This window comes from Nannobrachium achirus (assembly GCF_963921795.1).
Source record: "Nannobrachium achirus genome assembly, chromosome: 1".
In the NCBI taxonomy this organism is placed as follows: Eukaryota; Metazoa; Chordata; class Actinopteri; order Myctophiformes; family Myctophidae; genus Nannobrachium; species Nannobrachium achirus.
In genome coordinates this window covers 52562125-52685638 of record NC_137810.1, presented here as the reverse complement: position 1 = coordinate 52685638, position 123514 = coordinate 52562125, and the positions used below count along the sequence as shown (strand labels likewise).

General features: G+C 42.7%; 4 protein-coding genes across 13 annotated transcripts; all 4 read right to left on the bottom strand.

The window, feature by feature from the left end:
* Positions 1–5628: 5628 nt before the first annotated feature.
* tcf3b (transcription factor 3b) lies at positions 5629–34509 on the bottom strand. Of its 8 annotated transcripts, none has more exons than XM_080734394.1 (21): positions 33911–34470; positions 30858–30966; positions 28057–28129; positions 22487–22560; positions 21249–21321; positions 20359–20399; positions 19409–19541; positions 18938–18984; positions 15268–15367; positions 15033–15133; positions 14552–14672; positions 14228–14283; positions 14004–14079; positions 13528–13589; positions 12765–12968; positions 12528–12639; positions 11656–11803; positions 11287–11343; positions 10043–10287; positions 9594–9743; positions 5629–7773 (listed from the first exon to the last, which is right to left on the bottom strand). In XM_080734394.1, exons 2-20 carry the CDS (start codon positions 30942–30944, stop codon positions 9601–9603), a joined length of 1953 nt encoding a protein of 650 aa, XP_080590520.1. In that variant the 5' UTR covers positions 30945–30966; positions 33911–34470; the 3' UTR covers positions 5629–7773; positions 9594–9600. The 8 variants fall into 8 exon arrangements, with proteins under 8 accessions (XP_080590520.1, XP_080590523.1, XP_080590521.1 ...); XM_080734397.1 differs by having other exon boundaries at positions 10043–10278; XM_080734395.1 differs by having other exon boundaries at positions 12765–12965.
* A 15506-nt stretch (positions 34510–50015) lies between these two features.
* On the bottom strand, positions 50016–80577 carry zbtb7a (zinc finger and BTB domain containing 7a). Of its 3 annotated transcripts, none has more exons than XM_080736654.1 (4): positions 80479–80577; positions 61975–62541; positions 57440–58395; positions 50016–54673 (listed from the first exon to the last, which is right to left on the bottom strand). In XM_080736654.1, the coding sequence occupies exons 2-4, from the start codon at positions 62461–62463 to the stop codon at positions 54235–54237; spliced, it is 1884 nt and encodes a 627-aa protein (XP_080592780.1). In that variant the 5' UTR covers positions 62464–62541; positions 80479–80577; the 3' UTR covers positions 50016–54234. The 3 variants fall into 3 exon arrangements, with proteins under 3 accessions (XP_080592780.1, XP_080592782.1, XP_080592781.1); XM_080736656.1 differs by lacking the exon at positions 80479–80577 and adding an exon at positions 79978–80052 and having other exon boundaries at positions 61975–62537; XM_080736655.1 differs by lacking the exon at positions 80479–80577 and adding an exon at positions 79236–79317.
* Positions 80578–84115: 3538 nt separating this feature from the next.
* On the bottom strand, positions 84116–101716 carry map2k2a (mitogen-activated protein kinase kinase 2a). The gene is made up of 11 exons (XM_080725174.1): positions 101031–101716; positions 99883–100093; positions 97318–97464; positions 97040–97117; positions 94555–94606; positions 89331–89455; positions 88457–88670; positions 87486–87550; positions 87149–87210; positions 86346–86391; positions 84116–86202 (listed from the first exon to the last, which is right to left on the bottom strand). Exons 1-11 carry the CDS (start codon positions 101117–101119, stop codon positions 86092–86094), a joined length of 1200 nt encoding a protein of 399 aa, XP_080581300.1. The 5' UTR covers positions 101120–101716; the 3' UTR covers positions 84116–86091.
* A 9728-nt stretch (positions 101717–111444) lies between these two features.
* On the bottom strand, positions 111445–122763 carry pias4a (protein inhibitor of activated STAT, 4a; the record flags this gene model as incomplete). The annotated part of the gene is made up of 11 exons (XM_080730222.1): positions 111445–111813; positions 112798–112955; positions 113631–113791; positions 113903–113976; positions 115834–115939; positions 116779–116907; positions 117155–117245; positions 118232–118273; positions 120269–120353; positions 120668–121049; positions 122737–122763. 11 exons carry the CDS (start codon positions 122761–122763, stop codon positions 111539–111541), a joined length of 1530 nt encoding a protein of 509 aa, XP_080586348.1. The 3' UTR covers positions 111445–111538.
* Positions 122764–123514: the final 751 nt, after the last annotated feature.

Genomic DNA, 123514 nt, shown 5'->3' with positions numbered 1-123514 from the left:
CATAGGTTAAGGATGTTGAAGGAAAAACAATAAAAGCACTGTTTGTTTCTTCCAGTGTTTTCAATGGATGGGTCCCCGGTTAGCTACACAGGCAGGTCTATAACAAGTGCACAATACAGAGCACAGAAGGATGCTGTGGAACTGTGGATACTAGTCACTGTCCTTCCGAACAGAAAAAAATAATAACATAACAGAATATACAGTTTGACACCGTTTCTTCCCGATATGACAATCCAAGGTTTCTTGCACACCTGGATATCATCCTTCCGACAGGTGCGTTGGTGGATTTTACACATACAGGTAAATTAACCAAACACACTCCTACACTGTTGTCATTTGCTCTCAATAAAGAAAAGGTTTAATAGCGCCCAATCTGGCTAACCATCGTCAAATAAAAGGGAACACCCTCTCTGTTTTGTTCCTTTTTATTTGACTTGCGTAGCATCAGAGTCTGTTCTTGAGAGATTAAATAGCGCCAGGTTTCAGTCAAGGACCATCTTCAGATGCCTGAAGAAGGCCCATGACCGAAATGGTACGCTGTTAAACTTTGCAATTAATGACAATCTGGAGGTGTTTCTGATTCTTATTTCTTACATGCCCCAATATATTTAGGCCATATGATAAAATTAGCAGTTGGGTGATGATGCATTTACAAATTAAAATTCCACGCATAAAGTTGAGAAACAAAAAAACAAAAAAGGGTAAGTGATATTTTTGATTAAAACAAAAAGGTTTTGTTAAAAAGGTTAACTCACACTATTCTGACAGTAATCATTGCTATAGTGTTCGTTCAATAACGGGAGTCTCCCGTCTCTCCAGCTCTTTTATAAACTGAAAATACTTCAGGTAGGTGACACATTTTCAGCCAATCAGGAGAGAGTACCCATTTATCAGCTTCGTTTTTAATAGTGTTCCGGTTCTTATGATGTCTGCTCATTTCTTTGTGTCATCAGTTCCAATTTTTTCTTGTTTAATCTGTATCCTGTCTGAGTCCTCTATCCTGATTGGTTAAAATTGTTATCCCGACCTGAAAATGCATTTTCTGTTTAATACTCACTTTATAGCAAGCTAACAACATCCAAATATAGAGCCATTTAACACTTATTTTAACCAAAACAAATCACTTACCCTACCTTGGATATTTATGTATTTGCTCTATTAAACAATTCACTCACTTCATCCTCTTGTGAGACTTTACTCATCATCATCATCCTTGAACTTCCCTTTAATGTAGGGCACAAAGTCCAGGAAGAGCCTCCAGTCTGTAAAATGAACCAGTGCCACTCCTCCGACGCAGCCCCAACCAACCAGGTTTGGTATCCTGAACGGAACATGAAAGAGAACAATGGCATTCAGAAATGGGTCAGGTCAAAACTCAAAAGTCCCTGAATTAGATCTACCAAACCTTTAGCTGGAGACCCAAAAGAAAATGTTGTTGATGTTTCTCCAGGACCAAAACCGATCTACAAGCTCAGACAAGCTCTACAGATCTGATATTTTCACTGCTTCTTAAAAGTATTCCCCCCCCCCCCCCCTCTAATTAATTGATTATTTTTTATGGAATTATTTTAAAGGAGAGTTTTAATTTGTTTTTAACTCGTGAACATTTTTTATCGTTTAAAATAATACTTAAAAACAGAATGTAGAAAACAAAAAATAAATTGGTATTTACTCGCATTTAGCCACATATGGCCCCCAACCCACTGCTTGGGAAACAGTGCATTAGACCACACAGTCACTCTACACAGGACCAAAAAAGGTGATCTCACATGGCATGACATTCAATCAAGACAAGAGATATTACACATGACTTGACCTAATCACAATTATTACATAATAATCACCTAGTCGCAATTAATCTTGCATAATCGTAAATCATTTCCATGTTGAAAAATGATCAAACATTTTCCAAAAATTGCAGAAATAGCAGCTTTGTGACGTGTTGTAAACATGTAGTTCAACTATTTAGTGGGTTGTGGTTAGTATAAAATTATGACTTGTGTAAGTTGTGTCAGTCATTTCTTTGTATATTTAAGTTATTTGTAATATCTGTCCAGTGCAATTTGTGATTACGAAGCCTAAAAGGCAAACAGAAACTTCAATTGTATTCATGTTCCAATGTTCAATGCCAAAAAACACAATTAAAAATGTAATCACAATTATTTGTGTGACAATGAATCATCAACTTATTTGTAATCATGACAGCCCCTAGGCAGGACATTCAATCAAGATATCACACTTGACCTCCATAATGCATAAGATACTTCCCCCTAATCCCTGACCTCATCACCATTGCTTCCCATTTGGAATACAGTATATAGAACTTTAGTTGGAGACATGCTAAACTTAATTACATGTCAAAACACAAAATGAGGCTTCTTGTGTCAGTGTTTGCCATTAAGAATATGTTGTGCCTTCTGATAGGCTAACTAAGTACATGGGCCGTGGGACTAATTGCTTTATCCCCGATTGACCTGTACTAGTAGGTGATAAAGGTAGGTCTGTTGGGCCCATAGACTGTATGGTTGGGCCTTGTTGACCAAATGGTTTATTGACATTGACAAGAGTATTAGACAAAACCAAACAGTGTGCAGGTCGAGTTCTCTCTTCTGCAGCCCTGAAAACATGACCGTCATGTTGTTAACCATGATCATCTCTAACGTAGATATAGAGTTGTAGGTTTAAATGCTTATCAACTTATCACTACTGTGTGAACTTGCCATTTGTCTGGAAGGTGAACTCAACACGGCTGATAGTCTGAGCCGAATATTTTTAGAAAAAGGGCCAGTCAGTCTAACACTAAGCAATCCCAAGCATTTGCAAACAGCCAACCAGTAGCAGTAAGTTGGTATTATTATTATTACATATTATTTAGATTGCAACGTTGGTGCACACCTTTGTAAATTGCGAGTCCTGAACCATTTCAATACATAAAATAGCTTCAATACCATACATCAAACTGTGCCTCTTTCTGAAAACATGAACTTGGTATTAATCAATGACATTTTACTCGTTTAGTTTCTATGCTGTTGCCAACTTGCCAGGAAAGCTAACATTAGCTAAAGCCTGAACTTGGGTCATATGGAAGGGCGTTAGAACGTGTTGACAACATCTTTTGGACTAAATGATCAAAATCAGGTTCCAGCATGAAATCGTCCAACTTGCAACCCGTTCAAACTCACCACGTCCTCACGATGGAGACATACTTCGCACCGACTATCTTGTTTATTATTTTCAGTACCATTCTGACCTTCGCTCGTCGTTACTCCATGCAAACTGCTCAGATGGCTGTTCACTGTTCAGGACCCCAGGACTGCCTCTCCTTATGCCTGATGAAAAACAGTGACGTGGTGGCGCAAGCATAGCAAGCAGCAGCAGGGTCATCTCAGGCCAAGGTTTCAGAGACATTTCATAATTTATTATCTCTATGGCAGTGGTTCAGCTTCTCAAACCTTTTCATTTCAAGGACCCCCAAATTGACACTTTACTTATACGCCAGCCAGGCCGGGATCCCATAAATAAGAGATGTTTTAGAGCTCAAGCAGTGATTCTCAAACAAATATTTTAATTTCACCCCCAGTTTGACATGCATTAGGCTACAGATCCCAATTCAATGGCATTTATATCTCTGAGCTAAATTGTAAAATCAATGTTAATTTACCTAAGAGAGTGTACAAAAACTACACTCTCAGAGTGTCCATTTGGTTCCTGACTATCATTTAGGTGCATGAAACCCCCTGGAACTCCCTCAAGGACCATTGGTGGTCCCTGGACCACTTGTTGAGAATCACTGCTCCATCTTGAATGTTCGTGAGAAATAACAGCCATGTAGGAGAGCACTGTGCTCGTCTTGTCTCAGTAATTCTTAGTAGCCTTTATCAACTAGTTTGGAATAAACATATTGGATAATTTCATAAATAGTGCAATGATAGTGCACCGATTAGTGTTTGATCATTTATCATCATGGGGAAAATATGGACAAATTCACTTTCCAAACTATAATAAACCCTTTATTACAATGTTTTCCTTTATTTTCATTTTTATGTATACAAGATTCAAAAGCCAGACATTGAAAAATGTATAATTCTGTTATTAAAAATGGCACATTTATTGCTACATTACTGTTATATACAGGACAGTTCTCAACTACTTTATATATATATTTATATATAAAAACAAAGTAACAAAGGATACTGGGATTGGAGGCACTCTGAGGACACTACAGTAGTCATGATCATGTCCTCACCCCAAGTGTAAAGATGTCAGGGTCTGTAGCTGTGAATGTACTTGTTTCAACACTCAAATATTAATCTCCCCCTATTTTCTAGCTCAAACAAAATTGTGATGGGTGAAATGCTTTATTTCTTTTTTGTCGTTTTATTACTTTTTCCAAAACAAAAAGCTGAATCCCATAAACTGAACACTTTCCGTCATATTAATATTAGTCTTTTGTTACTAAAGTATCCTCTCGGTCATTAAATAAGAGGACAATTATTTTCTTCAGGTTTCAAAAAGAATGTATATGCCAAAAGTCAGGTCAAGAAACAACGCAGACTCAGAAAGATTTCCCCCATCACATAACTCATAATACAGGTTGTAGGCTACAGGTTGTTGCCATGGTGGGTTGTTTTACAGAATACTCAATGTTCATTCTTCCCCCAAACAAATCTGCAGTTATTTAGTACACATATTCATCTCGTAATAGAAAAAAAACAACAACTTCAAAACAACTCTTTGAAAGAAGTGTTCAAAACCTCTCACAAAAAGTCACTGTCAAAGCCAGAGCTGGCATTCAGAAAAGTGAAATGCAGAGATCTCAAAAGTCTAAAAGGAAATTGTCATTGAAGTCGTAATGTGCTGAAATTCATCGCAGCAAAGGACTCTCACTCTGGTACACGGGAACTGAAAATGCTGCTAGTAATGACAAGAAGCTCCAGTTACTACAGCTCAAAAATAAAAACAGCTTCCTACTTCAAAGCCGAAGCGATACATACACATACACGTCAATGTGCATCAAAAAGCAGACAGAGGGCCAAAATCAGCATCTCTTTTGAACCCAGTAGTGTAGAGTGGTTTAGCAATAAGGGGCATAGAAAAGAAATGCATGACCTGAACCCACGACCCTAAATAAAAACAGTAGTTTGGACAATATGGTCATAATCCAGTTGAATAATTAGAAGAAAGGAATAAAAACTAAACAAGATCTACATATCATTTATTTATTTTACTAGATACATTGGGGGAGGGAAAATCTCTTTATACCACTTTAAACTTCTTCCTGAAAATTGAAAAAAGCATAGGAGAGGGGTAGGGTGAAAGGAAATGAACAGGTACCTCTCCAATCTGTGATAAATGAAATGATATGGTTTACAAAATAAAACTGTCTTATAATGAAAATACAAGTTCAGGCACTGATAAGGTATCACTCTCCCACCATGACATCTTCAGTCTTGAGAATGAAAAGGCCACACTATTGATTTTAAGTTTTTTTCTTTTCCCCCCATCTTTTTCTACAAATTAAAGTTAGATCTTTCAACAATACTATGATCACAGGACACACAAAAGGCTCTTCGACCCCCACCCCCAACCCGCCCGCCCGCCCGCCCGCCCAGAATCTGTGATTACAAGTTGATAAAGATCCTTCACCACGGGAGACAACATGGGAACAATATCACAATCAATAACACTGTTTTGATCTCCATATTCTCTTGTATCTTACACTCAAATACCAATGTCTGCCTCCAAAACAAATGTGCAGTATACTGTAGTTATATCTGCACACCCAAAGAATGCAGACGGTAAAAAAAAAAAAAAAAAAAAAACTGAAATGAAAATGACAATGATACTGTACTGACAAAAACCCAGGAATATGAAATCAGAAAATGAAGGCGATACACATTTGAATGGTAGCTACATTCAAAAAACCAGTTGCATAATTACTGTTAGAAGAGATTTTAAAAAAATCCCTTCCTACAATTTGCCTTATGGTGCCTTACCACTGGAGTAAGAGCACATCAAAAGGACGGTGACACACACTCCATCCACATGTCCCCATATGGAAATAAAGAACTTCCTCTGGTTAAGGGACAATACACTTCCATTCCAATTCCACAAACTAAAACTGTATTCAGGCCATCATATCACCTTTTATGGTGACTTTAACTTATTGGGGGTGGAAGGATAACCACATTTTGTACAATTATCTTAAGTTGATCCTTTTCATTCGCCATCCTGCCTGAGCAAAGCACAGTTGAATGTTGAGCTCATTTTTGAACAAATTCCGTTTTAAGTGTCAAATATCCCTCATTCAGATAATCTACAATACACTCTAAACTTCAAACTAATATTGCCTTTGTTATTTAGAAATCTACAATGTATAGACTAACAAAAAATATATATTCTTATATATATATATTTCATTTTGCTCAACATGAAACATATCAGAGTAATGTATGGATGAAGTGAATTTACATATCAGACTTGTCTCAGTAAGAAGATACAAGGAACACTTACTCAGGTGGAAGTTGAGTAGCTGAGTAACTTAATGGGAATGATCTTTTTAAGAATACAAAGCCTCTACTTGGCAAAGGCTTGTCTGTTTCTACAACAGTGGGCCGATATGATTCCTTATATCAATGGAGTCAAGATCGTTTTAAGTTTATAATATCGATTAAGGGGCAAAAACATGGGATTCAAGTCCGTTGTCACTTGTCACTGTAGACACTTTCTAAGTCAAAGTAACAACAGTACTGCTGATCAGTATTTCTCAAATTGTTTATAAGTTGGCCTTGTAGAAACTGAAATGCACTGACGGTTGACACCCATATTTTTTCAGTTTATTATTTACAACTGTGCTTTGTCTGGTCTACCTACACTTTAGTAAATAAAGCATTTATCACTAACTGAAGCCAGGACAAGGGAGAATTGGAGTAACACTAGAGTGTGTGGTCAATAAACAGGAAGAACAGTTTGAAGTTGACTGATTCTACCACTGGATCAACTCTAATTTACAAAGATAATCCTCCCCTTCTAACCCTCCAGATGCCCTGTAGGATGAAACAGAGACTCTGTCAGACCCTATCTGGATGTCAGAGGTCCTGTCATTCATGTAGCCTGTGCTCGAATTATATTACCTTTTCCTGGAGGGAAAAGAGGGCTAGAGAGACAATTCGAACCTCACAGCCAGGAGCTTGGTTACATAACATATGTAAGACTGTACCATCACGCTGGGAATGACATACTACATTAAAAAATAATTGCTCATACACATAAGCAATCCCTTACAATAAATGTTCCTCACTTGTAAAGCAATTCGCTTAAATGTCTCATAGAAAACATGTAACAATTAGGCACAAATCCTTGATTAAATTTGTTTGTTTTTTGTCATATTCTTGTCTTGTCACCAGAGCATTTCGCGGCAGTGTGTGTAGTCCCAAATTTGTGGCAGGACAAAACGTACTCTGGTGTGCCATCATGGTATGGAAGCCAAAAACAAATTCTTACATGTATATAAAAAAAAAAAAAGACAACTAAAAGTTCTTCACATTTGAGCTGGTAGTCATGGTCAGGAGTGCGGCAAATAGGCTGTGTCAGTTTTGGCAGTATGCATGTGTGTACAAGGGTGTGTGAATGTGCATCTCAAAACTGAAAGGGATAATACACAGACACGTCCATATCTATACACACACACACACACACACACACACACTGAGAATAATGGGTGGAAGAATCTGTTAAGGCCACATCCTCAGAGCCAAGGAAATCCCACCAGATCTGTAAAAAAAAAAGAAATAGAATACATATCACACAATATCCATTAAAAATAGAAATCTGTGATGCCAACAGCCTTATATGACCATACCGGCATCAATAAATCTAATTGTGTATTCACAGATTCAACCATATATCGTAACATCTTCCTGAAGACTTTATATTTGTTTACACTTTCTAGTCATTATAACATTACTGAACTTAAGCCCTTTGCACACAGGACAGTTGCGTTTTTTTTTAATCGCATTGGATTTGGTGTGCAATGCTGTGTGGAATCGGCGCTGCGGATCCCAAAAGGAGTCATAAAAGGAGTGATGAGTTTTTTACCGCATGCGACAAGACGCACACATCGAACTGGGTTCGATTGAGAAAAAAACGCACGACCGCAGCCACTTGTCGCACGGCTAATTCGGATCCGGTGTGCATGAGGTCATAGAGAATCATTGTTTTCTTTAAAAAAAATGAAATTGTCCGTTTTATCCGTGCGGATAAACGCGCCTGTGTGCAAAGGGCTTTACTTGAATAAACTGTTAGTTAAACCTGAAGCTATCTTTTCTACAGATTCTATTTTCAGCTTGACTTTTCAATTCAGTCTGCATAATGTAACCAAAAAATGTGCAATGATACTTAGTGTGCTGTATAAAGCAAGCTTCAAGTCTCTGCAGGTTTACCACGGTTTGTTCGATGCCATTAAATGGATTCCATTTATTTCAAAATTGTAGACCTGCTTCAAGCTTACTTAATTTAAAATGTCAAATGTCATTGCATTGTTATTGTTGCATTATTTATTAAAATATATATACATTTGAAAGCATGGATTGAGTTAACAAATCTCAGATGGAGAAGCAGAGAACTTTGAGTAGTCAAAGCTAAGGCCACCAAACCAGTAAGGCAAGGCAATTTTATTTGTATAGCACATTAAATTCAATGAGTGCTTTACACAAAACATCAAGAAAAGGAAACACATAAAATTACATTAGACTACAATAAAACATAGGTATGGTCCTTTAATGCCTCAAAATCTTATCCGAGTTAAAGGGTAGTTCACTGAAGAAATTACTCTATTTCTATTGTTTGTTTATTTCTACTTACCCGGTGTCTTTCCATCAGATATTTTTCGTTTGTAAAATAACCCTCAAGGGAAACACACACCGGACGTAGGAGAGGCGCGGACGCGGTGCGTCAAAACATACGGCCTCATTATTTTCAATGAACTAACCCACACCGGTGGCTTCAGAGGTGCGAGTCTGCCGCCTCGCCGATACACAGCTGTTCTATTTCTAGGCGCTGCCGTGCGGTGAAAATGTTTTTCCCAACCAGGAGAAATGGATGCGCTGCGCGGCAGCGCGCCACATCCAGTTGGTGTTACCACGCGGAACTTCACATGTCGGGTGTGTGTTCCCCATTAGCAGTAAATCCCGAATCCAAAAATGAAGGGGAAAAAAAAACCTCCAAAACATCGCTCATATTATTCTGTTCAACTCAAGTCCAATGTGAAACCTTTCTGAAATATCACCAAAGAAGAAAATAAACTTCACCCAGAAGCTAAACCGGCTCATGCATGCCTGTGGGGATCAACCAGAGATTATATTCACATACATGAGAGCGCCAGGGCACGTGTGTCTTTCGTGCATGAGGCGGTTTAGCCCGGAATGTTTTCATCAAGAAGAACACCTTTTTTGAATTTGTGATTTTCCGTTAAGAGACATAAAATAATTTCTTGGGTGAACTACCCATTTAAAACAACACATGTTCCAAGTCGTTTTCTCAAAACTGAATATTCAATTTGTATCTCCTTGTATCTCCAAAACCGCTATCCCTACCTTGGTGTTACATGTGGCTGACTGGATTGTGGCCATCTCCACCCAGACTAGGATGACCTCCTGAGAGCATTGGTGCGTCTCCCACCACTCCGGACACCTTCTCTTCCTCGCGACGCTTCAGACACGCTGCCTTGGGGTTCAGGTTACGTTCTTGAAAATAGAAGAGAGATTATCGCCTGTGGTTAAAATTTGAAATTTACCTTGTTTGAGAAGAAGAGGTAGAGTAGAAAGAAGCAGGAACCGTTCCTAAGTGCTATTCTATCCGGCTTGTGCTGCACGGAGCCATCAACGTCATCCTCAACTTGGAACAACAACTGAGGGGTCAGTCACCAGAGCAGCCATTTGCTACAATTGTAAAACTCTCCGCGTGAGGTTATCACTCAGGGTTTTTACAGTGCACTAAGAAGAACACATAATAGCATATGTCTTCAGGCTTGGTGGTGACTGACCTCTCACTTGTTGTTCCAAGTTCAGAATAACGTTGACGGCTTGATGCAGGATAAGCAGCTTGGTCTGGGGTTTGTCGTTGCTCAGGTGCAGCTGGCACATCCTTCCCAGCTCCTTGAACGCCTCGTTGATGTCCCGCACTCGCAGGCGCTCGCGGGCGTTGTTGGCCACGCGGCGCTCTTTCTCGCGCTCCAACTTCAACTCGGGAGGAAGATCCTCGTCGTCTTCATTGTCCTCACTGTTATAACAGAAAACGGCAAAAAAAGGATAAAGCCAACAGCACAAATGGACTTGGGAGAGGCTAGCTGCATAGTTGGACACTGGATACAGTTGCACTAGCACACTGGAGTAGAGTGCACATACAATACAGAATCAATTTAAAAGCACTGTTTATTGTTTACAGGACTATGACCGGCTATGAACTCGCATAGCCAGGTGATCCGAGATCTCAGTCTACTGATACAATCTACAGTAGAGGGACCATTGCATCCTGCATGGTTGCTTTAGTGTAGCTTGAAGTCCAAACGTGTACATTGTCCTTTAAATGTGAGAGCAATGTGCGATATAAAACAATTGTACTTGTATTGTACTTGTATGATGAAGTGAATGGAGGACAATAAGACATTAAGTAAGGAGCTACACTCGAGATGTTTTAGAGAAGGGCAGCAGCATCCTGCCCTCAAGTTATTTTTTTCCTGATAATGTCAAGACCTGTATCCCACATAAGCTGGAAATGTTAACATACGTTTGTATCTCAACAATGTGCTTGTAATGCTCAATGCGACCATAAGTTGTATATAAAATAAAATAAAAAGTAGCGCAGACAAGGTTGAAAATGTATTATTCTAGTTCAAAATGCCATGTTGTACAAAAGTGTACAAAATGCAGCTCAGGTAACAGCTACACCCAAAATAATGCACATCGTCGCTAGCGAGTGGAAACCTCTTATGCCCAAAACATTCAGGAAATGGAACCTGTGTTCCAATGGATCCAATGTAGTTATTATTTAGTCACAAGCTATTGTTAATCATTTTTACGGGTTAAATATTTATAAATACCACAGATGCACTTAACCACTTGACACATTTAAAAAAAAAAATATATATAGCAAATCTACAAGCTCACAACCTGTTGTGAGCTTGTGTACAAGCTATTTTGCAAAATAAAGCATAAAAAGCATTGAAATGTGGAGATACGAGGTTTCAGCCCGTCAGCTACAACATGAAACCCTATTGGAGAGACTTACTCATCATCTTTCTGGTCTGAAAGGCTAGAGAGGATCTGGAGGGCCAACGCCTCCTTTCTGTAAACAACGTGGAATAAGGGGAGAGGGTATGTCAACAACAGTTAAACACCAAGCCTAACCTAGGCCAGCAAGGCCTGGGAAAACAGTTACATCCATTAAGCAGCACATGTTATACAAATTTCATGAAACCAAGCAGGTTCTATGATGTTTTTTTCTTTTTCACCTCGCAACGTAAGGGTAGCAACATTTCCACCTATGTGGGATAAAACTGCTAACTATTAACTGCAAGTTTGAAAAACATATTGAACAAAATGTAAAAATGGCACACAAGCTTAAAAGGAAAGCGGTGATCGGAGCGAGGAGCCATACCTTGCTCGTGTGCGCGCCAGCTTGACCTCCTTCTTTTCCTCCTCGGACTTGTCTCCAACGGACGAGTTTTCGTCGTCCTCCTTGTCCTCTCTCTTGATGTCTGAAGCGCTGGAGGAGTGTGTGGAACGGGCGACGCCACCGGGGAGACCTAGCAACAAAAACACACAGACGGTCATCAGGGGTTCATGTTCCCAAGACGCTGCAAACCTGATTTCAGCCAACAAGTGGGTCTTCCCCTGTACTTATCAGCGAGGGTGTGACATACACATACATACTATACATACAAGTCATCAGGAGCAGGGTATACATTTTTTGAAAAATGTATACTAATATTTTGTAAACGTATTTTCTTCAGTGATATGCACAAATTGTGCAACACAATGTCTCAATTCAAACCATTTTTGCTTAAGTGAGCAGAGCGAAAAACCACTGCAGGACCAATTGTTTAAGTAGTTTGTTGTTGCTGCGTGTGGATTTCCTGAGTTATGCGATATGACACTTGTGAATGAACAACTGAGAGAGGATTATCTTTCTCCATTAAGCACACAAAGTGCTCGCTTGTTTTAATCATGCTTATCAAAAACATTGGTGACCAACATCTCCCAATGCTGCCGCAGCAAAAAAACTGAAATTGTCAGTGGAGGACTCCTGCGGCTCCTGTGATTCAAGCGACGCGATAATTTGGCGTGCAATGCACCTTTAGGGGTTGCAACTTAATCACACATAATCAGGAAACGTCAAATAAAAATTGTTTCTCCCTCCAAGGGCTGAGATAAAGAGTCAGATGACAACGTCTCATTATTAGAGGAAATGGAAGAGCTAGCAAATTCTAAGGCTACTAGTGGGGAATAAGACTGTGTGCTATGACTCACTGGTGAATCCCTCAGGTTGACCGGCGGTCTGTGGTGGTCCGGAGGCGTGGTGACCGTGCAGCAGTGTGCTGCTAGGCGGAAGGCCTGTGGGCTCCTCGTGATGGCTCCCTCCCTGCAGAGGAGGGCAGACAAGAGAAAATTAACACGGTCTCCTAAATATTAACGTGACATCAGTATCACACAAGACTGCAGTATTATGACAGAGAACCATAACTGTAAAAGAGCGTGCACACATACCATGGCCGGGTGTCTGTTGCTGAGGGCCAGTCCAGCGTTGGAGAAGGCAGGAGACAGGCCTCCGAGGCCGTTATGTACCGAGGACACAGCACTTAGCAGGCTGTGCATGTCAGAGTGAGGGCCCCCCAGGCCTGGGCCCTGGGGCAAGGCATGGCTACGCAATACATGGATGGCCTCCTCCAAGCGATCCTCCATTTTATTCTGCTAGATTGGCACAAAATATACGAAAGGTTATGAATATTTGGTTTCTGGCTCGATACATTTATAGGCATGCACTTTAGTTGCTAGTTATAGTTCCCTAAATAAGGTTGAACGATGTGGCAAATATATTATACAGCCGAATGTATACTTAGTCGTACGAAGGGGTTGTGCATCAAAAATGGCAGATCTACAAGCACACAACACGTCAGAGTATGCATTGTGAGCTTGCAGATCTGCAATTTTTTGAGAATTTTTGAGTATTCAAGCTTTAAGGACTGGGAAGCATTTCTCCCATTCATTCATTTTCTTGCAGAAATATATCGCCAATTGCCCATTATGACGGTAGCAGATATATTTTGGCATATCGCCCAACCTTACAACAGACTAGATAATAATTATACATGGGCAGTTTAGGGAAAGGATTAAATATATTTTTTATACACTACACAACATAGAGTAACATAGTTACTGATCAAATATAGACGGATGCATATTTCAAAGAGCATTCTCCTCATTAGTGACAAAAACAGTAATTTATTTTGAGACAGATGTCTGACTGTACCAGTGCATGAGTTTGCCCTTCGTAGTTGGGTGTGGGTGGTCTTTGCCACTGAGACTGAGCCCCTGCAGAGATAATGGATGAAGAGCAGCCAGTTAATGATAGTTCAGATAGTGTTCACTTGTGACAATTCTAAACTCTAACAGCAGGTGGAGCTATAGATCCATTTGTCAAGTGTGTGCTGTGCATCTTTTCACAGGTCACTCCTTACAAAACAAGTATAAACCACACAAGGATCAACAAAGACAAATCTTAAAATGGATTTACAACAGACATACTTTATATTCCATCTATATTATGTATATAAATATACAATGCAAGGGTTTTTGCCCCGACTACACAATTGAAAACAATGAAATCCCAGATCTTCTCGATGGAAGCCTATGTTTTCTGATGTTAGACATAATTTAAAGATGCCTACATTACACAATTTAAAGAAGTCTACAAGTGTAAAAGCATTCTGGACGGTCTTATTGTACCTGTAATTCCCTGAGGAGAGCCAGGGGTGGAAGGAGCCGAAGAAAAGTTGTTACTGTTGTGGTCCGAGGGGTAGATCTGTAAAAATAAAAATACATGAAATGAGCACTAAGCCTCTACATACAGTAATGAACAACAACATACACTGGGGAAGTAAAACTATGAATTTCAATGAAATACCATGAAGCTGTTTGGGATTCGATCTGGAAAAAGGGAACAAACTCACCGAGGCCAGAGCCTTCCCAATCTCATCTCCTGAACTGCCAGTGGTACCTCGGGGCGCTGTACGAAGACACGGAAAATAATGTTGGTTGGACAACTCATTCATTTGTTTCTCATGTACAAAAAGATCCATGGCATGACCTCAAGTTACAGAGATACAATCTCGTAGCGTGATAAACAGAATTAACCACTAAAGCCCAAATGACAGATCTAATCTCAATTGAGCTTGAAGATCTGCTATTTTCCTAGATAATTTTGCCTATAATAGCATGGCCAAAAGCGTGACACCAGGATTAAAGTGGTTAAAGGCCATTAAAAAAATCCTTACCCATAATGCCATCTCCGTTGAGGGTGGATGTGTGGTTGTAGGACGGAGCCGAGTGGAAGCCGTTGACCTCACTGCCATGTAAAGGATAGTTCTGTGGGGACAGAGGCAGGGGTTGACGCTTCTAGAAAGAGAACACAGGTTAGATCTAGATTAGAAACCGCACAGAACCTTTATAGAAAAGATATACAGCGACAAAACAAGTGCCTTTATCTATTCACCAACACAACCATTGGTATGATGATCTATGAGGATTTTATTGAATAAAACTCAAAGGCAGATGCAACTACATATTGTGGCAGCTAACTGGACCATGGTTAACTTACTAGGTCAACCATAACCGTGGCTAAATACCATCATTAAATAACTAGTACTAGTGTTTGGAAAACAAACAAGCGCACAAGCTCAGAAATGGGTAAAATCAATGTCAGAGATTGTGAGTGAAATAAACAAAAGACCAGACGGTAATATAAGAAAGGCTCACCATCCTGTCTTGTGGGTTGATCGCAGAGAAGGAGCCTGGCTGTCCAATGTGAGGGGAGTTACCCAGCATGGCAGAGTAGCCGGACGAAGACCATGGGTCCTCTGGAGGTGGACGAATATTATTTAAGTACATATTTAAAGAAGTGTGTACGCAATACGCATAAACAACGCATGGTCAAACTCTGCAAAAATGGTACTATAAAAAGGACAGTGTAACATAATCACTGCGAGGTTACCTTGCATGTAGAAGGAGCCAGGGTAAACAGCTCCAGGCTTGGCACCAGGATATCCTCCATTCTCCCTAGCATATTCATCACCAGATGTGGAAGCGTACACCTAAACAACAGACAGGAAAAGAATGCGCAAGAGTTGGCCCACAATTTCAACAATCTCCATACACACACAAGACCGGGATATTTTATTCTTCTGAATGAATTACGGCGCTAATATTTTCCCTTCACGCATAGCTCTGAACAACAACCCGAGGGAAACGGGTCCGAAATGCCATATTGGCCCACCCTATCCTTGTCAAATGCTGTTTAATTACGATACTCTGACAGGCCACAAGATGGCGCAAGGGAGTCTGCCAGGCCACCAGGCAGGCAGGCCATCCGTTGCCTATGGAGGACAGCACAGCGGCCATGGCACGCTGGGCATAGGCAACGGCTCGAATCCCAGTGCACAGCGAGTGCTTCCTCTCGTTCCCAGGGGTCCAGTGACATCGCACTGTCACTGCCTGGCCTACAGCCCCTCCCTATGGAGACACCGTTTCAGCTCAAACACACACACACACACACACACACACACGCACACATTCTGCAAGAGCCAACACACGCTCACAACATCCACAACAACACGTCTCTGCGGATATCATCAAAACCAAACCCAACGATATTTAATCCACTTTCGATGGCATCGATTTGGAGGTTCATTTTTACCCACGCACACATACACAAGACAAAGCTTCTAAAGACTCCTATAATGACATTGGACATTTTATATTAGTCCCTCAAGGTGTTCAATAATCCTCTCTACTTAGTGCTAACAAAAATGGATGCTGTGCCTGTGGTGACATTCCTCTCCCATGTGTTCCACAGCCATAGAATGAAGACAGACATGAGGAGGAGCCCTCCACTTCCTGACACCATCAACCATCATTTAGTCTTCCTCACGTGTACTGGCGGGGTGGAGAGACGGAGAAACGGGAGAAAGGAAGAAGACCGAGAGAGAGAGAGGAAGAGACTGGAGAATGGAGGCTATGCTGCGAAGAATGCTAATCCAGAAAAGGGACTTTTTTTTTTCTCTGTAATTTGATTTAACAGGGAGAAGTGGAAAGGGAACGGAGAGATGCACTTCTAATTACAGAGCCATCTGCCTGTTCCTGGACCCCGTCCAACTCCACAGGCAGCTGGGCTGAGGAGAGGGAGAGGAGGGAGAGACAGAGCGAGAGTGAGAGCGAGAGCGAGAGAGAGAGAGAAGGGGGCTGGGATTCAGTCAGCAAGAGAGAGGGAGGGAGGGAGGGAGTGAGGGAGTGAGAGAGGGGAGGGGGGCCAGAGAGAAGAGAGTGAGAGCAAGCAAGAGAGAAAGAGAGATTGCAGCGAGTAGGGGGTGGTGGTGGTGGTGGTGGGGGGGGGTGGAGTGAAAAAAAATGAAGGCCCTGATGATTTATGAAATGCTTAGTGAGATAAGGGGTGGGGGGGGAGACAGAAGAAGGTAATCTAAATGACTTAAACAAAGCTTGATATGGCCAGGGGAGTGTGAAGGGAACAGGGGATTTAAAAATGATCACGGCTAATTCAGGGGAAAACATGACGGAGATGGCTTCATTTAACAATGGGCTTTAGGTTGCTCTTTCACGGGGGAACAATGTCGCACGATTCCTGCTGCTCTGGATGGGAGCGCACAACCACACAAAGACTGGCACTGCTGGATAATTGTATTCACAGGAAGAAAGGGGATTTCTAGGGTAAAATCCGCCGCTAATAGGGGTTTAATGTAATTCAGGTTGTGACCGTGTAAAGGTCCCCGCACTGGCAAAACTGGGGTTGTGACATGTTGCCGGGGGGAGGAGTAAGGGACCGGTGAGGGTGGTTAATATCAAAACTATATTCGGAAATGATAATTGCACGAACAGGGTGGACAACCTGTGGGCTAGAGAGCAGCTCCTGTGTGCTGTCTGATGGTTTGTCAGTACAGTGATCAGGGATCAGGATCTGGTGTACAGGTATTAGTGGATTACAGAGGTTGGGCAGTTTGAAGAAGAGAGGAAGGAGGGGGAAGGAGCTTCACCATTAAGACTAGTGTGGATTTACCAACCGTAATGACAACAGCATGTATGTATGTATGTATGTGTGTGTATGCTTGTATAATATTCACTTAGAAGTAGAAACTAGTAAAACAGTGATGCCATCACCTCAGTTCTTATAGATGCTGGCTAGGACTGGATTAATTAAACACTAGATGTAAGGGAGCGAGACAGAAAAGAGTGAGAGAGCGAGAGAGAGAGAGAGAGAGAGAGAGAGAGAGAGAGAGAGAGACAGAGAGAGAGACCAAGAGATGAGATGGGAGGAGTGTTGAAGGGAGGGAGGGACCACAGGATCATCATCATCAGTCATTAATCTGGGCTCAGACACGGGGCTAAGAGGCCTCGCAATGCGCCGCGCCTCACAACTGGGTCACTCACAGGGGGAGGCCCACCCAGACCATCATGTGGCGAGGCGTAGGCGGGCGGAGGGCCGGGGGAGGAGGGAGGGGGTGAGCAATTCACACACACACACACACACACACACACACGCACAAAATGATTTGGGCTGAAAACCACATGGCCATCGTTCACACTGCGGGGAATGATTGCGGGTCACACCGAGAAAAAGACTACGGGACCTCCATCAGACCACACAGTAAAATGTTGTGTTCGTTGAACTCAGGGAGTGTACAAATGTAACCAAAAGGGTCCCTTTGATTACATTTACTACACACAAACTGAACTTTCACAACACGACACACGCCAATAGAAGTCAGGAACAATCCTGTCTAAAGTAAACCCAACTCTATGTACTACTGCCTCTACTGCTGTACCACAGCTTACACTACATCTTTCCATTTTCTAGATAAAAATAAAAAGATTCCATAACACATAATTCACACTGTGCTGTTCACACAATTGGGCACCGGCACCCGCTGACCCCCATTATTCTCGTCATTTGACCACGACTGTGACAAGATTTGTGTAACAGCAGTTATTCTTTTTTATTGATGACCAGACAGCAGCTCTGACAGGAGGGGCTTCCACAATACACAAATAAGGCAGAAAACATTTGCACAAACGGGTCTTTAAAACTTGAAATATCACATTGGCCGTATCACTTCCCATTTCATGTTTCATTAGGCCCCCAATAGTCGATTAAGAAAATAAGAACAAAGTGAAACTTTTGTGGTTTGGTTTTCCAGTAAATTTAGCTACAGAGAGTAAGCGGAGAAACTGAAACTGGCTTGATTACCACTGGTCACATCAGCATAAAACTGCAACTGTAGAGCAATCCAAAGCAAAGTGGGGCGCGATTGAAAGCCACCCCAGAGCACAGCACAGCACAGCACCCAGGTATTTTCTCTCCTTTGTACACATGAGAAGCAGACCCTGAGGACTACAACGATGCAAGCGCGGACACTGCAGTGACAAGCAAAAGGATGTTTATCGGAGGCATTCGGAGTCACCTAGCTGTCAACTCGCGGGGAGAGAGGGACTGAGCAGAGGACCTTAACCTATGTCTGTCACAGGACTGCTCAAGCAAAGTAGTGAGAAGAGAGAGAGAGAGAGAGAGAGAGAGAGAGAGAGAGAGAGAGAGAGAGAGAGAAGTAGAGCAGTCTAGCTGTGGGCTGTGAAGGGGAGCAGAAATGAGCTCTTACCGAGGATGGCAGGCCATGGGGTTTCCGGATTTTCTTGGGCTGGGTATCTACAGAGAGAGAGACAGACAGAAAGAGACATAGGGGGGGTTGAGGAACACAAATGAGGATGTAGTAATGATTGACTGTTTGTGTCAGTGCAGGTGCAGTGTGGGCTTCTGGTCCAAACCACTACGTATCTAATAATATGAAAATGTGGAAGAAAGAAACGTGGCATACATCTGTGCGTGTTTGTGTGTCTGAGTGTAACTGAATTTGTTGTTTTAACCGCTTGGATGAGCATTAAAGTATGCTATGGCCTTATACTTGCATAGATCAAAGACAAAAGTGTTAGAAGGAGATCACCTAAACAGCGTGAGATCATCAACACAATAAAAAAGAAACCATTGCACATAAAATGGGAACTGTATGTCCTGGATTCGTAGGCTGACCTAATAAAGCCATCTATGAAAAGCGTCTACTCCATTGTCCTACCTATGCTTCCATCAGGAGGTCTCCTCCTGGGGTTGTTGGGGTATGACGGGTAGTACTGGGAGGCAGACTTCAGGCCAGAGGGAGACATGGCATCAGGACTGGGCAATGATATGTCACTGGGTAGGAAGCCAGGCTAGAAGGACAGAAGGAGACATGGGCTTAAACAATGCTTTCAAGGTTTGCATCAATGCATCAACCTCTTCTAGGAGGCCGCACATTCAAAGTGTTTCAAAGGAAAATTGAAGTAAGACAAGGGGGCAGCCTTTATATTAGTCCCTTAACCCATTTAGGCCAAGAATTATTGAATGCTTTAACCAGTGAAAAATAGCAGATATACAAGCTCACAGCGCGGCACCGAGAGCCGCGCTGCGAGCTTGTAGATCTGCTATTTTTGAAAAAGTCGTGAAAATGTGTGCAAATCTTTGAATATATGTATTTTCAAAGCAAACGTTTGTAACTAAAATTTTGCTTCTGGGTGGTCCCTGGAACTAGATATTTTGAAATGGGGGTCCGTGGCCAAATACATATCATTTTGGGGGTCCTTCACATGAAAAGGTTTGAGCACCACTGACATAGTAGTCTCTCAAGAACAGACTAACTGAGCTCCAGTTAAGTGAAAAGGACCTTTTCTTTGACGATGGCTGGCCAGATTGCTGACATAGAAACATAGGTTTTTTCCAAAAACCTTAGAAGGATTCAAAAGACACTTATAGAATCGGGTCAAAATTCTAATTTTCACTGTTTTTCAAAAATAGCAGATCTACAAGCTCGCAGCGCGGCACTCGGTGCCGCGCTGTGAGCTTGTATATCTGCTATTTTTTTTATATTTAAAGCATAAAATATTGTGTCATATTGCGTTCAGGCCTAAATGGGTTAAAATGAGTTTACCCCCCAAACACAAATTAGAGCCCCATATGGACATGTGAGGATTAGGCTTAATGGTTGCTTACCTGGCCTCCAAAGGAAGAATACGATGGCCTCTCATTTTTACCTGTAGGATGAGAATGGTCATTGAGGGATTATGAAAATTAAACTTTGCGCGTGCGCACGTCTGTGTGCGCGCACGTGTGTAATACAAATGAAAAGTAGGTTTGTGAAAGTACAAAAAGTCCAGAGATGCCCTCGCTTTTTTTTTCTTCTCAGTACGCTCAGCTGCATAAAGCTGCCTGCCAGATAAAACCCTAGGGAGGGTTTCTGCTCTGCTGCCCTAACATCCAACACTCAACCAATGAACAAACGCACACACATGCATGCACACATAACATTCACATGCATACACACACGCATCCGCGCACACATTTTGCCACCCAGATAACGATGCTTTGCGCTCAAAACTAAATATGCGAAAACATCAGCCACTGAATAAATAAATTAAAAAACACATTGCCATTTACAATTTTAGCACCGAACAACAGGGCTGATTTATAATCATTCACGTTTAAAATGTACCATATCATCGATGTCGGGCAGAAACCTTGTGTCTCCATGTTTCAATGTTGTATTTATAAAACAATGTCCTACTTTATCATAAAAGTGTCGCACGAAAGTAGTGAAAACAGCAGATCTGCAGTACAAGCTCACAACGTTGTGAGCTTATAGCTAAGCTATTTTAATCTTTTTTTTTTAATCATAATAAAAAAAGTGAGGTTTCCACCTGGCGGTGAAAATATGATGCAACATTAAAAAAAAGAGCAACAACATTTCACACAGCTGTGACATTCCCCGGTTTATTGTCGAACTGACCACGTCAGAGCGGCAGCCATGCTAGCTAGGTCTTACATCACACACACGGGGTCGGGGAGGGTCGGGGTGATGTGAGACGCCATAAGATATATCATACCTGCAATCCCTGAGTTGAGGAATGGGGAGGACAGGCCTTCATGCTCGCTGTAATGAGATCCCTCTCCATAACCCTGGAAGAATATTGGCACAAACATACACTGTAATGAGACTTAACCCATTTAACTATTACGAAATAATGCCAGGTCTAAAGTGGGTTTAAGGACCATACCACTGCAAACCCATGCCATTATCACGCTTCAGTTACACGTTGTACACAAAAAATGACCGGCGTGAATGTGTCAACTTTCTTCATCCATAGCCATCAATAGGATTGACTAGTCAATGTTGGCTAAACATCACTGAGAGTTCTTTAGAATTTACCAAACACAATGACAATATAACTTTGACAGAAATAACCACACAATAATATTTGGTGTGGATTATCTAACTCAAATGAGTTTCAAGTCTCTGCATGTTGGTTTTCATATTGTGCTGAAAACAATGAAATTCAATATCCTCCTCGACAATAAAAAACAAACTACGGTAAGCTTTGGAAAATGGCAATAATTCAAAATATAATGTGTCCTAGTCAATGGGCTAAACATGCAAGAACACTGGTGTGGTCCTTTAAAGTGGTATGTTTGTTTTTTTTGGCATACGGCAGACGCATGCTAAAACAACACATAAATGAAAAATAGCCAGTGATTCGAGGCCATCTCCCCCCTCCATGTGCAGCTTAGTGGTTACCCTCCCTTTTGCCTCATATCTCACCAAATGCATCCATGCCAAGGAGATCTGCATCGGCTCGGGGGATTCAAACACCGACTTTCTTAATTATCAACTTGTGGTAATCAAAGTCTGCTGCATTTATTTCACCCCCTGTTCCTTGTATTTACAAAGAGTTGTGCCAAGACAGTTACGGAGGATGTGAAGCCGCAATTACCGGTGGGCTTCCACAGAGGTTCAGGACTGGCAGAGAGCTTGCCAATGCATGATTCTGAGCCAAGGCTATTAGATAGAGAGGAAAACTACTGCTCCGAAAAAAAAGGGTGTTTGGGGGGGGTGGCACAGAGCATGCCAAAATACTAAGCTGATGTGGGGTTTGCAGGAGAGGGTGTTATTTTGCTGTGTACATGTATGGCTGGTTTATTGTGTGCAGAAATTCGTGTGCACGTGAGATAGAGACAAAGAGGGAGTTAGACCAAGACAGATATGTACAGAGACACAAAGAGTAAAATGCTCATATACAAAAATTAAAAATAAAGATTTGTAAACAAAATGTGTGTCCGTTCTTACCCGTCCCTGGTTAAAAGAGGGGCTGTTCTGTTCCGCTGAGCCCCAGGACCCAGAGCCACTGCGCTCATCTAGACCTGAAAAAGACGACATGTTACATTGATTAGCGAGAAGAAGACCAGTAACGTAGCATGAACATAAAGCAGAGCTTGAGAGACGCCACCAGGAACGTGACTTGGCTACTGCCATCAAAGGCTCATTAGCATTCCCTCAATGAGACTATAGCATTACTGCCCTACGTTTCACCACAGGTATGTAGCAATGTCCTTATCCTAAAGTCACATCAGCCGGTGGCACCTGTCGACAAGTCGTATACTTTAGTGTCCCGTTTTATTGACACATCCCAGAGGACCTGGACAAGCGAGGCAAAAATGACTTTCATTGTACATAACAGTTATATTATAAAAGGATTTGTAAATGAACTGAGACCCATTTAAAAATATATATATATATATATATATGTAAGAAGATGCTTCCCCTTTTCACACATGCTCTTCCTATGTATGGGAATTGATTGGGTGGGTAAGGCGGGAAGAAGGGGTGTTGAGAGGGTGCAAAGTGTTGGGTTGAGATGACTGAGTGTATGATTTGAATGTGTTGCACTGTATTTTCTACTGCATTTTGCACATCTTCACAGTTGAAAATCAATGAACATATTGTAAATTATATATATGCTGCTCAGTATACCCATTACCAATCTAATGAATAGGGGTTTGTTAACAGTGACTGAATATTGGAAACTGACTGCTTCATAATTTGTAACAAAATAAAATCCAACAGGATTAAATCACCTTGATTTATCTAGGTTGCAGCAACTCATGCAGATATTTACAGTGTATGTGTATATCTCTCTCACACACACACACACACACACACACACACACACACACACACACACACACACACACACACACACACACACACACACACACACACACACACACACACACACACACACACACACACACACACACACACACACACACACACACACACACACACACACACACACACACACACACGTGAGTTTTCAATATAAAAACACGGTTTAGTGCTTCTGTGAAACTCGCCACCACATGCATGTCAAAATACCAGATCTAAACAGTTGTTTTAAAGGGGAATATCCTGCTACCACAGGGTTGCTACATACATCTGTAGGACCAAGTGGATACCTTTACATTTGCGATACAACGTTGGATGGCAAACGCTATATGACCGAGTCCTGAGCTCCAGTGTGTGTGTGTGTGTGTGTGTGTGTGTGTGTGTGTGTGTGTCTCATTTGTGCATTTAAGCCATCGAGTGGATATGGGCTGTGTACATGAGCTTAACAGGAGATTGAGAGAGACAGAGAGAGAGAGAGAGAGGGAGGGAGAGAGAGAGGGAGAGAGGGAGAGAGGGAGAGAGGGAGAGAGGGAGAGAGGGAGGGGGGGGTAGAGGGTGTGTCTAGTATAAGAGAATGAAATACATATCTTTGGTTAAGTGTTATACCTATAAGTATGTGTAAAGTAAATCAATTATAGACATCACAACACAATACACTGCTTTTCAATTCATAATTGAAAATCGTCGCGATTAACTAAACTATGTGCTTGTGATTTACAATTGTAATCATTAGACAGCACACGATGCAGTATACCCATGTAAGAGTGCGTGTGTATGTGTGTATATATACATATACATAAATATATAAACCATGAAACAAACGGGTTTAAAAACAGAAATGTGAATGTGATGTGAAATGTTTTAGGTACACAAAGGGCCAGTATAAGTGACAGAGGGGAAACGCGTCCAAAAGATCGCTGGAGCAGAAAACTCCAAAATACCCCCATCATCCCCTTCTCCCTGTCTTATGCGCTAATGCTATCCAGCCTCTCTGGAGACACAAGGCTTAATTGCATACTGATTTGCATAATTGTGCATATTAATGCGGTTTCCTTATGAATATTCATATTTCGCCTTTGATTTTTGCCTAATTAAAAAAATGTGTGTGAGAGAGCGAAAGAGAATGAACAAGCGAGTGGAGGGATGGAAGTAGAGAGAGCGAGGGAACGAGTGTGAGGGGAGGGGAGGGGGGGGGGAGAGAGAGGGAGAGATGGAAAAGAGGGAGGGAGAGGTAGAGAGAGGGGTCTGGGCGAGATCAGCAGCCTGGCTGACGAGTGAGAATGAGTGATGAGACTAACAGAGCGGAGCAAGCACCTACACACGCTGCGACAGCCGTGATCTATGGAGTTGATGCCAGTAGCATGGAGAATCAGGGGAGTGGGGAAGAGAGGGGACGTCAGGAGATCAGCCTCGCTTGCTCACTGTCAAGCCTGGCCCTGCTGAAAGGCCATAGGACTAATAAAAGCACCGTGTCGCTGGCAAAACAACGGGAGAGAGGCTGCTGACGGACAAACTGATAAATAAAGATGGCAGGGCAGACTTTTTAATCGAGACGCCCCGATTCTATAGCTTGTTGTTTTGTCCGGCAAGAGGTCTGACCTAATTTAGAAAGGTGACGTGTTGCTAAACCACCGTGAAACCATTAACAATCAGTTAGTAGAGGACTGCTAGCCTAGCGATGAATGAATAGATCTATAAAATAAAATAAATCAAGGAAACGCATTACTTTGACAGACAGGAAATGTTACTTTAAGCAAAATACTGCACATACTGCACGCACTTCCACACCTCCTCACCCTTCGGGAAACGCACAGATCGTGCATAATCACCACAAAGTAATTTGCTTTGAATAGGCCTAGAAGGCAATGGTTTTGAGTGTATTGAGAGACAAACTCAGAATCGTCCATACCTTTTTCTAGTACACTGCACACCCTCCTACAAAAGACTCCATTTGACCAACGGGGGAGCAGGGGGGATAGAGAGAGAGAGCATGGCCGTGCAGGAGAAGTCTGACAACATTGTTTCACACTTAGTGGAGTAATTAACTCGGAGGCAATTAAAACAAGGTGGAGAGCTGCTGAGGTGACACTGACACTCAGCCAGCCTATGAGAGCCAAACATTGTGCTATACCAGGGGAGGGGGCAGGCGAGAGGAGAGGAGAGGGGAGGGGAGGCGGCCTGTTGAGATGGTTGCCATGTTACCTCTCTTCCACTGATGCCACCGCAAAATATTAAGAACCAGTGACTTAAAGTTACAATAGTGGCCGCTGGGGGAAAATAAGTAACAAAGCTAACGAGCACTGGAATTACTATGCATTCCCACCAATACTTCAATAAGTACGTGGGCCATGTTCTACAAAAGTATTGTGGTAAAACAAAGTATTTTAACTACAACTACTAGTAAAGGAAGTAAAAGTTACTACACTCTAGCCGCAATACTGTATGTGTGTGTCTCCCTCTCTCAGCACGAGATATGTGCAACTTGCTGTGCCGTGTGTTGTGATAGGGAGAAGGGGGAACAGGCCTGTTGTATCCCTTGAAGTTTTGAGTGTGTGTGTGTGTGTGTGTGTGCGTGTGTGTGTTGGGGGGGGGGGGGGCGACGTTGCCAGCAGCTGCAGAGGTGACGGAGGGGACGCCTGCCTGAAGGCTCGTAGGCTTGGCCAGCTCCTCACACTCCACCTCCCCAACATCCCCTCCACTACACTCCAATCCTCTCCTACCCGACACACCCCTCTCCTCTCCACACACACGCTCTGACCACTGAGCAGGGGAGAGGGACGCCTAATGCAATTAGCACCCCTCTGAGCACTTTTGTGTTGATGAATAGAGGTGGTCTGGTGGGCCACCAGACCACTCTGCCGTTCCCGCGCTGCCTGGCTCCCTGACTACACAAGCCGCCCAACGGCTGACGTCACGGACGGACCTCGTTTCTTTTTTGATTTCAGTCGTGCATCATCTGCATCCACCAGCGCAGTTAACAGCAGTAATCACATCTAGACCCACCACTGCAGCATGATCGCAAGACCCTGTAATCTCAACTCACTACTATCGATGACAAGTCCAGGTGACACGGGGGAACAGCCATGGAGGTTTAAGGGCACCTGAAAAGCACACGTTCTCCATTTCACCTACACAAACGGTGTACTACTATTCTGTGTTCCATCCGTGTTATAAATGTGATACACATCTACATGAAACTCCTGGCACGGAATTTGCAGATGTTTGCACTTTGACTCTCGGTTGCCTTTTAGGACCTACCTGGAGCTTGCTGGAAGTTTAATGTGACAGCTATGAGTATCACATCCAAATGTGTCAATGACAAAAGGGGCACACTTTAGGACTTGGGGGTAGGGGGTGTTTTGGGGTGGTGGAGGTGGGGGGGGGGTAGGCAGGAATTAACTCCTCACTGCTAAGTAATTGCCTGCTCTAATAGAAACAAACAGATTCCTGCCTTCCACTGGCTGATCCCCTCTATTCAGTGAGCTCTCTCCCACTCCGGCCACTCAAGCTGCATGCTGGGCCAGTTTAAGAGGCTGCAAGCTGGGGGTGAGGGGCATTGTCTCAGGCTCAAGCCATTTCCTGCAGATCAGTGGGGGGAAGAGCCCTGTGCTGTGTTGGGGGAGGAGTGTTTTACACTTCAGGGTGGGGGAGTCGTTTCAAGTCCATAAGCCCCTTTTTTTGCCTTTGTTCCTCCGTGGCTGAGTTCTCACTCTGGGGAAGGCTGGGGAGTGTGACTCGATTTCACACGGCAGGTTGGCAGGGTGACAGAAAGAGTGGAGCAACATGACTTACTAATAACATTCAGGAAGAGAGCAAAAGCTCGCTCAAAAGCTTCAGGTGTTCTGGGGTGGGAAACCGACAGCCATTTTGGGCTTTGAAATGGCAAAAGGAGAGCAACAGAGGCCAAAACAACGAAAACACACTTAACATTTATACGAGTATGTTTATACCAAAATGATCCTGCTCGTTATCGATAATGTGAATATTAGGAGTATTGATTTCTAGTGTAGCAAATGCCATGTAAAGGTTTTGTTTTAAAATAAGCTATGCAAAAGAATTGACTTCCAGCTACACTGTGTTAAAAACACTTAAGATGGCCAAATCCCTGGGGCTATATGACTCACATTGGATAGATAAAGACAGGGGATTTAACAGGAGAGACCACCACACATACAGGCATGGAGCAAGCTGTTGCATGTCCCCCAACAAGAACTCCCATCAAAGTGAGGCTCTAGACAGCTTACTACCAGCAGTAAAATATACACATGCTTTCCTCATCCTGCCTAGGTTAAATACATGCATTGCATATTTCTTTTTCCGGATTCCGGCTGGGTTCAAAATGTGAAAGTGCTGAATGTAAGCAATTTCTTTCCATTTGATGTGTTAAATAAATAAGCACCGTTTTCATGGCACATACTGCAGTTAGCACTTTCGGCGAGCAAGCAAATGCAAATATATATTCCATGCAGGATACAGCCATGTCAATAAACATTAAGTACTACAAAGACAAGCAAGCAGCAAATGGTTGATTAACTGAAATATAAATAATATTTTGAAAAGGAGATGTTTAATGCATGCCTCTTTATGACTAATGACTAATTAGTTACGTTTGATGCCCAATAAAGAATGCAGAAAAATAATGTGGTCTCGGAGGATTCTATAGGTGTTATGCTCTGTGGAGGGAATCTTACCTGATCCACTGAACTGACTGCTAGCGAGTGTCGTCGGTCTTGGCTTTCCATTGGCCACAGGAGGTGCAAACATCTACAAGATAGGAGAGAGGAAATGCTAAGTATCAAAACACCAGTTGACGCACTTCACACATTCAAATTTCACCCAGCCAAATCAAATACTTTGTCACTTTATGTATGACTTCATTGTTCACCAAACCCCACCCCCCACCCTAAGAGCTTTACCATTTGAGAAACGCTACACTTCTTTCTCTAACAAAAATGACAGGTGTTAAGACTCTCTAAAAAACACTCTCAGAAATGTTAATTCTGTGGTCAAAATGTTTTGACTACTAGAAACATTAGTGAACAGATCATTTGACTCAAAAATGTTAGTTCACCAAAGTCTCTGGTAGCATCCAACACCTGAAACCACACTGTGGTAACGTTCTGATATCTAGGCCATTGCAATATGCCAACCCTTGAACATAAAATAAACCACTGTATCTGGTGACGAGTTTGCATTACCAGCTTTGTTGCCGAAGGTGTCAATTAAGGAAAACCTTCATTCATTTAAATAAATAATGCATTTGGTAAATGTGGCATGTATACACATACACACACACATATATATACATACACTAACACTATATATGCTGAGCATTTAGAACCAACAAGGAAGCCTCAAACATAACACTCAGCATAAAAGGGACTCTTCCCCCCATGACCACTCCTCTTGTTGATTTTGTTATAAAAGCAATGAAAACAACTACTTCTACGCCTAGCATGTCATGAGCACCATAAAAGTGCTGCAATACAACAGCCACATCCTCCTAACCATCCATTTTAATTGACTTTCCTAAATAAAAAGCTACAACTGGAGTTTCTCAATCCTACACATCACAGGGTTTTCAATGACCCCGTCGACACATTCAGTGCTTTTAACTGTAGCTAGTCAAAAGAAACCCCATGGGATATTAGGTCGGCTGACAAACATTTACTTCATTAAGATTCACGTATTAAAATAACCTTTGTCCCTCCATACATAATAATTATCTCTAACGCACAATTTAGTTTTGCCCAGTTATTCAACTTATTGAGACAGAGAGAGGGGGACAGGGAGGGAGAGAGAGAAGAGAGGGAGACAGAGAGAAGGGGAGAAGCCTGCCATTGCTGCTTCATTGGTCCTATGAGAACGGATGTCAACACACAGCTTAACAAAGGCATCAAAACAAACAAAAACACAGGTGAATAAAAAACAACTACCGTATAAATGCTGCAGAACGGATGTCTGGAGAATACTTCTAAAAGCATTGCCGTGATAATCATCAGCTATCAAATTGTGTTTGTTGTGTACCAAAAAGAAACAGGGAAGAAAATCCTCCTCAGTATGAAAACAACAACACTAAAAGAAATTCATCTCCCCAGAACGAATAACAAGCCATCGTCTCAGGTCCAGATCCTATATCGTAAATGTGTCTCTTGAATTGCTCATAGCATTCAGGAGTTGGTGTAAATGTTATCCTGGTGACTCGGGTTCTCACGGTCCTACACAATACATACACAGTAGTAAAATCAAATTATAGATTTTACTTTCAAGTATCGGTGTTGTTTTCTTTTTAACGAAATTATGTGTCATAATAACAAATTGCTCTTGCATTATCCGAATAGCAGGTGTGATTTCCCAGAGGCTCAGAGTTCCCATTACCCTACTGGTGAATGAGTGAAGTTCGTATACACAACTGAGCAACTTATCCTTAAATGCAGGAACCCTATATTCTAAAAAACAAACAAACAAACTACAATATAACTACAATTAGCTAAACATCCATCCATCTATTAAAAAGGACCATACCATTGGTATTGCATTTTAGTCCATTGACTATGACTCATGGTATGCTCTACTGCACTACTGCAGAGACCATTTTCCAAAGCATACAGTGTGTTTTCTTTTTTACATTCTCAAGGAATGCCATTGGTTTCCACTAATTTCAGTACAGCATTAAAATCAACACGCAGCAACCTGAAATTAGTTTGAGATAGGTAATCCAACACACTAAGTGAATATTATGTGGTTGTATTTGTCAATGTTTACGTTATCGTTTCATTTTAACACAGTTTTAAGTGTAGTTTGATTTGTAAGATCTAGCCGAAAAGACTGATTCACAGCTGAAACAGTTAACGGCAAAGAAATATCAGCCAGAGAAGCAGAACATTTTATGATAGATTTACCACTTAGACCTTTACAATGTTGCAAAATCTGATAACCTGGCAATAACCAAAAAAATAGCAAACTCTAATATGCAATGGAAAATGGTCAACAGTAAATAACACTATGAGTCGTAGTCAACCTGCTAAACATGCAATACGGCCTGTATGGCCTTTTAAATGGGATGGAAACAAAAGTGTGCCGCATCCTGCCATGCTAGATATGACAGATGTCAAAATCATTCAAAGCCAGTCATTCCTATTCATAAAATCTGAACTGACCAAACGCAGAAAAACATAGTCATGCAAACTCCCCCATGACCCCACCGCTACCCATACCACCCGACTGGCTCTCTCTGCCAGTCCAACTCCTACCCTACCATCCACTCATTCCTGTACCCACCCACCTCTCTGACTCTCCCTCCCGCTGACATCCAAACCCACGTCTCACGTCTATCCGCCTCCCCATCCCTGCCTCTCCCAACGAGACCCCCATACCGCCGCCATCCAGCGACAGACCCTTAACCCAATGCTACCCAGAGTCCCCTATCCCACTGCCACCCCGATCACCCATCCCACTGCCCGCCCCCAAGACCCCTATCCCACTGCCTTACCGCACTGAAATCCAAGAGGTCGTTGAGTTCCTTGTCTTGAGTTCCCACTGTTCCCGCAGCCATTCGTTGCTGCTGCTGCTCGTTCATGCCCTTCAGTCTCTAATAAACCCTACGAGAGAGATTTGCAGATACCAATGTTTAATGGCACCAGACCACAGTGAGTACACACATTAAATGTGGTTATAAAAAAAAGGGGGGGACAACAACAATCTGTCTGATTCAAACTACCACTGTCTGGTTAGATCACTTAAAAACCATAAACAGGGCAGCCATGTAGGCTGCTCCTTCATGTCCTGGAAATACTGGGAATATGTCAACACTATTCATAGGAGCAGGTGAATTTGATGAACTTTCCCCTAAAGCGACAACATCCATACCCACTCAGGTCCACCACAAATGTCTGTCTTTCAGAACTTAGCATGGCATTTATAAATTCGACATAAACACAGTGGCCAAATTATTGTCATTTTGATTCCCCCGAGTGAGGAAAATTTCCCTCAGATGCTGCCTTTCCATTCAGGCTGAGAAAAATACAATGACACGTAATGATGAATATGCTGCCTTAAGTCAAATAACTACCAAGTAATCACTTAAAATGTGTCTTTCTTCACGCAACCCTCGCAAATCATGCACGCATACGTCGATCACTCATTTGCTACATAAAAGATAAAGTAATGCATTTACAATTACAGACATAATTGGGACTATTGTTAGCCCAAGGAAATAGGGGTGAGAGAGGCAGAGTTAATGACTGTATGCAAGAACGTCATTACCAAATTACCATATGTCAACTCCGAAGGAACCTTGTCAAATGACACAGTTGAGCATGAATACTGGATTTACCCCGTTTTTGCATTCCAACGGAAGCCCGAGGGCTGAGGCAGCTCTCTGATGCTGAGCAGGGGCTCTGCATGCCTCACAGAGGAACTGGTGGAGAGGGAGTGGAGGAATAGAGGCACTGGGACACCAACAGGTGGTGTGCTTTTACAGCCTCCTTTGGTGATCCAGCACTAGCATAATTTGTTGTCGCAGTGGAAAAATAAAATAAAATCAAGGGCTTCAAGCTAATAGAATTAACAAAAAACGCGAACATGTATTTGATATGATCGGGGGTGTGGGGGGGTCTTCTCAAGTGAGAATCCCTTGTATACATAGACGACGAGACAAAAGTCTTGGGTCCAAGCGTAAAATCCCTTTTCCCAAATGCAGGAAAATTAACAAGCACTGCTTCCGCAGGGCCATACAGGACAGACTAGGTTTTGTGAATGCAGACTAGCTTAAGTAATCTAACCTTGAGACGGGGGAAGGAAGTGGGCAAACACAACACATATGTGTAAATATGATGATACGCATTAGTCTTTGATACCATTTTCTTAACTTTTGGATAAGGTGAGCAATAAAAGGGCAAATAAAATTTGGTCAAACGTGGCTTAAAAGACGTATTATTTCCAAATATTTGGAGACATCTGACAGTTATAAGGGGGCAGAGCAAATAGTGTGGCTTGTGTGGTGACAAAATGGCATCTTCTGCAACTGTTGGATCAATATTTGAAGGAGGAAAAAGATTAGGGGTCTTTGTCAACCCACACAAACCAGAGAGGGCTCTTTCACAAAGGAGGCTGTATCTCCTAGGGTGAAACAAACCACTGGTTCGCGTGTTGAAACGGATTCTTAATTTGGAACAAGAACTTAACTACATTTAACCACTGGCCATGAGAGCAAACACATCAGAATGATGTGTAGGCCCCTACGTAAGTGAGCGTTGAGTCGACGATGCTCTCCTATTCCTAATGTAGACTAAACAAGTCCCCCCTTCATATACCCTTAATCAACCTGAAATTGTTAGTGTAATAATGTGTTAACATTGAAATATTCTATAAACTGCACAGAAGGCACGTGTAGATTTTAGTTGTTAAAGAGAAACGGTAAACATAATAAATATGTGATTACCACATTGTTATCACCACATTAGCGACTAGGAGTATTCGTGCTCAATGGAAAGGACAGTCAACAGTTGCTTACAAATTAATACCACAAAAAGACACAAATGTAATGCATTTGCATCTTAAAATATAAGCAAACGGGCCCTCACTACTTCCCTTCGCGTGGAATTAAACAATGGACGTAAACGTAATGCTGATACACGGTGTAAACATGATGACTACATGATCCAACTCTTTGACTAGGCCAACATCCATGAGCTTAGCCTACTGACAACTAACCCAGGCACTATTGTGTTTTGAACTGGCCCAAAAATTGTCCTCGTGTTATCAAATAAAGAGGGACCGTCTATCTGCTAAATAACATGGACAAAAACAAAACGACCGAGCTTGTAAATACACGTGCTGGTCCCTGAGATCCATTATATAAAAAGGAACAATGTTTCCAACTTCAACAACCAACAAAATGATAGGATTTTTAGGGTTCAAGTTGTGCATTATGAGGGGAGTTCAGACGGTGGGGGTTGGGTTAAGGGGGGGAATAAGGAATTTCCTGCCAAATGTGCAATAAAAAAATAAAGTCTCGCCTTGTGTGAGCAGGCAGTCCCACAAAGGAATTCTTAAAAAGATAGCCAATGGTGTTTTTTTATGTAATTAAATGGAGAACGACGTTTGTTCGCGGTGTGGCGAAAATTAATGCACATCTGAAAGTTGAAAATGGTTCAACATTTAGTGCTACTAATGGTTCCATTATATTTCGACATGGTTGCTATTGTTCTGGTCGTGGGGCGAGTGGAAAGGGACACACAAAGAGGGGAAAAATCAAAGTGCGGCTTGTTGTAGAGAAGTAACGTTTAGCGTTATAGTGTTTTTTTTGTTAGAACAAAGGAGTAATTTCCTCTTGTTGGTGGTCGGTGCGGAGAGCAGAGACCATCATCACACACTTGGCTCAAAGGCCACCTCAAACCAGACAAAAAACTTGTGCATCCCCCCGCTTTAACCACACATTCCCAAAACTTTTCTAAAAATCGCAGGCAACCCTACGAAACATCATCATTTACTCGTGCAATGTACGGAAATACGTATTAACAAAGCGGAATGTGGAGTAATTACCTTTCCTCTTCAAACGTCTGGTATCCAACAGTAAAAAAAAGAAAGGCAGAGACTCGGCAAGGGAAAAAAACATAAAACTTCGGGAGAATTCAGAGCTCAGTGTATGAAACGCATTGGATCGCCGTTGGATGTCTTCCTTTTTTTGCGGCCACCAAAAAAAACACCGATTTTCGCACGGCGCCCACGTGTTTTAACACAACGTAACAAGTTGTACGGTGCAAACAATTCTATTATAGTAACTATAATCTGGCGTCTTTCCTTTTTGTTGTTACAATGTAGATGGTTTCATTCTTCTAGTAGACATCTTCTTAGACCACCTCCGTCCACATTGTCAGGACCTCAACAACCGTATCCCTCCGCCACTAAAAAAGTGAGGGCCTCAAAGCCAGGCAGCGGTGTCCGATTTCAAACGCCTTTGAGAGGAACGGGGAGGCTGTTTTCGCGAAAATAAAGGTAAAGAAAATGTACCTCGAATGATCGCCGAGGCCGAAAAATCCGCGCGACGTTCCGAAGTTATGGCTCTCTCGTCTTTCTCCCGCTCCGAACGCCTCGCTTCAGAAACACTAGGCTACTGGCCCGAGCGCTATGTTGTCCGGCGGATGGTTACCGTATAGAAAGTTAGCTGCGATTACACACAGCGGCTTGGGCTGAGATGGAGCGATAAATCCGACGGTGTCTGGCGAATGAGAGGGCAGATATAGTTGACTGGCAGACATGAGGGCCAATGGGCGTGGCGAAAACGGACCCGCCCTCTTCCTGACGCTCACTTTCCCTGTGCTGTGCTCTCTGCTCAGGGAGGCTGGCTGAGGGGGGCTGTGTATGCGCTGACATCATTTTATTGCTTTGGTTGCTGTGACCTCCTGCGCTGTTTATTATGAACGTGGCCCCAACACATACATAACACAACAACTCTACACTACACTGGATGGTTTTGTCATCATGTGCAACTACTAAATTAACAGTGGTGGGAAAAGGAATGAGCAAATGTTATCAATACCACAATATAAAAAATACCTGTATGAAAGGCCTGTGTTCAAAAATGTAGTCCTACTAAAGTAAAAAGTACACGAGTACCAAAAGTAAAAAGCTATTTTCAAATGGTCAAAGAAGAAGTGGGTAAACTATGTTTTGTAAATGATAATACAAATCTACAAAGTAACTACCAGCAACCAAAGTTTTCAAATAACTGTTGTGGAGTAAAAGTACAATATCTGCCTCTGAGATGTAGTGAAGTAGAAGTATAAAAGTATTGGAAATTGGAAATACTCCAGTAAAGTATAAGTACCTCAAAATTGTACTTATACAGTACTTGAGTAAATACACTTAGTTACTTTACACCACTACATGTGCAACTACTAAATAAAAAAAACTATTACAATGGCAAAATAGTGCTATTATATGTGTCCTTACATTGGGGTTTTGGATAGATCATAAAGAAGACATGAACTTGCTGCAAAAGGGCCCCTGTTACACTGGTTAACTAGTGGGATAGATTGACATGGAAAAGTCTCCATTCAAAGTCCAGTGTTATATTTGTATTATATAGCCTATAAGAAAATGAAATGGGGGGGAAACAGAACATGCCATTATAATTGACCAAATAAATGCCAACCCAGCCTAGAGTAAACACACGTTGCTTATGTCATACCCCCCTTTTTACAAGATACAAGTTTCAAGAACAAACATTTATAAAAGCAAAAGCTAACCTCCTGATGCTTAAAAAGGATGGACATTTGGTAAAGCCAACATTACCCTTTTGTCTTCTTTATTTTATTTTTTATCCCAGAAACATAAAACCAAGGTATCCCCAGTAACTGTTCGTGCTCCAGTGCAGAGTGGATAGGATAGGAGGGAATGGAAGGAGTATAGGATCACAGAGTAGGGGATCATAACAGAGCATGAATGTAGGGGGAGGGGAGAAGAGGAGGTGACACAGAGTGAAGAGAGAGAGAAATATAGTGAAAGAAAGAACAGTTAAAATTGCGGGGGAGGAGGGGGGAGGTCATAGTTGATGGTCATCAGGAACTTGCCAATAGTATTAGCATGAGCTTATACTGGGGGGAAAGAACATAGATAAACCTAGATGTGGAAAATGTAATTACTTTTAGGCTAAAATGATGACCATTATATGATCCACTCTGCAATAGTATACTTTTAGATCAGCAAGACATTTCCAGTGAAGAGTGTAATTTCAAGTGTTCTCTCATTCACCGTAAACATGTGAAATGGCTCACATAAAATGACACAACACCTGAAAATTGTATGTGGGTGTTAGACAGCTGCTGTTGTGAATCTGAGGGCAAACTTTAGTTGAATGAATTACCATCTTCTGTTTACAATATGATAAGAGCATCTAAAACACATTTTGTTTAGGAAAAACACAATTTTCTGGTATCTGTTGAACGTCATCTTAAACAGGCCTACATTGTAGCATCAACCGGTGGATAGCCTATCATCAGATCAGAATATACAACTGAGCCACTGAAAATGCAAATGTATGCTAACAGTATTGTAATTCCTAGTCTAATGCCTCAATCTGTCTGTTTGCAGAAGTTACTAGGGCTGTCAATAGGACATAATATAGGTAAATAATCCAATGAGTGTCCCCTGGGTGTGGAAAAAGCCTGAACACTGAAAATTAATTAGTCTCGTGGACCATCTTTGGAATGTAATGGGGTTACTGCTTGGAACAAGCGCATATGGACCATAAATACCTTTACAAACACACCACACAGTATATGCACGCACGCACGCACGCACACGCGCGCACACACACACACACACACACACACACACACACACACACACACACACACACACACACACACACACACACGCGCACACACACACACACACAGAGAGAGAGAGAAACATACATTTATGCATGCACACAAAACGCACAGGCCTACAATCTGTACTGAACCAAAAGAAAAGAAAAGAAAACGTTGTAGAATCACATAATAATGTGAGCTATGAGCGAAAGGGCATCTTGAGTTATTTCACTGATTTCGAATCCTTTCATTTGGGAAATGTATTAATCAAGAGATTATATTTGAACAGACGGAAACATCTGTTTGGGAAATGAATTTCTAGGAGAGAACAGAAAAATCGCTCCTATACTTTTTCCAGTAGACGTCGGCGGGGCCCTGAGTAAGAATACTGCTGTTGTCAGTATTAGCAATGAGGCTTGTAAGCCCTCCAAGTAGTTTGTAGTAACAGCTGGGTCTGACATGGAGAGCCATGTACAAGGGCAGCGAGGCTGAAGAGAGGGAGGGGGTAGCAGAAGAATGAGAAGAAAAAAGAAATAACAGAGAATCTCCAATTAAAGGAACACAGAATGCCCTGAATGAGGCGAGGTTAAATGGCAAGCGAGGTTGGCGTCAGAATGAATTTGCCAGTTGCAATCAATTGTCTCATGGACACATCTATGGCTCAATAGGCCCCCGTGCCCATAATATGGTGGATTTAAAATAATAGCTGGATATCGACAAGGCAAATAAGACATTTTGCTGTTTAAAAAATTGTGTTTTAAAAAATAAGACAGACAGGAGGGAGCATTTAGGGAAATCTAAAATTAATATGCGAAATGAATATGTCATATGCACTGGACGATGGATAAATTGTCATGTGTCTCCAAAATCATGATACATGATACATCATGAGGCCACTTCATGACCACAAAAAAAAACCTTAACCTTAAAGAATAAATTAGTCATTAATCTCAAAATTCATCCACAGTACAATGGACAGTATATGTGCAATGGGCTGGATTCTGCATATGCCCTCGTTACTTCCTTCAAGCCATTCCCGCTTCAAATCTGTAATTAACGACAGATGCACATGGAAAATTAGCATATGTTTGGCACATTGGTGCTAATCGGTCATATATTTGTGCATATTAATGAAATATTTATCGGTGGAGATCTTTAGAATCACATACATTCACATAGGCCTAATAACAGCATGTACTAATGTGTGCTAATTATTTAATCCAGCGTTAATCTTTTCCAATCAGCACTGGCCTAAATGAGAAGAAAGAAGAGGAATGCTTTGTTGTAGGTCGACAATGCTGATGTAAAACATATGTCATGTTTGTTTCCCTGAATCCTGTACCACTAACAATCATGTAAGTGTTAACATTGTAGATATTGAACTTACAGGCCTATCACTTAACAACGTGTGATAGGGAAGCTATCCTATCTGTCTACCTGACTCCTACCTAGCTCTTTGTACTAAATACTGAGCTGTCTATTCCATTTCCATCCTGCTCGGTGTATAGGAAGCCAGTCATGCAAGCCAAACCACATCACATCCCCAGGTTAAATCACGCGCACACACACACATACACATACACACACACACGCGCGCGCACATGCATGCACGCACACAGGCCTATATGTACCCCGACAACCACCTGCCTCATACACACACGCTTGCATGCACGCACGCACACGCACACGCACGCACACACACACACACACACACACACACACACACACACACACACACACACACACACACACACACACACATGCACACAGGCCTATATACCCACCCCCTACACAGCTCTGTGGCAAGGCAAGGTTCTCACCTCTTTCCATATTGAGCCCGCTCTCAGCCAATTGCCAGTACTCAGTACTGGTAAAAGCTTAGGTTTGGGTTGGGGTGGGGGAAGGGCAGAGGTACATAGGTTTCTGATCAGAGAAGAAAAACTAGGCCAAGACCGACAATCCCCCCCTCTCTCAAGTCAAACCCCCAGCCCCTCCCAAACACTGCAACTTGTTACTGGGTTATTATGACAGCCACTTGCAAGAATGTCATTAATGGAGAAACAACAAACCGACTTTCACTCACAATCGAAATATGTTACGTTAAAAGCGTAAAAGGCTTCACGTAGTTGTGGTATGATTCATTCCATGCCCCTTTGGAAGCCGAGAGTTAGAGGCTGGGGGTAGTGGCGGATAGATTGATAGTGTTGGCTGGGCGCCCATGCTCTGAGTCGCTCTGTGCTGAAGGGGAGGAGACAGGGGGGATCTATCTGTTGTGCTCTTCGTGCTCATGATAAACTGACTCCCGTCAAGCTTCTTCCCCCTATTACAGCGCGCCTGGCAGAAAACACCCAAACTCGGACTGTCTCCAACTTATTAGACAACAGCAAAATGTGGTGGAGAGAGCGGAGTGAGTGATCTAAACACGGCTGTGTAATCCACAAGGTTAGGCTAACCTATTGTAACAAAAACATGGGCTTTGGGAAAACATGCACCGCAGAGTGCAACTGTTATGGGATGGCTGAAAGACAACGTGCCTTCTTGAACTCACACATGTCTGGAAAACAGTTGATATCTACAGGGACACCGATATCCCAGCATTCACATGCGCACAAATGCAACATCTTCAGCAAAAAAATCTAAACAAAACAATAACCTTTTCTTTTTTTGCCCCTTATCCCAGAAGAAATAACGAGTTTGAGGGATTGACCGTGACCATTAATCCAACCAAAACATTTCAGGGACTGAACACAACACTGTATTATGCCACACACAAACACCACGATCACCAATCTATTTATGAAGGGGGGAAGAAAACTACATCAAGAATCCTTTAGCCCTCCCTGTGGACTCATTTCACACAGGTTTTCCTGGACACTGCCTGGCCCTGTTCTCTCTTGTGGTTTTATGGGGCCCCTCCCTGCCATCTTGGAATCCCATTATGGTTGCACTGCAGTTCCATGGGTTGCCCCTGTTCTGCCACCCATGCTTCAGGTACTGTGAACAGGACATCAGCTTCCTGTTTACAAAACCAGCCACCTCAGAACCGACCTCACCACCACCAGACCGCATGCCCGAGGAAGAAGAGAGCAAATACCGGGAAAAGAAGACAGGAGAAATTGGTCTAGGAAGGTAGCTGAAAAAGAAAAGGGAAAGGGGGTGGGGGGCGGGGGTATGGAAACATGACTTTGGAGACAGAATTTCTTGTTGAGAGATGAAGTAAAACAACAGAGGAAGCGGCTGGTGGAGAGGGAAAGGCTATTCCTGGCAAACGTCGAAAAATCTTTCCTATTTTAGATGTCTATCTCTTGACATTCAGTGTGAAAATAATACAGTTGTCTCATATCGAGTGGGAGGTGTGCAGAAAGTCATATGATAACAATCAGATCAGGAACTGAATTGACTCTAAATCAATTGAAGTAGGCATGTCAGGGCTGCCCAGGACAGGGGGGGGGGTGGGGGGGTTGGAGAGTGAAAGGAAAGGAAGATAGATGTGAGCGTGTGTGGGGGAGGGAGACAGAGATTGTTGGTGTCGTGGGAGCACTGGAACAACAATAACAGCAGTGTGTGTGTGTGTGTGTGTGTGTGTGTGTGTGTGTGTGTGTGTGTGTGTGTGTGTGTGTGTGTGTGTGTGTGCGTGTGTGTGATGTGTGTGAGAGAGAGAGAGTGAGTGAGAGCGAGAGAGACCGAGTGAATGAGTTGTGTTGTGTGAGTGGAAGTGGGGATGTGTTATTGCTAGCAGAAGTGATGAAATGACATCTCCTTTTACTCCACCGTACAGCTGCTACTGCAGCAAAGCACGTACTGTTATAATATCTGATGTTATATCTCCTTTTTTACTTTAGCAGGCACAGGTCAGAAAGAGTCTGTCATCTAATTAGCTGTGTGTGCAATTCACTGATTATAAAGTAATCTCTGCCAATTGATAAAACATTTTTTTTTAGATCTTGAGCCATTTCTTAACAAGCTTATAGTGAATGGAAAACAACAAAGCTATCCTCATTTTTTTGACATTGTGATTTTGAAGATTGCACACCGTTGTGTCACTGAGTATCGTTTTAAAAACGAGACGGCTTAGTAATCAACATCAAATCCACATCTCTGGCGCACAAACTTATGGCTATGACAAAAATTTAGGGTGAGGCTCTCTTTTTCCGTTGTTTTCCCCTTTTATTTCTTTCATCTCTTTTTCTCCTCCCCTCCCCCCTTTCTTTGCAGATTAGAATTCATTAGCAATCAAAGAGCCTCCAGAGAGCTCCAGCTCTTAATTACCTACTCATTTGCATTTTTGCATATTAATGACTGCAGGGTTTTGGTAGTGTTTTTGCCGCAGTGGTTTAAAGGTACCTCGGTCCTCCGTTCTCCAGGGAGGCTGAGGGATGGCCAGAGGCTAGGCTCCAAGCCTCTCCCGTCCCCTCACTCTGCTTCCTGGTGGGAGTTGGACAGGGGACAGGGGACAGGGAGAGGCAGGGTTGTGGAACATGCAGGGATGGATGGGAGTGGGGGGGTGGGGTGGGGCTGCAGGGGTGCATGGGTTAGAGGTCAATGTCCCCTATCACCATAAGAAAGAACACATGTCTCCAACACTGCTTAATTATTGTCATATTGAGTGGTTTTAGACACCTGATCAGAACTAAAATGCACCCCAAGAGAGAGCTGCTGGAAATGTATGCCGCAGAGAGTTGCTCACGTGTGTTTATTGAGGACGATAGCTAGTTTGGATGAAACTCATGTCTCGCAGCTTGTGGAGGCAGGGGCATTTTTATATCCCCAGAGAAAGGTGTGCGCCGGGGAAAATGAGGCTAGTGTGTATGTGTGCGTTTGTGTGTCTCCCCCCTTTTGCCTTACATTATAACCCATCTCCATGCGTTTCGTAGCTCGTTTAAAATGGCCCCTAACGACTATGATGTGCATTTACATACAATGTGAACCCCTGCTTTCACATATGAGCCGCGTAGCATTGTCAAACACAAGTAAACAGGTGCACGACCACAGACGCACATGCACGCACACGCACGCACGCACGCACACACACACACACACACACGCACGCACGCACGCACACACACACACACACACACACACACAGAGAGAGAGAGAGACACAGACTAAGGGAATAATGCCACCAGAGACATCAGACAACAGCTCCCAGGCATCTCCCAGCCCCTGAAGTGCCGCCGTTCCTCTTATCCAATATGTTTTGACTGCAACAATGGGGCATGTACATGGAAAATAACATCATATCCCACTGTGTTTTAGGTACCTTACAAACATAGGAATTAATGACTTGGAGCCTCAAGACATCTGGCCAACAGGTTCGACATGAATGGATTTGAATAAATACGCCATGCCCTATAATAATATACGCGGAGTGGCATTGTTTTAACTAAGGAGTTTTTCCAAGAATGGCAAAATGCTGATTCATTTCCCTACACAATCTATGGAAATGTCATATTGTACTAGAGGTACGTAGACGCTTGAAAGGGCATACAAACATTAAATGCCATGATAGTATAGTGAATATGCACACACAGCATGCGACACACACCCACGCATGCACTTATACCTCATCTTCTGGTGCATCTACAAAAACACACTGCTCATGCAATGAGATTAAGTTGACTGCTATTAGTGGAGCATTTTTTTTAGAAGCACGTGTGTGTGTGTGTGTGTGTGTGTGTGTGTGTGTGTGTGTGTGTGTGTGTGCAGGGGTGTCGCACCAAATTCTGGGCCCTGGGTACAAGGATTCACTGCAGGCCACCCATGAATGTTCTTCCTAGGGGGAGGGAGTTTAACACATTTAGACTGGGAACACATTACGGCGCATTATTTTGTGCTTTAACTATTGAAAAATAGCAGATAAACAAGCTCACAGCGCGGCAAGCTTGTAGATCTGCTATTTTTGAAAAATCTTGAACATTTGTACAAGTCCCCCATCTCAAAATCCCCCATCTAAAAATATTTTGTTCCAGGGACCCCCCAGAAGCAAAATTTGAGTTACAAATGTTCGCTTAAAAATACATTATATTCAAAGATTTGCACACATTTTCATGACTTTTAAAAAATTGCAGATCTACAAGCTCGCAGTGCGGCACTCGGGGCCGTGCTGTGAGCTTGTATATCTGCTAAATAGCTAAAGTATATAAAATAATTAAAGCCCCTCCCTCCACCTTGGGCCCTAGTAACTCAGTCCCACTTTTACTCCCCTTGTGACGCCCCTGTGTGTGTGTGTGTGTGTGTGTGTGTGTGTGTGTGTGTGTGTGTGTGTGTGTGTGTGTGTGTGTGTGTGTGTGTGTGCAGGCAGGGCCTGGGGACTGGAGCAATATGTGGGCTGTTGGGGTGAGGTTAATGAGGTGTTCCGTGACCTCTGTCACCCCGCAGGACGGCCTGAGGGAGACAGACTCTCTGAGAGACAAACAGGAAGAAGACAGGGTGACAACACAACAGGCCTGTGGTTGCAGTCAAGAATTCAGAAAGGAATCTGGGGAAAAGGAATCACGCCACACGTGGGTCTGACACCGAGCGACCGACGTTATTATATTTCCTATCAAGGGCATTAAAGCACAAAATATTAAAGATGACGCTCGATTTGTTAACGCTCTTTCACGTAAAAAAAAAAGAAAAAGAAAAAGAGCAAAATTATTGTCGGGGAGCACATGCAGTATAGCTACACAAGGCTACAGTCCTACCGAAGTGCTTCCAGCTCAAAGCACATTGTATTTGCGAACAAAATGTGCTGGATGTGACTACGGTTTATCTATGTGGGAGATATGAGTTGAATTTTAAGCATGACTGCATTTGTGTCCATTTTTATGTATCTGACAAGATGTAAAACAGCAAGTTAGTCTGTGCTGTGGTGCGTGTGTGAAAGAGAGAGGGAGGGAGCATGTGTGTGTAAGAGGGGGGGGAGGAGGAGAGAGAGAGAGACGAGAGAGAGAGAGAGAGAGAGAGAGAGAGAGAGAGAGAGAGAGAGAGAGAGAGAGAGAGAGCGAGCGAGCAGTGATGTGTAGCAGCACCACAGGGATTATTTCATGCTGGAATAGTTCAAAGCAGGGATAATACTGCCACCTTCTGGGAGATTTGAAGAACCCGTTTATAAATTCACAAAACCTTAACAAAGGAAAAACAGAGGTTAGAAGTGGATGGTTTAATGCAGTGGTTCTCAAAGTGTGGCCCAGGAACCCCAGGGGTCGAAGGGGGATTTCAGAGGGTCCCCAGCAAAATGATTTAAAGGATTAGTTCACCCCCAAATATACTTTTTTTTTCTCGATTGACTACTCACGTCACGCCATGGAGACTTGAGTTCAATAATATATAAGGCAAAAATGTGATTATAGTAAATGTACCCCCATTTATTCCGGATGGGGACCTACATTTGGGTCCCCATCCGGAATCAATGGGGGTAAAATCATTGTCATCACATTTTTGTTTTAGGAATGCGACAAAAAACTAAAAATATTATTGAACTCAAGTCTCCATGGTGTGAGTAATCAATAGAAAAAAGTCGTTTTGGGGGTGAACTACTCCTTTAATTTAGTTTAAACATCCCATTTAATACTTTGGCTATCTGGAAATTGAAGTTGGGCATGTTGTGAGCTATTGTAGATTGTCTATTTTACCAACTTGTACATTTTTGAATAATTTAAAATAATTTTATAGGGAAAACAAATGTTTTATTGGCACATTATCTTTTCAGATGAGAGTCCGCGTCCAAATACATAGCATATCATGAATTTGGGGATCCTTGACATGAACATGTTTGAGAAGCACTGGTTTTAAATGTGTCTGTAAACATGTGCCAAGTGTCACTGAGGAAGGAAAGAGGTGTGATTTAATTTAAATCTTATTGATCTTTGGACACGCTCAACACATTGTGTAATTACAATAGCCTACATTCTAAGTAGTGTGTGTGTGCGTGTGTAAAGTCACAGTGTCTAACTGTGACAACAAATGCTAAACTGAAAGTACCACTTAACAATTCAGAATAGTGACATTAAGGGCACGGTGCATACATGGAGGAATGAAACATTATCATACACACAAAACATTGAAACCATAGTTTTTCTTTTTAATAGAAAGATCTTGTATTCTTTAAACCAGACAACCAGATGCCAGACATTTTTTGGATATATTAAAAAAAAAGGAAAAAAACAAAACAAAAGAAAAACAAAATGGAATTATATGGTTTTTAGACTGTGTGTGGATTTAGTGGTCTCATATACAATACAATTTTTCTTATCGCCAAAAAGTGCAAATTCTCAGAAAATCACCTATATACCCCCTGCGGTTTCCAACACATACTGCTATGCAAGTGAAAACAACCTTTGTGAAGAGAAGGGGGTTAATTATAACATCCAGGCCTGAGTGACAGGGCATTTTCAGCTGTCCCCATAATCTACCCCAGGAACATTTCAATCTGCTGTAAAGGATTATCTCAATAATCACAGTAACAAATCAATCTATTATAAATAATAGCCTATCTCCTTCTGTCCCGAGTTTAAACCATTTACTGTACTATAGATTTACTGTAGGTATATTGTTTGATCAACACTTTATAAATTATCTCTGTTAATTCTACTGCAAATATCTTGATTTGACATTAGATGTCACGGCCCGGGACAAACTGTGCAGTTTCGCGAAACTGCACGATGGTCATTTGGTCATTACAGCTCTCTTTCAAATGTATTTCTGTACTGTGTGGATACCAGATCCAGTCATTTACTTTTACAATAGACAGGGTATTTTAGCAGACAACGACAGATCCTGCAGTGGATACAACACTGCAAGTTTAACATTCAGCACAGCTAGCCTTCTCTGAAAGCTTTGCAACTGTTACATAGGTTTCTGTACAAGAAAGAAATTCTCCCAAAAATTAGATCCAAAGACCTTTCTCCCAATGAGATCTGAGATTGTAAATGGAGAGAGGATAAGGCGAAGTCCCTGGTCCTATAAACTCCATAGTGTAAGTACGCAACCAGCTGGATATAAAGAAATAAGGTGGTGGTAAACTGTTTGTCTCATGTCCTGATGGCATTGACCAACTTCAATCCAAATGTCAAATATTCAAGTTTTTCCTTTTTTCCCATTTTCATTGTATTTTCTTTTCTTTTTTTTTGCATTTAAATAATCATCTGTAATGAAAAAGAGAAAAAAAATCCCAAAACATTGACAAGAACAACAAAATAACAATAGTGACAACCATTAACGACAGCACACACAAAATTTGGGATGGCCTTTTCGCAAAGTGCTTGGTTACAATCACAAAAGCTGAAAGGTGGAATGAATAGCCAAATGCTTACGGGGGGCTCTCTCCATTCCGACATGTCGCCACTCCGACAGTGACTTCTTATTGTCGGAATGGCAACACTTCCATAGAGGTTAAGGTTAGGGTAAGGGTAAGAGATAGAGTTAGTGTCTATCGGAAAGGAGACATGTCGGAATGGAGAGATGCACCCAATGCTTACACATAAAATCATCAGTGCTAATTTATCATTTATAACTCTATTGCAGTGGTTCTCAAAGTGGATTCCGTGGATTCCAGGGACTCTGTGGGTTCCTTTAGGGGGGTCTAAATTGACCCATGCAAGTCTGTAACTCTGACAGAGTACAAATGGAACCAAATGAACCGTAACAGGTTCATTTGGTTCCATTTGTACATTGTCAGAGTTAAGTGAAGACCTTGAATTTTGAAAGTTTGAGAAACACTGCTCTAGTGTACAAATGAAACCAAACAAACATTAAATGTTTGTTTGGTTTCATTTGTACACTATTTTTGTACACAAATGATCACTGATGATTGTACTGTGTGCTGTCTACATGTCTCTCTGTCTGTGTGTCCCTCTCACACACTGCAGGGGCATTCAGAAGATAGAAAGACTGAAATAAACCCAACTGCAAAACGGTGATTGTTCTCCTCCTGGCTTCTCCAAAACACCTTTGGAATCTGCCAAGTTTGCAAATTGGGAATCACTGTATGAACTTAGTTATGGAATGTATTCTCAATTGTTTTGGGGTGGCTGTGAAGAAGCAAAGAAAAAAAGAATCCCATACCCTCCTGCCCACAACCACCTACCCCCTCTGTTCTAAAAGAAATCCCCCTGCTGAGTGTATGATCTTTGATCAAAGGCCAGTCAGCAGCAGAGAGGGTAAGAATGAGGGAGGAAGTAGGAAAAGGCAACATAAACTTCCACCCCTCTCTGTGCGTTTCCATCCTGTCTACTTTTGGAAATGTTACAAATCTTGACTATTAGGACCAATTCCCCAGCGCTCCCTCAACTCCACCAAATGGTTCACTGGATCAATATTAGATGGAGCAATGGGCTGGTCACAGTCACTCTACAATGAGGGAATTGTTCCTTCTTTAACTTCGCAGGACCCTTGTGTTGAATATTGGTGTGAACCAGACAGGTAGAAAGGGAAGCAGGGAAACCTTCCTCCTGAAAAGTACTTGCGCATGTACAGCAGAAAACAGCTTAAAGGGGGATACCACTCATTTTCAACATTGAACTATGTCATTAATATACCTTAGGAGTTGTTGTGTGGAAATAAGAAAAAAGTCCCCGACCTTCTGTGTTGCCTAGAACTTGAGGATTGATTGTGGGGTCATGTGATCAGTGAATGTGTATTCTGCAAGCCAATAGCTGCGTCTCAAGTCTAGTCCCACCCATTGAGGAAATAGAGAAGTGGAGAGGTCCCATTTCTATGACAACATCACAGGTGATAGGCCAACTCCCTTGTAGGGGTGTTCTATTGTTAGTGGGCGGGACTAACATACAAGGAAATAGAAAAGAAGTGTAGGAAATGGGATCTAATTTAAGGACGCGAGACACGTGTATCAAAACACCATCCCACTTCCAGCAATGGAAGCTTGTGATTGGTTGAACCGGAGGTAGGGAGCGCTCCGTTGTGTTCGCCTGGACCGCGCGGAGGTGCCGAAAGTCAGGGGGACGAAGATTTACCATTCTGTCCATAACGGCACATAACTCGGTAACGGCGCTGAGTCGGCTCATGCGACCGTCGTAACGCTCGACACGACGACTCGCTCGCTACCGCTCGCTTGCCGGTGTCTCACGTGACTCACGGTCACCTGAGACGGCGCGCCTCCGTCGTCTCCACTGAAAACAAGCGCTCCGCCCTTGGTCCATTGTTGGAACGGGGATGGTGTTTTGATTCACGCACTTGAGACGCAGCTAAAGAGTACACCTTCATGATGTCACTGATCACATGATCCCACAATCAATCCTCCAGTTCTAGACAACACAGAAGGGGGGGACCTTTTTCCTATTTCCACACAACAACCCTAGGCTGTTTTAATAACATAGTTCAATGTTGAAAATGAGTGGTATTCACCTTTAACAACATAAACCCTTATTGCAATACCCCCATTGTGAGATCTGTGAGGAGCTCCATTGTATGTCAAGGTTTGTAATTTTCCCAAACAATCAGTCCTATGAAACCTGGCTCTCTCATGTCACCCATGAAAAGCTCTTCTTCGGTACCGTACAGTATGTCCAACCGAACCCTCCCACCCCGGCTCCTCCCCCCATCCTTGTGCAAACCATTATACCCCAAGAGACCGAGAAAGACTCCAAGTGCAAACTGTTCCCATTGGGCTGAGAGTGGCTAACAGACTGCAACCTGCCTTTGTGAAGGACCCAGGCCTGTCGAGTGCCAGAGCCATGCTGTGCATGGTGCCGTATCGCATATGCCACGCTCAGCCCGCTGTGCATCGAGCGCCTGATGGAAAATACAAAGATTTCAGGTGTGCATCACAATGCCAAGGCAAAGCAAACAAGTCTCTCCATTCTCTGCTGCTACCACCACCGCCATCAGCATCATCATAACAGCGTTACAAAGTCCTCATTCTGTTGATTATTCACAAAGTTATTGTTGTTGTTGGTCATCTTTGTTTTATGGCCTTCAAAGTTTCACTTCCAATTTCTTGATACAGATTAAGACATGGGACAATTTGGAAAAAACAAAATAAAAGACAAAAAGAAGCAGCCACATGGCTATAAGACCATCTCAGTGTAGCCTGTGTCAGAGTAACCTTGGTCTGGGGCTGAGGCTAAGGGAGATACCACTCGTGGAGCCACGTAGAGACACAGTTCTGAATCTGAACTGATAGAGATTGATGATCAATTTCAGGTGCATTTCAAAATTAGGACAACCGGACAGAGACACTGTCGGCTTTTAGAATATGACCTCAAATTATGGACATAGTGGTGCAATTTCAATGTTGTTCCATGCAGGAAAATACAGGAGACTGAGAGCGTTGTTCTCCTGTGTCCAATTAAGGCACATTGTGACCCTATTAGGCTAGTATCCACTCGGTGGGAATGAGAGCCCCAGCCCCAAACTGAAACTAACTGTCTGGACCCATACAAATAAACATAAAGCCTAATTTATAAGATGTATAATTTGTTTAATTTATACAAAGTATAAATATACAAAGTATAAATTAGGCTTAAGTCCTCAGACAAGGCCACAAAGTCCGAGAGAACATTCTTATTACTGTACAATGTCCACTTGGGTGAGGGTACATTTTGATTCAATTCAATCAATTTAGAAATTAAACTGAAACAATAAAAGCGTTAAACTAAACTACTTATTTTACAAAAGACAAAAACATGTTTAGCTTTCCCCCCCCAATTGTACAAAGTCTAATTAAACAATCCATTAAAGATCTCTATTCAATGGAGATGGAAAAAGAAAAAAAGAAAATCTAAATTGAAATAATTTAAATTGGAATTCATGCTTCATAGCCACCCTGAATACATTTGAGTCATCGGACCAGGACAAACATAATGTTCAGAATGTTTTTTTTTTTTTGGGAAGGCCTTACCTCCCAAAGGCATAATGTATTTCAACCATGGCCTAGACTTTTGGAACATTTCTTAATGGGAAGAGCAAATGTCAAACATACTGCTTCTACTAACCACAAAAACCTACAGTACATCCAAAAACCTCTTTCTAAGAGCCTTCAGATTTGAACATATATAAATTCCATTAATCCAACAAAAGACTGGTAGCTTAAAATGTGCAATGACTTTAATATAAGTCAAGCTTTTTTTTTCTCTCACTCTCTCCTTTGGTATCTGTGGTTGTTGGACGTTTTTGTATATTACTTAGACTAGATGATTATTTCTGTTGAGGGGTTGGATGGACTCTGTATGGGACCATTGAGTGTATTACGCACTGCTCTGTGCTCATGGAAACTCGCAGGCCTTTCTGAGGTCTCCTGCCCTTCTCCCACAAGCGGGACAAGGACATTTTAACTTTAGTGCAAACTCTTGCTGTCTCAGCTAAAGCACTCCTTCCAGTGCTATCAGGCTTTATATCCATAACCCCACCCAAAAAACACCCCTTACCCTACCTCTTAGTTACCCCACCCTCCTGGCACCACAACCCAAAACTATAACCCCTAACCTGCGCGCACACACAGACACACACACACACACACTCGCACACACACACGCTCGCAGCCATGTAAATTAGTTAGAAAAATTTAGCTGTAGCACGACACCTTTTAAAGAGGAAAAAAAAGAGAACAAAGATGGACATAAAGTATAAGCTATTACATCTATTAACCTCTGAATCTAAAGTCCATAAGGAAAAAAAACAAATAAACAGCAATAGAAAACGTGAACTCAAGTAAATGTCTGTATGATTCCACACACTTTTCTGCATAATGTTTTCAGGAGGACATTGGTGTGTGGCATGGTCAGAGTGTCCCAGCCATACCTTCAATATACTGCACGTCTACTCTACGGGACAATAAGATGCACGGCAATCCTTTAGAGGGCTTTTCCTCTATACTTAAACTTTGGAAGCTTTGGCTGGTAAACAAATAAGTGAGACAAAGACTTTGTAGAAATAACAGTAAGGTCCAGGAGGCTTAGCAGTTCTGGATGGCCTCTGGGTCTCAGTGTTGCCAGTTAAAAACCTGACCCATTAACACAAAATTCATTTCAGTAGTCAATACCATGTACCACTATGCATAATGATCACACTGCCAAAAGCTCCTCTCATTTTTAAGCATGATTTATGCTTTGTTAACGATTTGTTTCAGTCGAAATTGTTATTTATTATACTTTTTTGTTTTGCGCTACACATCGCAGGACATTTTGTTGCCCAAGCATAACATTTGGCTTTTGTGTTTGTCCATATACAGGACCAGGTATACCATCAGCTTACACAGCTTACTACTGTTAAAATAGTCAAACAGTACAAATCAAATCAAATCAGCTGTTTTGCATAATGGAGAACCCGAAATTAAGAATTAAAGTTCATGAGGTCTAACCAGAAACTGATAAAAGATGTAGTAAAAAGAGTTATCTCCAAAACCTTGATTTATCACACCACGGCTTGTAGAAAATAACTGATCGGCAATAACACTGTCATACTATATGGAGTATGAATTAGGCTGTCGCAACCGAAACCGACAATAGCCAAGTCTGTTGTTCTAAAATACAGTATATTTGTTGTCCTGTGTAAATATTGCCACTGAGGTCTGGAGCCTCAGAAAAAAATATGTGTAGTCATGAGAAGAGCTGGTGACCAGATGGGGGTACATACAAAGTTTGTTTATCCAGGCTTGTCCTGAGACCCTCCGGCCTGCCAGCCAGCAACACATGCATGCATGCATGCACTCAGACATGCATGCATCCACCCACCAATGTACAGGCACACAAGTGCCTTCTCTCCTTTAACCTTCCTCCATCGCCTTGCTCTGCATTAAGACATATAGAGAACTCTATATTTTTTGTTACCAACTAACTTCAAGTGCAATCAGTTACATGGGTTAATTTTTGTCTTTTTAAGCATTTTTTTAAGGTCAACAAAGCCCAACATGTTCGTTTCTGAACCCACCCGACTTCTCTTTTAGAGATCTGTATACTCTTTTTTTTCTCTTTTCTTTTTTTGGCAGCTTGTCATCAAAACCTGAACAAAACCAGTGAAGGTGATCAATGTCACCTCCTTGGGAAAGAGGAATAAGTTTAATGTCGTCCTCCACTGGTATTTTTCAAAGTACCCGTTTCGTTGACAAAAGTGCCCTTCTCAGTAACAAAGTGCATTCAGAACCTGCTTCTTTCCAAATTAAGGTGCAAAGGACTGATACTCAGAACTCGAGCACTGCAGCAGCGGTGGTGTGGGGGGGGCCCTCCATTTTTAGTTCTCTCCTTCACCTTCACAAGCTCAATTTTCTAGTTTGGAAAAACTGAGGATTTGGACCACAACAACACAGGAACTAGCAAATCCAGATGTATGGAGCCATTGACAATGTCCAGCGTCCACACATACTTGCTGGCTCTGGTGTTTTGTCTTTCTCGAGTGGATGCCTGGACCCTGTGTGTGTGTGTGTGTGTGTGTGTGTGTGTGTGTGTGTGTGTGTGTGTGTGTGTGTGTGTGTGTGTGTGTGTGTGTGTGTGTGTGGAGAAACAGCATTGGGCTGGCAGTTCAGGGTGCATGTTTGAACAGGCTGTGGCTGACTCACATCATGATGATGTGGCCAGAGGGACCCTGGCTGCCACGCACACATACTCCCCCATATGTGTGTGTGCGCGGGCACGTGCGTGCGACTGCGCGTGTATGCATGCGTGTGCACACAGACACATAACACAAAAAAACTGCCAGCACCGGGCATCCTCCCCACAAGCAACACCCAGTTCTAATACAATAATATCCCCTCCAGGCTGGTTTGGGGGCATTAGAGGACTACAGAGGGAGAGGGAGAGAGAAGGGAAACAAGGCCTGATTTGATCCCCTCCTGCCTGGAAACGTGGCTGTGCTGGGGGAGATTATTTTTTTGGAATGCAACAGACATTGTGAGATCCCCCTCCCCTTCCATGGATTCCCCTCCCCCACCGACCAGCTGCAGCTGTGCTCTTATTTGGCCTCCCAACTTGGACAGGTATTTATTGCTCTCTTCATCACAGGTTGCCTCATGGTTTTCATGGTCCCCAGGGCAAAAACGATTGGAATAAAGCGCAATACGTACATAAACCTTTGCGCATTCTCTCCCGCCGCCAGACAGACACCCTCCTTTAAATATACCCTCCTTCCACCTCACTCTGTTGGATTTCTTTAGTAAAGCTGTGCAAACATAGAAAAGGTGCTCATCTCTCCTTCCCCACCCTTATCATTCTCCCATCCAGGCTCCCTGCCATTCTTTTAACCTGTTGTTGGTTAAATGCTACCCGCGTCTTTGTCACACAAGGACAGATTCCGAAAAACTGCACGAAGTTAAGCACATTCATTCATCCAATATCCGCATCCTTTGGGCAGGAACTATTCATGTCAAGTGTTTTAAGTTTAGGACCATTTGGGTTTCTCAATTCAATATATATATATTTTTCTTATCTAACATTCATACAGTTCGTTTCGTTCACCCCAAAAGCTTCACTCTGTGAGAAATATGACATCAAGCCTAAGAGGAAAAACCCGATTGGTAAGTATACCTCAGCATTAAGAAGGGACTAATGTCATATCACCATTTGCTGTATATACAATGTATACAATTGTAAAGTGTCAAGTACCCGAAGCAGTCAACTCAAAATAAGGAACAAACGACATTAACAACAACAAAAATTAAGACAAATCAAAAAGGGAAATAGAAATGCTGAAATCGCAGGGTTGTGAGGGATAAGAGGCAACGTAGTCAAGCCTACAGATACATTGACGATGGTAGTGCTTTATAAACACAGACCCTCCTCTCCTCATCTTCCCTAGCCCTGCAACAGAAGAGCCCCCAGAAACATGGATACGGCTCGACACGAAACGTAATTTTCTCTTAAAAATTTTAACCATAAATTCTTAAAATAATTATTTTTTATAGAGTAAGTAACACTTCAATCAAACCCTTGTCAGATTCTTTCTGGAGCATTTAGAGAAAGACATGTTGCATCAAAATTGTGTGGTGGTGGAGTTAGACTTGCATATGCCATAGTGTGGCAATGTTGTTTCTATGGTAACTGTACATTTCAGAACCTGCAAAAGAATAGAAAAAGGGTTGTTTTCACTCAGCGGATTTGTCCTCGTTTCACCCGTACAGCAGCCAGAAGGCGCTTGACAGACACCTTGCTTAGAGCTTGAAGGCTGTGAGGACAAGACCAATATAAATCTAAATTAAACTGCATAGTTTCTCAGAGTTGCTCTGTATCTACTACTGTACACATTTTGCCCAAGCATATATGCCAATGTACAAAAACTCCCTAAGAGATTACAAAGGAAAGAAAATGACCCAGAAAGTGGACGTCATGGGCGTGTGATTTGAAGCGTTCTTTGCTCTTTTAAACAGACAAACCGACTTGAGTGTTTGTGTCTACTCTGTTTCCTAAAGCAAATGGAGAAAGAAACATAAAGATTAGATTTTTGTGACACCCTGATTTGGTTTATAGAGGAATAGTTAGTTGTGTTTTTTTCTTTTAAAGTTTGCCTTAGCGTGTCTTTGTTTTTTTTCTTCTTCTTCTTCTCCTCTCTGTTCTGTGGCCCATCTCACAGGTCGGTGCAGAGTGACTATGGCGTCCAGCAGTGTCCTCCTTACCCCTGGGAGTCTCAGGGCCCCGGCTCCCCTGCCCTCTCCTCCAGCTCAGGACTGTGTGCATGGGCCCCCGCGGCCCCCTCCTCCACCTCCGGAGCCGAGGTGGCCTCCGAGAGCCGCCGGCCCCTGGCGCCGCGGGGCCCCGGGACGGCGCCGGGGCCCAGCAGACCGAGGGGGACCTCCGGGAGGTGGTGGCCGGGCTCTCGCACCCGAGGCTTGCGGCCCCGGCGGGACGGGATGCCGTTGCATCCGTCCTTCTTGAGGTGGCGGTGCAGGTGATCCGAGCGGACGAAAGTCTTAAAGCAGCTGGAGCACTGGTAGGGGCGCAGGCCGGTGTGAACGCGCATGTGGTTCTTCAGGTCGTAGTTGTGGGCGAAGGCGGCCCCGCACTGCGTGCACAGGTAAGGCTTCTCTCCCGTATGCTTGCGCATGTGAACCTTGAGCTTGTCCTGCCTGGAGAGGGCACAAAGTAAACAAGATTACATTGAAAAGTATGTCGAGTGCACTTGCTCACGCCTCTCCAAACACATACTTTAAATTACTGCTCTGTCCTAGATATTACTCTGGGTTAGTCATGTACACATAGAGCCACTACATGTAGTAATACAAATCACACCCAATGTGAAGTGAGCGGTGGTCGTGCTTGCATAACGTCTTCAGACTAGGATATAGGTTTAGGATGTAATTGGTGATGTAATACAGGCTACACACAAGAAAAAGGAAAAAGGCTCCAGGAAAAAGGCTACAGACATCACTAGACAAACATGATGCTACGTACACACATTTTGCTATGGCAAAACTCTGAGGAAAAAGGCTACAGACACACGCACAGCCACTCTTAGGAGCGGTTTACCACCGCTCAATAATAATATAATAATAAATGATTCAATGCATATGGGTCAACGTACAATATAGGCTTTAGTTGTTTACATGTCCAATTATGCTCCCCCTGCCATCTTTTGGAGCCCTTCCAACAGACTAATTCCATCATGGTAGCAAGGTCAACTGAGGACAAGCCATAAACTTTACATTGTTATCTATGCAATTTCTCACTGCTGAAGACTGACAAGAAAGTACAATGTTCAATGTGTGGCCAGGAACGGTTGAATCAAAAAGTAAAGTGACAAATTGTCTGTCCAGTCAGATGACAAATATGACAGTTCTATTGAAAACCTTTGAGTACCGGTATTCTGAAATTCATGTTTATCTTTATCTCAAATATATGCCTTTTGTGAGGGGAAACAAACATCATTACTTGAAGATAAAAAGAAAGAAACAATAAATTGTTTTATAAAGTGATACATTTTTCTAATGTTTGACTAAAGCCTTCCATTTACACACATTATCATTGTTCTGCCATAACTGTTGGGCTCGGTCCAGAGTTACTATGCTCTAATGTGTGTACAAAGATCACAAATACCTCTTGATGACACAATCAATACATCTAGCTCTGGCTCATTGCGCACTGGTATTCTGCTTCTAAATGTTACACCCACCATTCTGCCCTAGTCTCTGTCTAATAGGACTTCCTCCTCTCCCCTAATCCTTCCTACCTCACTCTTCTAGCACTCAAGACTTCTAGCCCTTCACTGAGGACACTTAAACAGACTAGTATAGTTAAGGCAACCAAACAAACTTGCACAGCACCTCGCCTAACACATAATCATACAACACCCAACTAGGGCTGTCACAATTATTACACAATCGTCTAATCGTAATTATTTGACATAATTGCGATTATTTGACATAATTGCGATTATTTTTCATAATTGTCATAATTGTTTCCATGTTGAAAAAAAATTATATATATAAAAAAAAAGAGGCAAAAATTGTGGAAATAGCAGATCTACAAGCTCACAACGCGTCGCTTGTAGATCTGCTATTTCCACTATCAAGGTACTGTTTCAAGTATAAAGTTGTCAAATATGTAAGTAATTTCTTTGTATAGCCTATTTAGGTTATGAGTCATATCTGCAATGTGCAACTTCAAAGCCTAAAAGCCAAACAGGAATGTAATTGTCAACGACAGAACCACAATTAAATCGTTAATCGCAATTATTTGAGTGACAATTAATCGCCATGTAAAATGTCATAATCGTGACAGCCCTACATCCAACAACAGCCATGTACCGTAAATTTGCATAATCTGTGACAAAACTACTCAAATTAGACACTGAGACACATGCAGGTAAGTAGGTACACCCCTCCGCACACACACACACACACAGGCCAGGGCCTTGGAACAAAGTGGCACACTGACAGAGGTGAATTATTTAAAGGACAGGAGTGATTTATTACAGCGTGAGGCACACTCTTAACCCTGATCAAACAGGATTACGATTACAATACCCCTTCCCACTGCCGGACACATTTAGCTGGAGAGCAAGTCTAGATTGGATTCTCTGCCTATCTGCTGGCTAAGTGCAAAGGGTCCTGGTATTTCTACCCTGTTGCATCCATTTCCTTTGCATGTCCACTGATTAATTCATTAAGCGAATGGCTTCAAGGAAGAGGCCGTGGCAGGCTTAAAACATTGGGAACCTGTGTGTACTACACTAGTCCAAGCCCCTCGCCCTGGCCTGGACGTGCCACAATGAGATGAGCAGCACATGGTAAATTGCATTAGGGAGGTTAATAAGAGAGAGGGGGCGGGGGCAGGGGAACCATTCCGCTGTGGGCAATAATCAACATTACCAGAGATCACAAGTTCAAATTACTGCATTGGCACAGATAGGGCACAACTCTGGTCCTGTAATCCCCCTCAATATCAGAACACAACACTTTATAGCAGCCCTTTGGAAGATAACACTTCCCTGGCACAGCCCTCTTTTATAGGACCCCTATGTTAACATTCCAGGACTTTGCTATGGGGCCTGTCACAATAAAACAGGCCTTTATGACAACCTGGACACACGGGTTGTCATAAACGAACAGAAAATGGGATTAGCATTTGGGTACACATTGGGAAAAAATATATTCGGGCTACAGCATAGGGTGGTTAAATACAGAGCTAGGAATTATTCAGCACACTTTGGTCTAGGATAAAATAGTCAAATCGTCAAAATGGAGTTGCTAATTTAACACTAAGCTAAGTTGCCTTGTACTAATACCCCTGCCCTTGGTTTTGTGTCGACTGCCATTAGTTGCTTGTCTACAGAGCTGAGTCCAAGACTATTAGTAGATCTCACATGGAGTGGTCAGCTCATTAATTGGGCTTACCTGGTAAACCGCACTTTGCAGATGGCGCACTCATAGGGCTTCTCTCCCGTGTGTGTTCGGATGTGGCGGGGAAGCTTGCCTGCACCCTGAATGACCTTGGAGCAAATGGGGCACTTCTGGAAGGCCTTGGAGCGCATCTTCCGCTCTCCTCCGGCCCCTCCTCCTCCTCCTCCTCCACCCCCCCTCTCCCCGCCGCTGCCCCTCTCTCCAGCTCCTCCTCCCGTCGAGCCGCCCCTCTCTTGGCCCGCGCCGCCCCGATGTGATGACGACCACACGGGCAGCAGTCCCTGTGCCACAGCGACGGCAGCCGAGGCTGCGTCCTCGTGCTGCGATGCGCTGTTAAAATAATTCAAGTAAAACTCCATGTCGGGGTCGTCGCCGTCCCCCGGCGTCTCCTCCCCGGCGGCCGCGCGCTCCATCATCTGCTGCAGGAGGGCGCTGGCCGAGCCCCGCTCCCTCTCCCTGTCCCCCGCCTCCCTCCCCCCCTCTTCGTCCGCGTCCGCCTCCTGCTTCAGCCTGGCCTCGCTGTGGGAGAGGTAGAAGTGGCCGTTCTGGGACGCGGGGTAATAGGACGAGCCCGGGCCTCCTCCGTTGCCCCGTGGCCAGTCCCTCGGCGGCTCCCCTTCCTCCTCCTCCTCGTCCTCCTCCTCGTCCTCTTCGTCCGGCTCCTGCTTGGGGGCCTGTGCGGCCAGGGCCAGGGCCAGAGGGGAGTAGTACTCACTGGGGCCCCCGGGGGCCCCGTTGCTGTGGGGCCCCCCGCCGTTGCCGTGGTTAAAGTGCAGGTGTGCTGTGGGCAGGTCCCTGAGCTCCGGCGTGCTGCAGCTGCTGCTCCAGTGCGCCCCCCTCTGGAAGTACTCCAGGTATTCCCGGGCCCGCAGACGATTCCCCTGCTCCCTGCCTCCTCTGCCCTTGCCTTCCTCCTCGTCCTCGTCTTCATCTCGTTGCTCACTGCCCGCCTGGGAGGGGGGGGGGAGCAGAGGGAGTGGGAAGGACAGAGAAAGTGTGTCAGTGGAAGAAATAGGAGACTGACAGAGGGAGATGGAGGGAGTTACGCAGAGAGGAACAAAAGTGCACAGTTACCTCCGTCCACCTCCATCTAAATCCCATTCAATGTGAACATACATGTAGTACATCACACACAGAGCGATGAGGCACACTTCAATGCACTATAGGGCACTGCGCACACACACACATAACCAATCTATCTGACATGCTTTACATCATGTGAATGTTGAAGCCTAGCTGTGATATGCTGGGTCTGTAGAATGTTGCTGGTGTACGAGCTACCCGCCCCTTCCCCTTCCCAACTCTCTCTCTCTCACTGACACGCACACACATACACACAGCATCGGCTGAGCATGAGTAAGTGTTAGAGTAACCCGGGAGCAGTGGGCGTATGTGTGGCACTGCGCACGGGACAGATTGAGAAACTAATAAGGGCCATGATGTAAGCTGACTATTTGATAACGGATGGATGGGGGCATTGGTATGGTATGACGGCCAGGCAGGGGCCCCATTCCCCTTTCAAGTGGCAGAACCAGGGGGGGTTCTGGAATTATTATGAGGGATAGCTCTCTCATTTCTTACATAGTTAAGTTCTTCGACAACACATACCCTTCAAAGTCCCGAACAGCACTGCACTGTATCACGAGCCACCGTTCTAGAACAGTGGTTCCCAAACCTTTCAGGTCGAGACCCAAACGAGCGATTAGACGTTTGCCTCGGACCCAAACAAGTGAAAAAATAGCAGATCTAACTTAAGGAATTTCTTATCTTTGTTTGTTTGTTTTAACACATCTGGTGCCAACCCCGAGTTTCCCGAGTTTGAAAAGGTACTACCCCTGTGCCAACCCCAAGTTTGGGCCGTTTTTGAAGATTTTTTTTTTTTTTTTTTTTTTCAAAATTCTTTTTTGGACCTCCAGAAATGTATTAGGCATGATCGCGATCGCGAAATTGCATGTTTAACCCCCATACCAACCCATTCTTTCAAACATGGCAGCCATGTTTGTTTACATCTGAAGAAAACATAATGGTTGATAAATCATGAATGCCTGAACGGATTTCCAAGCGGATTTTTTTGTTTGAAAGCTGTGAACAGTGTGCACACACGTGGTGCATCATCTAGGCATGGGCGTGCACGATCCGGGCACTATAAATTACATGGAAGTCTATGGAGACCATGGCATCGCGGGACATTGGAGAGAAAAAATCACTGCAACATAAGTGTTAACATGTATACAATTATATATTTTTTTTAAATGTAGGAAAAGAAAATGGGATTTTTACTTGAGTCTTGACCCACAAACATTGGTCTGTGACCCACAAATGGTCCCGACCCACTGGTTGGAGAAACTAGAAGAGTTCTAATGTTCTAGAACAGTGGTTCTCAACCTGTGGGTCAGGACCCCCAGGGGGGTCCCCAGATGATTAACTTATTGTGCAACAATGTTTTCTCACTCAACAGTAAACAAACCTACATAAAGTTTAAGTGTATAGAGCAGCGCTATTCAACCTGTGGCCCGTGGGCCGCATGCGGCCCAGCAGCATGTCTATGCGGCCCGCCATGGTCATACCAATAAAAAATATATTTTGTCTACTTTCAGTGTGGATAATTTTTCAGTTAATCTCCAAAACCACTAAGACACAATTATTATCTTGTTTTATACAAGACTTTTTTGCTATTTTATTTGTTCCAAAATAAGAAATTTCATAATTTCATCATTAATAATTTCTTCTTTTTGTTCTTTGAGGTTTGTCCTAACAGATGGAAATGTGGCTGTTTTCTAGTGCGTTTCCTTAACGCACTAATCCTACAAATCGGTAGGCAGTATCTCGACAGTCATGTGATCGACACGGATCTGTCCGATTTTTCATATTCCATCCTGATTGGCTAAGATTGGCTTCCAAAGTTTGTAGGATTGAGCCGTTTGGAACAAAATGCCTCAAATCCCAAACGCAAAGTGCAATTATCATGAAATCGCGCACAAATGTTCCCACTAGGTCGAAGAAGAAATGCCACTTAACATTTTTGAAATCAGCCTCATGGTGGCGCTATAACAGGCCGATTTGTGGTTTTACCTATAACTCCATCGATCAGTTTCAAACTTTGTAAGCGCATTCCCTAGAGGCTAAGGATAAACCTTTGCCCTGCATTTTTCACATCAGCCTTTTATAGCGCCACCTTTGGGCCGACTTATGTAAAACACATTTTTGGATATTACTCCTTGAGATTTTATCCAAAGATCACGCAAATCGGTACACAGTATCTCTATAGTCATGTGATCAAGTCCGATCCGTCTGTATTTCATATTCCATCCTGATTGGCTAATATTGGCTTCCAAAGCTTGCAGGATTGCTCCGTTTTTGAACAAAATGCCTCAAATCATCAACGCAGCTTGCGATTACCGTGAAATTTGCCACACATATTCCCACTAGGTCAAGGAACAAATGCTACCTTTTTCACATTGGCCTGTTATAGCGCCACCAGCAGGTAGACTTTAGCAAAACTCATTTTTTTGGCACACAATGCTTCAAATCATGCATGCAGCATCAGATTGCCATGAAAGATCTAAGGTGAAGAACATATGCCACCCTTTTTACATTGGCCTATTATACAGTAGCACCACCAGGACGCACGGCCTGGTGGAGACCTGTGCTCGGAAGAGCACTGCTTCTAGTTCTAGCCTGCGGCCCTCTGACATTTTGTATTTTGCTGAGTGGCCCCTGAGCTATCTTAAGTTGCGTAGCCCTGGTATAGAGGGTATTTGCACATTTCTAAACTGACAATTTAAGGGCTTTTTAATAACTTTAATATTACAAATTAAACATTGGCCAAATTGTCAAATATTAGAGGCAGAAATTGTGTGCGTTTTGAGCTTGTAGATCTGCTATTTTTGCTTCTTTTGAATGCAATACTAGAATGACAAAGTAGGAAGTAGCAATATGCAATGTGGCCCTCTGGAGTGAAGGTGGAGATATAGTGGCCCTCGCCATCATCAAAGTTGCCCACCCCTGGACTATGGAATTACGGTGTGCCGTTGTGCAGAGCTGTCAGACCAGTGCATTCATCGACATGAACGACCCGTAGGGTTGGGTGATATGGTGATAAATATCGTTGAGACGATACAATGTCTCCACGACATGCCTTTTCAGAAATACCGTATATATTGTGATACAATGAGGGAGCCTTGTTGAATTGTTAATACAAAGATTCATTGCAGAATTAATTTAAACCTGCATTTTGGTCTAAACCAGTAGTTCTCAAACTTTAAAATGTCAAGGTCTCCCCTTAACTCTGACAGTGCTATACAGGTCCATTGGGTTTCATTTGTATACTGTGTCAGAGTTACATACTTGTAAGGGCTAATTTAGACCTCCCAAAAGGAACCCAGAGAGTCCCTGGACCCCACTTTGAGGACCACTGGTCAAAATGGACTGTTACTCCTTTTTCTTTTAGCTTTTGTTACCTTATTGTGCTGGTTGTACTGTTAAGTAACTTTTTTTTCCATATCACCCACCCCATAACGACACGTTACCTGCGGGGAAAGCACTTTGGTGTCCAGTAGGTGCGTGCAGACGTCCTGGACGGGCGGGATCTCCAGCAGACGGGCGGCGGCCAGGATGTCGGCCACGCTGCTGTGGCTGACCATCAGCGTGGCCGTGTAGGCAAAGTCCAGCAGCGCTCCCAGGGCCTCGGGCGCCACAAAGTCGATGACGTAGACGCTCTGCTGGTCGGCGGCGGCGCCCGACGTGAAGAGCTTGTGGAAGTAGGCGCTGCAGGACGCCAGGACGGAGCGGTGGGCCGGGAACTCGCGGTCCTGCGTGACCAGCAGCACGTCGCAGAGCATGCCGCTCATCCTCTGCTTGTTCAGGCTCCCGAGAATGTCGGCGCTGTGCTCGGGGAAGGGGATCCCCACGGGGCCCTCCTCCGCCTCGCCAGCCCCGCCGCGGGCCCCGCCGCCCCCGCTGCCGCCCGCCGTCCCCCTGAGCCGCCTCCCACCCCGCCCGCCGGCCCCGGACGACATCTTCCACCAGCCTGCCGCCGAGCCGCCTAGCACAGCCGCCGCCCGCGTGTCCGTCCTGTCGTCTGTCCGTCTGCCTGTCTGAGGGAGCGGGGGAGAGGAAGAGGAGGATGAAGCACAGAGGGAGGGAAAGGGGGAGAAGCAGAGAAGTGCAGATCAGTTCACAGCTCATAGTTATACAGTGTTGTGGATGAACGATGGGGGAGTTGGAGGAAGTCATTGTTTCACCACAGATGTCTACGCAAGGCTGATGAGAAGGCGAAACTATAACGCACGAGAGCTAAATTGCACGAAAGCCAAAAACATGCTGCAAAACCCCCCCAAGTGCAAGAGTTCAGTCCATGGTTCATGACCTAATTCCAACTCAACTGCATGTCCCTCCCTAGCCCCGTCCATCCATTAAAAGAGGATTAATTGAAGACCAATCTTTATACATACAGTATACTTGCAACTCAAACGATCATTCTGGCCAACAGTTGTACTTCATCTTTTTATTTGCGACCATAGGTCGCAATTAGTTAAAACCTGGCAGATCCTGTCCGTACGTCAGTGGGTAACGCCTCAATGTCTTTAGCTGACCTCACATTGTTGACTCAATGACCAAGAGAGCCTGTTCTGGCAATCATATATGGAGATCCCTGATGTCATCAATATTAAGCCCATATTTGGCAATGCCGATATATGGATGCTCCATATATGGCCACGACAGAATTCATTTGCAAACCAAGACTGCTGACTATCATCACCTGGATATCCATAGAAGATCACGACACTGACCTCATCAAACCATACATGGAGACGACTTGATCATCACCTAGATCTCCATATATGGAGCTGGTCACTACCTCTACATCTGACCTCACAGACTCCATATATGGATATAGCTGACCTGTTCTGACATCACAGTGATGACTCGACCAGCTCAGCAGAAGGGTACACATGCCAAAGCACCCATGTGCACGCGCCCATGTGCGCGACCTGCGGTGGTCACAACGTCTCCTAAGAGTGACTTTGTCCGTATGTTACTATCTATGCTACTATTTACGTATGTTACTCCATAGCATGAACTGCAATACCGTCTGTGAACGTGTTAAGTGTGTCATGCATAGTGGTACATAAGGACGGGAGGTCGACACTAGGATCAGAGGGGGAGAGAGATTTCTTCCGTTTGGTGTTTGTTCTCCCTGTCTGTACTTCTCCGTATGATTACGTACACCTCTCAACTGAACGTACAGGACTTGTCCGTAGCAAGAAGTACCCGCGGCCACTGTTGTCAACCGTAGGGGCAGTCGTGAGGAAAATAACCTTTCCTCTGCAAAAAGAGTGGAAAGATGTCGTTCTTCAACGTCTGTAAATATCAACCATAGCTCTATGGTACAAAAATGGAAAGCTCTGTGGCGTGCCGTGAACGGCGTTCTAATCAAGAGCCCATGGTAAAGCCTACAATATGTTAAAAAAAGACCCCATCTTAGTTTCCTTTTTATGTAGACATTGTCCTTTTAATAAGACGGAAAATATTAAATCCTGTTGGTTATTGATTAATCACCATGATTCAAGAGATGGGGGGCTACTCGGTGAGTGTGGTTAATTCAGCCAAAATCCGCCTCACTTGCGTTGCGAAACGATCTGTTCTGCGGCTCTGCTCTCGTGTGCTGAGAGGTGCAATACAGGCGCGCAGCCCCAACGGGAGCGGAATATGAGCGGAGGGCGGGTCGACCCGCACATAACGTAGAGGAACTAAGCATGACGACATAATTAACGCATGCGTTCTCTCACCCAAAACGTACACAAAATCAAACGTACGGAAGTATAAACGGGCCTTTAGGCACTCCATGTGTTAAATTCCATGCCATCTATTGAAAAGGCAAGACACAAGGTCAGTCTTCTCAAATTAAACCTGAATTGTGTGTGATATGTTTGCCCACAAGGCCTGACAATAATGTGCTGTGTGAAGGTTTCATAATGTTACATGTGCCATCTGTCCATTATGTTCCCACTCCTTTCTAAAGCATGTCAACAAAATCAGGCCCAACTCTAAGCTCTTCCTAAGACCTTGGGCTCCCTTCCCCACCTGACAGGTTTGTTGAAACACCTGAAAGAAGATTCTAAACGCACTTTGGCTGAATGGCCATTAAAACCACCTACATCCAGATACAAAGTAATAAGGCATGGCTCAGAATCGAACCAAGGCACTGGGCTAAACATTCATGATATCGCTAACGCACATTGATCAGAAACGTTGTGAGCGAATGGTGGTTAAATCCACAAGGTCTTCCCTTCAGTGCCCGATATGACACATGTTTTTTATGCTTGCGTCTCTCTGCCTGTCAAGCCTCCTGCGTGTGTGTGGAGGCTCACATCACATGTCCACCCGCCCCTCGCTCAAAGAAAACAAACTTGCCTCCGTCTCCTGTCTGGGTTCCTCGCCCCATTGTTTTGACAAGGATGTCAACTGTCGGTGAGCAAATACTGTCTACGCATCATATCACAAAGCATCGTATTACATCGAGACAGGGCCCGAGGGCTGGATTGAATCGTATCGATCTATTGGGTGCTTCAAATGTATCTGCATCCAATCACTGATGGCGAATCAAATCAGTCCCAGAGGGTGAGATGCTGACACCCCTAGTCATAACAAATGAATTAGCAAGACACATTTAAAGCACCTTTGACTTAACCCGACATGGTTAACATAAGTGAAACAAACCTGTCAGGAGTAGACGAGTTTCTTTTGTTTTGACTGCTATGAGGTGTTTTGATTGACAAGGGATGGGAAGCCAGGGAAAGGTGCTTCAGTTCTGGTTTAATAACCAGAACTGAAGTTATTCTTCATTTAAATTTGTTCTATAACCAGTCCACAGCGACAATATAGCTCCATAGAGCAGTATATCTCCCAATATTTCCAACACTCGGGTAACTCTTCATCAACAAGCCCAAGAGCCCAGGCAAGTACCTCAAGTATTCTGGAGGGGAGCCATACTGTAACACCATAGAGCCCCGTATACCTCTTTTTCTGCCCATTAATTTTACAGCTAAAACTATTGGCACAAGTTCAACAAGTGTATTTTACAAACTTGAGTGTAGACCCAGAAAATCTGAATATTGGCTAAGAGATTAATACAATGTGTAGTGGTGTGGAAATGGCTTGTTGTAACTCATAATCATTTTTTAAAATATGCTTTTTTTGGCCAGCGTTGTAACATAAGTGAGAGGCTGAAGAACGCACGATTGAAGAAATCTGTGCAATATGCATAGATTGGTATTTTATGCACACATGGTTGTGTACATGTATGCAGCATGCATACATAAGCAGGGCTGTGTACCTGTGTGTGCGCGTGTGTGTGCGTGTGTGCGTGTGTGTGTGTGTGTGTGTGTGTGTGTGTGTGTGTGCCACTGTAATTGTCAGTGTTGGCCAGAAACCTCATATCTCCAAGTTTCAAAGCCCTGCTTCATCATACAAGACTGATGCACAAAACTAGTGAAAATAGCCGATCTACAAGCACACAACGCCTCGCACCGCGAGGTGTTGTGTGCTTGTAGATCGGCTATTTTCACTAGTTTAAATCATTTTAAAAACGATAAATACGAAACGAACGGTTTTGGACATACAAAGGGTTTCCAGTTCCACCCGCCAACAACGACTTATACATACATGTGCATGTGGCTATGTACCTGTGACTGTGCATGCACGCTCATCATGCCAATGCAAACGTAAGAGTTTGCGGGGGACAGAGTAGAGAGAGAGAGAGAGAGAGAGAGAGAGAGAGAGAGAGAGGGCAGTGGGGATCAGAGTGCATGCCGGGAGGCAGGCTGTGCAGCAGCACTCTGTGTCAGTCGGAGTGCCAGAGTGGGGACAGAGGGAGGGGGAGGAGGGGGGGGGGGGGGCTGCCAGATACAGCAGACCCTGTGGAAAAACCCCACAGGAGGAGGAAGAAGAAGAGGACACGCAACAAGCTGCAAAGGGAACGGTATTAAAAAGGGAGGTTGTCAATCCGGTCTGAGCTGGTTACCCCACCCTGTACTGTGTGCCAAGTTCCAAGCAAAGGCTGTCCCCTCGCCTCACGTGTGGGGGGGGGGGGGAGATTAAAATGATCGACTGAAGCCGCGCGCGCAGTGCAGGGGGAGGGGGGTTTCGGTTGGAACGAGCCATCCCTCCGTTTGTCAGTTTACAAACACACGCTCAAATACACGTATACTCTGTGTGTGTAAATTATATATTTCTACACACAGACAAACTATAACTCAAAACGCACAGAAAACCCACAAACACGGTGGGCTTGTGTGACGCGCTCACACACGCAGGCAGGCGGATAGTCTCCCTGCTCCCACCCACCTCCATCTGGCACGGCGTCCCAGCAGGGGGTAAGGCCGGGGGTAAGCAGGGAGGCGGGCGCGGGGCACTCGCTATAAGAGCACTTCTTTCAGTTGACATTCCTCAGATTAGCCTTTCTGCTACAGTGCATATACAGTACACCACCACCACCACCGTGCCCGGCCGCCGTACCTGCCCATACCTCTGCTCTCTGCTCTCTCTCTCTCCCTCTCTCTCTCTCCTTCCTGCTACCTGTTGGTGACGTTCAGTGTTGCCAGGAAAATAAGCAACCAGGTCTGTGAAAACGAGGCCAGAAGAAGCAACTATAGGCCACATCATGAGCATCGTTTAAACCTATACTGTATATGCATCGGCTATTTTAAATCTAGGATCCCTGACACAAAATGGGGTTGGGGGCAATGTGGAGATTCTGGAGAAATACACATTCATTTGAGGGGTAACTGACATGGAAATGTTATGAGAATCACTGGTTTAAACAACATTAGGAAATAAGCCCAAATAAGCAAATACATTTTACAAACAAGCCCCCCTGCAACCCGCAACAACCAATATTTACAAGAGACTTTACAGAAAAACCAAGCACAAAGTCAATTATGACAAGCAGGCATGGCAACCCTGGTGACGTTCACCTCTCCCCTGCTCTGTTCGGTCACATCCACTCCCTTCTCAAAAGCCATGCCTCTCCCTGTCCACACCTTGACTTCTGGCACCGTGTCAGCTGGAGCCATAGGTTAGAGTTAAGGCTCGCTCCGGACTCCGGAGAGGCAGAAAGTTGGGACGAGTGCGCCGTTATCTCCTCGTCACTTTTCCCCATCTCCCTTTGTTTTCCCTTATTTACCATTTGAGTGTCACTGACATAAGTAGGATGAATCTGTAGCCGACGCTGAATTCATTTCAGCACGTGGTTATCTTTTAAATGGGTCAATAACAGTTTACATGAGAGCAAAACAATGATATAATGGAGACATTGAGCGAGCAATTGATAAAACTGTTTATACATTCAAATAGGACGTGCCCTATTTCAAAGTAACCCCTTGTGCTTGACATATGGTACAGTGTCTACCCTACCCACTTGCTCTTAGACCCACTATTCTTGTTCCTGTCCTATCTGTGTGTCCCTTAACCTTATTCTATGTTGATAGGCAGCGGACAGCTTAGCCTCTACAAACACAGACGCCGTCTTTTCCCCCAAGAACTCTGATAAAAAAAAAACGGCCCATCCGACCGACATTGAAGCAAATTTTATTATCCGCCACTCAGTTTGTATTTGAATATGCTGAGGGAGGGGAGAGAGAGAGATAGAGACCAAGTCAGAGCGACGAGGACAAGTGAGGGAGAGCAAGCTCGACGGAGGAAGGGGGAGAGCGAAAGAGAGAGAGAACAAGAGGGGGAGTGAGAGGGAAAGAGGAGAGAGAGAGAGAGAATGAGATGAGACGGATGAAGGATCTAGGGAGAGGGCGACCACATGGCGAACGGTCGTGTCCTTCACAGGTGGAAATAGATCTCAGTGAGCCCTAGCAAGAGGAAAGAGCCACTCTGCTTTCCTCTGGCCTCTCTCTGCCACTCGCTGCTGCACGGCACGCAGCACCTGCAGAGGAGGGCTTTGCTTGCAACATCGCTTACACGTTATCCCCAGGACACACACAGCTGACCCTGGGTCACGGCTTTGTGGGGTAAAGAAGCTGAGCTGAGAGGAGATAACACACACACACACACACACACACTCACACACACTAACTCAATACAGCGTCAACGGAGCATGGAGGCAGTGTCCCGCATGGAGGAGCCACTCGTCCCCGAATGACCTGCAAAGAGCAGGTAGAAAGAGGAAGCAGTGCAAACAAACCTGATCCTGACACCTCTTCATGGCTTGAAACATTCCTTATCACTAATTCATGTCTGTGGGTGACAAGGCCCGCAGTCTGGTGTACAGCAGAGCAGCGGCCCGGCCGGTTGTGTCCCTACTCAGTTCCAGGGGACGGCCCTTCCTCTCTAAAGGCTGGGGCTGCATGCACACACTGCCCTGCTTTGCAAGTCAAACCACCACTTACTGCGGAACCCACCGGCCCCACCCATATCCTCATCTCCTCTTAACCTTACCTTTACCAACCCTCTGACTCCGCCTCGCCACCACACACACACACGCCTCACACCACACACACACACACACACACACTTGTATCACTATACTCGTGAGGACATCAAAATCTTAGGATGGCATTGAAAATGGCAGATCTGCAAGCTTGCGATGCGTCGCAGCCCGACACATTCTGCACAACACCAGCATGCAACCAAGTACAAATCTGGCATACTTCTAACCTCAACATCTAAACCCAGGAAAAAGATAAATTGATTGCAAACTTCTCTAAGAGTTAACTTTTTTTTTTTTACCAGAGATGGCAACCATTTCTCTTCTGAGGATCAGGAAAGTGGACCTCACAATGTCCATTTCTCAAATTCTACTATACATTTGGACCTCACAAATATAGCAAAACAAGTATACACACACACACACACTTAAACCGCACAAACACACACACACACGCGCGCGCACACGCACGCACACACACACACACACTCTTAAACCAACCACACAGCAGGGGAAGCTATGTAGATTAGATTTCAGGGATGATTTGAACGCATGGCATAGTGCATACTGGCCAGAGCAGAGTAGAGCGTCAACTTTGTTTCAGTTCAGTTCCAAGACATGTCTCACAGTCCATCATTCACTGTCAAATACACAAACACACGCGAGCGCTGACGTTACTTCTAGTCCAGTTATTCCCAACCTTCTCTGGATCAAGGCCCTTTGGAAAATCTGGAAAGCATCCGCGGCCCACCCTTCTGAAGTGTTAAGTGGTCAGCATTGGTTTCAGAGTTTATTTTAATGATCAAACAATTGATTGTGTTCCGCCATTTTCTTGTTGTTGATGTTTTTATATTCATGCTATATTATCAATGAAATATTTATGTTTCAGTGGCGTCAGTTCAGAAAAAGCTAAGGTATGGCAACATGACTGGTGTCTTGCACGCGAGCCTTTGCGCGCGTGCAAGACACCAGTCATGTTGCAATACCTTAGCAACAGGCAATGATATATTTATTTTAAGAAGTACATATAATATATAAATATATATACCTATAATATAATTATAATACCTTGTTAAAGTGACCATTTTGTTAAGTTTTGCATTTGTAGTTATTTTACTGCAATTTACCAACATAATAACCCGCACAGATAGACGAAGAGACATTCATGGAACTAACTTTTATCTTCTCCCCTGGACCCAGGGTATGGCAGCTACATATCCCTGCCATACCCAATTGACGCCCCTGTTATGTTTTGCCAATTATTTGGGGGCCCACTTGCAATATCCTCACGGCCCACCAGCTTACAGGGTGGGAGCCGTTGTTTTAGATACCGTGTCTGTGCACCGAGTTCTATGTTTTAGATACCGTGTCTGTGCACCGAGTTCTAAGTCTAGCAGGACTGAATCGTTTACAGCAGTGGTTCCCAAGCTCAAGACCCAAAAGAGAAATTAGACCTTTGCCCGGGACTTAAACTAGTGAAAACAGCTCACTTCGGGCAGCGTTGTGAGTCCTAGCAGGGGGGCCCCATGATGACCCTAAAAAAATAAAAGCACTAATGTGCTGATGAGTCAAATATTATAACTATTATTAATATAATATTAATTTAGCTGAGAGAGATGAAGCAGGGAACCCTTATAAAAGTCTGTTGCACATGTGCTGATTTACACATTTGACAGAGGTCTGTCCTGAGCAATAGAACGGCACTTCCACGTCCATTATGCTCTTTTTTTTAAAATAATGCTTAGTTTTCACTGTTTCTACAGTTACAATACCAAATAATAATAGTCATGTCATGTCATATCGACATCGAGATATTTGCCATAAATATCGAAATGTGCATTTTTGTCCATATCGTGCAGCACTAGTTGTGAGCATGTAGATCAGCTATTTTCAATACTTCTTAAACATTTTTTTCAAAATGTATGGAATTTCTTAGCTTTTTCTTTTATTTATTATTGAAAATGATCTTTGCTTTTTGGGAAATGTTTTTTGAAAATGTTTTGAAATAATAATTTAAAAAAACTAAAAATAACGGGACCCATAAAAATGTGTCCACAACCCACAAATGGGTCCCGACCCACTGTTTGGGAACCAGTGGTTTACAGTGTCCAAGTATCTTTGCGTGTATCTCTGTATCTGATACATACATACCAGTCATTCCTAGATTACAACAGAACAGAAACAGAGCTTAACCCTCAATAACTTCAGGTGTGTCTCACAGTAAGTAGATAGACCAGAATGTAAGCAGAGGAATTACAGATGCTACGCAGCGATGATCGGCCCAGGCAATCTGAGGACTGGCCTGGCCTGGACTTATGAGCAGAGTTTTGTTGATGCTACAACAGCGAGTTCCTGGTATCAATCCCAGAACCTTTTGACTCAAAAAGGGGAGCACCCATGCATACATCATGTTAGTTACTGTTACAGTACATGGATCTAGTGAGAAGAAATATAACCCAGCAAAAGTGTATTGTTTAACCCATTTAGGACTGAGGCCGATTCTAAAAACGCCTTCTACATAATGACCTAAATTTTCTGAAAAACTTCAAATATTTATTCAAAAATTACAAAAACATTATGCTGCTATATACTGTACATAGCAACAAAACCCCCAAAAGGGGTTCCCGTCCTGAGGGGTAAAAACACCAAAAGGAGTCCCCGCCGAAGATGGGTTACCATTATCAGAGTTGTTTTTTAACTTTCACATAAAATAGCTTACATTACAGTTATTATTACAGTTAAAAACACATCTACACCCTTAGTTGAAATTTGACCAATTTAAATGTTGCTCTTCTTTGTGATCATCAACAAGTGGTGATGTCACGACAGAGAGCGAGGGAGAGAGAGAGAGAGAGAGAGGAAGAGAATAAGATTTAAATCACATGCCTCTAATCCACAAAGCTCAATTCTGCATCCCCCAGGACTCAAACTCACAACAATACGCACGAAACCCACCAGACACAAGAGTAAGTGCATGGATGGTGCTTTTCTTCTGCTCCATGTTCATGAATGCAGCCGCTCTCACTTGCAGCGTATGTGCGGATGCTTTTTTGGTGGGTGTCATTGCGCTAAACACCAAGGGAAAGTCATGAACTTGTTGAGCTACTTACTAAGTGAGAAACCACATGTCTTCACGCTATGTGAATTTAAGCTTAGATCGTAGAGTTCTAATTAGGCTACTTGGCTTTTATCACCATGGAGCAACGGTTTAGGTGCTATAGGAAAATGATCTGAACAGAATTTCCATTTAATACGTGTTTGTTTGTTTTCGTTTTTTGCAAAAGTTGCACAGGCATTGATTTAGGGTTATGTTTTTTTGTCAAGAGAAAACAAGCCTTGAAGAGCCATGGTTCAAACCGGGGACCTTCTAATTCTCAGAGTTACTGCATCGCCATTCGCCAAGGTGCATTTCAGTGAAATAAGCCCATGTAATTAACAAATGAAGATGGGAAACAACTAGGCACAGGGCTACCTGATAGCCAAGTGGTTATGATGCATACCGCAAGGGCTCTAAATAGTAAGGGGAACCTAAGAAAATCTGCTAAGTAAATCGTTACCAAGAAATGTCTTCACCAATGTGTTTCTAAAGGTGTGTAATAATATGTACTAAAAGGTTGAAATTCAACTCCCGGGGGAAAAAAATGATTTGTGTTTGTGTCCCATTAACTTTACTATACAAAAAATAAATATGCTTTAAGTAGTTTTTCATGATGCTGAATCTATTGCAAGCATTTGTTTTGCACGAAAAACCTTCCGTGGGCTACAAATGGTGAAAAGTGATGATTCATCACTAAACCATTGTTTTGTGCGTCCGTTTTAGCCCAAGGAATGTTTTTCATGCAAAACAAATGCTTGCAAAGGATTTAGCATCATGAAAAAACCCTAGTTTGACCCCTCACATGCTACTTAAAGCAGATTTATTTTTTTCCTGTATATTAAATTAATGGGACACAAACACAAATACGTTTTTTTATGAGGTTTCCCCCGGGAGTTGAATTTCAATCTTTTAGTACATATTATTACACACCTTTAGAAACACATTGGTGAAGAAATTTCTTGGTAACGATGTACTTCGCAGATTGGTGAAATATCTTATAAAATCCCCTTACTAAAAGCCTGACAGCAAGTGGCCAGGTTCAATTCCCGGGTGGCTGTATGTCAACCCCCTGCTCTCTATCTGCATTTCCTGTCTCTCTCTCACTCTTCTTCACTGTATCCGTAAATTGCCAAAAAAAAATAATCAGCAATTCACACTGCCATAATGTGAATATTTATATATTTAAATAAATAAATAAAAACCTTTCTTTTGTATGAGAAAAATAGAATGATGAAATCATTCCTATCGGCTCCGACGCTTATGAAGATTTCTGTTCAATTGGGACTACGTTTTGGTGAAAGTTCCAAAGTCACAGAACGCACGACTGATTTGTCATGGATTTTCAACATTTGAAACTTCAGAGTTCAGACAGTAGCTGTAGCGCCACCATTAGGACTATTGGCCCACAATGGATGTTTGGTGAGTAACTTTGGCATAGGGCTGGACTGGACCAGATTTCCCGATTTGAAGAAGATGATAAAGAAAGAAGAATCGGAAATACAAGAGGGACTGGCAGCATAGCTGTCCCTCTTTTTTTCCTGATGGTGTTTCTGAAAGATAAACAACCTTCTGTAAGCTAATGCTTTTGTTGATTTTTTGTTTTACTTGTACTGTACTGCTTTTATATAGGGTTACCACAGTTATTATTGCAGTTACTTTGTAGAAAATGTCTGTCATGCAAAGCATGTGATCTATTCATAGAAGTAATTTCTCATGGATAATAATTATTTGCATGCAGGCTGAGAGCAATATAGGACATGTCACATTGCCCAGACACACTGTACAACGACACAATATTGAACAATATGTCTATATTGGATAAAGAAACTCTACGACACAATCATTCTAAATGTAGGACATCATCTTTTACAAGGACCATTCTTTCAGAATATCTATACTTTTACTTAGAAGAAACTTCTTCACAATCAGAATAGTTTTTTTGAACAGCAGGGGGTTTGAGTTAAGATTACAGCACAACAGTACAATAACATCAAAGTCAAGATTCAGAATATGTGAAAATGGTCCTTCCTCTCCTCTATAATAGGCATGTTATGCCTTTCATTTCATTTTTCAATCCTCTCCTCTTTTCTCGGCTGTCTACTGTAATTCTACTGGACTGGTGATTAGCAGAGATGGGGAATCACTAGACATGGGTGAAGAGGGTTCAAGGTCGAGGCAAGAGGATATTACAAGATAATCAGAATCAGTATGGGGCCAGTTCTAGGGAAAGGGGGGGGTTTAAGCAAGGGTTTTGGGCCAGGTGCCCAGGGGCGTCGTACCAAATTCTGGGCCCTGGGTACAAGGATTCACTGCAGGCCCCCCCATGAATGTTCTTCATAGGGGGAGGGGGTTTAACACATTTAGACTGGGAACGCATTATTATGCATTATTTTGTGCTTTAACTATTGAAAAATAGCAGATATACAAGCTCACAGCGCGAATGCCGTGCTCCGAGCTTGTAGATCTGCTATTTTTTTTAAATCATGAAAATGTGACTTTGAAAAACGTATGTTTCCATGTCAATGGTCCCCAAACTTTTTCATGTGAAGGACCCCCAAAATGATATGTACTTGGCCACGGACCCCAATCTCAAAATATTTAGTTCCAGGGACCCCCCAGAAGCAAGATTCGAGTTAAAAATGTTTGCTTAAAAATATATATACATTCAAAGATTTGCACACATTTTCACGACTCTTCAAAAATAGCAGATCTACAAGCTCGCTGTGAGCTTGTATATCTGCTTTTTTCCAATAGCTAAAGTATAAAATAATTAAGGCCACTCCACCTTGTGCCCCGGTAACTCAGTACCACATTCCCCCCCCCCCCCCCCTTGTGACGCCCCTGCAAGTGACTCACTGCTACCAGTGCTGGAAGGAAGCACGACTGGTTGTATTGGGAGTATGGCAGGAAAGGGGCGAGAGTCTGATAAAGCTAAAAGTTGAGAGGGCTGGTCTGGGCTGGGCTGTCCGTCTCACTACGAAACTCAACCAGGAAACTCTGCCAAAACTCTGAGACAATGCCAGCGATAAAGGTGGAGGTTGAGGTGGAATGTGAAACAAACTCAAGCATAACCCCCTGAGTGTATGACACTGACGGCCCTGGTAATCTAGGTCTGATGTCAATGATAAACCCATTTAACCTCTCCCTCACTCACCCGGTGTGACCCCTCATCAACAAGGGAAAACCTAACCACCAGGTGGTCAATAAAATTTTAGTATGAGGAACTTAGCAGAGTTTTTCTTTTTTTTATGAAGTCAATAAGGGGCTGAGATACTTTCAGTCAAGTTATTAGAACACAGTTTCTACAATATGCTGTCTACTGATGTTACCAGTGTAATGCATTTAACATCAAACTTTTCTTCAATTTGATCTATTAATATATTGTTGCTCGTGGCATGAATAACTTAGAGAGCAGATGATTGCATCTGCCGCGCTTCTATTTTGTTGGCCATGTTTTTCCAATCAGAACTTCAAGACCATTCCATTTCGCTGGCATGCCAGCAATCATTTCGCCAGAGTATGTGTAACTCAACATTTGCCAAATTGTGGATTTCTCATTTTGGAATTAGGAGTATTTCACTTCCTCTTCTAGGGGGAGGAGCCACATGGGAACATGTTTTGACATAGCAGCCTCCTCAAGTCATCAGAGCAGTACAACCACACAACCACATTCAGGGGTGTCGCACCAAATTATGGGCCCTGGGTACAAGGAATCACTGCGTTATTTTGTGTTTTAACTATTGAAAAATAGCAGATTGAGAAAGAATCTTTAAAGTTTGAGCAAGTCTTTGAAGGTTTTTTTGAAAAACCTATGTTTCTATGTCAGTGGTGCTCAAACTTTTTCATGTGAAGGACCCCCAAAATGATATGTATTTGGCCACAGACCTCCAGTTCCAGGGGCCCCCCTGAAGCAAAATTTGAGTTACAAAAGTTCGCTTAAAAAATACATATATTCAAAGATTTGCACACATTTTCACGACTTTTCAAAAATAGCTTGTATATCTGCTATTTTTCAATAGCTAAAGTATAAAATAATTAAGGCCCCTCTCCACCTTGGGCCCTAGTAACTCAGTCCCACTCCCCCCCCCCCCCCCCCCCCTTGTGTGACGCCCCTGACCACATTCTGACATTCGTTACAGCTAGAGTAACATGCTCTAGCTCTCGCTGTTGTGCTGTAGACCAGGAAGTGTAGCTAAATCGAACACGTGGCTTCAAAGACGGCACTCAACACATCACAGAGTAAGTTGCCAAGTATAGTGGAGAGCCCATGCATGCAGGCCGGTCAGTTGGTCAGCCCATGATGGCAGGTCCAATGTGCCCGGGCTGCACCATTATGTGCATGCACAGCTCAACGGAGAGAGAGAGCACTTCCTGTGTGTCTGTGGCAGGCGTGTAACAGAACCCGCTCTGTTATCAGATGACCAGCTCTCTCTTTCTCTCTCCTCCTCCTCCTCCTCTACCCCCCTCTCCCTATCTCTCCCTCTGTCCCCACATCTGACCCTCCTCTCTCTCTCTCTCTCTCTCTCTCTGTCCATCTCATCATGCTCCATCTTTCTGTCTCAGACGTTGCACAGTGCCCACTACATCACCCACTTCCCCTTTCCCCCCTGCTGAGAAGGCAAAAACTCATAGACGGACCCACCCACCACACCACACCACACCAACCCACCCTCTGCTAATTCTCCTTCCTTTTCTGCAAGACTGCAACCATCTTCACTCCTTCCTCCTCGCCGTTCCGACCACTAAATCAACAGACCAAAAAAAAAAAAAGGAAGAAAATAAAATAAGAAAGGGAGGGGGTCATTTGCATCTTTACTCGTATATTGATATCTTCGCATAACCAAAAGGACAGCCTGGTCTCTCGAGGCACAAATTCTATTGAAGGTCAAAGTGTTATTGCTTATAAGGCTGACAACAGGCTGCAGATAAACCCCTTGAGCTTGTCTTTAGAATGTCTCCAGGGGGTGTGGCAGTGGTGGGGCAGTACAAAAATTACTAGTGTGCCAACATACAGTGGCACTAAAAATACAGCATCAACTCTCTCATACAACACAAATGTGGAAGTGCAGAAAGTCAAGTTTAACTTCACCTCCACCCAGACAAACATCCCTGTGCTCTGACTGTGTGTCCCAGCCTCTCTCTCCCACTCTCTCTCTCTCTCTAATTTGATCAGGTTGTGTTGGCCTCTCCATAATAAACGTCCCAGAACAGAACAAGCCCCTTCACTCCCCCCAAACTCCTGCTAAACAACATGAAAACAACAGAGGGGTCTGTCTGTCCGTCTAACCAGGCTGAGAGCTGTGGTATACAGAGCAGCTGACCAGGGGAGCCAAACTAAAGTGGGAAGTGGAGCTCCATTCTCTTGTGTATGAGGACGATTAACAGGTATGCTTATAGGCTATAGAATCTATAGCCTATAGTATAGATAAATGTTTCAACTCATACAGTTTAGCACTCCAGTAAGCACACTGGTTTAATGGCAAACTACACAAAACAATGTAGAACTGTTTTCAAAAGGATTGCTTCCAGTGTGTATAGATCATAACACGCCATTTTGGACCACATACACAAAACTTTGGACAAATATAGTGTATGTTAAAAAAAACAGAGTATCGTTATAATACCGACCATTTCACCCTAAAATGAAGCCTTGAGCTGCCACAGCAAACCTCACGCAACCTGTCTTCACAGTCAGTCTGAACCTGCTAGTTTCAGGCTATAGTGGCGCAGGCACAAACATACAGGAATATCAAACTGTATTCAGCCTCACCGCCAAATTGATGGGTGGTGTCTTGGACCTGCCCACAGCCACTGAAGTCCCCTGCAATTCCCCTGGAGTCTATTGTTGGCAACACACACGCACGCACACACACACACACACACACACACACACACGCACGCACACACACACAGCGTCCTAGTTTAACCTCTTGCTGGAATTTACTTGAACTAAAAGTATAGAGTTACTTGTGTTCTGCACTGGCATTCAGGAAGCGGCATCGAGGGCAGCATTGACATAAACATTAAACATTTTTGGTGACATTGGACAGAATGAGAAATGTCATTCACTCCGGCTATGCGCTGCCTCCTGACAAGGATTCCAAACACTTTCCCAGCGCCTGGGCGTCTTCCTCTTCATTTACTCTCAAGTACTCCCTGCTGCTCGCTTGTACCCTCTTTGTGCCCGCACACTTAAAAAACGGGTTCAGCAAGTATGGGATGCCAAAAAATATGCATCTGTGTATCAGGCAATGGAGGGCAGGCAGGGTTCCTGTTAAAGTCTTCAAACAAACCGCAAGCCAGTAGTGCTGCTGTACACAGTCAAGATTAGAATCTTGCTTTAAGACACGATGTGTGCGTGTGTGTATGTGTACTGTATATGTATGTACATGTGTAAGTATGTACGGGGCTAAGTATGGTGTGAGGCTGTGAGCTGAAGAGAGAAACTCGAAATCCATAAATAAATACTGAAGTGCCAAAGGATATTGACCTTAAGTTTCCAGACCTTAGGGTTTTAACTTATGGCAGCTCTACACAACTAACAAGGTACGATTTTCCACAAGGGCTTCCACATTTCCTCCCCTCACCCGTGAGAGCGGCAGTTTTTAACTTGCACACCTTTTTTTCCATGTAAACGAATGTGACATAACGCGCCTCTACTACGCCAGCTCTCAACGCGGCCCACTCCACTGCCGTCTGTCAAATAGCTGATGCCGTGTCCGTTCACATATCGATCTCACATACAGTGGCCTTAGAAGAATTGCCCACAGGGCCCTGAAGAGGAAACGGTGAATGATGTGCATCTTTTTCCATCCGTTCGTAAAAACCAAAACATCATCACGACATGCCCACACACTCTAATGAAAACACATAAGAAGAAACCAGCCCCGGCAAGGAAGATGCTCAAAAAGCTTTGCCTGTGGGAATACAAACTTTGACACAATGAATGCGCGTCCTCTTGAGCCGTGTTTCTGTGCAGTACCTTACTCTCAGCACTGACCTCCTTTATCTGCAAGTGGGTCAAGAACTCTGAACTCTATCAACCTCCATCTCTCTCTGTTTCACAAAAATGCTCACATACACACACACACACACACAGCACACACACACACGCACACACACACACACACACACACACACACACTACGGCATTCTATTTCTCTATCCATCTCCCTTCTCATCTGTTGTTTTCTCTTTCACAGGAAAATAAAACAGATTGTCTCTATACATATATATATATTATTTGGAGTGCTTACCAGCTAGGCAGAAATATTGCCCGGGCCCTGTCAGCCTCTCCTGCCTGCCTGCCGGCCTGCTGTCCTGCCTCCGTCTCTGGGCAGGGCTGGAGCTTTACCAGACAGGAAACTTGCTAGTGGCCCTGGTCGTACAGGCAAGCCCTTGCCTGATCCCACACAAGCAGACACCTACCAGCTCCCCCCCTCTATTTTCAGCCCACAACTCAGGCTCTAGCTTGCCTTCCTCCTATTGGCTTGACAGCTGCTCACTCACCACACCTCCTCGCTGGGATAGGCTAGCGGCTGTTCCCTTTCCTGTATGGCCAAGGGCAAGGCACTCTGGGATGTCGAGTCCTTAAATCCTATGTGACCCGCTATGCAGTCCCTACTGTGAACTACGTGTCCCAGCTTTCTCTGCCCTCACCACCCCCACTATCTCCAAGCTTGTTCTAACGTAAGCACTCCGGGCTGAATTATACACTACAGTGTGTTGCTAGCAGGCTGCCAGGTATTAAAAGTACAGACCAGCCATCAAACAGGGCCGTGCTTCGTATCAGAAAAAGCTTTTGCACAGCACTGTCGGAAAACAACAAACAAACATCAGCTATGACACTGTCACACAGTCAAAACCTCTAGACACGTCTCAAGAGACACTTCCAAGACTCCTGACCTAAATTAACACTTATTCTCATTGTGTAAAATGTCAAACAGCAGTCACAGACTAAAACAAATCCAGCGCACATAGCATACAATTTGCACCCACCACCAATTGGGGAACGGGAATGACATGATGACACTGTCCCGAAAAGTTGTTGTCGCCTGTCCCATGTCCGATAGAATTATTTTTGGTACCTCCTTCCTCTTGTCCAGTGCCCCCCCTACCACCACCACCACCACCATCACCACCACCCTCTCTCCAGAGAGCCCCCATCCCCCTCCTCCTCTAAGTGCTTCCACCTGCCTGAAAAGTTAATGCCTTGAATACATCCAATAAACTTTATCACAGGAATTCCCAGAGGTGAAAAAGCAGTCCGGTGGTAGGAAGTACTTTAGGAGGACAAGGGGGGGTAAAAAAGGGAACCTTGACTAGTGACTACTGCTGCGACCCACCTCTCCTCCCATGCCAGCCCCCCCTTGCTCTCTCCTTTCTGTCCCCCCTCCCTCATTCCTTTCTCTCTCCTCTCCTCCTTAGCCTGTTTCTCTCTGGTCGACAGGCCCAGGGCAGACAGCAGGGGGGTAAAGCAGGGGGGTGTCTTTAGCTCACCTGCGATGGCCGTGGTGGTGCTTGTTGTGGTTAGCTCAGCCCTCTCCTCTCCTCCTCTCCGGAGCTCTCTCTCTCTCTCTCTCTCCCTCTTAACTGTCGTGCAGCTCAAAGCCCCGTATGCGCTAAACCAAGCAGCAGCAGATCAACTCAATTCCCTTCCTGGTTTCTGGAGGGCAAAGAGGTCCCTCCCTTTCTCTCTCTCTCTCTCTCTCCCTCTCTCTCTCTCACTCTCTCCCCCTCTCTCTTAAAGAAACAGCATTCGCCCCGCCGTTTCCTATTCCTCTTCTCTCAGAGGAGCGAAAAGTAAAGTGTTTCTTCGCAGTTGATGAAGCGGAGGCAGTTGTAAAAGCAAAACATTAAAAAAATATATTAAAAAAAGAGAACGGCATCATCATTAAACCATGGCTATCCGCTCTTAGGTTTTTGTAGAACGGCCGTTGGCGAGTCTTCTCCTCTTCTCTTGCACTCCAATGAATGGCACGCGGGGGTGAAATAAAAGTTAGCACTCTCTTCCTCTCCTTCCTCATCTATCACTCCTATTTTCTTTCTGTGAGTAGAGAGTCGCACCCACCCATCCTACTGCCTGAGGTCATGATGTCCCACCCCAAAAAACAAGCCTTGGCACATTCCAGCACATACAGTAGGGGCTGCCAACAACCCCCTCAACACACTGGCTCAGCCTCATCTCAACATAATACCTGCCAAGCGGCTACACAGGTGAGACATCAGGAAATGCGTTACCAGGTACGAAGGCAGGCCTTTGCGATCCACCATGAGGGATGACAGCTTCTCTTCTTTTTACAGCTCGAGTGCTTGATGTCTCGGATCTCGGATGTTGTGCAATTGCCAACCACCCGCCCGCCCGCCCGCCCGCCTGCCTGCCACAACCCCCTGACTCAGTCGTTGCCAGTGTTTGTGCTGCGTTGAGGGGTGGTGGAGGATGTAGCAACAATTTACTGTGCATACAACATACCTCACAGGCGGAGAGAGGGCTGGTGGTGCAGGCTGCAGCACACCTGACACAATGAACTTGGAAATCGTGTGCAGTGCTGCGCATGGATGAGTGGCATGAATGACATACCTTATGCAAGGTCGTAACCCTGCTGGTGTGAAGAGCTGCCTGTTTGCCTGCAGTCTCACAGGGAGCCACAGAGTCCCACATGACAGCATGGCATTGTGGCTTGACGGTGGCACTGCGGAGATCAGATCACTATGAGAGAGACTCCAGAGGCTGATTAGGCTGGGAGAGGTAGTTTCACACACCCTGCCTAGAGGGCACTGTCAAGCACCACAACAGGTGACAATACAAACAAAAACAAAATAATATATCATGTCATTAATATTGTATTTTAAACACTGAGTAGGGAATGTAGCCTACTACAGTGGTTCTCAACATGTGGGTCGGGACCCCCAGGTGGGTCTCCAAATTATTTTGGGGAGTCCCCAGATTATTGTGCAACATTGTTTTCTCACTCAACAGTAACAATTCAATTCAAAGGAGCTTTATTAAACAAACCAACATACAGTTTAAGTGTGCACATTTCTAAAGTGACGATTTAAGGACTTTAATACCCTTAAAATGACAAACTAAACATTGTCCAAACTGTCAAATATTAGAGGCGAGGCGTTGTGCATGAAGATCTGCTATTTTCACAATTGAACCGTGTTATACAAAATGTAATGCCTCAACTCTTAGTGCTCATAAGGGTGGGGGCCCCCAGTTAAAACATGATTATTTTGGGGGTCGGGCCTGAAAAGGTTGAGAACCACTGGCCTACTACATAATAAAAAAAACAAGTTGATATTCAAATAGGCTACAATACACTTTTGAGGCTACAACAATGCTCTTTCTTTAAGTCTTGCAATAACAAAATTACTTATTTTCAGCCCCGCGGGTGGATGCATGATGTCAGCCATTTTTACGACAGACGTCCTAGTCCAATATAAACCAGTGCTCAACCCACCCAGACAGCCCCACATCAGCTCTGTTTGTGTCATTTGTGTCTGCCTGATGTTTTCAATTAAAATCTAGACAAAAATGGAGAGAGACGTGGAGAAATCTATTTGAAGTTTTGAACCCTAGTATAGGCTAAGTATGAAGTATTATGGTAAAAAAAATAAAGAATTGAAAAACACTATAAAAACGGTGCCTTTTTTCAGGAAGACTTTAAATGCAAAATAAATTAAGTGTAATTCGATGCCTGAACTGAAGCCCCCTCACTCAAGTTTATAGGCCTACAACAGTGGTTCCCAACCAGTGGTCCAGGGACCACCAGTCCTTGAGGGGGTTCCAGGTGGTCCCAGCTAAATGATGGGAGTTGATAACCAAATGACACTTATAGATCTTTAACTCTTGAGTGTAAAATGAAACCAAATGGACCCATTTTACACTAGTTACATTATTGTATCTTACATTACAAAATTGATATTTTTGATTGAGCCGTTAATACAGCATGGAATTGTGAACAAAATCTCATCCAACGACAACAAAATATTCTACGTTTCGGGTCTGAGAGGATAATCTCATCAAATGGAGGTGGTCCGGTCCGTACGTGGCTCACATGTGTCGAATAAATAATGGACCTTGATATGAAAAGGGTTGAAAAGTTTAAAACCACTGTTTTAGAAGCCGAACCGCACGACTCAAAAGTTCAGTCTGGATGTAAGAAGAATAGAAACGATTACACACAGAGGAGGATGGTAATAAGGCGCAATTAAGTCTTACCTGAGTTTCCTTTAGTTGACCTTGTACCAGTGAACTGTACTGTCATGTAGCTTTCCTTGTGCAAACTTCTAATAAATACTTAAATCAATCAAACTAAAGTGGTCGTGGTGTCAGAATCAACGTAGACTGACTAGGCCTACTAGCCACAGTAGCCAGCAGAAGTTCCTTCCTTCCAAAATGTTCGCATTAGCGCTGCTCTGGCTCACCTGTGTAGAAAAGGCTATGGGTAACCGCCGGATGAGTGGGCACTGCTGGGTGGGTGGGCAGTCTGGGCACCTGTTAAATTCAGTGGTGGAAAAAGTACTGTTGTTGACCTACTCAAAATTGTTACTCAAGTAAAAGAATTCCAAATGTACTTGAGTAAAAGTACAAAAGTGTATCAAAATGTAGGCCTACCAAAAGTTAAAAGTAGGCCTACTCATTATGCAAGAAGCAAGATGAAGAATGTCCCATTTTCACAAGTTTTCAAATTATAACATTTTGAAACTAGCAGATCTACAAGCTCACAATGTGTCACATGGCAAGGCATTGTGAGCTTGTATATCAGCTATTTTCAAATGGTCGAAATGTATGCTGAATGTGATTAACGTAGCTATGTTTTGTAAATAAGATAACATTTACAAATTAAGTAACTAATTAAAGTGCTCAAATAAATGTACTAGTGGAGTAAAAGTAGCCTACAATGTTTGGATCAGAGTGGAGTAGAAGTTAAAATTTGAAAATGATTTGGTACATCTAACATTTACATTTGTCCACTACTACGGTTAATGCACACGATAATAATTTCTATCGCGAAGGTACCATTTCCATGAAAGAATAAATAGGTCACAAGATGAATATAATAGTAAACCTTTGTCACAATAAATGTCACATAAAGTGCTTATGGGAGTCACTCAGAAAAAACTGTTAAGGTACATTCACAAATAAGTTTTTATTTTGATAATTTTTATACATTATAACCATATCAGACACGTTTTTATATTATAATAAAAGAACTCTTCTCCCATGTAATTTACATAAATCAAAATGTGTATTTTAAGACTGCAAAATAGTGCTCCTGTACCATTTTTTTCTTCTTTTTTTCTTTAGCTTTGTACATTGAGGTGGCAGTGCATTCACTGTGTTGAAGATGAATGCAAAGTCTATTGGGAATAAAAAGGAAAGTCAGCCAGAAAGCAGAGAGGATACAGGAGCAGACTGCAGGCTAGCAAGTTTAACATCACCACCACCACCATACCCCCAAAACCAGACTAGAGTCAAAATGGTCATTAAAATCCGTTTTAACTGCTTGAAGCATTTGCTTTTTGCCTGTCTGGAGTGGTACTTGAGGTTGGCTTGCACTTTTATCACAACAGAGTTGGTTAAATCACAGGGGGGGGAAAAAGTAACTGAAAAAAGGCTTCCAATGGCATTCTCCACCAGGATATCCAGGCTATGTACTGTGTAGCTTACCGAGAGAGAGAGCAGGCTTGCAGCGCATGTCACATACTCACAACATAGCAGTAGCAGTGGAAACAAGACCACATACACTTTGGGGCGATTATTCAAGTACAGACCAACAACAAAGCAGAAAAATCTTAGTAGTCAACATGATTGAAATTACATATTGATGTCACAGAGATTCAGGCATTTGATAACACCAGCTAACCCTCATCCCCATCATTCATTATCTTGGGAAACAAAATACCCATACATTAGAAAAAAAATAAACCATGCTATATTGTCCAATTAGTACATTTTGATCATTGCTTCCTCACGGCCATAAGAAGACATATTGGCATATTTCAGGGCCCCTGAAAGTGTAATAACTTCCCCCCCACATGAAACATGTCCCACAAACATTGAAGGTTAATTTAAAGTTATTTTGAGGAAGCAGTGTCTATACAATCTGAGTAATTACCTGGGGGGAAAAAATCTAATGAAATGGCAACATTCAAAGTACACAGATATACTGTTCATGAATGTGCATACAAAATAAAATAAAAATGATCAGGCATTACATCCAAAACCTTAGTAGTCATGAGTACCCTCTTTGGTTTGTCGTTCACCGTTAACAAAGTACAGTAAGTGATTTTAGCACGATCTCTCTCATAATCATTTACCAAGGAGAAAAAAATAAACGGTTCGATTCATTTGTCCTTTACTCCTAATCAAATATTCTACGGCAGGTAATCGCAAAAACCTCAGTTGATAATATCAATAACCAAAAATAAGCAAAAGGATTTTGTTCAGAACATTGCATAATAAATTAACATAATCAGCATTAGAAACCATTTTTTTCCAATTTATCAGCAGAGCGAGAGAATATTTTTAGACTCCTCGTCTCAGTTTCACCCCGACAACTCTCTACCGCAGCCAACTACTAAAATACAACCCCGCCAGCCATCAGCCGTCGCCATAGAAAAGACTAATACAGAATATTCGACAATACAAAAGTGGTGCGATATGCGATCAATACAAATTCATCAACCAACGACACCCCGGCAGCCCTTCAGCGCCTCATGACTCCCCTTAAAGAAATGTGCGGCAATGTGAGCCATCGTTACCCTGACACTGGTGGTGATGGTGGTGTTGGTGGTGGTGGTGTTGGAGGATCTGTGGTCTTACAGTACAGTGACTCAATGAGGCCCTGCTGCTGCTGGCGAACAAAACACGAGGAGACGACCAAAACAGGTTTTTTTTTGGTTTCTTTGTTTTTCAACCAAAAGAATAAGACAAAACAGGAGGGTGCCAACGTGTGTTATGACAACGTGTGTGTGTGTGTGTGTGTGTGTGTGTGTGTGTGTGTATGAATGCGTGTGTGTTTGTGTGTTTGTAAGCATGTACTGTATTTTAAGACCTAGAGGTCTGAGTGAGGGCAGTGCGTGGGGCTTGTTCCAAGGTTTTGTTCAGTCAGTGCCACGAGTGGGAGTGCTGGGCTGGTTGAGGCCCATGGTTCTACACAGCCAGCCGGCAAAGTCCACCCCTTCCACCTCGGATCGCTTGATAAACGTGTGACTCTGGACCAAAAAAGAAAAGATGACAGATTTTTAGTTCTAAGCTACTAAACCAAAAACCATCAGACAAATGTAAAATATTTGGAATGTCAGAAATCTACGTATGCATTTCAAATGAGGCATCCAATGAAGTTGTGTGGACCCACCGTCAGCATCTTGAGATCTGCCCTCTCCGCTGGATTCTTAATCAGGCTGACAACAACAAAAAAAGTTAGACCAAGGAGAACAAAATCTTTGCTTTGTATTTGTAAGAAAACCTTTTTCCTGATCGCTCTCCCTGCCATGATCTCAGTAAACTGACACGTACAGTACTGCTATACTTACTATATGGTTTTGTCCATTTGCTTTATCCAGTATATAAAGAGAGTTCATCCAAGGGAAGTTGGAGTTGGTGGCCAAAGTCAAATTTACGCACTAGATTGATTTTCAATGCAACATCAAGTGCTATCTTAAAAGTCAGCGATTTTAGGCCAGCGACACCATCAAGCAACAAAAGTATGAACTAGGCCAGGGGTCTTCAACAGGGGGTCCGGGACCCCTGGGGGTTCCTCAGAGTTACTACAGGGGGACTCCAAATCTTCCAATCCTTTTTATATTAACAAATTGAACCCTAGTGTCCATATTATGAGAACTGTAGCCAAAAATAGCAGATCTACAAGCTCACAATGCCTCGCAGGCTATTTTCGGCAAAGGGGGAAAAGAGCAGACTAAGTACAGAGTAAAAGGTCAAGTTTATTAGGTAATGACGGCTCAAGTGGTTAAATATCTGAAAACACAAATTGACATGAATCCAAAATACACTGATGATTGTGCTGTCAAACCATGAAACTATATGGAATCTATGAACAGGTTGTGGGGGTCCCTGCTTCATCTCTCTCTCAACTTGGCCTGAAAACGTTGAAGACCCCTGAACTAGGCTTTAGTTTGACAAGGCCATGTTGATGCTCACCATTTTGTAACAAATTCCTGGAAGTCGGAGGTGAAGACACCATGTGGCAGCTTAGGAGGAGGCTGAGGAGGAAGCAGGAATCAAATAACATCACCAACAGAAACCAGAACACAGAGAGAACAAACGTACGCGTGTGTGTGTGTGTGTGTGTGTGTGTGTGTGTGTGTGTGTGTGTGTGTGTGCGTGCGTGCGTGTGTGTGTGTGTGTTTCAAGAGGAGTGAGAGAGAGAGAGAGAGTAAAGCGAGAGAGAGAAAAGAGGGGTGGGGTGAGCTATGAGTCTGTATGAGGAAAGAAAGAGTGTAAGAGAATAAGCTGTGCAGTCAGCAGTTCCTCTGACCTCATTCACAATGTAGTCCAGAAGCTCGAATATAGCCATGGCAGGTCGGCTGTCCATCCCATGCCCTGTAGAGGAGTCGCATATCGTTAGCAAAAAAATCAGACACGCGTTATAACCTTGACATTTTATTTTATAACTTATTTTAAGAATAACTCTTCAGTTCAGAAGTCGAGTACAATAGCAAACTAATGAATATACAAACCGAGATGTGAAATGCAAAGCGAAAACTAGCTATGAAAGAGTACCATCAGCATTGAGGTTGTCCAAGCAAGTGTCTGCGATGTGTACGAGTACCATTATGCTTTAGAAATGTTCCACATAAATCACATTCTGTTTATATATCAGTGGTTCCCAAACCTTTCAGGTCGGGACCCAAAAGAGAGATTGGACGTTTCCCAGGGACCCAAACTAGTGAAAATAGCAGATCTACAAGCGCACAACGTGTCTCTTCACTTCTCGTTGCGAGCTTGTAGATCGTCTATTTTCACTACTTCTGAATTATTATTTTATTAATGGAATTTCATACATTTGTTTGTTTTAAAATGCATACAATTATTCAAAAATAATTATATATATATAAAAATATATATTGTTGTTGTCGAACGGAAACCTCGTATCTCCAAGTTTCAAATTTGTATGTTCTTTCGTAAAGCAAAGCCCTGCTTCATCATACAAGGCGGTCGCACAAAAGTAGTGAAAACAGCAGATTTACAAGCACACAACGCCTCGCGGCGCGAGGCGTTGTGTGCTTGTAGATCGGCTGTTTTCACTAGTTTAAATCATTTTTAAAATGATAAATGCAAAACGAACGGTTTTGGACATACCGGGTTTTCACCCGACAGAGACGATATATATATATATATACACACTCGCGTTAAGAAATCTGTCCGTGACCCACAAATGGGTCCCGACCTAGTGTTTGGGAAACAGTGGTTTATATCATGTCTGCGTTTGTGTGCCTTTCTCCCTACCGCTTGCAGGCCTGCCTGGGGGTCTGGGCCTCTGCGTGTTGCTGTGAGGCTCTCCCTCTGCCCCGTCTATGATGGGCCGTCCGAAGATGGCTTCCAGCTCCTTGGCATCGGGCGGGGGGATGGGAAAGCGGCCGATCGCCAGCTCCACCAGAGACAGACCCATGCTCCACACGTCCGACTGCACCGAGTAGTGAGTGCCCTGCAGTCTCTCCGGCTGTTGAGGAACACACAACTACGTCAGAGAGAGCACGGAGAGCCTCTGCGTGCCAAGTCGACAGGCAGGAGAGAGAGAGAGGAATGGGCAAGAGATGGCTGCGAAGGGGAAGGCAACGTGGGGGGGGTGTGTGGGGTGGTGGGTACAGCAAAGGACAAGGTGTGGAAGGGGGCAAAAGGACAGAGGGATAGTGGGGGTTGGCAGGAAATGAAGGAAGCCTTTGTTTCCGTTCAGACTATGAAGGAGTAAGGATGGTTGAGGGTGTCGGGGCTTACGACAGGGAAAGGCAAAGGGCCATCATCTATCTACCATTCGGTGACAATGAACAAGCAGCAACGTTCTGGTTACTGCAGCCTCCAGGTATATTAAAAGGCAGCGAGGTGGGTGGGAGAAAGAGAGGGAGAGAGGGAGAGTGGGGGGGGTGGGGGAGATGAGGGAGAGGACAGAGCACAGTTGGCAGTGCCTGCCTCAGTGCCAAACAGCCCTTTCCTGGGCACGGCCCTATGCTCTTGGCAGGGACATGAGGGAGGGCCAGAGGAAGGGAGCAGAGAGAGAGAGAGGGAGGGGTCAGTGAGAAAAGAGGAGGAGGGAGAAAAGTGGGGATGGGGCCAGAGGAAAAAAAAGGATTGGAGGTGTGGAGGGGGCGCAAAGCTGACTCACCGACATGTAGGAGCGCGTTCCAACGAAGGAGTTGGCCATGGAATCGATGAGCTGGCCGCTCACGCCAAAGTCGCACAGCTTGATTTCCCCGCGAGAGTTGACCAGGATGTTGGAGGGCTTGACGTCTGCGTGATGAGGAGAGAGAGGGTGGGCGGACACACGTGCGCACACACACACACACACACACACACACACGCATGCACGCACGCACACGCAGGAGGGGGAGACAGGTGCACAAAGGTGAACTCCCTGCTCAGCACCCAGAAGCAGCACATGCCCCATCTTCATACTGCACTTCCTCTACCCCCTTTCTGTCTCCCACACCAAAGCAACCAACCCCTGATGAATAGGCCTAATAGCAAAAGCTGTGGACACTAGCAAGAAAATCCGTCACTACTAATGGGATTCTGTACAATAAATTACCAGGACTGACCACATCATAAATAAGAGCACTGCTTGGTTTGTTAGTGTTAAGAGCCTGGTACTCTGAAGGATGGAGAATAAGTCCTGCATATGACCGAATCTCTCTCACCGTGGAGAACAGAGTCAGAGACAAATATTTAGACCAGGACTCCAAAGTCTGCCTGTGAACGAAAAGGCCACCCGCGGGCGATGGCTAGCTCAGGCCCAAGCCGCTCTGTTCCGTGGGGCTCGCTTATGCAAGGCAGTAAGAAAATAACTAGTGCCGAGGCCCCCGTCGCAAACAAACCCAGTCCCTCCTCATTGCTGGCCCTCAGCACTTGTGGAAAAACATCCTGCGAAAAAAATAAAAATAACGGGGTAGGACCGAGCCCTGCAATCCATCCTCTGTGGTGTGTGACCCGCCCCCCTCCGCACCACCACCCAAGGACAAACAAGGAGTGACTCTGAGAAAGAGGTGGCATGAAAGAGCGGGAGAGCGACAGAGGGAGAGGGAGACAGAGGGAGGGGTCGACAGGGCGCGGCTGCTGTATAATCACATCCGAGAGGCTGTAATTACCGCCTGGGCTCAGAGACAACTCTGTCCTTACTGAGACCTGCCACTACTCACTACAGTACCACCGACCCTATGCTGAGGGAAAGCTACACTCGCGCCACCCTGAGCTACAATATGGAGGTCAAAATGTTCTGTTTTGCACCAGCAGCCCTGATAAAGTTGATGTCAATGAGTAATAATGACACTACAGCACCACAAGACCTACTTTATAATGCTTTTAGAGCACCTCAATGTTTCCATGTTTTCATAGAAACGTATGCAGCTTCCTGTAACAGCCTCTGGGCGACTGATTTTTCCCCTTGGGATAATAAAGGTATCTATCTAGCTAGCCAAATGTCTCAATGTACTAATATTATGAAATTAACGCATAGAACAAAGAAACATGGAATAATTTTGTTTAAAATGTAATAAAAACAAATGAATTGTATTCTATGGTAGTTACATAGCCTGGTGGTATGTTCTCGTCATTATCCTGCTGTAGTAGCATGAACCCCTGACCAAGTAGGCCAGGCGTAGACCAGAGGGTATTTCATGGTGCTAAAGAATGCTACGGTAGCCCTTTTTGCTCAGGGTGCCAGTCACTCTGTACTCAAGTTCCAGGACTCTCAACCCAGCAAGAGAGCCCCAGACCATTCTGCTTTTGGGTCTGGCAGACCTCTTCCTGAGTTTCCTCCAGTTCCTAACCAGAGTTATTCCTCCGATACCATCTAAAACGCTGGTATCAGTATGGGCGAGCTATATGCAACGATCAGATTATCAAATGATGATAGCTAATTTATCCAGACTTGCGGGTCCTGACCTGTACCATTAACGTCTCAAACGAGAAGAGTCGCGCTAAAGCAATTTAATTGACTGCCAACTGCTTTAAAATGTGTATAATTGTCCCATTGTGCTTTCTGCTAATAAGCTAAAAGCCTATGGAACAGAGTGTCGGCCTAGAACAAGCACAGGCAGACTTTTATAATGGAGCCATTATTTGAATAGAGGAGACATAGTTATTAAATCGATTGTTTAAATGTTTCACCCTTGGCATCCGTGTAAAACCCATTATATTCCCAGATTCCAAGAGATTGTTTTTTTCCCTCCACACTAAAGCCAGTTGTCCATGCTGGCATTGATTTCACAGAGCTACACTAGTGTTGGGAACTGTACTCACTGACAACTTGGCCTTTTTAATTTAGCAATTTCTCTAAAGGAAAGATCTACTGTATACTTTTAAGGGTAATGGTCCATCTTCCTTATTGCATTATTCCGTGACATTATGATAGCAATATACAATCTTTTCCTGCAGTACAATATTGTCCCAATAATGTTTCAGAGGCCGCTTTTATAAAGACAGAGTTGTTTGATACTGTAAGTAATGCTTTTATAAAGACAAAGTGTTTGGCAAGTAATCAAAGGTTGGGACACCTGGATGAATCGTTTATATAACTTTCCGGGCTCAAGTGATATTTCTTGGTTAAAACAAAAGGTTTGTGTTAATGGTTAATGATCTATATCCTGATAGTAAATCAATACATTCTCAAACTTTTCTCTCAATAGGAATAAATGATGTAATTGCAGTTTGAAAAGGCAGGTTACTGTTACACAATAAGTGAATAATTTACAACTCTGTCTCACACTTTTATTACAATGATAAGTCATTAGAACCACATTTTGCTCAGAATACACTGTATTTAACCCTTTAGACCTGCTGCTACCTATACGTTGTATTACCCTTAAGGCCGGCTGCTACGTCTGTGTCACATCAGCATTTGCTATACATAGCAACATAATTTATTTTACATTTTTGGAATAAGAAATTGAAGGTTTTCAGAAACCTTAGGTTAGGTTTTAGAAGGCGTTTTCAGAATCGGCCTCAGGTCTAAATGGGTTAAAAACGATTAAGTCCTGTAAGTCATGCTATTAAATATTAAAGCTGGACGCGGAGAGTCCTGTTACGGAATAAATAAACAGAAAATACAGTTTCAGGTGAGTTGCCAATTTCATCTAATCTGGAAAGAGTACCCATTTATCTGCTTCAATTAGTGTTCTAGTTACAATTTTGTCTGGTCATTTATTTGTCTATCTCCCGTTTATCCAGTATAAGCTCTCTCTTCTGATTGGATAAAATTGGTAAGTAACCCGACTCGAATTTTTTTTTTCTGTTTACTAAAGAGGTGGAGAGACAGAGACCCCTGTTACTGAGCAAACACTCATTAGCAATGATTATTATCAGTATACAGAGCTATTTAATACTTCATCTTTTATTCCATTGTTGCAAAACAGCTTTAAGTTGTTAGCCCAGGACTCATTCCCTTAATAATAGCTGATATGTACCTTATTATTACAAAATGTTCAGCTCTATCGTTGCACTATTTAGGGTAATTCACTGGCCTTCTTTTGATAAGTAGTGCCCTGGCAAATAGGTTGTTAAGGCATGACTGCATTTGGCAACAATTGTATAGGAAAGAACATGGAACACAGTCAGTTACGGCTTCAATGCAAAGTAAACAGAGGGCTAAAGTAGGCCAGGTTAACGCCCGATCAAATCGCCACATTATTTATTAGGTCCACCAGGCACAACATTTCATAGGTATTTGGCAAATAGTTACGATACGTCAATAATATGTATTCAGTGGGTGAGCATCAAGTTTAACCCGTTTAGACCTGAGGAAGATTATAAAAACCCCTTCTGAAATCCTGACCTGATGTTTTCTGAAAACGTAGGTCAAAAGGGGTTCCCGGATTTAAAGGTATAGTTACGTATGGCGTTCCCAGTCTAGATGAATTATAGACTGAAAAAAAGTACGAAATACAGTATTTATTGTAAACGATGTCAATTCATACAATTATATACCGTAATGTAGTATGTGCTGAATGAATGGGATTCCTGAATGAAACAGCCAACAAAGAAAAAATAACTGTCTCGCTAAATAAGGACAACCGTGTCATGATTGCCCCTATACCTTAACTATGCATATAAGCAGTTTCTAAATAGTGCTCTATGGAGGGGCAGACAACCAAAACATATATTACAGATTTAAACAGGTTCTTAAACTGCTTTCTAGCCAAGGAACCATCTGTATATCACCAGGAAAAAAATCCTTAAATAGCATGCCTGTATGCTTGCTGTATAGTCACATACACACACACCCTGTAATACTAGTTCACTGGTGCAGTGAGTTGGTGGGAGAGGGACTGAGGGGCCGATACATTTTCCCTGTAAAAGCATCATTCAGGAATCAAATGATCAAAATCGGAGACAGTAACAGTATCATTTTTACTAAATCACAAGTGACAGCCTCAATTACAAAGACTGCCTGAAGAGAAGTGATCACATCTCCGTGAACCTCCCTTAACAGGAATGTTCTTGGAAATCATGCGATTCTACTAGTCATGTAAATGGCTTCTGCCTAACCTATCATGCTGACAGTTGAGTTGATATTTTGGAATAAACAAAAGGTGTTTATGCCGAAGGGAGCATTATCCCAAATCTAGTTGATTTTTCAGCCAGCACTCCTTATTGTAATAAGATTTGTGCTCAGAATAAGAGAGCTGTCAAGCTGTCAAGACAAGACAGATCTCAGAAAGATGCTTCTGCATCATCATCATATGAATGGCACTGAAGTGGGCTAGAAATGAGCACAATATACAATATACAACTCTATCATTATTCTGTATATACTGTACATCCTGACAGTACAGTCCAGTCCATGTGTTCTACCTCTTACGCTCATGCAAAAATATATACAAAATAAATAGTGGTTTAAATATATAGCAAATTTATATTTTCATGATCCAAGTGTAAAAGATTTTTTGCAAATCAATTGATCATGCTCTGAGATTTAATGTAAGGGTAAAGAAAAGAACATTTCAATCCTGTAAGGGAACTTAGTCATAAACATCAGGTACACAGACAATAAGTGCGTTTCAAAAAAAGACAATGATAAGCAACATGGGAGCACTAACTGTGGCTGTAATTTGGGGTTTTGAAGCGATTCATAATGTAAATATTGAGAAATGCTTATGGAACCGTCATATTTGATTGGTTTTGTGTGGAAACATTATTGTGTCCATTTAAAAACACCTGCAACATGCATGCTTGTATGAACTGATGAAGATCCTGTGCAGGATCGAAACGTTAAGGTAAGGATCTTTTGCTGGGTGTTTTTTCTTGGATAACTTGGATAATTGTCACATCCTCTGTCATACTATTATGATTATTACCATCAAGGATTCTGTGAACGGAAAAATAAATAGAATTACCTCTGTGCATGATCTGATGTTTCTCCCGTAGGTAGGCTAGTCCCCTCAGAACCTAAAAGATAGGAATATATGATATAAACAACATGCTCAACAGTTGTCTTCCCAGTTCCCACACAGACTAAAATGTAGTCAGATCACAGATATAGAGCTCTACATATCTATGGCCAATAATCTTAATAAGAATAAGTCAATATTTATTTGTCAACCTTCCTAGCCGTCATCATGTTGATTGACACCGATACAAATTATATACTGTATATTTTCCCTGTGTAGAATTGTATACCTGTATATGAGGCACTATGTACCTGATGTTTTGTAAGAGGACGGATAACACAACACAGCATGCTTCTGCTGAATAAACCAGTGTCAATGCTACTGAATTGAAAGCACATGCTTGAAATGCTTTATAAGATTTGTCTGGTTTGTCCCAGTGAGACTATAAATGCCAGTTGCACTGTGTAGTGATCCAGGTATGTTAACTCTCAAATACCTGGAACGTGCCCGAGTCGCGTTAAATTTTAACCACTTTAACCATTATTTTATGCCTTAACTATTGAAAAATAGCAGATATACAAGCTCACAGCGCGGCACCGCTGCGAGCTTGTAGATCTGCTATTTTTGAAAACACGTGAAAATGTGTGCAAGTCTTTGAATATCTTTGACCCGATCTTTGACCCGACTTCTAAATCCTTCCTCTAAATCAGTGGTTCTCAAAACGTTTTCACGTCAAGGACCCCCAAAATTACATGTATTTGGCCGCAGACCCCCATCTCAAAATATATTGTTCCAGGGACCCCCAGAAGCAGAGATTTGAGTTACAAAGGTTTGCTTTGAAAAATATATATTGAAATATTTGAACACATTTTCAAGATTTTTCAAAAATAGTAGATCTACAAGCTCGCAGCGCGGCACTCGGTGCCGCGCTGTGTGCTTGAATATCTGCTATTTTTCAATAGTTAAAGCAGTCAATAATTCTAGGCCTAAATGGGTTAAACTCAACATGGAAAGAAGTGACAATATTTAATCACAACCACTTGTCATGATCATTTCAAATCACAATTTACCTTAAATAAATAACAATTAAAAAGCATTCTCTTGATTATCAATGTTTGATCACAACTGTCAGTTATGCAAACGTAGAATTTCAGATAAGTGGGTCCTGTGACCCATGGGTGGTCATCTGAAATGGGTTGCCCATTGTTTGACCAATTGTAGTGTTTAACTCATATTCAATATTATGTGGTTATAATAAAAACATACATGGAAATTAAATACAATCTGTAAAAGATGTATTTGCAAAGGAAAACATTATACAAAAGTCAAATAAATAACTTACAGTACTCAGAATGGGCCTTTACACATGACCGTAAGCATGATTGGTCCATGTCTTAACTCTTAATTATGTGCTACAGTAAAGGCAGCGAGTCCGTGTTGCCTTATTTGACAGACATCTGTGCATTTTTCCACGTATTTCTGACCATTAGATAATGGTCAGTAATAAGAAAGAATCATGGAATTTGCAACATATTCCTGAAGTGTTCCACAATTCTTTGTTATAGTTGTTCAAGTGATGTCATTTACATGGTGTGATGACATTCTTACAAGTCATTCTCTTGTCATCCATCTGGAAATAAAACGTGTACTCTTACACTGTTGATGCAAAATAACCCAGTGTCCTTGTTAAACTAACTTCTGTGCTGCTGTGTAAAGACCTTTTCAGACGGGGAGCGACCAACGCACATAGTAAGCAGGGTTGTTAGGGTTACTTTTAAAAAGGAATCCCCTACAGTTACAAGTTACTTGCAAAGATAATGTAGTCAGTAACGTAATCTGATTATCACAATTTAAAAAGTAACTACTAGTTACTTTCAGTTACTTTTGGATTACTGTTTAGCAAAACTCGCTTTAATTAAATAAAACACGTTTTACCATTGATAACTAGACAAGAATATTGAGCCAATGAAATTAGGAAAAGGACAACAGAATTTTACCTAAGCGAAGTGGCAGTACTTTACGCTGATTCGACTTGATTATTTTATTGCTTGGCGTTGTAACTTATTTGTAAAATTGATGAGGGCAAGGGGAGAATGTAATCCAGCATGTAACCCCCATCATTCAGATCCGTTACTGTAATCCAGATTACACATTTTAAAATGTAACCTGAGACTTTACAAGTTACCTGTTTTTTGTAATCTGATTACGTAATCCCGTTACATGTAATCCGTTACTTAACAACCCTGATAGTAAGTAATGTTCAATGACAGGCAAGCAGGCAGGTAGGGAGACACAGACAACAGTTTGTTTGAGCTTGTCTCTTGCTCACACACTCGCTTGTGCGTGCCAGAGTTTAAGGAATAAGGATGCACATAACATCACTGTGAAGAATGTTATTTTGTACTTATATGTCCAATTTGAGACGCAAAGCTCAAAGTACACTTGAAAGACAAATCTTAATATTTTATAAACAAGGCAGTGAACTACTTACAGCTATGCTGACTTTGCCCAAAATTTCCTCTGGGATTCTCCTGGCTTCCTTTAGGACTTGGTCCAAGGATCCACCATCCTGTAAAGAGCATAGCAAAAAATGCACATTGCTCTATCCAGCTATTTCTTAGCAAACAAGGATAATGCACAATGAATACATTTTTATTTATCTTTGTAATAATAGGTAAGATGGAGTCTAATCTTAAATCAGAGCATGCAAACACTTGTTCATTTTCTCTCTTGTGCATTCTTTGCCCTGTCTGTCCGCTGGTCTCTCACCATGTGCTCCATACAGATACTGATCTCTCCGTCGCTATAGAAGGCTCCATAGAAGCCCACAATGTAGGGGGAGTTGCATTCGTGCAGCACCTGGAGCTCTCTGATGATCTGGTTTCTGATGGCTGGCTTGATTTCCAGGTGGATCAACTATGGAAGAAAAAACAGGAAAGAGAAGGTGCAGTTCTGACTAAGACCGATGAAACAAATGTACCAGCATCTTTCTCTGTCTTCCCTCCATCTCCAGGGAACACTGGTCCCATTTTGGGAAGAGGAGAAGAATACATTAAGTCCTCAGTATTTATTCTGGGGATTAGTCTGAATTGTATTCAATATTTGAATAGTTGTGCCAGTGTAAAAAAAAAAGGTGTGTGTGTGTGTGTGTGTGTGTGTGTGTGTGTGTGTGTGTGTGTGAGAGTGTGTGTACACTCACAAAGTATACTGTATGTGCTATGAAGAAGACAGTAAACAATCTCCGCTCATCGCCTTCCTGTGGAGTGTCACTGTCCAGTTTTAGAGATGGGAACTGTCTACCGTTTATATCCCATATCCCGGAGGGACTTTGACAATACCATTGCTATGTCAATATAGGTCACGGCTCAGCACCTGGGTGTGGACTGTCCGCGTTTTATATTCATTTTTCAAACCCACGTTTTGGCTTGCAACCTGGCTCACTTTAGCCTGAACTTTATGGGCATTTGTCCTCTCTATTGTTGCGTGACATCAGGCTGCTGTCTACAGGGTTATTGCCAGCAGAGCGCCACTGATTCACCAGCTACTGGACAAGGCCAGAAGGCCACTGAAGATTGACTGATAAGGCAGCCAAAAAGAAATAATGCACCAACACAATACAGCTGTTGGGAAGGACCTAGAGAAATAACAATGGAGGGTAGTCGCTGACAGAGTAAATATAGTTCTGCTGAATTCCAGAGCTGTAGTAAAAAAAAAAAAAAACTAAACCCAAAAAACTGTTTGATTCAAATTTCGAATGTCAAAGTCCTTCCTTTTGCTCGACCCCTACAACGACTTAAAAGATGCCCATTCTACCGTTTTTCTGAAAGTTGGTTGATAGGACAATGCGATGCTGTCATGCGTCCCTGCATCATCCTAGTGCAGACCTGGGCATTGTGCGTCCCGGGGGCCATATACGGCCTTTTGGTTCACTCTGACCGGCCCGTGTAGGGTTAATGGCAAATGACAAAATAAACAAACACGTTTTCTAATTTTACCTCATGCATGGATTGACTAAAGCTGAATTGCTTTTATTTTATTCACGTACATATGGACGCAATGCGTACATCAGCACATGTGCGTGATCGTTCTCTCAATAACAAGCAGGTGGTCAGACTGGTCACAAGTCAAGACGACCTGCCTCAAAAATGGCTCGGCCCTCCACAATATTTTCTGTTGTTCATGTGGCCCCCATGGAAAAAGTTATTATCCACCCCTGTACTAGTGTCATGTCCAGGGGTGTGCACGTGTACATCAAGCTGCCTCACACTACAGAAACAGGACCGATTGGTTCAGAAGGCTACTTACTTAATGCCGTCATTATTGGTTAGGATGGTGAATGACTGTTATATTTTTTATTTGTTGTGCAAAACCTTTTGATTTCAATGATCCATTCTAATACTAAGATTACGTGAATCTCTCTTCTTTTTAAAGAATGTTCAAATGATTTTGGCTGGTCATGGAAATCCCTATATTCACTCATGGTTTTCTGTGCCCGCTCTAGGGATGTGAGTTCACAACCTCCTCCTAATGGCCTCCATCAATATTTCTAAAAGAAAGTAAACAATCAATTTATTCCCCATTGCTAGAAAGATTACATCCATTATCTGTGACTATATCAACAGGTGAATATGTATGAGAAAATACCACAAGAATCTTAATTTCATGACGGTGGAAACAGAGAATGCACCAATATGCCCAGATATTGGGGGGGGGGAGGGAGAGATATTACACACAGGAAATGTGTTCCAATTCCCATTAGTACTGGGGAAAAAAAGGACAGTGTAACATAATATCGAGAGCAGGAACTCTTGTTTAAGATTGTATAACACAGTCCATTTGTGCCAACACAAACATACAGTAACTGTCCATGGTTCTCAACCTGTGGTACATGTACCACTGGTGGTACTTGAGCTTGGGCTATGTGTCTGTGGCATTGTGTGAAAACTGCAGAATAGTTCACCAAAACATGTCTTATTTTCTTATCAGTTACACAACTCCACCCTAAATTCGTGGAGATTCTCTTTGTTTTTGTTGCAAGCCAATAACTTGATGACCGTTGGAGTCGGTCCTATTATTGACTGATGACCCGATCATCAAATTGTTGGCTTTAGGAATCCCTCATGTGTTAACTGTGCAGTGTATGCATGTACCTGTTATTTTAACATTGGTCATTATGGTGGTACTTTGAGAGAGATATATTTTCTGAGGTGGTACTTGGTGTAAAAAGGTTGAGAACCACTGGTCTATGGCATAATCAAATCTTTGCTTGCTGGAATATGTATTGGTGCAGTACCAAGTCTCAACAACATAATATTAAACCTAGTGGGGTTTCACCTTTCGGGCCATGACCAGACTCGAGGGCTTGTGGCGGACCTTGTTGACCACTCCTCCGTTCCCAGCACCCAGCTCACAGATGGGGTGAAAGTCATCGTCCTTTAGCTCCCCGACCTGAGCCTTCTGGGTGAGGAAAGCCTCCAGGCGCTTCCTCTGCTGCTCGTCCAGGTCCATTTCACCCAACTTCTTCTGTAAGGCTTCGAGGTTGGCTCTGTGACACACAGAGGGACGGGTTGATAAATATCGTTGAGACGATACAATGTCTCCACGCTATGCCTTTTCAGAGATATCTTATATATCATGATACAATGAGGGAGCCTTGTTGAATTGTAAATACAGAGATTCATTGGCGAATTCATTTAAACCTGCATTTTGGTCTAAATCAGTAGTTCTCAAACTTTAAGGTCAAGGTCTCCCCTTAACTCTGACAGTATACAAATGAAACCAAATGGACCATTTGCTTCCATTTGTATGCTGTCGGAGTTGCATACTTGCAAGGGTCAATTCAGACCTCCCAAAAGGAACCCAGAGAGTCCTTGGACCCCACCTTGAGGACCACTGGTCAAAATGGTCTGTTACTCCTTTTTCTTTTAGTTTTTGTTACCCTGTAGGTGGTTGTACTGTTGAGTAACTTGAAAAAGAATCGTGATAAGATTGTGTATCTTGATACCTCTTGGGAAAATATTGTGATATTGTATTTTTCCATATCGCCCACCCCTACTGTAGGTAGAGAAATCAAAGTAGAGAAATCAAATTACAAAATGTATAGCCGAGCACTAGGCATTTAACAAGACCTAGTAGAGTCCCAGGGGACGTTTTTCAGGCCAAGGACCCCTTAGCTGAAACAGAGATGAAGCAGGGACCCCCAGTCCCACTACATATTGTACATGTATTTTCCATAGATGCCATCTACACCTGTAAATCTGCAATTATCGGATAATGTTCCCCTCAAAATATGAATTCTTCAAGTGGTTAAGATCATCACACAAATATTTGGTGGTCCCCCCCCCCCCCCCCCCCTGTGGTAACTGAGGACCCCCTGTTGAAGACCCCTGCAGTAGACAGTAGTAGCACTTTTGAAGAATAAAAATATGATTTGTTAACACATGATATTTCGAATACAATTACATTTAAAAAGCTCTACTTACTCAGATGCAGCATCGATGGACGTTGAGATGGCCTGTCCCTCCCCAATGGGCGTTATGTTGAGGGGAACGGGTCTTCTTTTGGGAGCCATCTCAATAACAGATAACCTATAGCTAACCCAAGAGGTACTGGTAGTGCAACAACAACCTGGCTGCGAGGTGCCGGACAGCAGCTTTTTATCTAAACTTGCCTTGTTAGAAACTCAAGACCAAAAAGAGCAACAGGAGTATAGGCTGCTAGCAACTTCTTAGCTAACGCTAGCTAACTTTAGTTTACTTTTGCAAGCATCTCAAGTCAGCTATTTGGAGAAGTCATATCTTTGACACGCCCGGGGTCGTTGTTCTACTGCAGTTATAACTGTGAGGGCCTTTTGCACTGTGCAGTCAACGCATTGCTGTTCTTTCCCCCCTCCGTGTTGTATTCTTAGCTAACGTTTAAGATACCTGTGTATCAACAACACTGGCCATTAGCCACCTAGCTGCTACAAGCTAGCACCAGCAGCAGCAGCAGCTCCTGGAATGTCGTGCCCTGCAGTGGTTGATCGGTCCTCGCTTATCAGCTTTCCACCACACGGTGACCCCCACTTCCCTTCACCGAGATGACCGCCAGCTACACCGGCGAGGAGAAGCAGCTTGGGTGGCCTGGCCTGCTTGGCTTGTTGGGTGGATTGGAAGTCCCTCCGTTATCAGGAGGGCTGGAGCCTCTGGTGCTTTGAAATCCAGGAAGCAGAGCAGAGCAGCAGCATCAAATCACTGGTGTGGAGCACTGGTTCCCAAACGGTGGGTCGGGACCCATATGCAGGTCGCGGACCAATTTTTTATGGGTCGCGACTAGTAAATATTCCCCCCCCATAATAATACATCAACCATAAATCATAACTCTTGTAGAGTGCTTTTATTTTGGGACGTTTTCTAGAGAGATAACGTCCCAAAAATAAAAGCACTCTACAAGAGTTATGATTTATGGCTACATTAAAAAACTAATTTAGACATTTTCTAAATAATTTACATACATTCAGGCCTATTTTATACCTTGGCTACTTTTAGTAGGCTACTTTAACCCTGCAAGACACGCTGTGGCAGAACGACATTCCTTATTTATTTTTAAGGGGGTAGGCCTAGAATGTTTTTGTTTTGTTTCCACCCCACCACATTAACATTTGTATATAAGTAGGCTACCGCCCGCCCACAAGGTCCTGAATCTACCATAACTTGCAGAACTTCGCAGAGTGTCGACGCTTTGTTTCACTGGACCAAATCGATCAAATCAAAGTAAGTATTAAAATGCCTTTAATATTTTTTTCTTGCGATCATAAAAATGACTAGAACATGACATGTTGTTGTAAAATACAACCCCCAAATATAAATGAGATGATGTTTTTTATATGATGTATTTTTTAACAACACTGGGTGGGTCTTTGTGGCAGCAAATAGCCATGTTGCCAGTCTAAATAGACATGGGTTGTCAGGTATCTACAATACAGGCCTATTTTACACTTTCTACACATTCCATAATTCATACCATATTATTATAGATATATTATTACATAATGTAGGAAATATATGTATGTTTTACTTGAATTGCTAATGCAATAATACTTGTAACACATTATAGGCCTACTAGAAGCTGAGTTCCAAGTTTCTTTGTCTGTTTTTCTTCGAATATGTAATAAGCCGAGATCTACCACTACAATTTGCTAAAGAAAATACATCATTTTTACTTTTGCAATTTCTGACAGGCTCAATCTATTTGCATACATCCACAAAAACTATGGCTAGTGAATAAAGAAAATGGGGAAATGTACAGAATTTATGAAAAGGCAGAAATATGTATTTTTTTTAATAGAGTTGACACTTTTAGGTTACTTTTTTTTTAAACAAATTAAAACACAGAGGGAAACAAAATAAATTGCTGTTAAAGATATGTAATCTTCAATGCACAATATGGACTTCCTCACCAATTAATATTCACATTTTGATATTCTGTTCAATTGATTGATTTGTTTTTATTTTAACATTTGGTCAATCAACTTTCAATAATTTGAGGGGGCATATCCACACCACAGTGTATGAGCATTGAGCAACCCCTGTGTCTATGGAGTAATCCTCAATTTTACTGAGATCTGATTGTCTCACAGTTTTCAGGAAGGGAACTTTCATTGAAATGAAGGCACGGGGGTTCGTCTGTCGCATCCTCTCCCAATACACAAAATCTGCCTGTGATCTATTGTGAACCAGTAGATCATAATCTACTGGTTGGTTACCCCTGAATGCAAGGTCCTGAATGGGGGACTGCATGGATTCCTTTTAGGATGGTAATAGGGTGGTCAGTCAGTATTGTTTGATTTGTGAATAGGTTACTTTAGTGGAATGTGGAATCAATTTCCAATTGTATATTCTTTTTTACATTTCAGAATGTCAAGGAGACAGCCTCACTACAGTGTGCAGGATGTCATGGATGCTGTCCAGAATGGAGAGAGTGATGTGGAAATAGAATTTGATGATGAAACTGATGAAGAGTCAGATAAAGACTGTGGAGAATTGGACAAAGAAAACCAACCATCCACTGACTGCCCAGCCAAGGCAGACATTGCACCTCATCTGCCCACATATGCCATTGATATGCCACTGATTTTTCTGATCCACCTCTCACTGAAGAGGTGACTTCCCTACACACACCGCTGGAATACTTACGCCAGTTTGTGTCCAAAGACATGATTCGGTCTCTGACAACAAACAAAAAATGAATACAGCCATCAAACAAAGGGAACATCTGTAAAAGATGTTGAGCATGTAGCTGAAGATGGGCCTCGTACAAGTGTCTGGAAGTCTAAAGTACTGGGAGACAGACACACAATACCCCCCCCCCCCCCCTGTTGCTTATGTGATGCCATGTAACAGATTCCAGTCTATATTGACATCCTGACATTTAGTCAGCAACTTGACTGTCCGAGACGGAAGGACAAACTCTGGAAAATCAGACCATGGCTTGATTCATTCAGAGTGAAGTGCCTGCAGGTGGTTCCAGAAGAGCACAACTCGGTGGACAAGACCTACACCCCACACAAGAGATCATGTGGACACCTGCCACTGGATGTACACCAGGACCAGATTGGGCATTTACCAATGATGACAAAGAGAGGGCGCTGCAGGCATTGCCCTAATGGGTACACCAACACACAATGCCACAAGTGTGATGTGCATCTCTGCATTTCAGACAACAAGAACTGTTTCTGGGACTTTGCAAGCTGGTTGCCAGAAGACGACAATGAAGAACACACTTGCACAAACAGTGTTGTACACATTACGCTTGAGCAATTGTATGCAGAAATTACTATTTTCTAAAGTGCCCACAAGTTGTTGTAAAGGCCCCCCAAGTTTTAGACAGGCAAGAATTGCCTACAAAATATTTTTTTCCTATTTTCTACACTGAACAAGTAATGTGAAATGATGTCATAGCTAAATCATATGCAAAGCCAGCTTCTGTATAGCTTTGCCATATCAATAGTTCATTGGATTACTGTAAGTCAATTGTTAATACATTGTCCATGTGTTCATTATTGTTCATGTTTCGAGAGAGGATGTGGAACTGCCAGTTTTTTATGCCACACTCCCTTTTCTACCACCACAATACAATCACACAATGTACCTCAGACATGTCTGATCCACGAAAACTGTTCAATAAATTGGCTAAAGTTTAAAAAACAACTTCTGTATATAGCCCACCCTGGGAAGCTGCATGTTTTCATTTCATAAAATAAAATCAACAATTCATAAAAATATGACTAATGTTGATATTATATACTGTTCTGAGGCTAGGTGATAAGCAACCACCCTTAGTTGTTTTACTGAAGTAAAAACATGGACCATGTTGTTCAGACAATGAGTACAAATGGCCTATAGGGAATTCTGCTACCCTCTTCACCCAATGTTGGAAAATTACATTTGCAAACACTTCATTATCATCTCCAAATGCCTCCTACAACCTATCTGACAGGTTGAGTTTTTTTGTTTGTGTATGTTTTTCTATATCTGGGTAGCCTCGTGAACCAGCCTCTCTAAAGTGCCCACAAATTGTTGTAAAGGCCCCCAAAGTTTTAGACAGGCAAGAATTGCCTACAAAATATTTGTTTTCTATTTCCTACACTGAACCATGATGTCATAGTAGCTAAATCATATGCAAAGCCACCTTCTGCATATAGCTTTGCCATGTCAATAGTTCATTGGATTACTGTAAGTGAAACATTGCTCTTCTTGTGAGGTACCCATTTTAGTCAGTTTTAGTCACCAGAAGTCAATTGTTAATACATTGTTCATGTGTTCATTATTGTTCATGTTTCGAGAGAGGATGTGGAACTGCCAGTTTTTTATGCCACACTCCCTTTTCTACCACCACAATACAATCACACAATGTACCTCAGACATGTCTGATCCACGAAAACTGTTCAATAAATTGGCTAAAGTTTAAAAAACAACTTCTGTATATAGCCCACCCTGGGAAGCTGCATGTTTTCATTTCATAAAATAAAATCAACAATTCATAAAAATATGACTAATGTTGATATTATATACTGTTCTGAGGCTAGGTGATAAGCAACCACCCTTAGTTGTTTTACTGAAGTAAAAACATGGACCATGTTGTTCAGACAATGAGTACAAATGGCCTATAGGGAATTCTGCTACCCTCTTCACCCAATGTTGGAAAATTACATTTGCAAACACTTCATTATCATCTCCAAATGCCTCCTACAACCTATCTGACAGGTTGAGTTTTTTTGTTTGTGTATGTTTTTCTATATCTGGGTAGCCTCGTGAACCAGCCTCTCTAAAGTGCCCACAAATTGTTGTAAAGGCCCCCAAAGTTTTAGACAGGCAAGAATTGCCTACAAAATATTTGTTTTCTATTTCCTACACTGAACCATGATGTCATAGTAGCTAAATCATATGCAAAGCCACCTTCTGCATATAGCTTTGCCATGTCAATAGTTCATTGGATTACTGTAAGTGAAACATTGCTCTTCTTGTGAGGTACCCATTTTAGTCAGTTTTAGTCACCAGAAGTCAATTGTTAATACATTGTTCATGTGTTCATTATTGTTCATGTTCATGTTTCGAGAGAGGATGTGGAACTGCCAGTTTTTTATGCCACACTCCCTTTTCTACCACCACAATACAATCACATAATGTACCTCAGACATGTCTGATCAAACTGTTCAATAAATTGTCTAGAGTTTAAAAAAATACCTTCTGTATATAGCCCACACTGGAAAGATGCATGTTTTCATTTCATAAAATAAAATCAACAATTCATAAAAATATGACTAATGTTGATATTATATACTGTTCTGAGGCTAGGTAATAAGCAATCACCCTTAGTTGTTTTACTGAAGTAAAAACACGTGGACCATGTTGTTCAGACAATGAGGACAAATGGCATATAGGGAATTCTGCTACCCTCTTCACCCAATGTTGGAAAATTACATTTGCAAACACTTCATTATCATCTCCAAATGCCTCCTACAACCCCATCTGACAGGTTGAGTTTTTTTTTGTTTGTGTATGTTTTTCTATATCTGGGTAGCCCATGGCTCTCCCAGCTCTCCCGGAAATCAATTTCCATTTTAGATGAAATGTAGATTTCTGGAGGATGCTGGTTTATGAGGCTACTTTACAAGGTACATTTTGAACACAGACCTTTTAACAGAGTATTTCTAGATCGAGTTATTTTTCCACCACTGCATCAAATACAACTACAGGCACAAGGACAGTTTCCTAAACACCTGGCCGGGACCCATTTGTGGGTCGCGGACACATTTTTATGGGTCCCTTAATTTCTTGGTTTCCTAAAAAAAAGCAAAATAAATCACGGTAAAACAAATGCATTGATGAGTAATTTAATTAAATAGATAGATAAATGAAAGAAAAATCAGAGAAATTCCATAAATTAGAAAACAAATGTTTGTAGTGAAAATAGTCAATCTACAAGCTGACAATTTGATGCAAGAAAGTTGCGTTGGTTCCTATTTAAGGGTTTACACTTACGGTTCTTTTAGATTTTACCCCCTTGTTGTCATCTGAAGTGCATTCTATCCTACAGCTCCATCCACTGAGCTAAGAGTGTGAACTGAGAATGTTTGTGATTGTTATCACACATACCGGTATGAGAAAGACAGAATTGGCTGGCTCAAAAACTTCTAGAACCACATGGCAAATCTATCTGTTAAATCTTGTTAACCTGATGTTTTTGTCCGAAATGATAGAAAATCCCCTTTCTTTCAAAAACACTCCCCTGCAATGTAATAGCATGACCCAATAATAATGTAAAAAGAAAATATTTCTTCTTATTCATAATGCAATCGTATGCCCAGTGGTGTAAAGTAACCAAGTAGCCTACATTTACTCAAGTACTGTACTTAATTAAAATTGAGGTCTTTGTACTTGAGTATTTCCAATTTCCGATACTTTTACTTCTACTCCACTACATCTCAGATCCAAATATTGTATTTGGATCTGATATTTACTCCACTAGTACATTTATTTGAAAACTTTAGTTACTGATTACTTTATATATATAAAAGTAATAAAAGTAAATATCTTTTTAGATATAAATGAGCGCTGGCGATCATAGATGTCTGACGTTATAGACCACATGAGACTGACCCAATAAGTCCATATATGGGCATTGCCAGATATGGGCTTAATATTGATGACATCAGGGATTTCCATATATGGGCCAAGGGACAAGGACGGAATTCATTTGCAAGTGTGACTCGCATAGCGGCAACCACACTGGTTATCATGAGACTGATACAATGTGTCCATATATGGGCATTCCCATCCATGTGTCAGTGAACTGGTGTTATAGGCTACTTTATATCTCACTTCACCCATCGTGTGAACATCCCATGCGGAACCACCATTAATCATTTTTGCCAAATTGAACTGAGGTATAATCATTTTTACTATCACAGTATTCCAACTAAGCAAATTAAAATACGACCTCCCGTGGTACATACAAATTGCTATTCAAACACAGCCAGCAATCTTAGAATGTCAAAGAGGAATTTGATTAATATGTACCCAGGCCACCACCCCTGCCAAATCTGTACCTCCAAAAGTGACTTGGCTCCTAACATATTAAACCTTTTCCAATTTCAAAATGACATGATGGCAAACGAGTTTTTAAAAACGGATTTTAATTAATTCCACACGTCAATAACAGGTGTTAGAATACGATAATTCTGAATTTACAGTTTTTCCAACAGGTGACAAATTTGTCCCCAAGATCCAACATTTGGTACAGGACATTACAATCTACAACTGCTCTCTCCTCAGTCCTTAATGGCATCAGCTTCAACACCGGTAGCCATTACATTGTCTCAATGTCTGTATGGAACAACTGGAGGCGATTCAAAGCTTAATAAAATATTATTTAAATTTTATTGTTTTTTAACATGAACATATAAAAAGACAACAAACTTGTGGACAATTGTGGATTGTAAGCCTCTGCCCATGCTACCTTACACATTACCTTAATAAGAAGGGAAGCCACTATGAAAGACCGGACCCTCTCCACTCTCTTCATCCCCACATAACCACAAACTTTACCTGGCTCAGTTCAACAGAAGCAACCGGCACCTCTTCTTATTTGTAATCAAATAGGGGGGAAAGGGTTTAGGGAGGACTTCACACGAATTTCAATATCTATGAACAAATAATGTCAATTTAAATGTATATAGTAGTTTCCCATCAACCAACTGCCTATTTAAAAATGGCTATCAGAGTTCTTCACCTTTGCTTGAATGCAGTTTACGTAGGAAAAAAACCTGTTCAGGATTATTTCAGGCAAAGTGCCGTCAATAACGGTATGAGCGAATTAACAAAATGGTTTCAGTATAACAGTATAACGATCTGTAAGCCAAGTCAGTGTCAAAAGAGCAAGAAAATGGAAGACCAGATTTTGACTACATCTACTTCTTCAGGCCTCAAACTCAGAACATGCACTTGCAACAGCTCTGGATCAATGTGTAGATGCAATTTCCCTTGTGCATTTGCAGAGTTATGGATCAAGAAGCAGCTTCTGAACCCATCAAACTACCCAACAGGGACAAGCATACAAAGAGGTCATATAATGCAGGTCCGATCCCCGATTTCTCAAGTCGTGCCACAAAGTGGAGTGGGATAGATTTGGATCTACAGAACAGAAGAGCCACGGGATGGCTGAGATGATCTGGTCACAGCCGTCAGAGACGGGAGATAAACACTGCTCATCCGGGACGATGGGTCAAGAGTCAAAATACAATCATCTCTGGGTGTAAGGCAATTCACTTCAAACCCAGTGTCCATTTCCCCAGTGCAGTGCTCACGTACAGTATATAAAACTGAAGCCTACACATCCAGCCTGAGTATCCTATCCTTTCAGCTCCTCAGAAATAACCATTACTTACTGATAATGCTAGAGTAGGGGCAAAGTGAGAAATAACCATCAGGCCTACATGGTATACTACAGCCATTATTAAGTACAGTTTTTATTCCAGCTAAGAATATATATGACATATATTCCTATGGGGATGGGGCCAGAGGAAGTTGTTGGTTGAATCGGCTTACTTTTGTTCCAAAAAGGGACAGACAGTTAGTGAGATGAATTCAAATGTTGATGGGGCTTGAACTTGGTTGGCACTGATTCAAAATCAGTTTGGTTGTTTCGGACGTGAACCCAACAAGAAAATAAGTTTGAATGGTAGCTTTCACAAGCAAAAGGAACCAGTTTATCAACAGCAATGTCATAGGCCTGACTCATTTACAATAGAGCACACAGGACTTTAAGTGTATCGTTCTCCTCAGGCTCTCATCTGTACAGCACTCTTACATGGCAAAAATGTATGTACAAATACAGCAAACCACTATTAAAATAAAAGTTGTGAAGCAATTATCAATAAATACTATGATTTTAAGAAATTCAAAGTGTGTCAAAAGGATGCGAGCACTTATGAAGGTTACTCCAGAATCAGAGATATGGTTACCATCCAATTCTTCAACTCCTATGTCTATTTTTCCTCTTGGAAAAGCCTAGGCAAATGACAAACCACAATGAAAAGAAGAACATCTGTCAGAGTGGGTGGGGGTGGGGCGGGAGGTATCATTTGCTGGCCAGCTCTACTAGCCTCTCCACTGAAAGGCTCCAGCCTTCATCATTCAAAACACTAAACTAAAAAAAAAGGCACCCAAATCTCCTGACCAATTTCACATCAACGAATATGTAAAATAAACAAACCTACTTTGGCACAACTGCCACAAAATAATTGTGATGAGTGAGTTTTGTCCAGAATGCAATGTTAATAAATCAACCCTCAAGAGTTCCTGTTGTTCAAGCGAGATATCTGCACGTTGCACAGGGTAGCACAGTCCCAGCTGCCAATCGTTTCAACCATCAAACGCCTCCAGTTGGGCATTGGGTCATTATCATCAAACATTTTAAAAAATAGCAAGAATAGCAGATCTCACAAGCTCCGAAGCAGCGCAAAGCGAGATTGCAGATCTGACATTTTCAGTATTTTTTTGTTGGCGACATAGTCGACATACGACAAAATATTAACTAGGGCTTAAGTGCTGGTCATTGACCGATTACCTTGCATTTAAATCGCTCTGGGAGGACTAGGAACTGTATATGGAACACCCAGGGGAGAAAACACCAAGGGAAATAAAATCTCCAGTGTAAAATTGGCTTCAGAACATCTCTCATCAATGCTTCTGTCCCCATTTCTAAGCTACTCTCTGGTCATGTCTGCTAAGTTTATATGACTGAGGTAGGTTCTCTTTATCTAGAAAAGGACCAAAAAAAAGAAAAAGAAAAAAAGAGTTACGCATCAAACAGAGGGCAGCAGGATTTTTTCTGCCCATCAATTAATAAAAAGGACAAATTCCTGAAAAAAGATTTTCAAGCCACGATTTCATTCTCTGAACAAATAAAAGCAAAAATAATAATTTTAATGGGAGAGGGCGATTCAACTTGCATCACATTTCAGACATCTTCAGCTTGGCATCCCTCCAAATATTTATGCCAGTTCCCCTTATTAGTCGTTTGTGTTTTGACCTCTGACTAACAAACTACTAAAGGCGCCTCCATTTTTTCCCCACTTACCCGTTCATCCTAAAAGTGACAAAAATCAGAGACGCATTCATTGGAACGCCCACGGCTAAAAGAGCCAGTAAGTCCAAGTCATATAAAGTACAGGGGGGCGAGAGGAGAGGGGAATGAAGAGTTTAGAGAGGGAAGAGGTGTGATGGTAGTTATTCTATTCAGTCAGATCTCCTGAGAGAGAAAGAGGGGTGGCGCTGCAGCGAGGTGGTAGGCTTTAAGAGTTAGGAAGCTGTCATTTCCATCGGTGTTCACTACACTAATGTTCTCCTCTCCCCAGGTTCAGCCCCCTGCCTCCCTCTCTCTCTCTCTCCCCCCACCCACCTCTCCCTCAGTCTGTCTGTGGAGGTGAAGGGGTGGGGTGTCCGGCCAGTCAGTAGGCAGTGACCAGGTCTTTGTCGTAGTTGTATCGACCCCTCTTAGGGGCAGGGCTATCTGCGCTGTCCTCAGTGTCCTCGCTGTCTCCGCCAGCCCCTCCACCTTCCTCCTCAGAGGAGGAGTCCAGAGTCAGATCTACAACGGTGCCTCCTCCTGGCGGAAGAGCAGCTCCGCCTGCGCCTCCCGCCAACCCCAAGGAGCCGCTCCCCGACTTCCCCGTCAGACTGGTGCTGCTGTGGGCCGGAGAATGGCCGTTCACCTCAGGGCTGCCTGTTAAGTATAAACATCATGATAAAATAATAAGTGAATGACAACACAAACATCACACTCACAATTTTTAGATTCACATAGTCAGTGACCTTTTCAGCCCAACTTCGGTTGCGTTTCAGAGAGACACAATTTGCCTGTGTGTTGTTCAGACAATAAAGTACTACGGTAAAGCACACATGCCAATGAACAAAAAGTCCATTCAGGTGCTGCCAGTTGTACGTGCGCTTGGGCTCATGGGCAGACATGGCATTTTGGCACACGTATTGCACGTGTAAAAAAGTATGTGGGTTTCATTCGTCTCCATATTACACACAATGGACTTTTTTACATTCGCAAATAATGCGTCGATTAACATCCCTAGTCGGCAGTGGTGGCCAAATCACTGCCCATCTCCTCCTCCTGGCCAAGGCTAAACTCCTCTCCCCTGCTTTTTCTTTTAACCAAAGAGAGGCTCCTCTGGGGAGGTATTGGGTGGGTCCCTCCTGAGGTCTTGAGGTGACACAGGTGCGTACATAGTGATCTCCAGTACTGTGGGGCTGTTCCTGCCTGGAGCTTTTTTTTAAGCCATTCACCATATGTATAAGGTGAAAACATTTGCTATTTAACTTCCCATTACCATTTTTAAATCACGCATTTTATATATACACATCACGCACATTTTACTCCGCTTATATTGATATCTGACCCATTTTTTCCATTTCTTTCCACCTTTCTTGAAAGTGCGATGATGGAGCTTGTATTGAATGTCACATTTTTAACACCTGTAAAAACTCAACAATAAAGTTGAGTTGAGATCGCCCAGAATTCGTCATTGCCTAAAGTGAATCTAACTGAGGGCCAACGTATCAAGAAAAGCAAGAAGTCCACACATATACATGTTTATCTTCAATAAAAACAGGTAAATATATAGTACAAATCGGTGATAATAAAAACGTATGTTAAGAGCTGATTATGGCTTGGCTTTGAACTTAGCAGAACACTCACATATATCAACAACTGAAGGGTATGTATCAGGTGTGTTGCTACGTTCTCTCTCCCTCTCCCTCTCCTTTTCAATACTGATGGGTCGCCAGGAGCCGTCAGTTAAGTATTCGATCTCCTCAATGTCCTCATTCGTCTCCTTCAGGATTTCAGTCAGCTGCCTGAAAGATGACATCAACCACTTTCAAGCTGGCATCCAAATTTTGGGCATTAAACCCCCACCCCCCAAAAGAGTTAACATACATAGCTCACAATGAGTCACATCATACCGTGTTGTGAGCTGGTAGATCAGCTACTTTCACTATTCGCAACTACTTTCACTATTAATTATGATGAAGTACAGTAGGGGTTTATGTGGTTAAGACACATGCAAGTACAACAAAAATAACTTCTATGAAAGTGGAAAAATAGCACAGGTCAGTGTGGTCCCAGTTTGTTGTTACAGATCAATAGAACATATGCTTTACATCACATATTTAATTTGGGGCGTAGTTCAGGACAGCTTCGGTTAGGTAGTCTCCCTTAATGACCAATGATGAGGATCTTCTTAAAGCCAATTTATGGACTTAAATCTGTTGGTATATAATAAGCTATATTGAAGGTCAAATAAGAATAAAAAGGCAGACAACCTTTGAATGCCACAAAAACCATCTCAAGCTTTTACAGAGGACACACATTTGGTGGAGACAAGTTTTGACCTGTGTCTTTTCAGCTGTCTTTGCCGTCTTTGGTTTCAACATGCAGCGAAGTTCCCTTAAAACGACACATTAATGAACATTTTCCAAAAAGTGAAGAGGAAGCTTGTGACAAGCCTGAGCGTGTCTCTGTCATCTTACCCATCAATTATGAGCAGTTCGAATGGAGCAGGCTTGTCACATACGGGACAAGTCCATGTGGGCTTCTTCTCATTCATCTGAAGGAAGAAGACGGCGTCAAAACATTGAAGATGGGCGCAGGTTAAAACTCGACATGGCACACCAATCCGCATCTTCACCAGCTGCGGAAGACAGAAAGACATGTTAGTGATTAACCAGGCTTTAAACAGAGGTAAAGCAACATGCCTTGGAAACGCAGAAACATCAGGAAGTGTAAACTATCAAATACTCACTGGACAGATGAGAGAAACCCGGAGACCTGTGGTAGCGATTTCACTCTCTGGGTCAAAGCGTAGTTTGTCTTGTACTGGATAGGGAGAAATGGTAGACAGGTCATTATGATAATGCAAGGAGTCTCTGGGTCAAATATACTGTACATTGATTTAATCTGCAAACAATTTACCATAAGATAAGAGTAATAAATAAGAAATTGAAGACGCATCATTTAGACAGGGAATACATTTGGGTGTTTGAACAGCTAAACCAGGCCCGTCCACTACAATTATTTGTAGTTTGGTAATCATGTCAGAAGAGGAGAAGTCCACCCTGGTAAACTCACCCAAGCTCTGTATATACAAATGCAACGATCCTTATATCAACATACTTTTGACAACATGGAATTTAATATTGAACAGTAGAGAGGCTTCCAGAGCATTGCAAGTATAGCTTTTGAATGCTAGGCATGTACAATGCAACAGCCGTATAGGCTTAATTATGATGATTTAGTGTTCCAAACAAAAACAAAAAAAGAACGAAACCGTATGAGTAAATCATCTCAATGTTTTAATCACGGCCGTGGGTGCTCAAAACTGTTTAATTTCACACCCACAACATAAACCTGCAATAACCAGCCCATTTTTTTTATAACTGTGGAATAAGTTCCCCATTGCAATTAGAACTGCAGACTCACTCCCTAGCTTCCGGCGTGGTCTGAAGACTCACCTCTTCGGACACCACCTTAGCCCATAGCACTTACTGTAGCACTTGCCTGCCCTCAATGACCATACATGTAATTTAGATTTTTTTTTAATTCTTTTTACTGAATAGGTGCTTGTCTACCTACGTTTTCTTAGATTACTATGTCTATGCATTTGATGTTTGCTTACTATAAATCACTCTGGACTAAAAGCGTCTGCTAAATACCTAAATTGTAAATCGGAAAAAGCAGCCCAACGAATGTATGTATTTCAGCACCACAGAGAATGAACAGCGACACACACACACACACACACACACACACACACACACACACACACACACACACACACACACACACACACACACACACACACACACACACACACACACACACACACACACACACACACACACAGCAAAGGTTTAATTAACGATAGCTATATATTATACACCATAGCTAATACACCATGAAACAAAGTTGTAAAAAGAATCCAACAAAATCACACCACCACACCGTGGCTGCGAGACAATCATTAACACTGTTAATGAATGATGTACTATACTTATTGAGACGCAGCGACGAGGAAGAGGCGAGCCCTGAAGGATGCCTATGATCATGATGTATTATGTTCTCCGTGTAGTTATTACACAGAAGATGAGTGAGTGAGGTATGCACATAAAATGAAATACTAGCATTAAAGTCCAAAAAGATATACCGTACTGCCAGTTTTCCCCCCATCAGTGTTTTGGAACCCACACCCCCTGAATGAAACAGGCTGCGCGCATATTCACATTAATACTCAAGCACAACCTAGCATACTAATCCGAAACCACTGCGTCGGCGATGGCAGTGGTGAACACAGCTCATTTTATTTTCATTAACCGTCGCAACATTGCTTAGGTCTATAGATGTTTCTAAAATCACGACACCATGTACTGCATTTTGGTTTGCTGATGAGAGATAGTGCCTACAGTAAATCCAATTATGTTCACATGTAACGCACCAGACCATTGTTCACCTGAGTCCTGACTTTTTCAGGACTGTGTTTCGATTGTTTTATCCACACACCAGAGTTCGAAGGCGCGTTCTCACTTCACCAAATGAACCGGCGCAATGGAGTAGTAAACAGACCATGGTTCAATTAAAATTGACAGTCTAGGAGTGAATGTGCCGTAAATAGTCTCTATATTATGTCATGTTTGGAATAAATACAAAAAGTGACCAAAATTAAAAATCAACACTTACTCCTTTCTCGGCAGCGATCTGCACTTTCGACAGAGTGGTGCTTAAGTTGGCTGAAGAGGTCAGCTGAAGTGAAGACCCTCACCAAATACACTGCTACTGAATATCGCTGGAATTAAAATGTAGAAAAGACAATGCTGTAAGCAACAATTATGTGTGCCAACCAACAGATCATCGAGTGAACATTTTAATAATCTTTAAAAATTGAGAGCGCTCTCTGAATATTTCCAAAATGCTTTAATTCTTGCAAACCTAAGACCATTTCAACATCTTGACATGCAAATTAACCCATTTAGGCCTGAACACATTATGACGCAATATTTTATGCTTTAAATATAAAAAAATAGCAGATATACAAGCTCACAGCGCGGCACCGAGTGCCGCGCTGCGAGCTTGTAGATCTGCTATTTTTGAAAAATCGTGAAAATTAGAATTTTGACCCGATTCTATAAGTGTCTTTTGAATTCTTCTAAGATTTTTGGAAAAAACTTAGGTTTCTATGTCAGCAATCTGGCCAGCCATCATCAAAGAAAAGGTCCTTTTCACTTAACTGGAGCTCAGTTAGTCTGTTCTTGAGAGACTACTATGTCAGTGGTGCTCAAACCTTTTCATGTGAAGGACCCCCAAAATGATATTTATTTGGCCACGGACCCGCATCTCAAAATATTTAGTTCCAGGGACCCCCCAGAAGCAAAATTTGAGTTACAACCGTTCGCTTTGAAAATACATATATTCAAAGATTTTCACACATTTTCATGACTTTTTCAAAAATAGCAGATCTACAAGCTCGCAGCGCGGCACTCGGTGCCGCGCTGTGAGCTTGTATATCTGCTATTTTTCACTGGTTAAAGCAGTCAATAATTCTAGGCCTAAATGGGTTAAATTGACAAGGTTTTGAGATAACATACAATATAAGAGACAACAAATGTATTCTGGTAATAGGCTGACCTTGCCGAAGTTGCCCCATGTGATAGTGACTCTGTTAGTGATAGCGGAGAGATGTAGCCAGGGTGTGATGTTTACGGGACGACATGGGCGACGGGGTTCAACGCCAGGCTTGTTGGAGGGATAATAGCCCTGTGGATGCACACAAAACCAAAATATGATAATGACGACGACATAACAACCAGTTCCCATGTGAAGCTCCAGGCACATTTTATTGAAATACAATGAAAAAGGAAAAGCCTTGTCATGTCATTAATAATTCAAACGGAAATGATGAACATCCCTGAGCTCCTTCCCAGGGGCTTAAATATCATTTATTCATTTACTTTGCATTTTCCAGCTCTTATATTTCTCATACTGAAGACGACGGTCTACTCACGGGTACATGACAGTACGACTGGTTGACTTTGACAGCAACATTGGGAGGGTACTGGTCTTCCTGTACACCAATGGAGTCTGTGTAGCAGATTCTGGAAACGGTACACATGACATGAGAGGGTGGTTAGTTACCATTAATCATAATTAAGTGCTGTATGAGAACGTCTGCTCTACAAGCTTATTATACAACCTTATTGAACCAATCAAGTCATTCGGCTACATTGGAGTATTTCAGAAGTTCAATTGTAATGGGGATTTCTGATAGAAATGCAAATGAAATGTGCCTTGCAAGTCTTTTGATCGTTTGTCCTCACCGCCTAACATTACAAAGATTCTGTTCTACTTTTTTAGTGTTGAGAGCTTGTTCATTGGCTATTTCTCCATGTGACACCATAGGATGAAGTATAAAATAGGGCTTCAGTGTTAACAATGAGACAGAAAAAGAGGTAAGAGTAAATCATTACACACACGGCACCTTCCTGGCCACAGTATTATGAAATACCTGTTTCTTTGTGATTTGAACTGGTAGGCTGGGTTGTAAGAATGTATAAATGAATGAACCATTGTAAAGCGCTTTGAGCACTTGGAAAAGCGCTGTAAAAATGCAATTCATTATTAACTCATTCGTAGTTTACGGCCGTAAAGCCCGTTAATTTCTCTATGTCTTTCACTGCCGGCTTCTCCAAGTCCTACCTGTTAACGTGGGCGCTCGTCCAGTTCCCATCGTGCGTGATCGGACACTGCTCGTGTGTTCGCGTATTCCATCAGCTTCTCAAATCCGTTGAAACTTTTTCAATTGATCAATAACTTCTCCATCTGTAAGCCGCGGAGCTCAGACAGTAAGCTGGGCCAAAATAGAGGACGGACTTCCGCTTCCGGTTCAGGGACTCAATAATGTGTCCGTGTAGAAACCGATCACGGAGCATTAGTTCCGGCCTATTTTAGTTGCGCTTCGATAAAAAAATGATTTTTAATTAATTTTTATTACATTTACGGGTTCTACGGGCATGGCAGAGAAGGGGTACAAAGGGGTATTTTGATGGCAGAGTTTGTGTTAAGAGTACAAGTATGAACTTACCTAAGAACCACCTGGATTGATTTTATTCCTGGACGAAGCTCACTGAGTGAGAGGAGAGAGAGAGAAACACATCAGGTATAATGGTACACAGCATGTCTAGACTCCTGTCATCAACATGGATCTTTCCCATATAGCGCCACCATCAGGCCAATTTTTTTCAAACACATTTTTGGATACTGCTCCTACAGATTTTGCCCTAAAATCACACAAAGCGGTACACAGTATGTCTACAATCATGTCATCAACATGGATCGGTACCATTTAGCGCCACCATCAGGCCGATTTTTACATGCGACCTGACAGTCGGTTATCTTACTGGTTGATTTTATTTGGTGATATCACATAAAAAGAGCACAATAGTGCTTTAGTGCTTTCCTGACATACAGTCATAGCATCAGAGGATAAAAACACATTCACATTGTGGTCCTCTTCATAGAAAATAACACTATCAAACAAACAAAAACACCTATTCATGGGTTGCATTTGTAGTCCTAAACGGCCATGTTGAGGACCAACACAGATGTTTCAATTCGTCTGATTGGCATAGAACTAATGTTCTACACCAATCAGAACACCTGTGTTGTCCTCAACATGGCTGGTGTAGGACTACAAATGCAACCCATGCATCAGACAGATATACTGTACATAAAAACTAGTCTAAGAAATGTGCAATCAATCCATTTAAGCTATTTTAAAATAAAGTGCTATGTACCTACTACACTACATAGTATGTAATTAAGTTTGTCATTTAAAGTGTGTGGACCAAACAGTCTGTTAAAATGCATATTTTAGCATTTAGTAACCATTTGGGGTAACTAGAAATAGCAATATATTGTACTAGCCCTTACCCGTTCAAAGATATGAGCTCCAAAATGATGTGCAGTGTGTGGGTTATGGGATGTGCACTGTGCACACAGTATATGAGGGATGGAAAGTAACTTTAACTGGTGCTTGCATGATGTAGGAGCATCAATGTAAGAAACCCGTTTCGTTTAATGGCTACAGAGATACTGTCCCCCCCCCCCCCCCCCCCCCAGCCCGCCCGCCCACACACCCGCCTGCCTGCACACACACACACACAGAGCTGGTTAAACATTTTGCCTCAAGCTAGATGCAGAATAGATGTGCCTCATGCTAGATGCAGAATAGATAGTAGATACACCATAAAAATGCTAATATACAGCATACGATTTGTGAAAGTGACAAACGGGCTTCACAGTTATGTCAGGTGTGTTCATATGCTTATGGTGATGCGATTTCAGATCAATTGCTCCAGCCACTGAGGAGAAACGCTGTGACAGACAGACACTCAGACACTCACTCAGACATTCGCAAAATTATAGTATAGATATATATTTGTTTATTTAAAACGTTTAGATTGTGTCGTGGAATTCTGGATCAATCAGTAATTGATTAGGCAATATGAGCCAAGACAATATTCTAGGTGGTGATGGTTGTCAGGCCATACTAGCTGCTACAAGGACAAGATGAACCATAACAGACAGTCTGTAACAAAAACAAAAGCTATCAGGCCTAGCAGAGACATCCTGGCTCCTGAAGGCTACCAAATATCATGTGATATCATAATGTATTATACAAGTACAAGAAGCGATGGTAAAATATAAAGGCTAGATATAAACAACCCTAATAATACAATAATACAGTATAATTTTTCCTCAAATGTTATGGTGTATTGAAATTAAATGGTTTGTAAATAAAGCTTGTTATGCTGTATGGCAGTTAAATAGTTTGTAAATAACGTTTGTTATGCTATACAGTCTGACAGTTGCATAGTTTGTAAATAAAGTTTGTTATGCTGTATGACAGTTACATAGTTTGTAAATAAAGCCTGTTTTGTGTATGGCAGTTAAATAGTTTGTAAATCAAGTTTGTTATGCTATATGAGTCTGACAGATAGTTTGTAAATAAAGCGTGTTTTGGTGTATGGCAGTTACATAGTAAGGGTTAGGGTTAACTAAAGCTACAAAGTAAACACACCGGAGGCTGACATGGGTGTAAAAGGTGTACATTTCATACCTTGCATTTCTGATCTGGTCTGCTTGGCTCTGTGTTAACTCAAATATGCACTGACTGTCCTGCAGTTTCTCGTTGTTCTGGGCAACTGTAAACATTGGACAACAAAACCATCAGTACAAAATCAATTTCATACCATCTTGTTGGGTTAGAGCATTGTGTCTTTTGGTGCATGTTGTACATTTTTGATAATAGGTTAAAAGCGAAATAGACCATATTCACACAGTGACCATTTTGCGATTACAGAGTGGAAAACCCCTGCCATTCAGTGTTTCCCACCACCGAATATGATGTAATGGCAAAATGGCTGCTGCTTGAATATGGTTAATAGAAGTTTATAATGAGAAAGTATATGAACCATCGTGTCCCCCTATGCCAGTAGACTCCATGAGGATCACTCACTTAGCTCTGTCGGCTGCAACAGCGTCTCCAGGGTTTGGTAGAAGGGCAGTGGCACTAGCTTCACCTCTGCCGCGGGTGTAGTGATAGATTTGGAGATGCCATTGAGGTAGTCTGTGCCCTGAGAGGTGGCCGAGGGCGAGGAACTGAGGGACGAGTAGGCCACCGGGACCACGTCCGGACGCCGAGCCGCCAACCAGCCAGATGTCTTGGGGAAGCGCGACTCGTAGAGCTGCCGGACGTTCTTGAGCAGCTCTGGACTGTATTCAGTCTGCACCAGCCTCAGGGCACGGCCAACCAGGTCCTGCTTCAGCCCGCTCTTGCTGCGACCCATGGAGGCCAGCAGCGTTTGCAGGTCTGAGACCCGGAAACTTTTCACCATGTTCTAAAAACAGAAAGACAACACAGAGCAGGAAATGTAATAATCGGAGAGGAACAGAGTGACAAATAATCATACGCGCCACATGATATGAGGTATGTGATGATCTTATTTTGTGGTACGTAGAGTCCCAGATTTGTTGACAGACACCTGCTGGGGATGCACGATCACCCATCATTAGGCAAAGCGAGACGATTAATGCAATTGGTAACTTAATAATACAGTTGTTACCAACACGCCTAAGTAACCTACCTCTAAATGTTATCCATCATTATGAAATATAATCTGTCATTTAATTAAATGTAACATTTAAATGTAATGATCTCAAACGAATGTCTCTCTCTGTACTGTACAATCAATGTCAACCATTATTAGCCAGAACAATGTGTTAGTACTTGGGTATAAAAAAAAGTTAAGATTTCGTTCATATTCCCTACATTGTACCATGCAGAAGAAAACAGCTAGGCATAGCTCTGAACATAAACCCAGAATGAGGTGGCATTTAGGCAAAGTGCAGCAAAAAGGTGGTGGCTTAAAATAGAACAAAATACTGCAACATCTATAACAACCCGATGATAAGTGCAATATCTATAACAATATGATGAGGAGTACAACTTTGATGATGCAAGATTGGAGGTTCCTGCCTGGCTGACTTTTATTGTTACATGTTTTTGATAGTGATGAATTTGGGAAAGTCCCTCGAGGGCAAAATCGAGTTTGATAAATCAGTCATAGATGTAGATTGATAATCAATAGACAAACCTATGCATTTGCTCAAGTAACCATCAAGTAACCAAGTGCAGGTATATCAGCTTATATATAAAAATAAATACCTAGTTAGCACTTATTAAGTCTGAACAAATGTTATCATTTTGCTCATGATAACCATAATCCATTCGTTACTGCCAAAATGTTTAGGTTGATCTGAGAAGCACACAAAAATACTGTGCAGACCAGTTGTGTTTACATCTTTATGCTCAGCAGTGACGCGGTAGGCGACCTAGCACGCTACCCAAGAATGTGTTGTTCCAGGAAAGAAAACATCCGCTTCGTCCGACACACATCGGCCTACATAATAAAAACACCCACACATGCGTCAAACTTAGTTAATAACAACTATATTTCGGTCTTATCCCGTTCTTGTTTTCAAAACGCACACAAGTGACGCTTCGTCGCTTCCACTTCCACACAAGGGACAGACAGCTGCTTTCTCTTGGCCATCTTTACCATTGCCAACGGTCGGCAACTGCCTATAATAACTGTATGAATTCAACTGTCAATCCATAACATTACATTGACAGCAGAGGCAGGTGCTTGCTTTACAACGAGCACAGCAAGCCAGCCGAAAGGGCTCTGGACAGTTGAAAAAGCCGACAGCATGTTAGCAGCAAGCCAGCCCAGTGTTTTTACTGGCCATCATCATTCATTTCCCCTGTCTCTCTGTCTCTCTCTCCCTTCCTTTTAGCCAGCGTGAAGCTAGCTCACCCAGCGCACAAGCTAACATTGGTTAGCACAAAGCTAGCAGGACATTTATTTTTTCACAGGAAAAAAACAGTACACAAGTTACAACCGTTGGCCGCGTTCGAGGAAAGCCCCAACCGCGTCACAACGGCCCCAAAACGACTCATTTGTTATTTGTAACCCTCCCGCATCCCTTTCCCATCAACCCGGTCCAGCAGAGCTCTCTACTTGCCATCGCTTCCACCAGTTCGGCCGCCATCTTCGTACAGCAGTACCGCGAGAGGACGCAGACGGTGCACGGTGCTTTACCAATGAGACGCGGCGGTTCGCTCGACGGACGGCCGACAACCGCCTATCGCAGAGGCGCGCACCGAAAGTAGGCGTTCCAGAGCGTCTTTTAAAGTTACAGTACAACTTTTAAAAATCACTAAGAGGCAGGTCTCCTTTCCGAAATAAGGCCCCGGCGTCCACAACTTGGGACACCTGCTGAGGTTTGTGAATGCTCGCTCCGTTTCGGTTCAATGGTGTCGAGCTGTTGAACGTGTGCGTTGGGGAAACGGCGGGATTTGTCGGTTGAACTCAATCGTGGCGCGCCAAGTGGAGGGGCTCGCATGGTCCATGCGACTCCCGTCCGAGCGAAAAAATCTGTTCCGTGTTATACCGCCAACCCGTAAGATGCAAGTGTCGATGCTTTGTCTCCTTTAACAGTGAAATGAAAGCAGACCAGGGAACTAAATCCAATAGCCAATATTATGAATCTTCAAAATCCTGCGCAGGTCCCCTGGACATCATGCCATTTTCACTTTTATAACTACTGGTATTGTTGTGTATTAATTAAAACAACTACAAAACTCCATTTCTTGATCCAGTCCTGGTTTTCCCGAAGTTCTTCTTGTGTAGTAGCACAGCCTCATTGATGCATAAAATCAATTGAACAAATTACAATGTCATAGCATGCCATTATTGCCATAATAAAACAGTGGTTTGATTTTAAATGTTATGCTGAGATT

What these genes read in the sequence shown, in the direction of transcription:
- tcf3b (XM_080734394.1), bottom strand. Translation starts at nt 30,944, where the DNA reads ATGAACGAGCAGCAGCAGCAACGAATGGCTGCGGGAACAGTGGGAACT. An exon ending in TCAACCCACAAGACAGGATG is followed by an intron (nt 14,673 to 15,032) that starts GTGAGCCTTTCT and finishes TTCTCTTTCTAG; the next exon opens with AAGCGTCAACCCCTGCCTCT. An exon ending in CTGGCGCGCACACGAGCAAG is followed by an intron (nt 11,344 to 11,655) that starts GTATGGCTCCTC and finishes CGTTGTTTACAG; the next exon opens with AAAGGAGGCGTTGGCCCTCC.
- zbtb7a (XM_080736654.1), bottom strand. Translation starts at nt 62,463, where the DNA reads ATGTCGTCCGGGGCCGGCGGGCGGGGTGGGAGGCGGCTCAGGGGGACG. An exon ending in CCAAAGTGCTTTCCCCGCAG is followed by an intron (nt 58,396 to 61,974) that starts GTAACGTGTCGT and finishes CCCCCCTCCCAG; the next exon opens with GCGGGCAGTGAGCAACGAGA. An exon ending in TGCAAAGTGCGGTTTACCAG is followed by an intron (nt 54,674 to 57,439) that starts GTAAGCCCAATT and finishes TGCCCTCTCCAG; the next exon opens with GCAGGACAAGCTCAAGGTTC.
- map2k2a (XM_080725174.1), bottom strand. Translation starts at nt 101,119, where the DNA reads ATGGCTCCCAAAAGAAGACCCGTTCCCCTCAACATAACGCCCATTGGG. An exon ending in ACATCAGATCATGCACAGAG is followed by an intron (nt 89,456 to 94,554) that starts GTAATTCTATTT and finishes CTCATCACGCAG; the next exon opens with ACGTCAAGCCCTCCAACATC. An exon ending in GAACGCGCTCCTACATGTCG is followed by an intron (nt 88,671 to 89,330) that starts GTGAGTCAGCTT and finishes GTTCCTCAACAG; the next exon opens with CCGGAGAGACTGCAGGGCAC.